This window comes from Scleropages formosus, chromosome 8 (assembly GCF_900964775.1).
Source record: "Scleropages formosus chromosome 8, fSclFor1.1, whole genome shotgun sequence".
NCBI classification, from domain to species: Eukaryota; Metazoa; Chordata; class Actinopteri; order Osteoglossiformes; family Osteoglossidae; genus Scleropages; species Scleropages formosus.
Genome location: NC_041813.1, coordinates 14,537,358 through 14,672,419, shown reverse-complemented (window position 1 = coordinate 14,672,419; position 135,062 = coordinate 14,537,358). Strand labels below are relative to the sequence as shown.

Genomic DNA, 135,062 nt, shown 5'->3' with positions numbered 1-135,062 from the left:
CTACAGTGTGTTCTTGTATAGAAGTGTTTTGCACCACTGAAATTAAAACCTATTTACATTTACATTTTTACACTTACATTTATTCATTTAGCAGATGCTTTTCTCCAAAGCAATGTACATCTCACAGAAAATACAATGTGTGCATTAAATTAGCAGGAAAAGAAACTTAGATGCAGATGCATGATACTTAAGTGCAGTTAGTTTCTTTCCATCATGTGAACATGAACCAAGGTTTATCACACGAGTAGCTGCATAATGTTATTTGCCTCTTGTGCATGAAAAATATATTTAATTGAAACACATTAACAGTTTAAGATTTAAACAGTGTAATTAGAACAAGTGATTTCCTTATATATTGTAATGAGCGTTGAGAAATCACACACACACACATTTTCAGAACCGCTTGTCCCATACGGGGTCACGGGGAACCGGAGCCTACCCGGCAACACAGGGCGTAAGGCCGGAGGGGGAGGGGACACACCCAGGACGGGACGCCAATCCGTCGCAAGGCACCCCAAGCAGGACTCGAACCCTAGACCCACCAGAGAGCAGGACCCGGTCCAACCCACTGCGCCACCGCACCCCCCACATTTTGAGAAATCATCTTGTCATAATCCACCCAAAAATAGCTGTTAGACAAACAGAAACAGTTTGCAGATCAGTTTCAATAACTGCTAACATAATGTTAACAACTTAACTCATACTTATAGAAATCTGTACTGTGAAACAGGCAAAGACAAGTGGTCACAAAAATACAGAAAATAACTAAATGGGTCAAGGAATCAACAGCTATCCTCTGAAAGGCATGAACACCATTGGTTTCCATTGTGGTGACTGCTTTTCTGTCAATGTTAATATTATATTAACATTATAATGTTGTTCAAGTTTGTCCAAACAATTATTCTAACTTACTCTGTCCGTGACAGGATCTCTGTACCTGTGCTTAAACAGCACAAACTTTAACAGCCTGCCAAAAAGAGATGGCCACACGCTACTCCACCTTTTGGAAGTGTAAACCACAGTACACCAGGAGAGGGGTCTTTCTGAAGCATGGATGTGAACAACACTATGTTCTCCACCCCTCTGATTGTTGCAAAATTCATTACTGTCTTGCACAGTCCTTAGGCAATCTTCTGACCTCTGTGTCTGCACCTCACCAAGATACGCTTTAGCTTGCAAGACTTTAGCTTGTATTCGGCAGGCAGGATGCCAAAAATCATCCCTTATGTTTCTACTACCCAAAAGCAGGATATCCCACATGTAAAGAATTCCTTATGTCTATGAGTTCCTCACTGAAGCCCAGTTGGATTCCCTTGCCAAGAGGTACCATGCCTTCAAAGCCTCCCAGAAGCATGTGGAGTAAGTACAGGATAGAGCTCAGGAGAGATACAGTGTAACCCAAAAAAAAGTGAGGAGTCCTTCTAAAGTGTGCTGGGCCCCTGGCTGAGTGAAGACCTTAAGGCACACTGCAAGTAATGCTCCCAAAACCCTTTGGTGTAACCCTCCTTCACTGTCTCATTATCCTTATCCTGGTACATGTGAATTCATACTGAGCCATTCTGTTTTCAGATCAGAGAACAAAGAAACAATATTTACTTGCACAAATTACTGAAGGCCAAAATAAGATGCACTGATTCTGTTTCACAGAAGATCAAAAAACAAAGAAACTATTTATAGTTGCACAAATCACTGAAGGCCAAAATTATACCGAACAGCTCTGGAGAATGCACCAAAGATTTACACCATCTGTACACTTGGTATGGTGAAGTGACAATAAAATTATTTGATTTTATTTGATTTGAATAAGATGCATTGACTTTTACATGACAGATAAATGCAGAGACGATTAATATCTCAACATTCAAAAAACAATTAGAACTGAAAGTCTGTTCATAAGTTGATATTTGCTTACTCTGAAGTCCAATTTACCACTGTAACGTCACGCGGGATGCCAGAAAGGGGGGGTTTTCTTCAAGGGAGGGATCGGTCAGCAGACAGAAGGGTCGGGGGAAAAGGAGGCACAGGGAACTGGTGTCTGGAGGGGGTTCTCGGGAGGAGGGGCCGTGATCGGGGTTGGGGATATGTGCGGGCTCATCATGCTCTCTCTTTCTGACGTCTCGGCATTGTCTCCGGCATCAGTTTGTCACTCGCTCTCACTCTCTCACTGGTCGGACCAAGGGAAGAAATAGAGGCCTTGATTAGTTTCAGCTGTTGTTGTGTTGTTGTTCCGTCCTGGGCTCCACCCTCTCGGTATGTAAAAAGGTGTGTAAGGTAAGGTATGCAAAAACTTCAGATAAAGCTATATTAAATAAAACAACAAACTGTAACACTTTCATCCATCCATCACCAGCACAGCAGGAACTGGGACCCATCCCGGAAGCACAGGGTGTGAGGAATAACAGTCCACTGACAATAGTCCATTGCAGTTTAACCCTTGTATTCTGTTATTTTTAAAACTACATTAAAATTTAATCTCCAAATTACTAAAAGCAAAAATATCTATTTCCACCTCCTATTCAGTCCTAATTGCTAACCTGTTTATCAGATATGCATGTCCAAAATTTGTCAGCTTCTGGCCAATTTTAGCTTTCTTTATCACACAATAACATACAAAAATCAAACAATCAATAAATGCTTAATAATAAAGATATCCCTCATTTTTATGAAACAGATTTTGTAAAAATGTGACTTTATAGCATTTTCATTAATTTAAGATACTTTAAAATTAAAACAAATTAAAATTAATCTAAAATGAGTGAGAGGGGTGCAGTGGTGCAGCAGATTTGTTTGGGGTGCCTTGCGGCAAACTGGCATCCTGTCCTAGGTGTGTCCCCTCCCCCTCCGACCTTGCAACCTGTGTTGCTGGGTTAGGCTCTGGCTTGCCACAACCCTGCTTGGGACAAGCAGTTTCAGAGTGTGTGTGTGTGTGTGTGTGTGTGTGTGTAAAATGACTGAAAATAGAAATACCTTGTCTCCAGACTCTTGTTACTAGTCACCAGAATTCAGGAACATCATACATAGCCTGTAAATACTGTGGAAGAAGTAAACTAGACACACTTCTGGTCTATTTGAACACGTTTTACTGCAAACTAAAAAATGGCTGTCAGTATTGCTATGCAACTGACAGAAATGTTTATAAAATATAATGGTGAAGAAAATACTATTTAAAATAAACTCTAAAATGTTCATATCTTCGAAAGTTAAGGTAACTTTCGTTACCTTCTTGTGGTCCTAACACAAGAAGTCAGTGTACTTCCCAAGTTCCGGGGGAATTTCCAATTTATTCTAGTATTGCTTGGCATGGTGATTTAACTAGTTGCTTCCTTCAGTTTTCTTTTTATTTGGGATACAAAAATGAAAAGTTTATAAAACATCCCATGGCTTTCCTTTCAGTTGCATTTTGGCAATAATAATGGCATGCGTAACATATTTGTAAACTTGTTAACTTAGTCATGTAATTCTGTTTTCTGTTTACACCCTGCAACACTATACCCCCAAAAGAGTGGGTGACACTTACAAATCACACTGTGCCATAGCAAATAATGATAATACTGTAAAACCATTCATGGAAAGAACAAGGAACAAAATGACAGCACAAAATGAAAAAGGACATTTTAAAAAATCTGTGTGTATCAAAGTAAAATATGACAGGATCCTTGCAGTACTGTGTCTTAGGCATGTTAACTACAGATAGTCTTCAACTTATGATACATGTTGTACCTTTTATTGTTTGGGTTGGTGCTGTTTGATGATGTGTGGAAAGGTTTTGTTTGTATTTGGTTGCCAACTTGTAATTGCTGACCAGTGACTGGCACTGAGTTTAAATTGTACAGCTTGGAATGCGATTTATTGAACTGCCACTACATGGCCATACGTTAATTACATTCTTTGTTTTAGTAAAAATGCGATACAGTATAGAAGAAGGGTTTGCCTCGGAGTGTACGAGGGGAGCGATGGATGTTTTGTTGGCATTTTGATTAAATTTAACATTGTTATTAGAAAACCCAGAAGTTGGTCTCGTCATTTGTAAACACAAGAAGCTGCAACGGGGTTAGTGACAACAACACATGCCACTTAAGACAACCCTGGACTTACGACAGCCACCCCATCAACCTTATACTTTTTTGAAATTCCAGTATTTTGTCAAAATGTCCAATGATGACCACTCAGCTTGCTGTATGACAACACTGGCTGGCTGCATTACAACATGGTGCCATATTTCCTATTGAATAAGGCGTGTGGGCTAGTAAGACTACATAGTATCCATTCTAAGTCGCTTTGGAGAAAAGCATCTGCTAAGTGAATAAATATAAATGTAAATGTAAAATGATTCAGACAGTATGTTTGACAGACATTTTGTTTTATTTACAAAAACATTTAGAGAACATTTTGTTTGTGATTACTTTAAAAAGATACTTTTTTTTACAATGACAGGTTGCAAATCTAGAAATTACGATTGCAGACATACCAGCATGTGTCCACTGCTGATATATGACCATGTTACCATTTAGCAAATTTAAATGGAATGAGCCAGAGACAAAAATTTGAGACATTTTATATATTTAATAAATTTGCATAGCAGGTATGGCTACAGAGAAAAATAGGAAAGAGGCAATTTGAAGTAAATTTTTTCCATATAATTTAGCTTGACTAGACTTGAATGTCAGCAAGAAGGCCTTGTTATTCAAACAGAAAAGCATTACGTTTCATTATAAAATGTATATGATTTTCAAGCATTGTAATACATTATTCTTGCTGAATGGCATCACTATTCTTGGATCTCTTAAAGATAGTGTGCAAAATGTAGGTTATATCAGTAGTGGTACAATATGCAACTTGTTGGCATTCTGACAAATTTGTAGCTATGCAGTCTCATTTTTCTGTATGACATTTTTTTCCACCCAAAACAGTCTTGATGACCCTTCCTGGATCGGGGCCTTGTTGTAGCGGAAGAGCTTGCACAATCTAGGGATCTGCAGAGCTATATCGTTGGGAGCAGTATGCTCCTGGTAGGGTCTCCTATGGCGAACAGGTCTGGAGTGAAGATCCAGACTAACACAATCCAAAAAAACCCATATGGCAAATGGGAGCAAGAGAATGTTTACCCTGCCCGGAACAGGGTCACCAGGACCTACCCCCGGGGTCAGGCCTGAGGCTAGTGTTCCTTAGCGAGGGCCTGGTGGCTGGGCAGCCCATGTAACCTGGCCGGGCTCAGTCCGAAAAGGCAACGTGGGGGGGCCATGTGGGCCCACCACCTGCAAGGTCCAACATGGGGGTCGGGTGCAATGCCTTCCAGGGAGCAGGAGGGGGCAGAGCGGCACATGGCGTCGCGGCCCCTCGCAGCTGAAACTGGCTCTTGGCGCATGGAATGTAATCTCGCTGAGGAGAAGAAGCCGGAACTGGTGCAGCAGGTTGAGAGATACCAACTAGATATAGTTGGGCTCACCTCCACTCACAGTGCTGCCTCTCAATCAAACTCCTCGATAGAGGTTGGTCTCTCTCCTACTCAGGAGTTACACAGGGTGAGAGGTGCCAGGCGGGTGTGGGGAATACTCACAAGCTCCCAGCTGGCTGCCATACAGATAGAGTTTGTCCTGGTGGCAAAGAGGAAAACTTTGACTGTTGTGTGTACTTATGCACCAAACAGCAGTTCAGAATATTTGACCTTCTTGGAGAGAGTGGGTGGGGTTCTGGACAGGGCCCCACCTACAGACTCCATAGTACTGCTGGGGGACTTCAACGCTCACGTTGGCAATGACTGGGAAATCTGAAGTGGGGTGATTGGGAAGAACGCCTTGGCCGATCTAAATCCAAATGGTGAAATGTTATTGGACTTCTGTGCTAGTCATGGTTTGTCCATAACAAACACAATGTTCGAACACAAGGATGCTAAGTGAATTTTGTACCAAAGCTCCTTGGGCCAAAGGTCAATGATCGACTTTGTAGTCCTTTAATCTGACTTGAGGCCACATGTTCTGGACACTCAGGTGAAGAGAGGTGCTGAGCTGTCAACCAATCACCATTTGGTGGTGAGCTAACCAGATGGCGGGGAAAACTGACAGACAGGCCTGATAGACCCAAGCGTATAGTGAGGGTGTGCTGGGAACGACTGTCAAAGGATCCTGTCCGGAATGATTTTAACTCCCACCTCCGTAAGAACTTCTTTCATGTCCTGAAGGAGGTAGGGGACATGGAGTCTGAATGGACCCTGTTCAGAACCTCCATTGTGGAAGCAGCCAGGCGCAGCTGTGGCCAAAAGCTTGTTGGTGCCAGTCACAGTGGTAACCCTAGAACCCGCTGGTGGACACCGGTGGTGAGGGGAGCCATCAAGCTGAAAAAGGAGGCCATTTCTTAGGGCCTGGTTGGCTCTGGGGACTCCTGACTCAGCAGATAGGTACAGGCAGGCAAAAAGGCGGTAGCAGCTGCTGTTGCAGAAGTAAAATGCAGAGCATAGGAAGAGTTTGGAGAGGCCATGGAAAATGACTTTTGGTCAGCCTCAAAGAGGTTCTGGAGAACCATCCGGTGGCTCAGGAGGGGTTGAAGGAGCTTCACTCGAGCTGTGCTCAGCAAAGGTTTAGAAACTCTGACCTCAAATGAGGACACTGTCAGGAGGTTGAAGGAGTCCTTTGAGGAACTCCTAACCCAAGAGATATGCCTCTCTTACACGAGTCAGGACCAGAGGCTTCCGGGGTATCAGAGTTCATTTCCCTGGTGGAAGTCACTGAGGTAGCTGGAAAGCTCCGCAGTGGCAAAGCACTGTGGATGAGATTCACCCGAAACTGCTTAAAGCCCTAGATGTTGTACGGCAGTCATGGCTGACACGCCTCTGCAATGTTGCAAGGACCTCAGGGACAGTGCCTTTGAATTGGCAAACTGGGGTGGTGGTCCTTATCTTTAAGAAAGGGGACCAGAGAATGTGTGCTAACTATCGGGGTATCACACTTCTCAGCCTCCCTGGGAAAGTCTATGCTAGGGTGCTGGACAGGAGGCTACAGCCATTAACTGAACCTCAGATTGAAGAGGCACACTGCGGATCCCGTCCTGGCTGTGGAACAGCAGACCAGCTTTTTACCCTCTCACAGACAATTGAGGGGGCATGCGAGTTCACTAATCCAGTCTACATGTGTTTTGTGGACTAGGATAAGACCTATGATCGTGTTCCCTGAGAAATTCTGTGGAAGGTGCTTCGGGAGCATGGGGTGCCAGGGCCACTACTGCAGGCCGTTCGGTCTCTGTACACATGGAGTGAGAGCTGTGTCCGCATACTCGGCATTAAGTCAAGCCCGTTCAATGTGGGTGTTGGACTTCACCAAGGTTGTGCCCTGTCCTAACTCCTGTTTGTATTTTCATGGACAGGATATCAAAGCGCAGCCGAGGTCAGGAGGGCATTCTGTGTGGGGGCCGGAAGATGATGTCTGTTTTTTGCAGATCATGTTGTCCTTTTGGCACCGTCACATGAATGCCTCCAGCATGCACAGGAACGGTTTGCAGCCGAGTGTGAAGCGGTTGGGACAAGGATCAGCACCTCCAAGTCTGAGTTCATGGTTCTCTCATAGAAAAGGATGGTATGCCCCCTTCAGGCAAGGGGAGAGAATTTTCCCCAGGTGGAGGAGTTTAAGAATCTTGGGGTCTTGTTCACGAGTGAGGGGAGAAGGGAGCGTGATATCGGCTGTAGACTGGGAACAGGGGCAGCAGTAATGACGGTCGCTGTACCGGACTATAGTGGTGAACGGGGAGCTGAGCAATAAGAGTCTTATTTACTGGTCAGTCTACGTCCCTACCCTCACCTATGGTCATGAACTCTGGGTAATGACCGAAAGAATAAGATTGCGGATATAAGCGGACTCACCCTCCATGACAGGGTGAGGAGTTTGGACATCCAGGAGGAACTCAAGAGTAGAGCCGTTACTCTTCCACATTGAGAGGAGCCAGTTAAGGTGGTTTGGGCATCTGGTAAAGATGCCCCCCGGGCACCTCCCTATGGAGGTATACCAAGCACAGCGAACTGGGACGAGGCCCCAAGGTCAGCCTAGAACCCACTGGAGGACGTATATCTCCCAGTTGCCCTGGGAGCAGCTAGGGATCCCCCGGTTTGAGCTGGAGGAAGTTGCATGGGACAGGGATGTCTGGGCTTCTCTGCTCTCCCTATTGCCACCACGACCCTAGAAGGACAAGCAGGCAAGAAAATGGATGGATGGACGGACAGACAGTCTTGATGACACATAGCTGATCCATCGCAAGTTTTGAATAATTCAGAAAAACAACCGAAGGAAACCAGCATATTACCTGTTCCAACAGTTATTAAACTATAAAAGATTAACATTAAAATTTTATATTAGGATTTATATTAAGACATTTACGCTGAGCAGTCACCTGAATTCTTGTAAATAATTTTATATACAAACTTTGCTAGAAGAAATATTACAGATGATTAACCAGAATAAAACAAATTCTATATTACTCAGCAGCCCACACTGAGCATCAGGCTTAATAGCTAAGAAAGACAAACACTGTGAAATAAAAGACAACTCTAAAGTCCTCAGTTCTTGGGTGCTTTATAAGCGAAGAATGGTGAAGTGAGGTACATGAGACTAGATGTTTCACTGGCAGCAAAAATGTTATTAAAAGTTAATGTTTGTTTACTTGATAGAAAAGCATCAGCTAAATAAATATAAATGCATTAATATAAACTACCAGAAGGACTGTCATGAGTTTTTAAAGCTTTATTTAAAACAGTACAAAGAAATTACAAAAACATGTTTGCACTGAAATAATATTAAAACTTTCTGATAAGACTGCTGTTGCTACTTTGACATGAGAAGTTTGGAATAGATGCTGCACATAAATTCTTCTGAAAACTTTCAGGAGTCCCAGTTACATCCCACATCGACATAAAAAGGACACATTTTGAAGAGTATGTGATTTGGCCAGTTTCTAATAGGATGTCACTACTGGATTAACTTGACAACACATGGTAACACAAAATTCAAAAAGAAAGGAAAAATGACAGCAATAGTATGGTCTTATAAGTTTGATGCTGTGATGGGTTAAGACCCAGAAACATTCAATTTCAGGTGACCACCATTATCTCTAAAGGCTCAACTCTATCTGCCAGGACTCTCTTGCACCTCTAACCGGTATTCGAGTATTGAGAAATTTGAGAGTCTGCCAATCAGACTGGGGACTACAAACTGTCTAATTTTCTTGAAAGACATGTGTTCGTACAGCTTTTGGGCATCGGTCTGGACCACAGACGTGTAGAGGATGACAGTTTGGTAGCCCCTCTCATGGGCGAAGTCTGCCACCACCTTGCAGAGTGCCTTGGCAATGCCCATGCTGCGGTGGCTCCTCTGCACAGACATGCGCTTTAGCTCCAGGGACCCCTGCTGGCCCTTAACAGGCATGCAGGCTACCATGGCAACCACCCGTCCCTCACTCTCTGCCACCCAAAAGCAGGAGTCCCTTTTCTCCAAATAGTTCTCCTGTATGGAGCTGAGGTCATCCTTCAGGGACGTGTCAATGTAGCTGGTGAAGAGGTAGCTGACCACCTGTCGAGTCCCAGCCAAAAGCAGAGTCACTGCCAGCACAGGCAAGAGGAAAGACCTGGAGCTGGCCAGCAGGGCACCAAAGACACACATGAGCACCATCTGGGTTAGTGGCTGCTTCAGTACGTGCACAAAGGAGGCGGGAATATGCTCGCTCATGCCCAGTGTAAAGATCTCCTTCACCATCTCCCTGTCTTCATCCTGGTACTGCCGCACCCTAAAGCTGCTCATGGTGCTGGCACCCTTTAACATAAAAAGAAAGAGCAGTGGATATGAAACCTCCACCAAGCTTAGTCTGTGGTGTTTTTTTGCCTTATGCCCTTGTTCAGTGCTCTGTGTCACTTTATGACAAGAGAGCTCTATAAAAATAAATTGAATTGTTAAACAGAAGGAGTTCCATCTACTCTGCCACATTTTTCTAAGGCTATCTATACTTCTTTCATGAGAAAAATGTGTTTTGACCAATGTTTTGTAGTTAAATATAATTTCTGGACATGTCACTAGACTTAGTGTCACTCTCTGTTAGCAACCCAGGCTCAGGTGGCCCATCTCCTTTCTTCACTGTGCATGTCTGGGCAACACCACAGATATTGTATAATAGTTATTTTATAATTCATAATGCAAATCCATTTTGAGATACATTCATAAACATAAAATACAACTTAAGTGGTAACTGTTTTCTGAAATGAATGAACATTCATCACATACTACAATCACATGCAATATACAGTGTCTGAGTGCAATATACTGTTCTGAAATGTACTTTCTTCTCACCCATGATCTCCATGACTGCTGATGCATTAGCATACAATTCAGTCCCTATTACTTGAGTTAAAACCTGTAAAACAATCTGATATATCTCAATCAACTAAAGCATATCAGTCTTACCCTGTATATGTATGAATTTGTTTCTTCTTAGTTATAAATTTAAAACAGAACCATCAATGAGATAATTTGTTAAATGAATACTTGCAAAATATAAAAACAATAATTGTAAGTTTTGTTCATGTAATTGTGTACAAGTTATTTACCATTCACAAATCTTCAGAAAAACAATATTTACATGTATTTAGTACACTTAAATCCAGTACAGTAAGTAGATTTTATTTAGCATTACTGTAGAAAATGCATTAAAATATACAGTATCAGCATGAAAGATCTCATTACTGTCTACATTATACATAACCTGGGTCAGCAGGTGTAGTAGGGATTCCAGCTGCTGACTTTGGAGTTGAAGGACCCAAATTTAAAATCCCAGTAGGTACTTCACTTAGAACACCCCTGGCCCTACTCACCCTGAATTGAAACAGTAAAACTACTTCCCTGGCCTGTACAAATTGGTAAATCATTTTTAAGCCGTTTCAAACTAGCGTCTTTGGACAAAAAAGTCAGCAAAATGAATATTTATTTGTACTTGTATTTAATTTAGGCCCTATTCTATACACATAACACCTCGGGGGAAAATAAAAAAAAAAAAAAAAAAAAAAACATGTCAAAGGCAACACACAATCTGGTCTGGTTTAAAGTCCACCGCGCTGCTAACCACACGTACGTAGTCCAAGCCAAGGTCGAAAGACGGCTCACGCCGTACAAACACAGGGAACCCTTTGTAACCAGTCATGTTTGTATTTGGCCAGTAAGCTGACGAAAATTTGTAAATAAGTTAATAAGCGTATTCATTTCTGCAAGATGGGGGGGAAAAAACTGCTGAGAGCACGCACGTGACACAGTTCGTGCACCTACCTGGAAACAAAGGATACGCGTCCTCACGAGATCAAAAAAAACTGCCGTTAAAAGATGTCACAAAAAGGTAATATTTATTTGTATCAAATGGAATTTAATTCAATATACTTTTTAACGGTATAATTTTTATCCTGATGTCACTATAGTATTCTACATCCTACCCCTTCGCTTACTGGAGAACTCAATACGGAAGTCGAAGCTCACGTGCTCCCCACATGCACTTCCGCCGTGCTACGCTCTGATTGGCGGATGGCAGCACGAGGGCGTAGAGCGTACCACATGCGGGCTGGGGGGGAGAAGGAGGTGGACGGACAGCCGAGGCCTGTACCATCTGCACACTTAACTGTATAATATTTGTACATTTGAGGTGACTGCAGAAAGCAGTGGTGCAGCAAGTTTGATTGGGTCGTGCTCTCTAGCAGGTCTGGGGTTCAGGTCCTGCTTGGGGTGCCTTACAGCGGACTGGCGTGTTTCCGGGTTGGGCTCTGGCTTGAGACAAGCAGTTTCAGACTTTGTGTGTGTGAGATTACTCAAGTCCTTCCATACCTTGTCTGAAAATTGCACGGTTTACCATGCTTCAATACACCTTGTGTTTTATTTACAACGATCTCCTTCTTGAGAACTTTTGATACTCTAGGACTATAGTAAATATAAATGGATATCAGAAGTATTCAACATAATGTAACTGTAACAGTGTCTTCTGTTCTTACTTCCCCGTGGTGCTAGAATTTTAAAGTGAAACAGATTTAAAGTGAAAGTGAGATTTCTTTAAACACTTGTACTTTCTCACAGCAGGTAAACATGAACTGAAATGAATGAAAGAATTATAACAGTATTTACATCATGCTGTGCTTTGAAAAAGGGATCTTTACTACAACTGCATCAGTTACAAGATGGGTGTTTCACAGGCCTATTCAGTTTCTCTGAACACTGCGCTTAGAAATTTAAAAAACAGAAATCAACAACACAACAATACAACCATGTCTCCGCCTTTAAAATTAAAGTAGGAGCCTTAAAAATTTTAAATGTACTGTATATAATTGCGGGGGCATGGTGGCGCAGTGGGTTGGACTGGGTCCTGCTCTTGAGTGAGTTTGGGGTTCGAGTCCCGCTTGAGGTGCCTTGCGATGGACTGGCGTCCTGTCCTGGGTGTGTCCTCTCCCCCCTCCGGCCTTACGCCCTGTGTTGCCGGGTAGGCTCCGGTTCCCTGCGACCCCGCATGGGACAAACGGTTCAGAAAGTGTGTGTGTGTGTATATAATTGCGCAATTTTTCTTTCAGTTGAGAGACTTGCATCACAGTTACATAGCACCGTACATGGTGAAAGGTTTTAAAGCAGGAATAATCTGAACCTTCGGGGCTGGAATTGAAGAAGTGAGAGGGTAAAAAGTCACAGTAACTGCAGGATATTTGGCTCTCATAGCAGCAAGAGGACTGCATGCTTAACAACTGTCAATGACTTTGCACTGTTTGCAGGCACACACAGTTCAGAGAAAACCAGTGGACTGCTCACCTCTGAATAAGAGGCTGAAACAGTGAACATGGTTCTGACAAGCAGTGTCCTAAGACTCACAGAAATCCAACACCATACAGTACTAGAGGGTGATGGAATGTTTCGGAACAAACCCCTTATTTCCATATTCACAACTAATTCCTTGCTGAGAAGGCACATGATTTCTATGAAGAAAATGCATTATGCACCATTTGAAACAGTGCACATATCAAAGATGTGCTACTTGTATGCACAGGTAAGCTATGAGTCTCCATGCAGCACAGCATTTGACCTTGGATTACACAAGCCGGAGTAGTGTTACAGTAAAGTACACACACACACACACACATTTTCTGAACCACTCATCCTATACGGGGTCGCGGAGCCTACCCAGCAACACAGGGAGCAAGGCCGGAGGGGGAGGAGACACACCCCGGACGGAACACCAGTCTGTCGCAAGGCACCCCAAGCGGGACTCAAACCCCAGACCCACTGGAGAGCAGGACCCGGTCCAACCCACTGCGCCACCACACCCCCCTTTACAGTAAAGTACTTAAATGAATTCACAATCCTCATGACTGAAACATTAACTATCCATGATACACCCAAACTTAGAGCATTATGACTTAAAACGTTTACATTTATTCATTTGGCAGATGCTTTTTTCCAAAGCGATATACATCTCAGAGAAAAATACATGACTGCAATTCCTCAAGATTTGGATGCAGGTGTAACTAGAGCACAGTCAATTTGTCAAAATCCACTATATGAACCAGTATACGTGGGGGGTGCGGTGGCGCAGTGGGTTGGACCGGGTCCTGCTCTCCAGTGGGTCTGGGGTTCGAGTCCCGCTTGGGGTGCATTGCGACGGACTGGCGTCCCGTCCTGGGTGTGTTCCCTCCCCCTCCGGCCTTATGCCCTGTGTTACCGGGTAGGCTCCGGTTCCCCGTGACCCCGTATGGGACAAGCGGTTCTGAAAGTGTGTGTGTGTGAACCAGTATACATCAAACAACTAACTGCATGAAGGTTTACCCATTATTCAACAATTTTTAATTAAAAAAAAAAAATTCCTCGGGACAGAAGGTTCCACCTTACACATGGACCCAGCAGCGACAAACACCTGAGAGATGCTCTGGACGCTCTCCAGCGTACTTTGCACCCGGAAGCAAAACTGACGCCTGAAAAGACGCGAGCCTCCCTGCTATATCCCGGATTGCCACAAGAGGTTGCCCACACTCCACTGATGGATTCTCCAGCTGCTTCACACGCCGAAGACCAGTGGTTGGATCAATACATACGGCAGGCGATCGCCCTAGACCACCAGTTCCATGCGTGTTCGCTATGGCCACAGCTGGCTACGCAGGAGGTCCCAACACCCTTACGGGTTGGTCGAGGCCACCTGACCTTCACAGAAAGGCAGAGACGCCTCCAAGAGAGCCTTTACCTCTACTGTGAGAGTGCTAGTCACTATGTCGCAACCTGCCCAGAAAGGCCTGTCCCAGGAAGACCCCATGTCTGACAGTCCAAGGTAAGTGACCCCCCCCACCCCAAGCAGTCCCTCAGCTCACGGTTCCAATAGTCTTAACATGGGAGAGAGGGGCCCGTAGGGTGGTTACATGTGCGTTCATAGACTCTAGAGCTGCCAGCAGCTTCATGGATGCCGCTGTTGCCCGGTCACATGGTATTCCCACACGTGTGAGGTCACCTAAAAGGTGAAGGCAATCAATAGGCAATCACTGGGTACAGGGGTAGTGGAGTTCCAAACAGTAGAGCTGTGTCTTCAGACAGGGGCATGTCATAGGGAAAACATCTCCTTTTTTTCAGTCCGATCCCCAGACACCCCGGTAATTCTAAGGTACACCTGCCTGGCCTTGCATGATGCGGTGTTCTTGTGGAGTTCTGGGGAACTGGTATCATGGGGAGAGCGATGCGCCTCCTCTTGCCTTTCCTTACCCTGTAGAGCAACGTCGGTTGAAAGTTCTGACTCCACACAACCTCTGACTGTGCCAGAGGAGTATATGGACCTTACTGAGGTCTTTAGTAAATCGCGTGTATCTGCCCTACTACCCCCGCACCATCCATGAGACTGTGCCATCGATCTCCTGCCAGGAACCTTCCCCTACGAGGGGCCGAGTCTACTCACTGTCTCTACCTGAACAGAAGGCCATGGAGGAATACATGACAGCGGCCCTATCCCTAGGTATTATTAGACCCTCCACCTTACTGGCCTCTGCAGGGTTTTTTTTTGTGGGGAAGAAAGACGGTGGTCTGCGTCCCTGTATTGACTACAAAGGTCTCAATAAGATCACTGTAAAGTACGCTCATCTCCTGCTGTTAATCACTGCCGCACTTGAACAGATCCACGGTGCACCAGTCTTTACCAAATTGGACCTTCGCAGTGCGTACAATCTCGTCTGGATAAGAGAGAGGGACGAGTGAAAAACTGCTTTCAGCACCGCCCTAGGTCACTTTGAATACCCGGTTTTGCTGTTTGGGTTAGCTAATGCCCCCTCTGTATTCCAGGCTTTTGTTAATCATGTGCTGGGCGATTTGCTAAATAAGTGTGTCCTAGTATACCTGGATGACATCCTGGTGTTCTCGTCTTCTATGGGCGAGCATGTGACCCATGTTAGACCGGTATTTGGCCGCTTATTTGAAAACAGCCTCTTTATTAAGGGGGAAAAATGTTTGTTTCACTAGGAGCATGTCTTTTTTGGGTTTTATCCTTGGTCCAGATGGGTTGGCAATGAATCCGGCCAAGGTCCAGGCAGTGTTGGACTGGCCCCGTCTGACCTTCGTGAAGACTCACACACACACACACATTTTCAGAACCGCTTGTCCCTTACGGGGTCACGGGGAACCGGAGCCTACCCGGCAACACAGGGCGTAAGGCCGGAGGGGGAAGGGGACACACCCAGGACGGGACGCCAGTCCGCCGCAAGGCACCCCAAGCGGGACTTGAACCCCAGACCCACTTCGTGAAGACTTTACAACAATTTTTGGGGTTTGCAAAGTTTTACCGCCAGTTCATTTGCGGATTCAGTAGCCTTGTGGCTCCCCTTATCGCTCTCCTCAAGGGTAAAAGGTCCCAGCTCTCCTGGCAGCCAGAAGTTCTTGAGGCATTCCAAGTCCTCAAGCAACATCTTACCACTGCACCGATCCTTAAGCACCATGATCCCTCGCTACATTTTGTCGTTGAGGTAGATGCCTTGACTGTGGGTGTCCGGGAGGTGTTATCACAAAGACAGGGAACCCCAGCCAAGCTCTACCCGTGTGCGTATTTTTCACGTAAGTTGTAACAGAGTGCAATTATGATGCAGGTAACAGGAAATTGTTAGCAATCAAGCTGGTCCTGGAGGATTGGAGGCACTGGTTGGAGGGGGCTACTCACCCGTTCGTGTTCCTTACGGACCACTGAAACCTGGAATACCTGAAGACAGCCCGTCAGCTAAACCCTGAACAATCCCGCTGGGCCCTCTTAACCAGGTTCCAGTTTACTGTCTCCTACCATCCTGGTTCCAGGAACACCAAAGCTGACTCCCTGTCCCGGCTGTACGACAAGGACCCAACCCCAGAAGCACCCAAGACTATCCTGCCCAGTACCTGCTTCTTGGCCCCTGTATGTTGGCAATTCATGCAGGACCTCCAGAGGGCCCAAGCGGAGGAACCCAGTCCAGTCGATGCCCCTGAAGGCAAGGAGAATGCCGCTGCCAGGATGCACCCACAGCTCCTCCACTGGGTGCATGACGCCCCAGCTGCTGGCCACCCAGGGTGTCGATGGACGCTGGCCCTGCTCGAAAAGAAATACTGGTGGCCCTCTCTTCAGGAGGGTGTACAGGAATTTGTGGAGGCATGCGAGGTATATGCCCAGTCTAGGCCCCTGAACCAGAAACCTGAAGGGCTCTTGGAGCCCCTTCCAGTTCCAGCCAGGCCGTGGTCTCATGTAGCAGTGGACTTTCTGACAGACTTACTGCCCTCAGAAGGTAATACAGTGATCCTGGTGGTATTGGACAGGTTTTCTAAGTCCTGTCGTCTGCTTCCTTTGCCCCGACTCCCCACTGCCCTGGCTACGGCTGAGCATCTCTTTCAGAATGTATTCTGGATCATCGGGTTACCTGAGGATATTGTCTCCGACCGGGGTCCTCAGTTTGTATCCAGGGTATGGAAGGCATTCTGGCAGAAACTTGGAGTGTCTGTTAGCCTCACGTCCGGATATCATCCTCAGGCTAATGGGCAAGTGGAGCGACTGAACCAAGACCTTGGTTGCTTTCTGAGGAGCTACTGCCGAAAAGACCAAGGCCAGTGGTTGTGTTTCCTGCCCTAGGCCGAATATGCCCATAACTCCTTGTCCCATTCCTCCACAGGCCTGTCCTCTGTCCAGTGCGTCCTTTGGTTACCAGCCTCCCTTGATCCCCTGGCATCCCGGTTCCTCGGAGGTCCCTGCTGTGGATTCCTGGTTCCTGAAGAATGTGGAGACTTGGCGAGCGGTGAGAGACATCTCCAACAAAGCATCCACCGGTAGAAAGAACAAGCGGACCAACACCACTGTACCTTGTTCTTTAGGCCTGGGCAACGGGTATGGCTATCCACAAGGGACATCCACCTGAAATTGCCCTCCAAGAAACTCAGCCCCTGGTTTATAGGTCCATATAAAATCCTTCGTCGGATGACCCCAGTTACCTACTGGTTACAGTTGCCTCCTCACTTGTGCATCAACCCCACGTTTCATGTCTCCCTTCTCAAGCCTTACAGCACCTCCTTGCTCCAAGCCACCCACCCCTCCGGTGGACGTGGATGGGGAAGTGGCCTACCCCGTTCGCACCCTCCTGGATTCAAAGCGCTGGCGTGGGGGGCTGTACTACCTTGTGGGCTGGGAGGGCTATGGTCCTGAGGAACGCAGCTGGGTACTGGCTCGCGACATTCTCGATCCGTCCCTCATCGCTGATTTCCATCGGGACCATCCATTTAAGCCGGCGCCCTCTCCCAGAGGCCGCCCCCCTTCCAGGCATCACAGGGCGGCTGGAGCTGCTCGTAGGGAGGGGGTGCTGTCATGTCCATGCCCGCACCACAGTCGACAGCACCTGGCACCAATCAAGCACCTGACTGAGTGCTCGCCTTTGAAAGACCCTCCTAAACTCCCGTACACTCGCGGAATCTCACTGAAACAACCGTCCTCCTTCACTATGTCCTGCTCTTCCTCATCCCTTGCTTCCTGTATCTGTTCTCCAGCTTTCGACCCTTCCCATCGTCCCCTGACTTTGTCTCTGAAAAATGAGGAAAAATGTCAGCGGTGAAAGAGAAGGGAGGAGGAGGTTGGCAGAGTAGTGATGAAATGAAGGAGAAGAATCTGTACGGATTAATTGCAGACCGCAGTTTGTTGTTGAAGAAGGTGATGTTAGCTGAAGAAACAACAGAGTGGAAGGTTGCTAGGGGCTCCTTGTAAAAGTCAAGGTCCATGAGAGTCTTTGATTTATTCCATTATCATTCTGCAGCCTAGAGTTTGGTCCTGTTGGCACATTGTACATCTGATAGACATGGGGTGGAACTGGGGTGTGCCAGTCTGGATGTTAGAGGACAGAGGGAGTCTAGAGAGGAAGATAGGGCTGAGAAGAAGACATTAGTAGCATTGTCTGTGGACAGGTCAGAGAATTGTGAAGCAAGAGAGGATAGTGCAATAGAGGAGAGAGAGCAGGGTGCAAGAGATTCTAGGTTGTGGCAGAAGGTGACAGTAGGTGCAGAAGCAGAAGAGGGGTTAGTAACTGTGATGAAGGCCTGGAAGGAAATGAAAAAATGATCAGACACATGCAGCGGAGTAACAGAGAAGACAAGACAGGCACAGTTTTGAGATGACAAGGTTTAGGTGGCTTTGTGAGTAGCAGAGGACTAGAGGGAGGTCAAATGACTGCAGGAGAAGAAAGTAAGAGAAGGATGCTTGCAAGAATATAATCAACATGCAGGCTGAAGTCACATAAAAGACATAAATGAATGAATGTGTCATGGCGCCAGTGTGAGGCAACGTGTTGATTGCTTCTCCTCGCAGACTTGTTAGTTTAGCGTATATTATTTTGTTTGTGTCACTATCCCTCCAGCCAGTTTACTCTCTTATTACTTATGACCACCAAACTCTTCTGCAAATACGTGAAACAGGGCGATTAGACGCAATTCTTAGTGTTAGAAAGCTGAATTCGCTACCTTCGCTCTGCCGTGAACAGCATCATGACCGCGACCCACCTGGGACCACTCAGAAGACGCAAGCTCGGAAACGGGGCTGCAGGGCCGGCGTACAGGTGAGAGCGAAACGCTGCGGGCTACAACCTCCGATGCTCAGTATTTTCCTGTCCAATGTTCAGTCTCTGGACAACAAATTGGACGATCTCAGAGGTGACTTAAATTCCGAAGAGACCTACGGAACTGCTGTGTTTTCTGCTTTACGTAGACGTGGCTCACAGCCAGCACGCCGGACCATGCGGACCAGCCTGAGAGCTTCTCAATCTACCACTCAGATCAGACTCGGGGAAAAAGAGAGGAGGGGGCGTATGCTTTCTTATTAACAACGCTTGGTGTACAGATGTGGAAGTGATTGCACAGAACTGCACTCCGGACCTTGAATACCTTCCGATCAAATGCCGACCGTGCTACCTGCCTGGGAGTTCTTGGCTGTGCTCATGGCCGCAGTTTACATCCCACTACAAGGGACCACACACAGCGCTCTGAATGAACTGTACCACGTCGTCACTAAGTACGAGAACAAGCACCCAAATGGAGTGTTCATTATCTCTGGGGACTTTAACCAAGCTGACTTCAGGAATGTGTACCCAAAGTACCATCAGCACATCTCCTGCCCCACCAGAGGCTCAAACACCCTCGACCACTGCTACACTTCACACAAAGGTGTGTACCACTCCCTGCTGCGCCCACACCTTGGGCAGTCAGATCACGCCTCGATTCTGCTGTTCCTGGTCTACAAGCAGAAACTGAAGTGAGAGGAGCCTGTGACACGCACTGTGCAGCGCTGGACACGAGAAGTGGAGGAAAGGCTCCAGGACCGCTTTGACTCCATGGACTGGGACATGTTCAGAAACTCATCCTCCAATCTGGATGAGTATGCCACAGTGGTTACAGACTTCATCAGGTACTGCGTCAATGTCTGCATACCACATAAAACAGTCCGCTCATTCTCCAACCAAAAACCGTGGATAACCGCCGAAATCTGAAATAAGATCCGCATGGGAACTTGCGTGTTTCAGTCCAGAGACACGGGCGCATAGAAGAAGAAGTACGAGCTTCGCAAAGCCATTGCCAGCGCGAAACGGGAATACAGCAGGAAGGTGGAATCAGAGTTTAACTGCACTCAAGATGCACATAGGATCCCCACTGCGCTGCATGATAACGCCAGTCTCACCGTCTCTGTAGCACAAGTGAGAAAGACCTTTAGCCATGTCAACATCCGCAAAGCTGCTGGTCCGGACAGAATTTCAGGGCGAGTTTTAAAACATGCAGTGAACACCTGGCTGCTGTGTTCACAGACATATTTAACACCTCCTTAAAAAGCTCAACTGTACCCACCTGTTTCAAAAACACCACCATTATCCCTGTTCCTAAGAAAAACAAAGTGAGCTGCCTTAATGACTATCGCCCAGTAGCACTGACTCCCATTGCAATGAAATGCTTTGAGAGGCTGGTGCTGGGACACATTAAGAACACCATCCCAGACACTTTGGACCCACTGCAGTTTGCCTACCGCCACAACAGATCCACTGAAGACGCAGTATCACACACACTTCACACCATTCTGTCTCACCTGGACAATAAAAACTGCTATGTAAGGCTATTATTTGTGGACTATAGCTCAGCATTTAACACTGTCATCCCAACCAAGCTGATCCACAAACTACTAGGTCTGGGACTGAGTGCCACATTGTGCAATTGGATCCTGGATTTCCTCACCAAGAGACCCCAGCGTGTGCAGATTGGCAGTAATTCCTTCTCTCCACTGACCCTCAACACTGGCACTCCACAGGGAAGCGTCCTGAGCCCGGTCCTATATTCCTTGTTCACACATGACTGTGTGGCTAGGCACAGCTCCAACACCATCTTAAAGTTTGCTGACGATACCACCATTGTGGGTCTGATCACCAACAACAGTAAGACGGCCTACAGAAAGGAGATGAGGCTCCTGGGAGAGTGGTGCCAGGACAACAACCTGTCTCTCAGTGTCAGTAAAATTAATGAGCTGGTGATTGACTTCAGGAAGCAGGATACGGCTCATACATCCATCTACATAGGAGGGGACGTTGTAGAGAGGGTCAACAGCTTCAGATTCCTAGGGGTCACCCTCACTGCCAAACTCATATGGACTGAGCATACAGCATCAACCATCAAAAAGGCCCGTCAACGTCTCCACTTACTCAGGCGTCTGAAGAAAGCCCAGATGTCCACTATAGTCCTCACCACTTTCTACAGGTGTGCTGTGGAGTCCGTCCTCGCAGTGTGTATTACATCCTGGGGTGGCAGCTGCTCCAAAAAGGACAAGAAAGCCCTATAGAGGGTGGTCAAAACAGCTCAGGGAATCATTGGCACACAGCTTACCAGCAGTCCAGGACACCTACACCACACGCTGCCTCAGAAAGATGATGCTCATCATGAAAGATCATAGTCACCCTGCACGGGCACTTTTCTCTTCTCTGCCATCTGCAAAGCGGCTCAGGTCTATTCGAACCCGCACTGCTAGGTACAGGAACAGCTTTTACCCCACTGCTGTAAGAGTATACAACACTAACCAACGTGCTATCTTTAGTAGCTATAGTTGGACTGCTCCTCCCAAGCACATTGATAAATTACACAGCCACTTTAAGCATTCTCATTCTCGCATTCTGAGTTCTCTGGCTGTAAACTGCTATTATTGTTATTATACTGTTACCATTATTTATTACTATTGCTGTTGCACTACTCACTGTCATTGTCATTGTTTTGTGCAGTATTTCTACTGTCTCTGTTTTTGTCTGTGGAGAAGCATTCAGGAAGAATTTCATGATATTTGTACGTGGTACTTGTACCTATGACAATAAACTAAACTTGAACTTGAACTTAAATGCATTTTTAACCAATAACCAGGCATTAATGCAATCTGTTCAGTGTTTTTGAGTTAGTTCTGCACCGTAAACTGCTGAGCTAGTTCTTTGTTGTTGCACTTTTGTTTGCTGAATTTGGTGATTATGATATGAAAGAATCAAATCCTGAGGTGGATTGGGCATGCCAAGGGATATTTCCTGCTCTATCTGACCAGGGAAAACATTCCCTGTGATCCAGATGAAGTCCTTTGGCTTGAACCAGCCCAGACACCAGATGCCGAGGTTACCCTCTTTTTTTCTTTCTATTTAATGACTGTTTTTGGGAGAGCATATCAACTTTTTTTCAACCAGTACATTTGTATGCAGAAACAAGCCCCTACATCTGGGGCAGGCTCTGGACCACCATGACCTCAGCTTGGACAAGTTAATTTAGTTAACTAGGAGTGAGTGTGAAATTTGATTTGTTCTTACTGTACTATTCCCTGCAGAGTTATAAATTTCTACAGTTTACAACAGTATGCAAAATGTAACATATTTATAGTTAACAGTTGTGAAAAACTGTAAGTGTACTTCACACAAAAAGAAAATACATGGTTTGGAAAGGGAACACCAGAGCAGATGCAGCTGCACTACTCCCACTTGGCCCATCTGTAATGATAATTATGTTATCTGTAATGACTGAGGTTTGTGTCTATAATTTCTGCATTATACATTACATACATTATACATTGCATACAACACCATGTACACACACTAGATTATTTTTAAATGAAACAGTTTTCATATTTATGAACTGGTACTAGAAATACTAGTTTGTATGAATAAGCATAACTCTTCATATGAAAGCATTTGGTGCACAATATACCATTTGATTTTGGTACACAAGGAATGAAAAGTAGTGTTAACACCAGCATATGTAGTTTACATTTATCTGACACTTTTCTCTAAAGCAACTTACAATGTTAAGGTGACAATTATTTACCCCTTTATGTAGTAATTTTACTGGATCAGTTCAGGGTAAGTACCTTGTTCAAGGGTACTATAGCCAGAGGGGAAACTCAAACTTGCAACCTTTGAGTCCAAAGGTAGTAGCGCTAACCGCTACACTACCAGCTGCCGGTTTACTAATTGTGACTACTGCTTAACTCAGGTCTGACAGGACACAAAACAGTGCTACTCTAACTTGGTGGTAATGCATGCTGGGATCATTGAGGGTTGATGGGAGAGATGGTACAAATTTTTAATATGATGAATTCTAGAGAAATAGGGGGTGCGGTGGCGCAGTGGGTTGAACCACAGTCCTGCTCTCCGGTAGGTCTGGGGTTCGAGTCCCGCTTGGGGTGCCTTGCAACGGACTGGCGTCTCGTCCTGGGTGTGTCCCCTCCCCCTCCGGCCTTACGCCCTGTGTTACCGGGTAGGCTCCGGTTCCCCGTGACCCCGTAAGGGACAAGCGGTTCTGAAAATGTGTGTGTGTGTGTGTGAATTCTAGAGAAAATTAATTTAAATTCACAAGTGAATGAAAATTTAATTAATTTCAATTTTACATTTGATTTGCATGCAACAATGATATAAGATTTATTATTCTTTGCAATAATATAAAACAAAAGTCTATTATTGAAGGTAATAGTATAATGAAGTTCTGGAGTGTTCAGCCTGTGCCCGTGGTGTGGTGGGTGCTGCTTGGGGTGCCTTGCGACAGACTGGCATCCTGTCCAGAGTGTGCCTCCTTTCACTTCGGGCTTGCGACCTGTGTTGCTGGGTAGGCTCCGGCTCACCGTTACCCCACTTGGGACAAGCTGTTGTAGGCACTGGTTGTCTGAAATGTTCAGCTGTGAGCAGCGGGTTTGGCCTGTGCCTGCTCTCTGGTGGGTCTGGGGTTTGAGTCCCACTTGGGGTGCCCTGTGATTTACTGGCATCCTGTCCTGGGTATGTTCCCTCCCCCTCCAGCCTTGCACCCTGTGTTCTGGATTAGGCTCCAGCTCGCCGTGACCCTGCTTGGGATAAGCGGTTTACATCTGTGTGTGTGTGTGTGTGTGTGTGTGTGTGTGTGTGTGTGTGTGTGTGTGTGTAGTTTACAAGATACAATGTTTAAGTAATTTTGTAAAATAGTACCACAACATCAATAAGAACAGTGTTAATATTTTTAAAAGCCCTTTAGTGTTTAGCGGCATAGTAATGATCCCCAAACACAGTGCTGACATAGCAGAAGCGTTTTTTTCTCCTTTAAAAGATTTACAGATTATTCACTGAGAAATACATTCCAATCTAAGCAAATACTGAGTACTTTGACACGGAAACAAAAATTCTTGCTTTGCTAGGAGTTATGAAGCATGTTTGACAAAAACAAAGGGCTTATACTTGGGACAGTTGTCGTCTTCCCACCATTTTCCAGCTGCAAAAAAAGAGAAACAATACAATGAGGAGGAGGAGGCTTCATTGAGAATTGCAATAAAGAACATTCAGTTGTGTGCAAAAGTTTTGGCACATCTGATATGTTTCAACTAAATATATCTGACAACCACTGCATGTTAAGTTAATCACATTCACAGTTCTACATTTACATTTACATTTATTCATTTAGCAGACGCTTTCGTCCAAAACGATGTACATCTCAGCAAAAGTACAATTTATGCATTACATTAAAAGAAACAGACATAACTGCAGACATGTAAGTCTCAAGTAAACCTAGTTTGTTACCTACCACTGCTGCACTGAGGTTCATCGTGCAAGTAGGTACATAAAACACACGATAGACAAATCCTGATACCCTCCTACCAATTTTTTTTTAATAATATAAGATACACAAACAAGCAAATACAATGCCGGAGTAGTGGCTGATTAAAGGCAACAAATACTATAGTAGCAGTTCTACAAATACTGTAACTTGTAAACTCTGGTAATTGCTATTGTGTCTTCTTTCAACAGCCATGAACTCCTCTAAGCATCTGTGAGACAACAAAAAATACACCTTGAGATTACATTGGAGGCTATAGGTAAAACCATCAAAGAAGGATAAAAAGATATTTTCAGGGAACTTCAGCTCAGTTATTATTTGAAATGTGTAGGAAATTTACTCAGGCTTGTTGATTTGGAACTGATGAAACAATTACATTATTACTTTAGCATTCTATTAAAGTATTTAATTTAACCATTACAATGTCATGATTATGTCATAATGGGCAGCACAGTGGTACAGCAGGTAATGCTGCAGTCTCACAGTACCTGGCCTGTTGGGGTGTAGGTTTCAATCCACTTCTGCCATTGCACAGTTTGTATGTTCTCTCCATGTCTGTGTGAGTTGGTGCTCTGGTTTCCTCCCACAGTAAAAACACATTTCACATGAAATGGTGACTCAAAATGGTGGCATGGTGGCACAGTGGGTTGGACCAGGTCCTGCTCTCCAGTGGGTCTAGGGTTCAAGTCCTGCTTGGGGTACCTTGTGGTGGACTGGCGTCCCGTCCTGGGTGTGTCCCCTCTGCCCTTACGCCCTGTGTTGCCGGGTTAGGCTCCAGTTCCCCGCAACCCCGTATGGGATAAGTGGTTCAGAAAATGTGTGTGTGTGTGTGTGTGTGTGTGGTGACTCAAAATTTTCTAATGTGGATGTATTTTCCTGTAGTAGACTAGCCTTCTGTCCATAGTGTACAATGCCTCATGTCTTCTGTTTCTGGGATAGATTCCACATCATCACAATGCTGCATTAAATGGTTAAAAACAATTAATACATGTAGAACTAAGTCATACTATCTAAATGCAAGTGATTTATTTAAGCACAATTAAGTGCAAGGTAAAGGAGTGCACAGCCATCATTTCTTTTCAAAATTAGCTTCACAGAAATGTAATATATCCTTTTGTGATTTCTGATGCCTATCTGTACAGGCTTCCTTCATTTAATGAACCTAACTAGTGGCTGAAGATCTATTTGGAGAGTGAATTATTGTAAAATAACTTGGAAAAAAGAGGTAATCTTTTCCTGAGCCACAAAAGACTAACATGTAGCCATTGTAGAACTGCTCGTATAGCTATGATGTGTGACATAATGAAAGGAAATATAGGTAAAGTAGTTTTTGACACAGGAAGGATAGAGAGCTTTTCACTTCCAACTTGTTGCACACTTCAGGAGCTCTTTACATAGACTTCATTAACATTTATTTATTTAACATTTTTTCTCCAAAGCAACTTAGTGTTAAGCTACCTACAAATATTGACCCATTTATGCAGCTAGGCAAGTTTTACTGGAGCAAATTAAGATAAGTACCTTGCTCAAAGATATTACAACAGTGAGACTTGAGCCTGCAATCTCTGGATCAAAAGTCATCTGTAATCATTATGCTACCTGCTGCCACTCAATTACATGATGAAAGCTGTCTCTTTTTCAATAAGTACTTCCTTTCTTTTTCTACAGAGATCAAATATAGCGCACACGGTACCTTCACTGAGAAAAGCCCATCTTACCTAGCTGAACATTGCCTAAAATGATGTTTATAAAAATTCTGTTCATATGGCACAAATACAGATCTCCTGAAAGTTTTTTTCTTAATCCAGGAGAATTAAGATTAGATGAGTACATCTAATTGCAGCATCTCTATTTTATTTACCTTGTCTATGCAGGTTGTTGGAAGTAAACTCACACACACACACTTTCTGAACTGCTTGTCCCATTCAGGGTCACGGGGAGCCAGAGCCGAACCTGGCAACACAGGGCATAAGGCTGGAGGGGGAGGGGACACACCCAGGACAGGACGCCAGTCTGTCGCAAGGCACCCCAAGCAGGACTCGAACCCCAGACCCACCAGAGAGCAGGACCTGGTCCAACCCACTGCACCACCGTGCCCCCTTCTGGAAGTAAACTCATTTTTAGAAAACTGGCTCAACTCAGAAGTTCAACAAGTGGGACTTGAACCAAGCACACCAACATAGAATGCCACTTCCTGTAGATTATATTGCTCTAAACAAAATAGACATTTAATGAATGTAGCCATAATCCAACACTAAACATACAAACAGGGCTGATATAAATAAAAATACTTGCTACCAATTAAAGCTTAAGGAAGGAATAGTAATAAGAAACATGGAACCAGGTTTTGCTGTTTTTGCTTCAGTGCTGATTGTCTCTTCAGCGCTTTCACTTTGTTAAGACCAGCATGATACTTGTGATGACACAGCATATTGTTTTCTTTTTAAAATCAGGAAAGAGAAGCGTTAAAGTGTAAGGTGCATTTAGATCTTGGGAAGGAAACAAGTCAAAGAAATTTTCCATTCTGAAAAAAACAGCTTTTACATTTATTCATTTAGGAGATGTTCTTGCTTTTATCCAAAGAGACATGCATCTCTGGAAAAACTCACTCGTATGAATGTGATCATGACAGCACTGTGAAAAAACATTTTTGTGAAGCTTTCTGACAATGAATTTGGCCAGATTTTTTTGGCATTCCTAGGTGTGTATGACATATTCTTGACTCTAAGTGTCTCAGTAGCTTGAAAAGCATGTAAGGAGGAGGAGCAGCACTGTCTCTCCTCTGAGCCTTAGACTAGTGTATCACATGGCTGATATTGGCTGGCTATTATTACCAGCTGAAGGAGACTGAAGGAATTCACTGGAAGGTAACAGATCTTTCTGGTGTGGATTTGGCAGGTTGTTTGGTTGTTTAATGTGGCCATGTAGGTGTTCAATTCTCACAACTGACATTCTCACAAGAGTGAAGTCCATCACCCTCAGATTGCCGATCCATGTGGGCCACATCTACATATGGCCATGAACAAGTAACTAAAGCTGCCTTTGTCTCCATTTTTGTTTGAGACTTCCAAAGTAGCCTTCAAACACACCTCTGAAACTGTTCAATTTGACTTTTCATCTTAAACTTGAGTCTGATATCAGCTCTTCCTTTCTCCCAGTAATGTGCTGCTTCAGGTCTCCCATGAGCTTCTACTGCAGCCATTCCAGCCAGCGGTCTCCTGGAGCACTTTGACTTGAAAGCGCGTCAGTACAGTGATCTGGTCTCGAAACTCGATTTGTTCTAGGATGACATTCTGCATTGGCAGCGCAAAAAACATCCCCAAACCGTACTGTGGACTCCCTCAGCTCCATGGAATACATTTACATTTATTCATTTAGCAGATGCTTTTCTCCAAAGTGATGCACATCTCATAGAAAATACAATTTGTGCATTACATTAGGAGAAAGAGAGACATAGTTGCAGACACGATTCTTAAGTAGTTAGTTTGATTCTTTCCATCATATGCACCAATGTTCATCACACGAGTAGCTGAATAAAACTCAAGAATATCAGCCATTCCTGAACACCTTCCTAGTAATTTTTGCTTTGGATACGCAAACATTTATGTACATTATTGGAGTAGCTGCATAAAGATTTATTTGGGCATGATCATAAAGTTATGGTGCATGATTTACACCTCACATGAACTTAAGAGATCATAGGCAAAGTGAGTCTGGAAGAGGAGAGTTTTCAGACCCTTTTTAAATGTGGACAAAGATTCAGCAGTTCTGAGTGAGAGGGGGAGGTCGTTCCACCATGATGGAGCCAGAACCGAGAATCTCTGTGCTTTACCTCTCATGTGCGGGACCACCGAGCGGGCAGATGTGGAAGAGCGTAGCAGTCTGGTTGGGGTTAGCAAATGATCAAGTCTTGTAGATAGCTGGGAGCAGTTTTATTGATGCATTTGTAGGCCATAACCAGGGTCTTAAATTTGATCCGGATAGCTATAGGAAGCCAGTGAAGAGAAATGAGTAGAGGAGATACTTGGGAATGCTTCGGCAAGTCAAATACAACTTGGGCAGCAGCATTCTGTAGCAGCTGAAAAGGTTTGATGGCAGTAGCAGGAAGGCCACACGAGAGAGTTGCAGTAGTCCACATGGGATGTCACCATGGCCTGGACAAGTAGCTGGGCAGAGTCAGTTGTGAAGTAAGGGACTAACGTTCCTGAACATTGCCTGAAGCACACCGGTTAGTCACAATCCCTTTCTCACTCATAATTTCCCTTAATTTAAAAAAAGTGTTCTGGTTTTCTTCAGTGTCTTGCCAATGTATGTGGAGTTTGTTTTTCCAATTTTTGTTAAAGGTGCTCTGGTTTTCTTGCACAGTACAAAGACAGTGGTTCAAGTGAAACTGAGAACTTAAACTGTATGCAGTGTATGCTGTGTGTGTGTGTCTGTAAGTGAATGTGTCAAATGGCTCGGCTACATACACGGATGAATGTAAGACGTTTACAATGCAACACATTTTATTATATTGTTTGGAGGAAAGCATCTGCTAAATGAACAAGTGTAAATCAAGCCACACAAAGCCATTTATGATGACATTGCCCTGTAAGGAAGTTCTGGAACTTATCTATTCGAGACTCAAAATCGCTGAGCTTTCTTTGCAAATGACTCACATTTTTCTCCAAAGCAACATACACAACAGCTGTCATTCAAACACATATGACGGAAGCCCCAGAAGAAACAGAAATACATTATATTTCTGCCTTTGCATTAGATTCTCAGCTGGTGAAACAATTTAACACTTTGCTGAAAAAATGTGGATTTATTATTCTGCAATAATGTGTGAGTGACACAGCAAGTGTGTTCCACTGATGTATGGATGAGTGACCTAGCAGTGTAAGTCACCTTGGTGAATAAGGTCTGTGGACTGGTAACACTACATAGTATCCATTGTAAGTTGCTTTGGAGAAAAGCATCTGCTAAGTGAATAAATGTAAATGTAAATAGACATATGTACTAGCAATTTAGGTTTTAATTATGATCTATGAGAATCTATGAGATGTATGTTGCTTTGGAGAAAAGTGTCTGCTACATGAATAAATGTGAATGTCAATGTAAATTAATTTTAAACATTTGCTTCTACACTAGATGGTATCATTGGATACATTTAAAGGCAGCTTCTTGGTGTCCAGAGAAGACATTTGAACCAGATATAAATGTTAAAACTACAAGAAAAAGGATACCCTCTTATTTCATACGGTCATTTTGATTTCATGTGGTTTCTGTTCAAATATTAATCGTCCCTCAAGATCCACATGCATCTGGAATCAGGTTTCTGACTGCTGTTATTTTACCCTTTTTAAAAGAACTAATCTTCCACTGACATTTAAATAAACCCTTTCCATTCCTTTTAAAGCTCCACACAGCCACATCTGTCCGTTCTTGCCATGTGACCCGTCCCTTTTCTAAATCATGTTTCTACAACTAGTGATTCCTGTATTTTCCTCATTTCTAGTTCGTGGAGTCCATGATGATTTCATGGACTTTCGCACTTAGTAATAAGTCTGACAGGGGTCTACGAGACCATTAAACAAGTAAACCATTGAACAGACAATGTTTTGAGACAGCTGGAACTCCTGCTTTTGTTTTGGTAGGGTGCAGGTTCCAATCCCACCTCCAGCTATATATAGCACTTGGCTTGACTACTACTAGCGGGTGTTGACCACAACTGCTTACCCTAATTGTTCCAGTAAAATTACCCATCTGTAAAAATGAGTAAATGATTGTAGGCAGATTAACATTGTACGTTGCTTTAGAGAAAAGCGTCTGCTAAATCTGCTAAATGAAGCGTAAATGTCTTCCCGCTTCATATACTTCGCCGTCCTTAGTGCGTAACCTCGGTTGCCGTGGTTACAGCGTCAGACACGCTCGGAATGGGGCGTGCGTGCAAGCGTACGTGCATGCATGCGTGCGTGCGTGGATTGGAGCACACGCACACGGCTCGTCGGCGAACCGAGTGAGGAAGTGGCGGTGGAGAGCGCTGGACTCGGTCCGGACGAGATTGGAGTGCGAAGACATGGCGGTGAAGACGCGGAGGCCGGCAGTGCAGCCCGTGGACACGGAGAAAAGCCCAGCGACGCACAGAGGCCGGCGGCCGCCCAGGGAGAGCCGGGCCACCAGCGGCTTGCCGGCTGGAGGCAGAGCTGCAAGAGCGGGCCTGTCGTACGCGGTTCTCATCGTGGGGCTGGGTAAAAGCCGTTAGCGTGGAAGCTTCTTCTCTGTCACTATACGTATCCATTTCGGAGTCCTTTTTGCTCCGCCCTGCTGTGCGCGCGCGGAGCTCGTAGTCGTGCCGGGCTAGAATGCTGAAAACTGGATGCACCGACATTATTACTAATAATATAAAATAAATGACAGCTGTTCAGCCATTCAAATCACCGTTTTCGTTCAAACCTAATAGTCCAGTCCTTTCATATACATAATTGGATTAATATTTGTAAACTGGTTAATGAACTTTAGAGCTGACCTATAATCTGTTCTTAATTTAGCAGACACCTACTAGGCTACACAGTCGGTGCTTCCTTCTAACAGTGTGAGATACTGCTGCACTGCACTGCCCTTCCCAGGCATCAGTCCTTTGTGCATCATAGCAACACAGCCGTAGGGACATGGCAGTTAAGAAAACTTCATATAAATATAGTTACTGTTCCATACAAGTAGAGGTCATGGAATGGATTACACATTTCTTAACATCATAGACGTATCCTATAGAGGAGGGCACTGAATCGCACTTCTCTCAGACGTTAACCATCAAGTTAAACAGGACAGTGCCAATATGTGATCTTTGCTCCACCGCTTGCACCACTCCAGTCATAGGGGTTTAATAAGTAGCTTGATAACAGACACTACATGGGATTTAGAGTCATATTTTCACCTGGAACATTTGTTTTTAGACTGTGGGAGGAAACCCACACAATATGGGGAGAACTTACAAATTGCACACGGACAGATGCTACCAACTAATATCATTTTTTAATTTTAGACTTTTTAATTGATCTAGGTCAAATAAGCAGCTCCTTTCAAAGTGATCAAGTAGGCTGTCATGCGAAATCCACCCCAGGTCCTCCTCAGTAAAGTTCAGTTTTAATCAGACTGGTAGTGGAAAAGTAGAGTACTCAGAGGAAATGGAAACCAGGAATAAAAATGTATTTGAACCCCCAAATTCTATCAGTTTAAAACTATTTCAGTGAGTATGGCTCTGTGTTTTTCAGTGTGTGGATCCATGTAGTCTTCTCAACCTAGAAAATGGAATGAAAGTATAGCTAGAGATGGCTTTATTTGTTAAAATTTGAACTGTGGGGGAGCATTACACTTTGTTTTTCAGATAAACAAGGTACACTGACTCAATATAAATATGCTTATAATGTATGGTGTGTATGTTTGAAATCTGGTGAAAAAACAGTGAAGCAATGAGACAGCTTGTGGGAATTCAAAGCCGTGATTAATTTTATTGTCCCTTTTCCATAGCTGCTTTGGCTGGGCTTGCACATTGGTGAGTTCAGTGGATTAATGTTCTACTTTGAGTTCCCAGTCCAGAAATTCTGTTTATAAAAAATCAGAACTGTATAATCAAATTGCAGTAGTACATTTAAAAAGCACTTACCTTAAAGGTCTTGTACATCGTCCATCCACTTAATTAGCCAATGCATAACCTAATAGTCTCTACTTGAATGTTTTCTTAATGTTTCAAAGGAAAATTTTAAGTTTTTTAAAATGTCCAGAACTGGCTATAGGAAGTTAGTATGTAATACTCAATGAAAGATTTTAAAAGTAGGTTAACTGAAGAACATTTGTGTTTTCAACTGTAGACTCGAGGGTTCTTACATTTTTGTTTTCCATTAGGTATCATCTTTCGTACCTGTTTGAAAATGATAGGCATTTCTCTCACCTTTCAACTTTGGAAAAGGAAATGGCTTTTCGGACAGAAATGGTAAGAAGCAAAAAACTGGCTAATTGGAATCTTGTGGCTATTTCATTTATTTTTTTTGATATGATTCCCTTCAATGGGGAAAAAGTTTTTTTGATACTGGTATATTACACTAAATACTGTTTGCATTGTTCAGTCTCAATTATTTTCCCATATTGTTACTCAGTCAGAACATTTTATGCAAATCTAGGACCAGCAAACAAATCAGTATATTAGTAAGCACAGAGTTCATACACACCCTTCATTTAATAGGTTTAATTTGTTCCATGAACTCCCCTTTTGGCAGCTTTCCATTGAGGGGATTAAGTTACCATGACTTGTTATGGGGAGGGCGTGGGTCTGGATATAATATGTAACATAAAATTTAAAACACCAAAATAAAGAGTATTTATGCAAGACTGTAACACAAGCATGTTTCATAATTTTAACAAATTCCATTATATTAAGAGGTTACCATTAATAAGTTAACCACTTCATGGTTTACAGGATCTAAAGATAAAGGCTTCATTTACACTAGTGTAAAAATATCTGGCATGCAAGGGTTTGCTAAATTTGGGGAACGACCAAGAAGCGAGCAGTGGTGGTTGGAGTTATGCTGTCTTATTTGTCCTTCTTATGATTCTTAAATAATGGCAAGCAAAACATAAATGGCTTTTAGTTAGAACCAAAATCTACTAGGATGTTTTGACTGGACTGAAAAGCAAAGGCCAAACTGAACTTAAACATAAGTTATGCTATTTATGCTTCCCTGGCAGTTTGCCCAGTTTGTTGTTACTTACTCAACCAGGAAGCAGAGAAACGGAAAAGCTTCTTCAGTTGTATCCATTAACATAAAGCACTCAAAAATAATTTTCCCTGCTTGCTCACCATTTTTTCAAAGTGGAAGAATTCTGTGGATTCTTTTAAAAGTGGAAACTGCATTTCTTTTGCTTTCCATTACATGTTTTTTTTTTTTTTATATGGTACATTTATTGATGATTTATTTTACTCATTAGTTTGAGACAGGACATTAGGATATAAAATTATTATAAATATCAAAGCATTATGTGCATTCTCACTGGAACATTATCAGAACAGCCCTTAAGATGGTTTGTGTGATTTATGGGTGAACGGTATGGATACTTCTGCATGCAGTGGAATGAATCTGATCGCTACCAAACGTGATAAACTTCTGAACAGCCACTCGTATTAAATGCTTTGTAGATGATTTCTGCTTATTTTGTGTGATAATTATATTTTTATTGCCATTCGTTATTTTTCTGTACACTAGTAAAATGTGCATTACTTGTTTTTCTTAATAGGGTCTCTATTACTCTTACTATAAGACCATAATTGAAGCGCCATCTTTTGCCAGTGGGCTGCATTCGATAATGAATGACCGTCTTACTGAGTACCCCTTGGTTATTAACACCCTGAAGAGATTCAACCTATACCCAGAGGTGTGTGACATTTTGTTATATTCTTCAGTAGACGAAATGGCACTCATTATATGTAACATATGATAAAACTGACAGAAAAAAAGCAGTTTTTTTGTGCAGGAAGTAAACGTAAATTTTGAATTATACAGATGGGGCAGCTCATAGCTGTGTGGTTAGAGCTGCTGCAAGTTTGAATCTTGCTTACTGTTGTGGTACCCTTGAGCAACATACTTACCCCAACTTGTTCTAGTATGAATTACCTAGCTTTATAAATGGGTCAATAATTTTAGGGAAGAAAAGTGTAAGCTTCATGAGCTAATGTAAAAGTTGTTTAGTTTTAGACTTAACTGTTCCAACAGACCCATCATGAAGACATGTCAATCATTATACTGAGCTACAGCAGTTCACAAAGACCTTTAAATTCTAGCGAATGCAATGACTGACTGTTTTAGCAGCACTGGGGGACAGTGCTTTGTTAAATATTTGTTCATCTCTGTTACTGGGCAGGTGGTCTTGGCAAGCTGGTACCGGATGTACACCAGTACAATGGATTTCTTTGGAATTTCCACCAAGATGTGCTGGTCTGTCAACAGGGGGGAGGGTCTAAGTCCGGTGGAGAGCTGTGAAGGTAAAATGAGTGTCCTGCTCTTCTTAAAGCACAGCAGTGTCACTGTGGGCAGGTTTACTGGGTTCCGGGTTCTCTTTCACAGCCTTTCAGTTGGAGTCTGTTTGCGTTGGTAGGCAAAGCCTTGTGGTATTCACAGCTTGTAAATGTACATTACAACAGCTTTTTTCCCTTAATAAGTGAAATCATCATGTAAAAACTGCATTTTGTATTTACTCGGGTTATCTTTGTGTAATATTAAAATTTGTTTGATCTCAATCATTTAACTGTAACAAATATGCAAAAAAAAAAACCCCACCAGGAAGGGGGCAAATACTTTTTCACAGCACTGTATATGCTAAGACATCACCATCTGCATATTTTTTATTTGGAAACTGTTTAGAGAATTAAAGCATCATTCTGCAGCAGTCATGCAGTTGTTTCTAAGACCAAAATTTGGTAAAGGAATATTCCCCCTCCCCCCTTGAGGTTAGCCAAGTTTTCAGAAATAGCAGTGTACGATTGAGAGGTGTCACGCTGCCAAACGGCCATCTGTTTTTTTTGACAGTGACAGCGTCGTTATGACACTGATGTTTCTTTCCGCATAAGGCTTGGGTGATCCTGCACACTTCTACGTCTCCTTTGTGTTTCTGCTGAATGGAGTCATGATGAGCTTGTTTTTTCTTTATGGAACATATTTAAGGTGAGTATGTCTGGCTTATGTAGTGCAGTTGGGCACAACCCAGGTCCCCTGGGGCCATAGAATGTATTGTTCTTGATCTCCTTTTTTTTTTTTTTTTACCCTTTTCAGGAATTCTAATAATTATAATAAACAAATATTCATAATTTTACGCCATTTTAACTGTAAATCAATGGCTAGTAAAAGTAAATTAAAACGTATCGTACATCTTGTGGGACTCTGCTCACCACTGTCAAAAGGTACACAGTATGGAGACTGATCAAAGTGGGAGTGTACACTAATTATTCATAGCTACATAGTGCAGACTTGTAGCTATAATCACTACCATCCATCCATCCATCCATCTTCCTCCGCTTATCCGGGACTGGGTCACGGGGGCAGTAGTCCAAGCAGAGCCCCCCAGACTTCCCTCTCCCCGCACACCTCCTCCAGCTCCTCTGGGGGAACCCCAAGGCGTTCCCAGGCCAGCTGGGAAACGTAGTCTCTCCAACGTGTCCTGGGTCTGCCCCGAAGCCTCCTCCCAGTGCGACATGCCTGGAACACCTCACCAGGGAGGCGTCCAGGAGGCATCCGGAACAGGTGCCCGAGCCACCGCAACTGGCTCCTCTCAATGTGGAGGAGCAGCGGCTCTACTCCGAGCTCCTCCTGGGTGACTGAGCTCCTCACCCTATCCCTAAAGGTGTGCCCAGCCACTCCGCGGGGGAAACTCATTTCTGCCGCTTGTATCCGCGATCTCATTCTTTCGGTCATGATCCAAAGTTCATGACCATAGGTGAGGGTAGGAACGTAGATCGACCGGTAAATTGAGAGCTTCGCCTTATGACTCAGCTCCTTCTTCACCACAACAGACCGGTACAATGACCGCATTACTGCGGACGCCGCACCGATCCGTCTGTCAACCTGCCGCTCCATTTTTCCCTCACTCGTGAACAAGACCCCGAGATACTTAAACTCCTCCACTTGAGGGAGCAACTTCCCCCTAACCCGGAGGGGGCAATCCACCTTTTTTCGACTGAGAACCATGGCCTCGGATTTGGAAGTGCTGATTCTCATCCCCTCCGCTTCGCACTCAGCTGCAAACCTCTCCAGTGTACGCTGTAAGTCTTGATTCGATGAAGCCAACAGGACTTCACAACGTCCACAAAAAGCAGAGACGAGATCCTGCGGCCACCAAAACGGACACCCTCCGTTCCCTGGCTGCGCCTAGAAATTCTGTCCATGAAGATAATGAACAGAATCGGTGACAAAGGGCAGCCCTGGCGGAGTCCAACATGCACCGGGAACAGGTCTGACTTACTGCCGGCAATGTGAACCAAGCTTCTGCTCCGGTCATACAGGGAACAAACAGCCTGTAGCAGCGAGCCCCGAACCCCATAATCCCGAAGTACCTCCCACAGGATGCCACGAGGGACACGGTCGAATGCCTTCTCCAGGTCCACAAAACACATCTGGACTAGTTGGGCAAACTCCCATGAACCCTCCAACACCCTAGTGAGGGTATAGAGCTGGTCCAGTGTTCCACGGCCAGGGCGAAAACCGCATTGCTCCTCCTGAATCCGAGGTTTGACTATTGTTCGGATTCTCCTTTCCAGTACCCCGGCATAGACTTTCCCAGGGAGGCTAAGGAGTGTGATCCCCCTATAGTTGGAACACAATCTCCGGTCCCCCTTCTTATAAAGAGGGACCACCACCACCCCGGTCTGCCAGTCCAGAGGCACCGTTCCCGAGCTCCACGCAATGCTGCAGAGGCGTGTCAGCCAAGACAGCCCCACAACATCCAGGGACCTGAGAAACTTGGGGCGGATCTCATCCACCCCCGGATCCTTGCCACCGAGGAGTTTTTTGACTACCTCAGCAACTTCAGCCAGGGTAATGGACGAGTTCCCCTCCGAGTCCCCAGCCTCAGCTTCCTCTACGGAAGGCGTGTCGGAGGGATTGAGGCGATCCTCAAAGTACTCCTTCCACTGCCCGAGGATATCCTCAGTCGAGGTCAGCAGCACACCACTTCCACTGTAAACAGTGTTGGCGGAACACTGCTTTCCGCTTCCGAGTCGCCGGGCGGTTTGCCAGAATCTCTTTGAGGCCGACCGAAAGTCTTCCTCCATGGCCTCACTGAACTCCTCCCAGGCCCGAGTTTTTGCCGCGGCGACTGCCAGAGCCGTGCTCCGTTTGGCCCGCAGGTACCCGTCAGCTGCTTCAGGAGTCCCATGAGCCAGCCAGGCCCGATAGAACTCCTTCTTCAGCTTGACGGCATCCCTTACCTCCGGTGTCCACTGCCGCCGCGATAGGCGCCGGAGACTTTATGGCCGCATCTCCGAACCGCCACCCCGACAATGGCGGTGTGGAACATAGTCCATTCGGACTCAATGTCCCCAGTCTCCCTCGGGACCTGGTTGAAGCTCTGTCGGAGGTGGGAGTTGAAGACCTCTCTGACAGGGGCCTCCGCCAAACGTTCCCAACAGACCCTCACTTTGCGTTTGGGCCTGCCAGGTCTGTCCAGCTTTTTCCCCCGCCATCGAATCCAACTCACCACCAGGTGGTGATCAGTTGACAGCTCAGCCCCTCTCTTCACCAGAGTGTCCAAGACATATGGCCGAAGATCAGAAGAAACGACTACAAAGTCGATCATCGACCGCCGACCTAGGGTGTCCTGGTGCCAAGTGCGCTGATGGACACCCTTATGCATGAACATGGTGTTCGTTATGGACAAACCGTGACTAGCACAGAAATCCAATAACAACTCACCGCTCGGGTTCAGATCAGGGAGGCCGTTCCTCCCAATCACGCCCCTCCAGGTGTCACTGTCGCAGCCCACGTGGGCGTTAAAGTCCCCCAGTAGAACGACAGAGTCCCCAGTGGGAGCGCTTTCCAGCACGCCCCCCAGGGACTCTAAAAAGGCCGGGTACTCTGCACTGCCGCTAGGTGCATAAGCACAAACGACAGTGAGAGACCGTTCCCTGACCCGAAGGTGCAGGGAAACGACCCTCTCATTCACCGGGGTAGACTCCAACACTTGGCGGCTGAACTAGGGGGCTTTTAATAAGCACACACCCGCCCGCCGCCTCTCACCCTGGGCAACGCCAGAATAGTGGAGAGTCCACCCTTGGTCGAGAAGAGTGGTTCCAGAACCCAAGCTGTGAGTGGAAGTGAGCCTGACTATATCTAGACGGTATCTCTCAACTTCCCGCACCAGCTCAGGCTCCTTCCCCGCCAGTGAGGTGACATTCCAAGTCCCAAAAGCCAGGGTTGGCGCCCGAGGTTTGGGTCGGCTGGGCACTCGGCCCCGACCACCGCCCAAATCACAACACACCGGCCCCTTACGGCCTCTCTGGCAGGTGGTGAGCCCACCGAAGAGCGGCTCCACGTCTTGGCCTCGGGCTGAGCCCGGCCAGGCCCTGTGGGCATAGACCTGGCCACCAGGCACTCGCTTGCGAGCCCCCCCCAGGCCTGGCTACAGGGTGGGGCCCCGGTGACCCCATACCGGGCGGGGTAAACGAGAACCTCGATTTAATGGTCATCATAAGGGGGTTTTGAACCGCGCTTTGTCTCGTCTGTCACCCAGGACCTGTTTGCCATGGGAGACCCTACCAGGGGCATATAGCCCCAGGCAACATAGCTCCTGAGATCATTCAGGCACTCAAACCCCTCCACCACGTTAAGGTGGCGGTTCAAGGAGGGTAAATCACTACCATGTCATAAATAATCAGACTTTCTGAAAAATGGTCATCAGGTTGTTTCCTTTTAATAGCTTCCAACATTCACAATAAAGTCTTCTTAAAGGCAAGCTACACTCAGCCCTTCATGTTCATGTATTTTATGGTTTTACTTTTCTGTGGCTTGTTTCTGGAAGATCATTAAAAAAATAAATGCAGAAATAAAAATTTTTTTTTTTTTGAGGTTTACTGGATATGAAAATGAAGGGTCTATTGTACTTTAAAATGGCATTTTTAAGCGACTGGTGAACACTTTATTAATCAGTTGTGCCTGGTGGATGATTTTGGCTGTATGTCTAATTGTGTCAGTGTTTTGCCTCAAAGATGAATTCAGCTTGGCCTGTTCATTTATTTATTAATAACTGTATCTATTTCACCCTCCAGTGGTAGTTGGCTTGGCGGTACCACCACAGTTCTGTGTTTCTTCTTCAATCATGGGGAGGTAAGAGGAGGCACCGTTTGCCATGGCATGCTCTGGAGCTCACTGTTCTACCTTGAATTTCCTCTCTTCTGGCAGATCCCTCTTACCACCCCATTTCCATAAAAAATGGGGCAGTATGGAAAATGGTAATAAAAACAGTATAAACACAAGGTATTTCATGTTTTACCTAATCAGCTGCATTGTTTTTTGAATATATACGTTTATTCTGAAATTGATAAGATACTTTGTCATTGTATGAAACACAATGAAATTGTGTGGCAGCCCTCAGGACAACAGCAGCAGAAAAAGAACACTTAAAGTAAATAAGAAAATAAAATAACTATTTCAGTATATGTGAAGAATATTCGTGCCTGCAACACGTTCCAAAAAAATTGTTCTATATGAAACGTTGACTCATCCGATCACAAAACACGATTCCACTGTGCCACTGTCCATCTCAGATGAGACCAAGCCAAGAGAAGTTGGCGGTGCTTCTGGACAGTGTTGCTGTATAGCTTCTGCTTTGCATAGTAAAGCCTTAACTTGCATCTGTGGATACAACGGTGAATGATGTTGAGTGATATCCATTACAGATGCATGATGGTTTTTAAGACGGTGACGCTTGAGGGATCGGAGAACACATGCATTCAGAAGTGGTTTTCTTGCTGTTTATCCACTGAGATTTGACTGTATTCCTTGAATCTTTTCATTATATTGTGCATTGTAGAGGGTGAAATGCCCACAATTCTACTGATTTGTCTTTGGGAAATGTTGTTCTCAATATGCTGGATTATTCGCTGATGCATCAAATTGGCCAGTCTTGACCTATCTTGTTCTTGAAGGACTAGGCCTTTTTTGGAGGCTCCCTATATGCTGTGACATAATTGCCTCATTTGTTTACATTTACATTATTTACATTTATTCATTTAACACACTTTTCTCCAAAGCAACGTACATCTCAGCGAAAATACAATTTATGCATTACATTAGGAGAAAGACATAGTTGCAGACATGTGATTAAGTAAACCTAGTTTTTCTTTCCACTTGAAGCACCAATGTTCATCGCTTGAGTAGGTGCATAAAATGCAGGATAGATGAATCCTGATAACCTTCCTACACAATTTTTTTTTTTTTTTCCCAAAAAGGTTCACAAATATTTACATACAATACAGGAGTAGTGCCTATGTAAAGGCTTATCTGGAGATGATCATAAAGTTATGGTGCATGAACATTTACACTGTACATGAGCTGGAGAGATCTTGGGCAAAGTGAGTCTGAAAAACGTGAGTTTTCAGACCCTTCTCGAATGTAGACAGTTTCAGCCATTCTGAGCGACAGGGCGAGGTCATTTCACCACAATGGAGCCAGAACCGAGAACCTCTGTGCTTTTCGTGCACAGAACCACCAAGCGAGCAGAAGTAGACGAGCAAAGGAGTCTGATTGGGGTGTAACAGTTGATGAAGTCTTGTAAATATCTGGGAGCAGTTGTATTGATGCATTTGTAGGCAATGACCAGGGTCTTGAGTTTAATCCAGGTAGCTATAGGAAGCCAGTGCAGAGAAATGAGTAGAGGAGATACATGGGACGCTTTGGCAAGTCAAACACTGCTTGTGCAGCAGCATTCTGTATCATGTTTGAAGTTTGATGGCAGTAGCGGGAAGGCCACACAAGAGAGAATTGCAGTAGTCCAGATGGGATGTCACTATGGCCTGGACAAGTAGTTGAGCAGAGACAGTTGTGAGGTAAGGACAAATCCTGCAGGTATTATGCAGAATGTATCTGCAGGTCCAGGTTGTGGCTTCAATGTGCTAAGAGAAAGATAGACTTGAGTCAATCATCACTCCCAGACTCTTAGCTGAGGAGGTAGGCAAAATGAGTGATTTTAACATCACATTATTATTTCAACTTGTCACGTCGGTATTAGTCCTACCCCTGGCCCAACTCTTTTGGAACATGTTGCAGGCATCAATTTCAGAATAAACGTATATCTTTAAGAAACATTGCGATTGATTAAATGAAACATGAAATATGTTGTCTTTATGCTGTTCTTGTTTAAATACATGTCACAGTAAATTTAAAAATCATTCCTTTTTGTTTTTATTAGCATTTTCTATACTGTCCCAGCTTTTTTGGAATTGAGGTTGTAGATGAAGTTAGCAGTGCATACTCTGTAGTGTGATCTTTTACTGATATGTGTAGTTGTATAACACATACAAAGGTATGTTACTGGGTTTAAAGGCATCCCTGCATGTGTTTGAAGGGTTGTTCGATTTGTTCCTTGTCTGGTAATTCTTTTCATTTGATTTATCCGTCATCCATTTCTTGTTATGCTCTTCATGATTATTTTAACCTTCCTTTTCTTGAATTATTCATGTATTTGAGTAATGTACCTTACAATACCGTAGTATTTAGATATGAACATTCAACTCTGAAAATTAAAAGGAATAAATTGTAAGACTGAAGCAGTCTAGCACAGCGATTGTGTCTGTATATGCATGGGACACTTCCTTTCTTACACAACATTAGAGCACACGGGTCATGTGGACTCCACCCCTGCGTGAGAGCTTCTCCTATCCATTCCTGGTCCTGCAGATGCTGCTCCTTACCTACATCCTCAGGTATGATAAGGCTTCAGGGGCATTCTTTTGTGGCATACTATAACCTTATAGGTTTAGGGTACAGCCGGCCTTACTCTCTCCTTAGGCCTTATAGACTATGACAGGTTAATGTGCAGTGTTGTGCAGTCTGGGGTTCTTGAAGTGCACAGCTCAAAGGTCTTGTCCTTCTGATTTTGCTCAGGAGCCAGATTCCAAGGAGGAGAGCCTTAGTTGCCCTTGGTGTATCCAATGTGCTATTTATGCTTCCATGGCAGTTTGCCCAGTTTGTCCTTCTTACTCAGGTAAGCAGAAAGCAGAACAACGGAAAAACCTCTTCAGTTATAACATGAGTCACGCACTCAGCATCAAGCTGTGCCTTATAGAATAAGTGAGCAAATTTTTGTTATTTTTATCTGTTTATTTAGCGGACACGTTTCTCTCAATCGACTTACAACGTTACAACGTACAAAGTAATTTAAAATTGTTACTTGAGTTTTTGCTTAAAATGCAGATATTTTGTGAGGGGTTAAAACTAGAAAACTCAGTGTGGGAGTAAAAAAACCTTTACTTAACGTGCAGGCTGAAAAATAAATTCTGAAAAACAAGTCTGATCACAGCTGATACTGCTTATGGTGTGCTAACAATGGTCACATAGTCTGGTTGCCAGAGGCTGAGTATAGGGATTTTATGACAGTATTTTTGGCAGCAAGTATGTTGTTTCGATAATACTACATTGGTATTTGGGAGACGCTCTCAAGTACTCTAGGCAAACTATTTTTTTATTTATTGAGTAGTTAACAAACAACATACTCAAACAATTAACTTGGGCAGCACGGTGGCACAGCAAGTAGTGCTGCCATCTCATAGCACCTGGGTGGTGTGACTGGACATGGGTTCAGCCCCCACTCAGTTGATATGGAGTTTGCATGTTCTCCCCGTGTCTGTGTGGGTTTCCTCTGGCTGCTCCGGTTTCCTCCCACACTACATAGGGTTTATTGGAAGTTGCTTCGGAGAAAAGTGTCTGCTGAATAAATAAATAAATGTCATATATGGAATACTGCCCCTGAATAACACTGCTACTGAATAATTACTGCTCCTGTAGCTGGCTAGCTGTCTAGTGTCTCTAGTCTCCAGTGTCCAATGTTTAATTGTGCTATTTTAAATTACATGTCCCATATAGCCTTTCTATATTTCTGTTATATTTATAGTTTTATGTAAATCTTTTTATAGCATTGTGTACATTTTCTGTGTATACTATATATTGTGTACGTTGTTGCCAGACTCTGGCCTGTGTACTGCACTGTCTTGTCTTGTTTCTGCACTCTTTTGTTGTATTTTTTTTTTTTTTAATTGCAAAGTTCACTGTATGTTTTTGTGTGGCATGGAGGTCCAAAGAGAAACGGAATTTCGTTCTCCTGTATGTGTAACTCACATATAGGCAGAATGACAATAAAGTTGACTTTGACTAGTTTTTTCATTACAGATATCCTGCTTGTTTGCCTCCTACATCATGGGCTATCTTACCCCCACAAAGATGCAGTTGGTCTTAATCACGCACATTGTGAGTATTTTTTGATTTTGACTTGACTTTTGTGTTCTACAAAGTGATCCTACAAATAAGAACTTTGGGCATACTTCCACTATCTGGGTGAAAGAGGACGTCTGTGGAAGTGTAAAGTCAATCACATACGTACATAGTAACAAGCTACATTTACTAGTTTCTGGGGAAATTTGTACTTTTCAGTTTAATTTTTAGCAGCAGTACCTTTTACTCAAGCATATTTGTAAAGGAAAAAAACTTCTTGCGTTTAATGACTTGCTGTCCTTAATACTAATTTGCCCCGTTTTACTGCAGACCATTATATTGTCAGACTGTCGTCTGACTTTTGTGGAATTTTTTTGGCCATTGAACTGGGCCACGGAATCGTTGAGGTTTGGAATTCTGGTAAATGCAAATGGATAAATTGCACATAACTCGGGAGATGACCAGTATGTGATTGTATACTTTATTCACTCCTGTCCTGGACAGGGAAACAGATCGGTGTGAACGACTAGTGCAGAGAAAGGGGCTCTAGTTTGGAGTGCAGGGCTGTGCGGGGTTGTCTGGGGTCGTTGTGCAAGATGTAGTCGGTATTAGGATCAGCACCTCCAAGTCTGAGTCCATGGTTCTCTCACGGATAAGGTTGGCATGCCCCCTTTGGGTAAGGGGAGAGAATTTGCCCCAGGTGGAGGAGTTCTAAGTATCTTGGGGTCTTATTCACGAGTGAGGGGAGAAGGGAGTGTGAGATGGGTTGCAGACTGGGAGCAGCGGCAGCAGTAATACGGTTGCTGTACCAGACTGCAGTGGTAAAGGGGAAGCTGAGCAATAAGGTAAAACTCTTATTTACCAGTCAGTCTAAGTCTCTACCCTCACCTATGGTCATGAAATCTGGGTAATGACCAAAAGAATAAGATCATGGATAAAAGTGGCTGAAATGAGTTTTCTCTGCAGGGTGGTGGGACTTACTCTCCGTGACAGGGTGAGGAATTCAGCCGTATGGGAGGAACTCAGAGTAGAGCCGCTGCTCCTCCACATTTAGCGGAGCCAGTTGAGGTGGTTTGGGGATCTGGTAAAGGTGTCCCCTGGGCTCCTCCTTTTGGAGGTATTCCAGGCACAGCCAACTGGGACGAGACCCCGAGGTTGGCCCAGGACCCACTGGAGAGATTATATCTCCCAGTTGGCCTGGGAGTGGCTGGCGATCCCCTGGTTTGAGCTGGAAGAAGTTGCTAAGGACAGGGACGTTTGGGCTTCTCTGCTCTCCCTATTGCCACCATGACCTCTTCCTGTACCTGTCTCACCTTTTAATTGGTGCCGGTCAGAGAGGCTGGACCCCAGGATCACTGAGTGAGTGCCCGTGTTGAACTCAGGAACCTCCAGCCAAAACTCATCCCGTACACGGTCCCATGTGGCGAGAGAAGCACCTGGCATTGCCTGTCAGCATTTGAGGAGGTTGAGATGGTAAACCTAAGGAGTGCCACCCCTGTTCGACCAGACAACTTCATACTTGACATCTCCCACTTGCTGTGTGGCCACAAATGGCCCTTGCCACTTAACGCGTAATTTAGACTGCTAAGTTGGGAGTAATATGAGCACCTTTTCCCCAGGGGTGAAGTGACACAGTTTGGTCCCCTTTTTGTAAGCACGGGTTTGCCTCTCCTGGGCCTGCTGCAGATGTCCTTGAAACAGAAAACCCGAGAGCGTGCAGCCAAGCCTGCAGGTCCAGGAGGTGTTGTGCTTTGTTTTTGCTGGGGCTGTCCCCCGCCTCCCACGTTTGCTGAATAATATTCAAGACCCCCCCCCCCCTCAGCCGTTGCCTGTACAACAGTTCAAAATGGGATAACCCTGTGGAGGCTTGTGGCTCTTCCAGCATGGCAAACAACAAAGTGTCCAATAACATGTTCGAGTGATGGGGATCTTTAGTCACAAACTGTGAAAAATGTGATTTCTATGCTTTATTGAAGAGTTCCACCAGGATGGGGGTGCGGTGGCGCAGCGGGTTTGGCTGGGTCCTGCTCTCTGGTGGGTCTGGGGTTTGAGTTCCACTTGGGGTGCCCTGTGACGGACTGGCGTCCCGTCCTGGGTATGTCCCCCCACCCCCCTCCAACCTTGCGCCCTGTGTTGCCAGGTTAGCCTCCGGCTCGCCGCGACCCCACTTCGGACGAGTGGTTTCAGCCACCGTGTGTGTGTGTGTGTGTGTGTGTGTGTGTGTATGTGTGTTCCACCAGGCCATCCATTTAGGGATGAAAGACACATGGGTGGCATAATCCACGATTAGCAACACAAACTAAAAACCCCATGCGCCATGCTCTAAGGGCCCATTGAGGCCCATCCCCTCCTGGTTGAATGGGACTTCCATTAAGGTGATTGGGTGCAGCAGCATCTGTGGGACTGCAGATGGATTCACACTGGACAAGCTGCACACCACCGGTGGATGTCCTTGTGAATATTCAAGAAAGCCGTGCCTGTAAACGTCACAGTGTTTTTCCTGACCGATGTGCCCCCCCAAGAGGTTAGAATGGGTCACACGAAACAGCAATTCCTGGTGACCCAGCGGAACAAATAATTGGAATGTCTCTTCCTCTGTATCAGGGTCCTAGTTTACCCTGTAATAGTCATCATTTATGACACAAAAGTACAGGTAGATGATCTGCCTGCGGTACATGAGCATCCTGTCTATGTTAATGACCTCTTTTTGAGCATGCCAAAGGGTATTGTTCCCAGACTGAGCCAAAAATGACCACTTACCTTTTTGAATCTGGCCAAACAGGGAGAGAGCGGATACACCCCCTGACACCCTACCCCCCCTTTCTGCTTTCGCCTGAGCAAGACATTTGTTTAAGCCCTATCAGTCTGTGCCTAAATTTCGTGGAGAAAAGGGAGGGGAAGATACAGGGGTGCAGACAATCTGCTGTTCTCATGCTATGTCTCTGGCCCTCCCTGTCTCCGGTGAAACCAGACTTTGTTGGGCAATGGTCTGTTGACACCCATAGTCCAATAAAGCCCAGCATATACCCCCTTGGAACCTTACCAGTTGCTGGTATTTTGCTGCTCGACCGAGGGCGATGCATCAAGGGGGAAGGGGTTGGGCATGAGGGGGAATGGACACGGTGGGCCGAGGACTGGGGACTGGAAGGAGTCCTGGACCGGGGAGGGACTGCCACAGCAGAAGGGGAAGGGTTTGTGGTGTCATGAGTAGTGGCCAGATGATTTTTGGCAATGTGGATTGCCTCGGCTCCGTACGTTGGCATTGCAACCAGTCAGCTGTGGTAGCGGGCATGGCTGCTATGAACTGCTCCAATGCCACCAGCTCCACAATCTTCTCAGATTCTTGTCAGTCCGGCTGCAGCTATCTCTGGGCAGAGTTCAGGACCCTCCGGGCACAATGGAACAGTTGTGCCATATCCAGCACAGGCTGCTGAAACGTTGCTGGTGCCCCTCGAGGTAAACCTCTCCCACTCCACTATTGCTTCCCAAGGGGCCCCGTACTTTGCCACCGTAGCTGCTGGGTGATCGAAAACCTGTAGAAAAGTTTCCAGGTCATCCTCCCGGGCCATCTTCACGAGATGAATGGGTGCAGTCGGGGGCTGAGCATAGCAGTCTGCAGTTACTGCCAGGACCTCTACTGGTGCCTGTCGCTCCGCTAATTGGGTTGTCATCATGGTGTCCATGGATTCATACTGTTGGAGGTGTATCCTCTGCTGGAGGTGCTCTAGCTGCTCATCATCCATTACCGCCCTGTCCTGGGTTTCGGCACTGCTGTGACGCACAACGGGGAAGGCGACTGGTATGTGATTGTGTACTTTATTCACTTGTGTCCTGGACAGGAAAACAGGTCAAAAAGGGGGAGGGCGGGGGACTGGTGCAGAGAAAGGGGCTCTTGGTTGGCGCACAGGACTGTGCGGGGTCATCCGGCGTTGTTATGCGAGGTGCAAGGTTGTGCATTGTCTCTCTCTCGGCTCCACTGCGGTTGTGCTTTTTGGGCTCTGTTTTCCCCATCACTCTCAGGCAAATGGGTTGACATATGGTTGGTTACTAACCCCAGGTGTGATGAGTCCCCCACCCCCTTTTCTGGCCGCCCAAGTTTTTCAACTTCCATTCAGTAAAGGGGTAGTTTGTAACTACGGGTTGTACACAAAACGGACGTTCGTAACTTGGGGACTGCCTGTACAATGTTTCTTTAATGTATTGTGCGCACACACACCATCTCTCTTTCGCACTCTACAACCTCCCCCTCTCTGCTCTTCCAAGTCCTGTCTCATCGTTTCCCGTTCCACGTCTCTTTGATAACGACTACCCGCCTTGTCCCTCGACCACGATTTCAGATCCTTGCTTCTGTTCAGTTCGCCGATCCACTGAACGACCACTCACCCAACCACGAGAACATGTCTAGTCTTTTGGCTCTTAATACACAATCCTGCACTTAAGTCCAGCATCCTCCGTGTCCTCTGTTCATCATGACAATAGTAACATTTGTTATCTGTTTCTATTGCTCTCTCTATTAAAAAATATTTATTTTATTATGACACAAAATACAAAATATGACACAGAATACATTTATTATTATTCTCATATCATATTATTACTGTATTGTTATGCTAATGATGTTTTAGTGTATCCAAAGTGTTTGTTTTTGATGCATAGAAAGGTGTACAATATACTAAGACAAATATTTGACAAACTGACGTCAGATACCCACCATACTTAACTGTTCCGACTTATGTCAAAATCTGACTTAGACTGAGGACATGGAATTGTTTGTACCGTACTTTCCGCGCTATAGAGCGCACCTGACTATAAGCCTCACCACCCAAATTTCATAAAATTTAAGAAAAATTACACACATAAGCCGCACCTGACTATAAGCCGCGCCTGCCTATCAGCCGCAGGTTCACACTGAACCACGATATCTTTATGGTACACAGAAAGATGGTACATAGAAAGATTTTTTTAATTGTTTAATTACTAAACACAGCAGTAAAATGAGATAACCATACCGGCTTTTTTCCGAACAGTGCCTTAACACGGCAGTAACGCAGCAGTGAAATTACATTATAGTAACATGCCGGTTAAAAAAATAACAAGCCTACCAGCTGTTGATCGTTAGTCTTTTAAAAAAGTAATTGATCGCTCTCTTCATCTTCCTCACTAAAACCACTGAATTCGTCGTCTTCAGTGTCGAAATTGAACAGCCTCAGAATGACTTCGTCACACACTTTCTCAGTCTCTCTTTCGTTGTCGCTCTCAACGTCACTTTCGTTCCGTGGCGAATTTGTGCTTGTGCTGTCCTCTTCATCATGCAGTAGTCCAGCCTTTCGAAACCCGTTGGTGATTGTGGATTTTTTCACACTGCTCCACGCTGTCAGGATCCACTGGCAGACTTGAGCAAAAGTTGCTTTTCGCATGCGGCCAGTTTTGGTGAATGATTTCTCGCCGCTGGTCATCCAAGCCTCCCACTCAACCCTGAGTGCCACTTTAAATGCACGATTCACACTGATGTCGAGTGGCTGCAAATGCTTCGTTGTGCCCCCAGGAATCACAGCTGGAATTGAGTTTGTCCTCTTGACAAACTAGAGCGCCCGCTATAGGCCGTTAGCCCGTAAAAATATATAGATTAACCGCATCGTTGTTTAAGCCGCAGGGTTCAAAGCGTGTGATAAAAGTAGCGGCTTATAGTCCGGCAATCACGGTAATTCAAGGACTGCCTGTACTTAGTTTATGGCACCAAATGTGTGAAAGGTTCTTTGTCATTAGGCTTTCAGTAACCCTATTTTGCCACTTGACAGTACTCATTCAAGGAAATATGTTTTCTGGACAAAAAAAATAAGAACACATCTTTAGGAGTTTAGAGATATGATTACCCCTCCTCAGTTATCAGTTACTAGACTTGAACAAGTATACTAGTCAGTACATAGTATACGTCTCATGTGCAAAAAGTCCCTTGCCTTGAAATTTGAAGTTGAGTTTGTTCATGAGGCCAGTCATATGAACAGCAAATGTCAGATCAGTCAACCAGTTATCGGTGCTTAGTTCATGGACTTCCTTTCCTTTCCTTTCATTTCATTTCACAAAACTCCTGAATCTGAGTTTAAATCCCACACACTTTTCAGCACTTTGCCCAAGCTGAGCCGATGATCTGATAGCTGTGTGGTAGGGCAGATCTGTGCTGGTTTTTTTTTTTTTTTTTGGAGGACCGTGACACTGAACACAAATTGCCTGTGGTTTAATGCCCTTGCCCTAATGAAGTTCACTAGTGTGGTCACAACAGCTACATGGTTAAGTTTTGGCACTGACTCACGAAACACCTCCTGATGAATAATGCAATGCAAAAATATTAATTTTTGCTGTGGATTAATTTCATACACTTTATCCTGCATCCTTTTCAACAGACCCATATTTTTCCTGTCAAATTCAGACTTCGATTAGTTGTAACACTAGCTAAGTTTTCCCATTTTAGTCCTAAACGTTGTATGAATGAGTTTACCTTTGTGAATATGTCTCTCCCAGCCATCGTGCCTTTCAGTGGTTGCACGGAGGCGTGTTCCTCAGTTATTTCAATTTTTGCATTATTTCTCTTATAAAGATGAGAAGCTGGGCTGTGTCACGCACATTCCAACATTCATCCAGAGCCAAGGAGTAGTAAGTGAAACTGTCCAAAATGCTTTCAGCTGCTGCTCCAGATTTGCTGCCATTTCCTCAACCTGCCTTGTTACAGTCCGTCTCAAAAGCGATTTTTCGAAACAGCTGCTTCTTGTCTGGGCAGACTATTGCTGTTAAATATCCTGCACTCCGCATCAACCTTTTTCTCCTTGCCACTCATTTTTTTAAGGTACAGGACTCAGGAGGCTAGCACCCTAGCTATCATGCTTTCCTCGAGATGTGAATCTCGTTGAAGCCCGGCGGTGTAATTAAACAGTGCTTTTAGTCTTACAATTGCATGTGTCTACCTTGTGTACGTGTACATTTCAAAACAAAAGTCACAGTTTTAGGGGCCCCCACAAATATATGGATATTTCATAATTTTTTAAGATTTCAATAATATAACCAGTGAAAGAAATGTCTTTTGACCTTGGGGCCCTACAGGACTTTGCCGGGCCGAATACGGCCCGTGGGCTGTGTCATGCCCAGGTCTGCAGTTGTACAAAATTACTACAATAGGTTATTTCTGCTAAAGGGGGCAATACCAGCTTCTGAGACCTGGGGTGTACTTACTCCCCCCCCCCCCCCCCCCCCCCCCCCAAATAGGAATATTACATCAGTTAATTTTTTTGTTGAATAAATGTTTGAAAAATGAATTTTTAATTGTGTTTTTGTTCAAGTATATCACCTTTATCTACAGAAACTGTTTAAATGAAGATCAAATATGTTGAAAAAGGCAAAATTTTCCATGGGGTGTACTTAGTTTTTTACATAACTGTAACTGTTTACCTTTTGAACACTGAGAAAAGACAACACCAGAATATGAGAACTGCTCTGGGCAGCATTAAATACAGACTTAATACCTACATGTCCAAAGTGGCTTACACATAACATCTGTTTGCTGACTTTTTCTGCCCCCCCCCCCCCCTTTTTTTTTTCCCCCCTTCCCATCATTTATTTTTTCTTTAAACTGGGCTATATATTTGTGGGGGTTCCATGCATAACCCCTGCAACAAATGAAGTTTCCACAAGTAACCTAAGCTTACACACACACACGCACACACAGACAGTCTGAAGCCGCTTGTCCTAAGTGGGGTTGCAGTGAACCGGAGCCAAACCCGGCAGCACGAGGATGGGGGCCACGCCAGGGCGCAGGCCATTGCAGGGCACCCCCAACAGGACTTGAAACCCAGGCCTGCCAGATAGTGGGACCCATCCAAGCCCGCTGGGCCCCTGCGCCTCTCTTATCGACCCAGTAAACTTTAAAATGCAGCTAAAAAACAGTCTTTAATTTCTACATTTATTTTTAAGCTAGACAAGTAAAAGTTAAATATAATAGAAAACCTAGAAAGGGTATTTTTTTAAGTGTACATTCCAAATGTGGACTTAAAAGAAAGTTTGTCGTAAAATGTTGAGGATACCTTTTCAAAAATATTTCTATTGGCAACACTCTGCTCTTTTTGCTGCTGAAGTATTTTGTTGATGGGGCTGGAAGACATATTTTAACTCCCTACTCATCTTTGTGCTTCTCTCTAGTGACAGGTCATGTTTTATTTTTTCCTGAAGTCTTTTCAGTATAGCTACAATAAGCTCTAGTGTCAGATAGAGGGGGGGGAAAGCCTGATATTTACATTTGTCTGACATTTTTATCCAAAGCGACTTAACCTACAGTTATTTAACCATTTATACAGCTGGCTTTTTTTACTGGAACAATTAATGGTAAGTACCTTGCACAAAGGCACAAGAGCAGTAGGTGGGGTTAAAACATGCAATTTATAGAACGGAAAGCTAAAGCTCTTAATTCAGTATCGTTCCAGCTGTCCCTCCTTATATATTTATAGGCCTGTTTTCATTCACTTTGTGTAGATATATAGACATATTTTTTGTCTTAGTGCATAATTCAAAAAAAAACTTTGCAGGTGCAGCTAAAGGGGGGGGGGGGATTGAAAAAATTCTTTCCAAGAAAAAACAACCAGAAACTCAGTTTTAAAAAAAAAAAAAAAAAAAAAAACTTGAAGGTTTGAGTGTGTTTCTCTTTCTTTGTTGTATTTTGTTTTGTATTTTGGGTAGCCAGTTTGAACATGGCCTTGAATCTGGTTCAGTCTGTATGGAGTCTGTGTTTTCTCCCTGAATCTGTTTCCTCTTGGTGCTCAATTTTCCACAGTCCAAACACATGCAGTTCAGGTGTGTTGGAAAATCTAAATTTCCCTAGTGGACGTGTGTGAACATGATTGTTTTTGTGACTGACTTGCCATGGACTGCTGTCCGTCCCAGGGTGTACTCCTATGCTTCCACGGTATGCTCTGGACCACCACAACCCTGCATTGGAAAAATGGTTATTAACATTGATGGATTCTGTTGTTCTTTTGGTGTTTTACAGGTCAGGTCCATAAGTATTTGGACAATCACACAATTTTAATCTTTTTTGCTTTGTACACTTCCACAATGGATTTGAAATGAAACAGTCAAGATGTGCTTTAAGTGTAGACTTTCAGCTTTAATTTGAAAGTATTTACATCCAAATTGGGAGAATGATGTATGAATTACAGCACTTGTTATATGTGGTCCCCCTTTATAAGAAACAAAAAGTAATTGGACAACTGGCTGCTGTGCTGTTCCATGGCTAGGTGTATGTTATTCTCTCATTTCATGTACAAGTAAGCAGATAATAAGCCTACAGTTGAGTTTAAGTGTGTCATTTGCATTGGAATCCATTCCTATTAAGTCTGAATATGAAGTCCACAGAGCTGTCACTGCCAGTGAAGCAAGCCATCATTAGGCTGAGAAATCGAAAGAAACCCATCAGAGAGAGAGAAAAAAAGCATTGTGTGGCCAGACAACACAGCTCTGCTTTCTAGTTATTGTCTTTATCAATTATTAATATTAATCAGAATTTAAATTCAGTAAGGTATCTGCCACTAGAATTGAAGTGGTCACTGTATAATACATCCTGATCAAATAGGATTTATCAAAGGTAGACGGGCTTTGAGTAAGAGGCACATAGACTGTGTAATTTGGTTAATTTCTCTGAAAGTAATAACCTGAAAACAATGATTGTCATTAAACAAAGAAAAGGCCTTTGATAGAGTGAACTGGAAGTATCTTTTTACTGTATTACAGACAGTTGGTTATAAAGAGTCATTTATTTATTGGACAGAGATACAATATGCTTTGATCAAGGCCAAAGTTGCAATGAATGGAAAAGCATCTAAAAGTTTTACGTTACATAGGGGAACTAAGCAAGTGTGCCCTTTTCACCTTCTTTATTTTTTAACCTCTTGCTGCTGCAATACAGCAAAATGTAAAAATTAAGGGAATCCAGACTCAAACAGCATAAAGGCTGAAGCTTTTATGTAGATGATTTATATTTACAAGTTCCATCAAATTTTCAGAGGCAATCAAGCTCAGTAACAAATTTTAAGCTCTTTGATTACTCTTTAAATTGGACAAAATCTACTAGTTTGTCGTCATGTAGGGATGACAAGAATACTGCGGCTCAAACATAGTCTGTTCCCATCCCACTGTAACCCACTGCTTAAAAAAAGATTTACTCCGCTAGATAAGGTTACACCTCTCTGTGGTGGGGAGAATAGCAACCATTATAATGATAATTAATGATTCCAGTTCAACTCGCTATTGCTGGTTTCATTCGACTCAATTTTTCCAGTAAACTTATTAAAAAAACTATTAAACTGGCAACTGTACGGAAACATAGAAGTGTCAAATTTTTATTCTTTCTTGGCAGACCAGCTAGAATATATTATCACTAAATGGTTTCATTCTAATTGACAGGGTAGTCTTTGGACAAAAATGAACAGAGTTTAAGGATATTTCACTTTGTGGTTTGTCTTAAATACCTAAATACTGGTGATTTTAGAGTCACCAGTCACCTGAACAGCGTGTATTTGGACTGTGGAAGTTAACCGGAGCACCTGGAGAACACCTACGCAGCCATGGAGAGAACATGCAAACTCAATGCTGATTGAGCAGGGATCGAACCCATGTCCTCTCGCACAACTGAGGTGCTGAGACAGAAGAAATTTGTAAACCAGTGTCTTTAAAAAAGCTCTCTAGATTGTATAACTCATCAAATGGGGATTTAGCAATGTATCTTCGTGACAAAATGTGAGACTTATCCCCGAGTCTGAGCCCTGATTTTTGTATACGAATTTGTTAAAAATACTTTCTCGATGTCTAACAATGCTAATTTACATCTTAATATAAGGTGAATCAGAGTCAATCTTACCCCGCATAAGATATGTAAATTACTCTTGATAAATTGTTCACAGTGTACATTGAACATCCAGACAGTTACTTTCACTCTTTATTGATCTGTCCAACAACACAATGTTTCTGGCAGTTACTACTAATAGAATGTCCTTTTTTGAGTCGTGATATTCCATTGTCTGCCTTCCTGTATTTTCTTGCAGATCTCAGTATTTAATCCCCAACAAAAGAAAACCAACCTAAAGAACCCAACAAAAAACCCACAAATTATATTAATTTGCCTGCAGTATTGCTAAAACAAGTTTTAATTGAATTTGGAAACGAGACACACATTGTCACAGTGGTTAAATCTTTTCATTTTAATGGAGAAAATTTCAGGCTCTGCTAAAAATGAAAGTTTTGAAGAAATATGGGACACATTTTTAGCTAGAGTACATATCTGAACATATAAATAAGGCGTTACAGTATATTGTGCATGTCTTACGTACAATAGATTATATTCTTCATCTCTTTCAAAATACAATATGTGTATGCTTTTATTGAATTATTTTGTTTGTGTGTACTTTTGTACAATGCTGTGGAAAAAGTATTTGCCCCATCCTGATTTCTTCTTTTTTTATGTATATCTCATACTAAATTGTTTCAGAGATTAAAACAAAATCTAACCTAAAACAAAGGCAACCTGAGTAAGCACAATATACAGTTTTTAAATGATAGTTATTTATTGAAGCAAAAAAGTTATCCAATACCAACTGGGCCTGTGTGAGAATGTATTTGGCCCTGTAGTAGATTTCTCCAAATCTATGAAACTGCATTCATAATGGGGTTCAGATGGACTAAATGCAACCAGACCTAATTACTGCCAGCCCTGTTCAATCAAATCAGCATTGAAATAGAACTTTTTCAGCAGCATGAAGTTGATTAAGAGGTCTTATCCAGTAACACACTATGCCAAAGTTGAAAGAAATTTCAGAAATGATAAGGAAGCAGGTGATTGCAATACATCAGTCTGGGAAGGGTTACGAAGCTATTTCAAAGGCTCTCGAACTCCAAAGAACCACACTGAGAGCCATTATCTCCAAATGGAAAAAACTCGGCACAGTAGTGAACCTTCTCAGAAGTGGCCGATCTTCAAAAATTCCCGTAAGAGCACAGCGATGACTCATCCAGGAAGTCACAAAACAGCCAAAGACAACACTGAAGGAGCCACAGGCCTCTCTTGCATCAATAAAGGTCATTGTTCATAACTCCACTATCAGAAAGACACTAGGCAAAAATGGCATCTGTGGAAGGGTGGCAAGGCGAAAACCACTGCTAACCCAGAAGAACATTAAGGCTCATCTAAATTTTGCCAAAACACACCTTGATGATCCTGAAGCCTTTTGGGAGAATGTTCTGTGGACTGTTGAATCAAAAGTGGAACTGTGTGGAAGTCAAGGGTCCCGTTACATCTGACATAAACCAAACACTGAATTCCACAAAAGAGATCATACTTCCGGTCAAGCATGGTGGTGGCGGTGTGATGGTGTAGGGATGCTTTGCTGCTTCAAGGCCTGGGGAACTTGCAATAATTGAACGAAATATGAATTCTGCTCTCTACCAGAAAATTCTAAAGGGGAATGTCCAGTTTTCAGTCGGTGAATTGAAACTCAAGTGCAACTGGATTATGCAGCAAGACAATGATCCAAAGCATAGGAGTAAGTCCTCCTCTGAATGACTCAAAAAAGCAAAAATAAAGTTTTGGAGTGGCCTATTCTGTGTTTACTCAGTTTGCTTTTCTTTTATGTTTATTTTGTTTGAAGATCTAAAACTTTTTAGTATGAGATATACACAAAAACAGAAGAAATCAAGATGGGGGTAAATATTTTTTCACAGCACTGTGATTTGTTGTCCGTAGTACAAAATAAAAAAATGCACCATATAAAATAAGGATTATTAGAACACTACCAAGCTAGGTCATTCTCATAATGTAATTATTACACTCACGTGTAACATTTGTAGTCTCTCTCTACTGAGTGTTTTTATCCAAAGTGCTTTGCAACTGTTTCCCAATTTATACTTGAGATTTTCAGGATAAATCCTTCTCTCGAAGGTAATTCCAACAATTACAGGTTTGGGATTTGAACAGACAATCTGTAGGTAAAAAGAATTTATTCTGCTACAGACACAAACTTTCCTAACTATCCTAATAATGAATGGAAAAAGACTGATAGAAATGCAACAGAGTACTACTACTTTATAACTGTACCACAGTGAAAGTGTAAGGTGTTGATGCTAAAATACACTGTGAAAGAGCATTTTTTTTTTTCCAGAAGTTTACTTAAATACAAGTAATGGAGTAAATGTAATACATTACTACCCACCTCTGCTGATAGGTAAGACTCAAGCTATTTCATTTTGTTTGTTCTGTCCAGGCAGGATACTTCTAGTGTCAGGAAGTTATTTTATATAATGGTCACACATCCTACATGTTGCCACCCCTGAGTATAGAGTTGTATTTATCTAACCTGGAGAGTGCTATATTGTATGCTTTGTAGAATTTCAGAATTTCTTTAAAAATTCTTTTGCACCTTTGTCCAAGACAATTTGCAAAATTCAGAAGGGTACAAGGTAAAAGCATCAATAAAACTTAATTCTATGACAAGATACCTTACTATATCATGAGATCAGCCTAGAACTAGACAATTTTGAGGATCATTTTTATTAAATCAGACTTGAAAATATACTATGAATAGGGTTAGACCTTAAATAAGAGATGAGTTGAGCTAGATGAGAGGAATGAGCAATCCTGTCCAATGTCTATAGGTAGAGGAAGCGCAGTCAAGTAGGCTGCCACAGGTAGAGTTAAGGTTATCTGGTGAAAAGTAGGAAGGACCAGAGCCATCTTAGGATTTGTAGACTAGTGCCTTTAAATTTGAACCTAGTAGTAATGAGGAACCAGCTGAGAGACCAGAGCAGAGGATCAATGTGTATGTAGTGTGGAAGGTTGAACATGAGAGGGGCTTTTTTTATGAGCTAGAAGAGCTGGATAGCAGATGCAGAAAGACCTCAAGTATAGAGTTGTATTTATCTAACCTGGAGAGAACAAAAGCCTTGCTAAGTTGAGTGGCAGTGTCAGATTTACAAATTTTTTTTTAGCATAGCCTGTTTTGAAAAAACAATTTACTACTGTTTGCTTTGCTTTCAGGATGTAGAAAACACATTTTTCCCTAAACTCTTTGAACAGAAGGTGATCAGTTAACAAGTCCTGGGAATTAATGCCTATAACTATAATCTGCAGAAAAAAATCATAGCTCATTGCAAAGGCTCAAGGTTTTTTAAAGCTGTTTTGGCTTTTTATGACAGGTTATATTTCTTTGCACTGCAATCCAGCATCCCTTAAGGTTAATATCCTCTGTTATGTAACAATCCAGGTTCTCTCATGTGTTTGTTTTTGTGACACTGAAGTTGCTGTTTGTGGGTTTGAACCTACTGTCTAAAGCTATGTTTCTCTTTATAGATCTCACTAGGGGTGTGTTTTGTATTGATGTTTGGAAACGCAATGCTTCTGACATCCTTTTACGCTTCCTCGCTGGTGTCTGTCTGGGTGAGTATACCTTGGCGCTCTAAACCTTCCCCTGGTAAATATATAGTTAACCATGTTTGGTTAACACATTTGTTCTCTTACACAGGTCTGTGGACAGCATGGGGAAGCATGCAAACTCCACATAGACTAAATTGCCTTTGAATCCATGTCTGATCCCAAAGCCCAGGAGCTATGAGGTAGTGTTTATGGAGGAGTTTAGAAGGTGGCATGGTGGTGCAGCAGGTAGTGCTGGTTACTTGTAGTGCCTTGACTCTGCAATTGGACATAGGATCAAATACAGCACAGTCTGTGTTGAGTTTGCATGTTGTATTCTTGTGGGTTTCTTCTGGGTCTCTGGTTTCCTCCCACAGTCCAAGGGGATTGGTGAATAGCCTGTAATGTTTTGCAGTACTCTGTTGTGGTTGGCTTGATAGTTGTAAGTAGCTTATGGTGGTGTGATTAGTGTTCTAAATTGCTAAAGGTATCACCTAAAAAAAATAATAGTGACAGTACTCAAGTTTGGGATACCAGGGTTTCATTGCTGCTGTCTGCAGATGATGTGCCCCTATTAGCCTCACCAAAATGTCACTTTCAGTCTTCACTGGAGCAGCCTGCAGAATGTCAGGTGAGCACTTCCAGGTGTGAGGTGATGGTTTTTTTCTCAGGGTGAGATAGGCTGTTCTCTCCAGCTGCTTCTCCAGTTTGAGGATGAGAAGCTTGAAGGCGGCACAATGAACATTGCGCTATACATGTTAAGGGAGTTCCCTCTATTTACAAAATAATCTGTTCCTGAAGTGGTGCAGATAAAGTCTGAATACCAAAAGCCCATTTCTCATTATTTTAAATGGGGAAAATAATGCTTTCCCAACCATTCGAAACCCTCAAACCATTTTCCCCAAATTTTCTCATAAGAACACTAAAACCTTATATAAACACTAACCCATGATTTCAGCATGATATAAAACACATTTGTATTTATGTTTATTTAGCATATGCTGTTCTCCAAAGCAACATACATCTTACAAAACAACACAAAAGTGCATTACACCCATTACCTTTGTTTGCCTGCTTCCAGACTGCTTAGAAAACTCAGGGCAGTATTCTGGAGTACTGGTCCGGAGTAATGTCCATTTCTTAACGGATCAGTTCTCTGCAGATGAGCAATAATCCAAGCAGGGATCCACTGATCACCTTGATTGTGAACAACTTTGTAGAACTGCACCCTTGTACATGCACATATGTACTTCAGAATTCATCAGGTAAACGCTTCCTTCTAATTGCTGTACTGTCTCCGCAATCATTCAGTTAAATTACACTCCCAATGTGGCTGACAGCCACTCCTGTGGAATTTCATATGCTTCCCACAATGCCCTGCTCTCTTAAAATATACCAGATTTGGGGAGATCAGGGTTGCAGACATCACATCACATCACATCAGCTGAACCGCTTGTCCCATACGGGGTCGCGGGGAGCCAGAGCCTAACCCAGCAACACAGGGCATAAGGCTGGAGGGGGAGGAGACACACCCAGGACAGGACACCAGTCCATCAGAAGGCACCCCCAGCAGGACTCAAACCCCAGACCCACCGGAGAGCAGGACTCGGTCCAACCTACTGCGCCACCACGCCCCCCGACGGTTTCAGACATGCCAGCTACAATACATTATTGCACTTCCTCTTTGCTCTCGTGATGTGTGGTTTTCCATTTTTTTGGACAAGTTTTGAATAAATTTTGTTATGCAGTTTTTTTGTTCCGTAAATTGAAAATTGGGTATCAAAAGCCAAGAACCCTTAAATTGAAATTTCAGATAGACAGTTCATAAACTGAGGGGTGCCTGTACTCTTAATAATAAATAATAACCATTTTTACTTATTTTCCCTGAGACAGTGGGGGATCTTTTAATGTTGAACCATGGATTTTAGGGCTGTGATAAGACTCTCTTCACTGGTCTCCTAGTTGGCAGATCTGTTCTTACTGTGGGGATAAAAGTCTAAATACTCTGAAGTGATAACTGCCGATAGTTATTGATTATAACTGTGTCAGAAGTGTCTGCCCCATCCCCACTGTGCTACCATGGGCTGTGTGTGCCACAGTTAAAATATAATAATGTCTAAAATGCAGTGCCACTGCAACAGAGAGGAAGGACAATATTGACAGTACTTGCTTAACAATAGAGAGGAAGCACAGTATTGCTATCAACATGCTTAACACTTCAGTAATGGTTTTTCTTTGTTCATTTTGTTGTCTCAGGGAGTAATTGCATACAGGAACAGAATTGCCAAAGCCTGCAAACCTGGAATTATTACATGGGTAAGAATGTGCAGTAATTATTTGTCAGTCTTCTTTATTTTCAGTGATTAGTGTTAAAAGCACATTTATATTGTCAGGTGGTTCAGAGTTTTGCGTGGCTGATATCAACAATCATCCTGAAGTTCACAATGTCAATGGTCTTTGGAGCGTCAGATGATGTAAGTACGGGAAATGGTTACCAACCATTAATCGGTGTGAAACTGTAAATTCACAAAACCTCAGAAATAAATTATTGCACATTATTGCTTATGCACTACACCAGCATCCTTCACCCTGCTCCTGGGCAGTTGTGCAGTATATTCAGTTAGCAGCAAATTACATATAATTATTTAAAGCTTAAACTGCAACAAGCAGCAGTATAAACATGGGGTCACCAGAACCACTTTTGACAGTCTGTACATTAAACAGTAGGATGTCCTAATCAGAGCATGTACTGCATACTGGCCATGCCGATTAGTGCAGGCTGGGCCATTAAAGCCAACATGGTACATCTGTGGTCCTCAGTCAAACTAGAACGCGTTAGGGGCTCAACACCAGTCGGTCGACTTATATACTGGGCATATATACTGAGTGCTTAAAGCGAACCAACAACACAAAGTGTTTTTTCCGTATTTAACTCTCTTAAATGACCCCTCTTTTCTCAGGCCCACATTAGCAGCTTAATCAAATCTAAGTTCACAAGCTACAAGGACTTTGACACCCTGATGTACACCTGTGCTGCGGAGTTTGACTTCATGGAAAGAGAGGTTGGCATTATAAATATATTGAATATGATTTCTTCAAATTGTAGAGTATATTGTTTGTAAACTATCATTCCAGTGCAGCTGTCAACAAAGGACCAGATGCACAGAATTATTCAGGGAGTGCTGCAGAGCCATTCCTCTTATGTTTAGAGCAATGATCCTCATGGGATACAGAGGTGTTTGTTTATGCATTCGGCAGTATCACTGAATCCTCTTGCTCACAATGGTTTGAATGTGATTATTTTCAGACGCTGTTCAGATTCCTAAGGACGCTGCTGCTGCCGATAAATCTGCTTGTTGTTACTGTCATTGTTGGGAAGGTGAGGTCTGCTTTACAGCGATCTCTGCTACTAAAGTAGTCACTCTGTGCAGTTTCATAATACACAGATCTGAAAGTATTGTTCAAAATCCAAGATTAATTTTCGTCGCTGGCAGTTTGTTTGATGAGTTATTTCATTTTTATCTTGCACTATTTCCTTATCAGACAACAAGAGACATCTGGAAGTTCTTAATTGATCCACCCATGCCGGATGAAGACAGTACTGAACTGTAAGAATTTCTTGTGTAAGACAGAAGTCATCTGTTTGTAACTGTTTGGCTGTGTATCTGATGTAGCCATAACTCATATGTATTAATACTTGAATTAAGTTTCACCTCAGGGCAGCAGGTAGAGTAGCGGTTAACCTTGTGCTCCAGGTTCAAATCTGATCTCCTGCTGTACTATCCAAAGCACTTAGTGCCAGTAAAAGAATATCCAGGGTTATAAGTGGGTAAATCAGTGTGATTAAGTAGCTTAATATTGTAAAATGCTTTAGAGAAAAACACCAGATCAATAAATAAATGTAAGAGTGGATTTTTTTAGGATTTTTACATTCTGTGCTTTGAAATTATATCACAAATGAGTGCCAATCAGACTAACATATGCAGTATGACAATACAGCATGCTGAGGTCTCTCTCTCTATTTCCTTTCTTTAAAACAGAGTCACAAGTGCAAATGGAGAGGTAACGTGTGCGTCCTCGTTTCCTTTAACATTTTTTAGATTTTTCTACTATACGTGCCTTTTGCAAATAAGTGCTTCCAGGGTGTTCCTGACAGTTTAACAGTTATTCAGCAACAAGCTTAATATTACATACTGCTCATTTTCATAGTGATTAAAATTCATACTTTCTCATATCTGGTGATTTAGAATAACTTCTGGCTGCTCCTAGACGTTTTGAGTGTGTATTTGTGTGTCTCTAGTTCTCCTTCAGTGTTTTTTTTGGTTTTATTCTGAATTACTTGTACTTTTGGCTTTTGTTCTCAATGTGTTTCTCCTCTTCTCAGCTGGTGTTCCACACACTGCAGCTCATGGCCTTTGCAGTGCTGGCAGTCCTCATCATGAGACTGAAACTCTTCCTTACGCCTCAAATGTGCTTAATGGGCTCACTGATCTGCTCGAGGCAGGTGAATGTTGGGAGTGCAAGAGAACCATCCATGGTAGTGATGAGTGCACTATGTGGTGTCAAATACCTGCAGTAGATGGCACTGCAGTGTCCTGTTAATCTCCCCTTAGCCATTATATGGCCAAATATGAAGTTACCCATAGCTGACGCCTGTCATCACGACACTTTGTTGACCTGTGTCTGAGTGCCACTGAGATACCTGTGCATTCCTGACCCTGCTGGGATAACCTTGAGCTCAGCCATAATGAACAAAATCACACCAGTCCTCCATGTTGACACACATCCGTGGGGTAAGAAATCCATTACAAGCACAGGGTAGCGCTGGTACCTCACAGCGCCCGGCTCTGGTTTTGGACCTGGTTTTGAGTTCGACTCTGTACTAACTTTGCATTACATTTACATTTACATTTATTCGTTTGGCAGACACTTTTCTCGAAAGCTATGTACATCTCAGAGAAATACAATTGGTGCATTACATTAGGAGAAAGGGAGACATAGTTGCAGATGTGTGATTCTTAAGTACAGTTAGTTTCTTTCCACTATATGCACTGATGTTCATCGCACAAGTAGGTGCATAAAACTCAGAATAGACTATTCCTGATCACCTTCCTACATTTTTTTTAAAAAAAGGGTATACAAACATTTACATTTACAGGAGTAGTGGCTGTGTAAAGGCTTATTTGGGCATGATCATAAAGTTATGGTGCATGAACATTTCCACCTTACATGAGCTTAAGCGATCATGGGTGAAGTGAGTTTGGAAGAAGTAAGTTCAGACCCTTCTTAAATGTGGATAGAGTTTCAGCAGTTCTGAGTGAGAGAGGGAGGTCATTCCACCACAATGGAGCCAGAACTGAGAACCTCCATGTTTTTCCCCTTGTACGCGGGACCAATAAGCGGGCAGAAGTAGGTCAGCGATGTGGTCTGGTTTGGGTGTAGCGGTTGATCAAGTCTTGTAAATAGCTAGGAACAGTTCTATTGATGCATTCGTAGGCAATAACCAGAGTCTTAAATTTGCTCTGGGCAGCTACAGGAAGCCAGTGCAGATAAATGAGTAGAGGAGATACATGGGACGCTTTGGCAAGTCAAACACTGCTTGTGCAGCAGCATTCTGTATCATGTTTGAAGTTTGATGGCAGTAGCAGGAAGGCCACACAAGAGAGAGTTGCAGTAGTCCAGATGGGATGTCACTATGGCCTGGACAAGTAGTTGAGCAGAGACAGTTGTGAGGTAAGGACAAATCCTGCAGGTATTATGCAGAATGTATCTGCAGGTCCAGGTTGTGGCTTCAATGTGCTAAGAGAAAGATAGACTTGAGTCAATCATCACTCCCAGACTCTTAGCTGAGGAGGTAGGCAAAATGAATGAGTTGTCCAGTTTGATCGATAGATGTGACAGGAGGACAGACCAGATGGGAGGTGAAGAATCTCTGTTTCAGAGAGGTTCAGTTGGAGGTGGTGATCAGACATCCAAGCAGAGATGTCCGACAGGTAGGCATCAATGCGTGCAGAAATGTCTGATGCTCCACGTGGGAAGGAGAGAAAGAGCAGGGTATCATCAGCATAGCAGTGGTATTTGAATCCATGGGAGGCAGTGACCGGGCCAAGGGAAGAAGTGTAGATCGAGAAGAGCAGAGGACCCAGTACTGAGCCCTGCGGGACACCGGTTGAGAGAGGCAGAGGAGAAGAATGGGAGCTCTTTCAGACCATTTGATAGGATCTGTCAGATGGGTAGGACTCAAACCATCTTAGTGCCGTTCCTTTGATCCCAAGCTGAGTAAGAGAGAAGAGTAGAATCCGGTGTTTGACAGTGTCGAATGCTGCAGACTGATTGAGGAGGATGAGGACCGAGGAGAGGAAAGTAGCTCTAACCAACTGAAGAGCATCAGACACTGCCAGAAGTGCTGTTTCCGTGGAGTGACCAACTTTGAAACCAGACATATCCATCGACAAGATGGTTCCGGGTGAGGAATTCAGATAGTTCACCAAAGGCTGCCCGCTCTAGAGTTTTAGGTAGGAAAGAGAGGAGGAGACTGGTCTGTAGTTTTGGACTGAGCTGGGATCCAGGCAGGGTTTCTTTAACAGAGGTGAAAGTAGAGCAGTTTTGAAGGCAGATGGGAAGCAGCCAGGGGAGAGCAACGAGTTGATGGTCTTAGAGATGATGAAGGTGGAGAGTTGCGGGGAGATGTTCAGTAGGAGTGACTGTGGGATTGTATCTAGCGAGCAGGTGGTGGCTCTGATATCAGGAGGTTGGAGATTTTAGATTCGGAGAGTGGCTTGCATTGACTTTGTGCCTGAATAACAAAGCAAAATCATCAGCAGTGAGAGAAGGAGGAGGAGGGGGTGGTGGGAGACACAGAAGGGATGAAAAGAGTCTGGTTTTTTTAGTTGCAGACTGTATTTTGTTGTGGAAGAAGGTAGTTTTAGCTGAGGAGACAGCAGAGTGAAAAGTAGCTAAGAGTAGTTTGTAAGCATCCAGGTCTGAGCGAGTCTTGGATTTTTGCCATCTTTGCTCTGCAGCTTGGAGTTTGGTTCTGTTAGCACATAATGTATCAGTCAGCCATGGGGTGGCACTGGGGTGTGCTGGTCTAAAAGATAGTGGACAGAGAGGAAAATGTTAGTGGCATTGTCTGATAGATGTGAGAATTGTGCAGCAGAAGGGAGAGTGGACAGTGTAGCAGAGGCAAGGCAGGAATGTAAGAGAGATTTTAAGTTGCTGCGGAAGGTGACAGAAAAAGGCGAGGGATTAGTGGTGAGGCAGGGTTGGAAGGAAATGAAGACGTGATCAGATCCATGCAGCGGAGTAACAGAGAGGACAGGACAGCCACAGTTATGGGAAAATACAAGGTCAAAGCAATTGCCTGCTTTGTAAGTAGCAGGGGACTGGGACAGGGAAAGGTCAAAGGACTGTAGGAGCGACAGAAGGCCGCTTGCATGAATGTCGTCAACATGCGTTGTACCCTGGGAGAGAGATCAACAAGATGTCAGGGTCATCCAAGAAGCAGCCCAGAGGCCCAGGAGAGCGATAAAAAACAACTACAAGAGTGATTGGGGCAGTGATAGAGACAACATGCCATTCAAAGGAGGACAGATCATGCAGATGGAGAGGGAGAGCAGAATATTCGCAACGGGGTGAAATGAGCAGGCCTGTGCCTCCACCTCTGCCAGAGGGATGAGGGATGTGAGAGAAGTAGTAGTTAGTGGAGAGAGGTCAGATAATGAGACAGATTTTTCCATAGTGGGAATATGCTTTGCTAAGGAAAGAGGGTACGACAGACTGAGTCTGGATCACTTCCAATGCTCTAAAATCAATGCAGTGTATGCCCATGTTTGCCTCACTGATGCACCATTTTTTTGGACTCCACAGCTCTTTGGATGGCTCACTGAGCGCTATAAGCACCAGGTGATGGTGTTTGCCATGTTCTCAATGATGGCCGTCCAAGGTGTGTCCAACCTACAAGCCCAGTGGAATATTATGGGAGAGTTCAGTAACCTGCCACAGGAAGAGCTTTTGCAGTGGATCCAGGACAACACCAGTCCCGGTGAGTAATGGTGGGGTATGAAAAAAGTGCTCTGACCTGATACATGAAAGAACTGGGTTATTGTAACACATGCAGGGTCAGGCTGCCAGCACAGTGTTGGTAGTGAAGCAAGTGAGACTTTATGTCAATGCTGCATGTGTGCGTGCCTTGCAGACAGTGTCTTTGCTGGAGCCATGCCTACCATGGCCAGCGTCAAGCTCTCGGCCCTACGACCCATTGTTAACCACCCCCACTACGAAGACGCAGGCTTGAGGCAAGTACAGCACCCCTCCCTTGAGGGCAACTGTGGGAGTGCCTCACATGGGGCCCTCTGCACTCTACATAGCTTACTTTTGTGATGCTTGTCCTCGCTGCACAGAGAGAGAACGAAGCTGGTGTACGCCATGTACAGCCGCATGCCTGCTGATGTGGTGAGGAAAAACCTGGAAAAGCTGCAAGTGGACTACTACATCTTGGAGGACTCCTGGTGTACAAAGCGATCCAGGTGATCTTCAGACTCCAGACTTTTCAAGGGGCTCTAATATGACTCCATAACAGTGTTTTAAAATCTGGTGTTCTTCAGTTTATCTTATTACTGTTGGGGGGGGGTTGTAACTGGCTTTGATATCTGCTCCATTTATGACAAAGTTAACCTTATTTTTATAGCCTTATAGTTCAGTGGTATGATGATGTAACTCAGGTGTCCACTCCATTGTCTCTCACACACCACCTCTGGCAATTTATTTTCATACCATGGGGGAAAACTGTATATCGAGTACTAAATGCACACCCTAAAGTTGATGTGTTTCACAGGCCTGGCTGCAGCATGCCCGAGATATGGGATGTGGAGGACCCCAAGAACAAAGGGAAAGTCCCCCTCTGCACTATAATGTCACGGGACGCTCGACCGCACTTCATCACTGTGTTCCAGAACAGTGTTTACAAAGTGCTTCGGGTTCTGAGAACAGGTTCCAAAGCAGTCAGATGACGCTGAAACACAAACTTCAAAATGGAAAGCATTTTGATTCGTTAACTTGGCTGGCGGATTTTTATCAAACGAAACCTTCTTCAAAAGAGATGAAATCAGCAGCTTCTCCACTGTGTTCTCTGTGTTACTAGTTTCAACAAACAAGTTTAGGTTAATTAGATTTACCAAAGGTGCTGTGAGATACCTGGTATTTGTGTATTGCAGCTGATCTGATGCCATTTCCCACATTTGTTTGAATTTGGACTTTTACTGCAACCCTTTGTGATGCTACTGTTTGTTTTTCTTTTATATTTACCATTCTAATAGAATCCATTTTATGCAGTATTTGTTCACACTCTTGGGATAAGCTAAACAAAGGCTATGAAGATAGTTTACAATTATGTCCATGTGCAAATGAAACCACTGAAGTATTGTAAGATATATTTTAATTTAGAAAAAAAATACAATGAGGTAAACCATTTCAGCCTCTTTAAAATTTCCAAATCTAAATTTTAAGGAGACCTTTTTTTTAACTTATACTTAAAATTCACAAGTATTCCAAGGTAGGTGGTTGTTCACAACTGTCTGTTCTTGTGTTGACTCAAGTCTTTTTTTTGCTACTTTGATGGTTATACCTTTGTCTTTTGTATTAAGTGTTTTAATAGCCTTATCTTTTTTATGTACCGTGCATTTGGTGTTCCTGTTGATAAAGTAGGAGATTTTTGTAGCCTCCGATTTCAGGGAAAATGTCAGCACTAAAATAGTCTTAGAAAAAAGTTATATGGAAGGCGCTGTGTTTCACTGGTCCTTTTCGCAAGTATTGTTAGATATGAAGTTGCATGTTAACCAGGAGGAAGGGTACAGAAGCCAGTTGTTGCTGTGTGCAGTTTCAGCCTCCATATTTTGCTGAACGGTTGGAGTTCCTCTGCATACAGCACCTGTGAAACTATTTGTCCTTCGGCTGTGTGTCAGAGGTGCATGACCAAATGCCAGGGGTTCAGTACAACACTGAACTTGGCAGCAGACACATCCAATGAGAAGACATACAATCTGTAACATGTCAAGTAAAACTGTACAGCACATGTGCATAAGTCCACACAGAAGAGGACCAACTGATGGTTGGCACTCATTCCACCTGAGAGGACCTGGGCCAGTGCAGTTCACTGTTGTCTGTTGAGAGATCTTAGAAATGTGCACACAGTCACAAATTTAAGCTATTTTACTAGAACAATATTTATCGTAATGTCCCTTTTTTTTTTACTGCTGTCATTTTTAAATAAAGGCTATTTCTTAAAAGCTTGATTTGTTTTTCATATCATGACTAAGACCATTTTTGTCTCTCCTAATTGAATTATAGTGACATTGCACAGAGCGGCTTCCCAGAAAAACTGATTGTGAGGTATTAATATAGAGACAGAACTACCATATTAATACATAACTGCTGTAATTACACAGTACTTTTAAAGAAATGCCACACTATGGTGCTGGCTGTGGCATGACCTGACAGTATGTCACTTGTCACAGACTGATAAATGTCAACAATGAAAGGAGGCTCACCAGTAATGCAACAACTATGTAAAAACATTTATTGCATTCCACAGTCAAATTACAGTACAAAATGTACTTTTGCATTTCTTTGTTTTAAAATGTAAAAAATATATTGATCAGATCAAATAGCTCTGAGGAAAAAATTGGCACTAAACTGACATAGAAAAACCCATTAGTATAAAATACTCCACATACAGACAATGGAAACTGTGTATGGGAAGGTATGTACATACACAATATTCTGATTTATTGCTGTACCTTGTGGGCGATGCACCAATTAAAAAAAACTGAAGAGGTCAGGATCAAGCTCACATCATAGTACCTGCTGCAGTTCGGTATGGACAAAGACAATGGCCAACTAGACCTGCTGCTCACTGTCCCCCTGGGTAAGGTGGTGCCACTGGCCCATGAGCTGCTATGTCACACAACCCTGAAACCACATGGTCACAGATCTGTTGGTGTCCCTATTGCACCTCCTCCCTTGAACATAAGAGGGGTTTTGGTTCTCTGCTGGAATGTCCAGTTATCCAGGAGCATTTACCAAGGGACAGTAAGTATTTCTCCAATTAAATTAACTGCTACTTACAAGCATTTCTCTTTCTTAACATAATTCTCTTGTAATGTTGGTTTAAAAAACACTAATGCTGAGATTATGAATAAATCTGTAACAACTGTTTTAACAGCTAGAATTCTTACAGTTGTGCCAGTGAACAAGTGACAACATGGCAGAGATACGGTCACTAACCACATTAAGGCTAAAGGTCCAGGAGAGCAGAAAGAGCAGTCTAGAACTGTCCAGACTCTAGCAGGTTCCTGAGGTGGTTCTACACAGTAACATCAAAAAGGTACATAAATGTTTACTCCACACACATGAAAAACACACAAAGTGCACAGGTGTGTGTGACACAGGACACATATTTAGCCATCACATTTACAGAGAAAAAAAAAAGTCTTAAAAATGGGTTCTATCTACTGTAATAAATTAACGTAACTGAAAAAAATAGCATTAATGATAAAAAACACACTAACTCACCATAAAGTGATAAAATGATCTACAGTGTAAAATATAGTTACATTAAGTATTACCTCTTATGTAAACTTTGAATACTGAGACAAGACAAATACAGGATATTGAGCACTAGAGCACGCAGGAAAACAAAGTACTGTAGACGTCATTTACTGATTGTGAGCAGGACAAGAACATGGAGCTCACGTCTGAAGAACAGGACAGACGGAGACTGGAAATGTACTGTAACATTTGTGAGCCACTTTTTCCTCTGTTTCAGTTGCTCAGTCACCCACTATGGTTAACCAATTGTCCAGGTCAGCATCGCGGTGGTCCAGAGCCCATCCTGGAGGTAGGGTTTTTAATTTCATTAATTGAATGGATTTTTTTCAATTCCATTAACCATGTACTGATGATACTGCTCTCTGAAATTCACTTTTTGCTGAATTTCACGCAGTGGATCCATCATCTGGACTCTCTGTCGAGGTTCGATGCCAAGGATCGACTCTCCCCCAGTTTCACAGCTCTAGGTCGTTAGAGGTTTCAAAGGGCTTTGCTGATCTTCTGCCTTTTCGGACATCCTAAGCAACTTGTTTAAATCTTGTGCTGGAATCTCACAGCTGCTGATTTCAATCTGGGTTCAAATCCAGCTTTGTGTGTGGAATGAGCATGTTCTCCTTGAGTTTGTGTGGATTTCCCCTCACAGTACAAAGATGTGTTTCAGATGAACTGCTGAGTCTCAATTGCCCTCTGTGTGTCTTGACTGCCACAAATGTCAGCATGTGTGTGGTGCCCTATACCTGGGGGCACTGGCTCTAGTCCACCCAATACTGGATGAGTGCACAGATGTGAAACATAAGCAAATTAATTGTAGAATTTTTTATGGAATCAGAATTTGCGAGTAAAAAGTGAAGTCGACCTGTGACACCTCCCCACACTGCAGATGTCTCCTTTGGTATCAGCTGAAGGTGCATCAGGAAGGCGTGAGTTTGCTCCCCTCACCCCCTGTAGCGATGCTCCTCTGGTCCTCAGAAGGAGCTCTCTGTGTCCGTCAATTTCACAACCTCTTCATCCTCAACGCAGATCTTCACAGGCGACACCCTCTCCTGACTGCAGGCAAAAAAGCACACCAGAGTCAATGCTCAAAACACAGACACACATATACAGATAGACCATATGGGGAGGAAACAAGGTACTTTGAAAATAGTTGATATTAAGAGTTTATATCCCCTGATCACTTCTCCAGTGCAATGAGCTGAGGAACAAAAGTAAAATATCATTTTACTATACTTGCTCAGACAGTGATGACTGTGAGACAGAAATTTAAAAAAAAAAAAAAAAACACTGAGCTGCTCACATCTGCAGATGTCCCTCAGTCTGCAGCCCCATCATGACTCACTGGGACACGTCAACTGCGCCTTGCAAAGTTTCTGCTGATTTATCAATTTTCTCAAAGTACAAATTTTTCCACAGTGTCACTTATGACATATACCACATATGTGACATATACATACATTACATACTCTGGACAGTTCATTCACAGGGACCAACAGCATCAGGTTGATTTATTCTGCAGGAATTCTTGGTGCTGATTTAAAGTAAATTTTTTCTACCCTGAACAGCCCTCTGACCTCAGAAATACATTTCATCTAGACAGATTCCATGAGGATCTTCATGTGTAGGAAGACTGCAACACGTGCAGACGGAGATTGGTGGCCACCTCCAGGAGTGGCCCTGTAACCACCTGTCCTGCCATATCCAGGATAAGCTGCTCACCTGACTTTACAGCTCTTGTTGGGAACATTCAGATCCTGACCCTCATACAGAATGCACATCGTCGCTTCGTGGTCTGCCTCCAGCATGTACTCAGCTTCCTGTCTCCAGGGAAACGGGTACAATTTATCAGATTGAGGTAACTTTGTGGCAAATGTATTTTCAGAGCAAGACAGAGCGTCCAGATCGAGGCAGAGCGTGGAGTCACACACCGGTTGCTGAGACGGCGTCTTTGGAAAGAATGGAGTCCCTGTTCGATGTAAGTTCTATCCTGAATGTATCATCTGATGGCATACCTGTGTGTTGTGTATCATGTAACATGTTTTGTTTGGTTGCACCTGCTGACATTGTAGAACACTTCATTTGCTCGAAATGAGTAACAAATAATGACTTGGTGCGGAAGGGCCGCGATTTAGAAGAGCGCATTAAGATTTTGATTTCTATCCGAGAAACGGAGAGTTGGTTGGACTCGGTGTGTCCCGATGCCTCTGTAGTGTCGAACTCGGCGTCGACACTTACAAGCCCCAGTACAGCTAATGAGAAGCCGGGTACCCCGGAGCGCTCTCACGGCGACTGGGTCACTGTTCGGAGTAAGTCGTCGAATAAAGTGAAGCCTAAGCCACGGGTTCCTGGTTCGGGTTCTCCCGTCCAAACACAAAATAGATTTTCGGCTCTAAGCAGTTCACCTAATAATAATAATAATAATATTAATAACAACAATAATAATGTGCTCATTTTGGGGGATTCGACTGTCTGAAATGTTAAGGTTCGGGGGCCTGGGAATCGAAATGTAAACGTAAAGTGTTTCCCACGCGCACGTGTGTCCGACATGGCGGCTCGTGTCAGTTCTCTGGCCAATAATGCCGTGTCGACTATGATGGTGCATGTTGGTGGTAATGATATTTGTTATCAGCAGTCTGAGGTGTTAAAGAGCCGATTTATTTCTATGTGTAACAAGGCCAGAAGGAAATGTCGTAATCTAATAGTGTCTGGTCCTTTACCTAGACTCTTCACAGGGGACATAGTGTACAGTAGACTGGTGCCTTTTAACAGGTGGTTAGAGACGTGGTGCCGCTCCAATCATATATCATTTGTTAATAACTGGGATGATTTCTGGGAAAGGTCCAGGATTTTCATGCGTGATGGTGTACACCTCAACTGTAGGGGTTCGTTTGTTTTATCCCAGAACTTGGCCTGCAAGTTGCAGGACTGACTCATTGTCCATAGATCATCTCCTTTAGCAGTTTCGTGTATTGATGGGTCTGTTACTCGTTCTGATAGATCTGATTGGTCTGACTCGTTCAGCAGTCATTTCTCATGTGATGGGATTTCTTGTGCCTTGTCCAGTGTCGACCTCAAAACTTTAAATAAAAGCGTTAAGTGCAGCCAAAACATACAAACTATTGTAAGGCCACGGCATTTAACTAGACTTAGTGATAGGAGCGTTTGCACCAGAAACCTAAAATACATTAAAACAAACATTCTCAATTTACCACCGAGGCCAAACTGTAATATAAAATGCTGTCTGTTAAATATTTGTTCACTAACAAGTAAAGCTGCCCTAGTAAACGACTTAATATTAAGTTACATAAATCTCGTTCTGTATGTCGTGGAGGTGGAGTCGGCGTTCTTTTCAATAATAGATTACAAATAACACAGAGAAATCGTGATAATATCACCTCGTTTGAAGTTCTACAATTAGATTTCAACTCAAACCCCAATATAATTATATTCCTTATCTACCATCCACTTGGGCTGTACTCCTCTTTTCTCAAGGAATTTAGCAACTTCATAACTGATTTAGTGATTAATCATGACAAAATTATCCTGATGGGTGATTTCAATATTCATGTAGACATGTCGTCTGATACTCTCGCTAATAGTTTTCTGTCTCTCTTAAATTCTGTTGGTTTTACCCAAGTTGTTACCGGTCCTACTCATTCCCGTAACCATACGCTCGCTCTCGTCATAACCTACGGCGTAGATGTTCATCACGTTAATATTATTCCTTTAAACGAGGCTATTTCTGATCATCATTAGTAACCTTTGATCTATACCTGCCCGTGCCGTCTGACAATAGTAAGACCAAAATTGTGCGGCATATTTATGACAATACTACTGCTAAAATTATTGATCATATTATAAACTCGGATTTTGGAACGAGCATAGATATTGATCAAATGGCTTTAGATTAGAATTCGGTGGTAAAATTCACCCTAGACTCTGCAGCGCCACCAAAAACTAAACTTATTCGAATTGTAAGAAACTCGCTGTGGTTCGACGAATCAACTCGTGCAATAAAGTTAGAATGTCGTAAATTAGAGCATAAATGGCGTTCAACTAAACTAAATGTTTATTATGTAGCCTGGTCCGATTGTCTAAAAAATATACAAAAAAAGCACTTTTTCATGACAGATCCGAATACTACGCAAAGTTAATTGATGAAAATCACAAGAACCCTCGCTTCCTGTTTAATACCATCACTTACTTAACTGGAAAACACAAAGATAAACAATGTATTTCTGCTACCATTACTAATGATGAATTTATGTCATTTTTCAATAATAAATTAGTGAATATCTGCAAATCCATAGTGCCTTCTAGTTCAGTTTTAGCAAATATAAGCGCTTCTGACGATGATAATATTAGTTGTCCGCACCATCTCAGTAGCTTCAACATAATAACTGTAGAGGAAATTACCATGCTAATTCACTCTATGAAAAGTACTACCTGTCCTTTAGACCCAATCCCTACTAAATTACTGAAAGCCGCAGTTTCCGTGCTTGCAGAACCTATTGTTAATATTGTTAATACGTCGTTACTAAATGGCTGTGTTCCAAAAGCTCTTAAAATCGCCGTTATTAGACCCCTACTAAAGAAATCGGATCTGGACTGTAATAACCCATGTAATTATAGACCGATCTCCAATCTACCGTTTTTATCCAAAATTCTAGAAAAAAATCGTAGCTTCCAAAATTGTAAAATACCTTAATCATCATAATATATTTGAAAAATTTCAGTCTGGTTTCCGCACTAGTCACAGCACTGAAACGGCACTTACGCGTGTTGTTAATGATATTCTCATTTCTTCTGATGCTGGTCAGATCTCTATTCTTATGTTACTAGACTTGAGTGCTATGTTTGATACTGTAGATCATAATATCCTACTGAGTAGACTTGGAAACCTGGTTGGACTAAGAGGTACCGTTCTGAAGTGGTTTGAATCGTATTTAGCTAACCGTGAACAATTTGTATTGAAATCTGACGACTGCACCCCCTCCATCTCTACTACGGTTCAGTATGGTGTGCCACAGGGCTCTGTGTTGGGTCCATTACTGTTTTCACTTTATATGTTACCATTGAGTGACATTATTTGCAAACACAATGTGACTTTCCATTCATAAGCCGATGACACACAGCTTTATGTATCGTTTAAGCCTGATGATCCATCACATGTGGTGTCGTTAGCTAATTGTTTTACCAGTATAAAATTATGGATGAGTAATAATTTTTTTTTTATCTCTAAATGCCAGTACAACAGAGGTACTTGTGGTGGGTGGTGATGCTAAAACTCTAGACATAATCAAGCCAATCTTTACAACAAATGGTATTACCTTCAAGTGTCCGGATTGTGTCAAGAATTTGGGTGTCTTGCTGGATGGAAAGCTGACATTTGTATCGCATGTAAATGCTTTGACTAAGTTGTGCTTCCTTCAGTTAAGAAGCATAGCTAAAATGCAGCAATTCCTTTGTACATGGGATTCTAAGAAACTGGTTCATGCTTTTGTTTCCAGCAGGATGGATTACTGTAATGCTTTATTGTCGGGTTGTCCATACCAGACTGTATCCAGGCTACAGTTGGTACAAAATGCTACTGTGAGAATTGTCACTAGAACTAGGAAGTGTGACCATATAACACCGGTACTTAAATTGTTGCATTGGCTTCCGGTCACTTATAGAGTTGATTATAAAATCCTACTTTTGACCTATAAGGCAATACATGGCATTGCTCCGGCTTACCTTTGTGGGATCATTAATTTTTATATCCCAGGACGATATCTCCGTTCATTAGATGCAGGTTACCTTGAAGTACCTGTGATTAATAAGATCTCAGTAGGAGGTCGCGCCTTTAGTTATAGAGCACCTAAACTGTGGAATAGTCTACCAGTTACTGTCAGAAATGCCCCGTCTGTTTCTGTTTTCAAATCCCGACTAAAGACTTACATGTTCACTCAGGCATTCCACCTCGTAATGTCAAATGCATATTAAATTTACTTAAGTAACAAATTACTAACTCTGTTCTATCTTCTCATTGAACACTACCTCGCTACATAAGACTTGAGGAGGCCAGCAAGCGGTGACAGACGAATCCCGTGCTGACAGAGGATGATGTCCATTTGCCATGACAATCGAGACGTTCCATGCCGAGCTGGGGATCCAAGATACCATTTACCAACATTATCATTATTACTTTTTACACACTGGCTTACAAATTGTTACTTTCTAGAATGCCCAGGAGGGGTGGGCAACCACTGGCCTGTGGACCCCCAGAGGTTTTTTTCTCCCTAAACCTTCAGTTGGGAGCTTTTGTTCCTTTCCCCAGTGGCCAGTAGGTATACTTATAGCTCTATAATAAGTTCTTCATTATGGTAGCCATTAGTTGACTGTCTTCTTTGTTGGTATCAATTTTTCTTGCTTTATACCTGTGTTAAAGCGCTCTGTCACTGAGTGAGAAGAGCACTCTATTTAAAAAAACAAAAAAAAAAAAACAATATAAACTGGCTATCCCCTCAATCTCTGCAGATAAGATGGTGTGTGTGAAAGAGAGAAAGTGAGAGAGAGAGAGAGAGAGAGAGAGAGAAAGACACAAGAGTGAGATGCAGAAGTAAAGACCTGAAGGCTGGAATAGCTGTACCTCATTTTCCTTCTTTTTATCATCTTCCTTCTTCTTGCTCTCTGGCATAAGGTCATCCAGCCAGCTGAGCTCACGTTTGGTAAAGCAGGTGAAGTCCAGCATCTTACGGACAAACACCAAGGCTAGCACCTATTGGGATCAGGGAAGGAGGTGGACTTTGTATGGAATGTGTACCCAAAGCCTTTCATGTGTTTAAGAATATCAGAGTGTGTTTTTAGCTGCTCCACTGGCTGAAGCTACAAGCAGTGACAGCTCCTTTGACTTATGGTTCATTCCAATAGGCACAACTGCTTTAGAGACAAGACTTAAAAGTTGCTGGTTCAAGACTCAAGCTCTGCTCCTGTGCCTTTCAGAGAAGTACATTTATTCATTTTACTGAACATTTCCTCCAAAGCCACTTACAATGTCAAGCTACCTACAAATACTTCCCCATTTATACATCTGGGTAATTTTACTGGAGCAATTTAGGGTAAGTACTTTGGTCAAGGTTACAGTAGCTAGAGGTGGGATTTGAACCTGCCACCACTGGGTCTAAACGGAGCAGCTATAACCACTACTCTATCAGCTGCTCAGCTACCTAATAAGACTATATATAATCTGTAGTGTATATACTATAGTAGAGTAGGTGAAATGCAGTTACCAGAGGAGAGGTACACACCATCATGGGGAAGACCACGGCAGCAGCTGACACCTTGATGACCCACAAAAGCACAAGGCAGGTGAGTTGAATCATAGTGAACACGTGTACTTTCCACAGGGGCACGTACCGCAGGTAGATCAAGTCTGGCTGGTGCTTCGCTGGCATACCAAAAAGCTTGATCCGGTCGAAGAACTGAGTCATGAGAGGAACAATGGGGTTCAGTTGAGGCAATTTACATTAATATAGTGATCCATGACAACTACTGATAAGGTAAGTCTTAATGCCCCTTTCTCTTAAACCACTCTCACATTCCTAACACACCAACAAAGATCTGCATGCAAATGTGAGAATTACAGTACATTACTGCAGTTCCACTTCACTCAAGCAATGCACAACTTTTTTTCTGAACACAGTTGAGATAAATTTCATTAAACTGATTTCTTCATTCTGTAAATCGCAATTTGGGCAATTTACATTTACATTTATTTACGTTTACCTTTAGTTAGCAGACACTTTTCTCCAAAGCGGCTTACAATGGCAATGTAATTGGCAATAACAGTCAAGAGCAATTACATAAAACTTTTGGACAAAGAAATTGAACAAAGCGAGTAATCACACATTAACTAATAAAAATTTTCTGTTGTAGTACTTGTGCAGAACAGCACAGAACAGAGGAAGTGGAGGCAGCAGTGAGTGGCCCATAAAAACTTTTAAATGCTGTAACTGTGACAGAGGTTATTGCTAAAGTTAGGACACAGTGCAATGCTTCCCTCCCACACACACACACACATTTTCTGAACCGCTTGTCCCATATGGGGTCGCAGGGAACCGGAGCCAACCTGGCAACACAGGGCGTAAGGCCGGAGGGGGAGGGGACACACCCAGGACGGGACGCCAGTCCGTCGCAAGGCACCCCAAGCGGGACTCGAACCCCAGACCCAGTAGAGAGCAGGACCCGGTCCAACCCACTGCACCCCCACGCTTCCCTCCCAAACAGTCTTTATTAGCTCTTTAAAATACTGTTTGCTGACATTCAGTGAGATACAGTAAATGAAAAAAAAATGCAGAAGTTGAGCTTTAAAATTTATTTAAAATTTATTTTCTTACACATTATTTTCTTACAAAACTTGTATTCTCCCCAATTATTTATCGAATATCAGCCACTTTGAGCATGAGCCTTACTTGCAAGATGTAAAACAATAGGAACACTACTATACAGATAGAGTACATCTAAAAGAACAATTATATAAATATAGAACAGTTCTTACCTGAATGCCTTTCAGGGAAGAAACACCCATGTAGAGAAAGACACCATAAAGAACTGGCATAGGAATAAACTAGGGAAAGACGTGGACAGTACAAATTAAACGTGTGAATCTCTACCACTCTTTCTTCTGCCTACTAATGTTTAAAAAAAGTTTCCGTTAAATGCAAATAAAACGTCTCCATAAAGAGCATCAATGTTTCAGCCGTTTTACATTTACATTTATTCATTTAGCAGATGCTTTTCTCCAAAGCGACGTACAACTCAGTAAAAATAGAATTTGTGCATTACATTAAGAGAAAGAGGCATGGCTGCAGAAATGTGACTCTTAAGTAAACCTAGTTTGTTACCTTCCACCTGATGCACCAATGTTCATTGCTTGAGTAGGTGCATAAAATGCAGGATAGATGAATCCTGACAGCCTCCTACCAATTTTTTTTTTAATAATAAGATACACAAAAAATCACATACAATTTCGGAGTAGCGGCAGTGAGCTTATCTGGGGATGCTCATGAAGTTACCCTGCATGAACATTTACACCTTACATGAGCTGGAGAGATCTTGAGCAAAATGGGTCTAGGTGAGTTTTCAGACCCTTCTTGAATGTAGACAAGCAGTTCTGAGTGAGAGGGCTAGATCATTCCAAAAAAAAATAAAAAGCCTTTGCTACACACACACAATGTCTACAACCACTTGTCCCGGAAAACCGGAGCCTAACCTGGCAACACAGGGTGCAAGGGACACACCCTAGATGGTATGTCAGTCTGCCACAAGGCACCCTAAGCAGGACTTGAACCCTAGACCCACTGCACAGCAGGCCCCTGCCAAACTCTCTGCACCACTGCACCCTGTTTTGGTCCTAGCTGAACACTGTTCCTCTTTAAATTTAAATTCTACCTGCCACATGAACAACCTACTCTTAGACTAAGGAGGAGGGGGTAAAAATATAAGGATTAAAAATGACTGACATAAAGACACTGCAAGTATTACAGCCCCTTGCATAATAAGGAAATTTATTCCATGAGATCACCCCATTAGGTATACTCTGACTGCAAGTGGGCTGAATTAGTCACTGGTTCCTGGACAAAAAAAGTATCACCTAAAATTAATTAAATAGTATTTTTAGTCATGATGATAACTATTATATCAGTAACAAAAATAATTATTTGTAGCTTCTTTAATGTTGTTTGAATTCACTCATTATCAAAAACTGCTTGCCTGGTGTTGGGTCACAGAGGTCCTCAGTTCATCAAGAAAGAACAGTGCATGAGACACAAGACACGGTATGTTGGGCCAGTGTGCTGTGATTATTTGGTTCATGGATGTTTATAATAGAAAGACATCAAGTTCACAAGATCACAACCTATGTCTTTCATTCTACAAAATATACAAACACTGTGCTGCAGAAGATGCGGCAATCATTAAAGCTATTGATAAGATTTAAAAGCAGCATGTGGGACAGGAGTAACGGAGCTCCTCAGCCAGTCATTTGGGTATAGCACACCCTGAATTCATGTAGTAAAAAATGACAAGGCTGCATAAATGGGTATATTAGTGTTACATGTTGCTTTAGAGTACCTCACCTTGAGCACATTGGTCATGAAGACAGATAAGCCCATGAGCACAAAGATCATGAGGCCGGTGACCCTCTGTTCACGGATGCCGAGGAATTTTGGCTGCTCGCCAGGGGCTGAGCACTCCGACTCTACCTTGAGGCTGTTGACATGTGAGATGGAGAGCACGGTGGCAGCAACAAACCAGGGCAGCCCCATGACTGAGCACACTCCAAGCATCAGAGACACCACCAGCAGATCCAGGTGGTATCCACAGCCTTTCTGTACAGGTGGTTACAAACAAGGACAGGGGAATGACAACGTAATTTAGAGAAAGAATTTAAAAACATAGCTGGATTGAAAACAAGGTGCACAAATGGGAAACATCTGTTGAAAGGCATTCATGCCTTTGCCAAGCAACAACACAGAAATATGGCTGCTTGCAATTCTGGTGAAGATTGTCATTGTTCGCTCTGCAGCGGCTCAATTTGTGACGTGTCTTGTACTGTGGAATTAATTTCTTATAACATTAGTAAAAGATGATGAAAACTTTCCAAATACAATCAATATCTTTAAATAAATGTGAAATGTATGAGTCAAAATATTTCTTATGTTGTGTGAGAATCAGTTTGCTTTTTGTGTGCAGCCTGTTGAAGTTCATGCTCCTGGTCTCATGCTTTGTTTTTCTGAATAGTCTCTAGTCTGTAATCAACTGTCTTCTTTGTTGCATTGCCTTTGTTCAAACGCTCTGTGTCACTGCGTGAGAAGAGCATTCTATAAAGATAAACTGATTGAAGGAATTGAACAGAAAAAAGTGTGGCTATAGACAACACTGTTCAATATTTCCTATTTATTCACCCAAAGTATCTGACACTGCTGACCAAACAAACTATGGCACTCCCATGCACAAATATGACAAGCTGAATGCTCATCAATATAGCTAATAAGATTTAGGTAAAGTATATCTTTTTTTTTTTCCCCAACTACAGGGGTCTGAACTGGTAACTGTGGGTTCTTCTCTTACTTTGAGTCGGTGCTCCTTTCGGTTGATGATGACGGCTGTGATCTGCTGGTCCATAAATATGAGGATGGTGCAGAGCAGAGCAGGGATAGCTGCTGCCACCAGCGTCCACCAGGGATTGTCCCCCAAGGGAGAAATAAGCCAGCCACGGTGTTTTGAAGTGGGCTACCAGAGGAAGAGAGCTGCATGAGTACATCCAGGCCAGCAGGGCTTGGTATTTTTGACACTTGAGCCTCACTTCTGCCCTCTATTTAAAAAATAATCTTAATACAACACCTCAGATATTCGTACAGTACACTAATTAACCTGTTCAGCGAAACAACCCCACTATAAGTGTCTCACTTCACTATTATTTCTCTTTGAAAAACCCATAATCAGTTCCCAAATGAAAAATGTCACCTTAAAAGAACCAGATAAATAGCATTTTTCAAGGATGACAATAACAGCAAGACATAATATTTGAAACAAAAATTAATTTATTCTCTCACTTAAAATGATTAAAACTGGTACCAAGAATTGCGCAGGAGAGTAAATTTAGATATTAGTGTCACATTTGGATTTCAGCTGGTAAACCAAAAGACAAACACTATTTATGATAATGCTAGAATATTCATTTTATACAAGATGTTAATGTTTCAAATAATTTAGAAAATTCACATTTATATAATTTGTAAAAGTTTGTATTGAATCTACTATTTCAGTGGAGTTAGATTTACCATAACCAATGCAGAGGTTGTAAGGGAGACAGTAATTACGAGGTGTGTATAGTAGTAAGTTTATTACAGAATAAGCAGTGTCCATGTGTTTTGTAGAGTGAAACACCTGGTAGGAATAAAATACCTGATGAATAAAGTACCTCATGTGGGAAAAAAATTCTGCTGTACTGGATAATAAGCCTGTTGAAATGATTGACACTACCTATAAGACAGCACAGACTGTGAAGCGTCAGCTGTCGACCCAGTTGGACAGTCCATGTAAGTAAGCTGGACACTCTCAGCTCCTAATATCTTGCAGAGTGGCTCACACAAATGTGGTGGAGAGCTGTTTTCACCTCAAAGCGGTCAGGCACATGAAGCTTGGGAGAAGGGATCCCCACCACGTAGTCCACGAGCACCATGACCATGATGGTAAGGAAGATAGCGAAGTCGCTGATGGTCGAGCGCACCTACGAAGGAAAAGTGTTCATTTTCATGATGACCCATTTAGCCTGTCATTAGAAACATGGATTGTTTTAGAGTTAGTGTTAGAGTTACAGTAGACTTGTGTCTATCACTGGCCCCAAGTCACCTTGGTGGGAAAATAGTGCTTGGTCTTGAATTGCTTGAGGAATGATGAGAGGAAGAAGGTGCTGAAGAAGAGAATGATGGACCAGAAAAGGACATCTGGGATATAGGGACCATGGTGGCTGCAAGCTGGGCCTACGAAGTCCCCTTGAAGTTCCATACACATCTATGAGGAGATTGAAGAAGGGAAAGAAATGAAGAGAAGCAAGTGAGACTGCATGTCTACCAGTGCTTTTAGAGTACTCAGTACTTATGCATGCAGCTGGGATCTCTTTTCACACTGCGGTCAAGTAACAAGCAAATTCTCATGGCTGAGAAGGGTGTGGAAAGAACAATCTATGTCTTCCGAGCTAAACTGCTGCAAGCCATACTGATGGCAAGAGAAATATCAGCACTTCAGCTGGCAATTGAAAAACAAATTGATATGGACCTCAGTCAGCAAATGTGTTTTATTTACAAAACTTTTCATTCATAATTCCTTTAAAGTTACTTTTTATTTAAAATAGCTAGCACCTGAAAGAGTGAGTGTTCTGGTGATGCAGAAGAGAAAAAAAATTCAAATAAAACATCTAGAAATTTAAGTGAAAATAACACAGCATGAAAATACCGCACTGCTTTCATAACTTTATATTAATATTATTTTAACAAGAATAATTTGTGAAAAAATATAACAAAGCACCATTACACAGAGCATTCACATGTTCATTGTTTATATATCTTTACTGTTTATATACGACAGTATAATGGGGTTTTCAACTAAAGTTAGCCAAAAGTTTAGTAATGATGACATCGTTGCGATAGAAGCCAGCAGTAAGCTGATGACACCTGTACTGTAAAAACTGCTTGTAAACAAGGTGGTTACAATGTTTAAACATAACTTACAGTTACGTTAAGGCTGCTCCAGGGGATGGCATCCACCGCAAAGCCGGACTGGTTCCAGTGCTGCACCATTTCGGCTGTGGTGCTGTTAGGTGCTGAACACCGACACCTGTTGACATTAGTATACATGGAGTACATTTTACTAGAGCTCATTGTTTTACCGCTCTCTCTCTCTCACACACACGCACGCACGCACGCACGCACGCACGCACACGCACTCTCTGACCAAAACCGCTTGTCCCGAGCGGGGTTGCGGTGAGCCGGAGCTGAACCCAGCAACACAGGGTGCAAGGCTGGAGGGGGAGGGGACACAGCCAGGATGGGACGCCAGTCCATCGCAAGGCACCCCAAGCAGGATTTGAACCCCAGACCCACCAGAGAGCAGGCACAGGCCAAATCCGCTGCGCCACCACACCCCCCTTCTCAGTGTTTTATTTGCCGAGTTATTTATTTTTTTACGTTTATCCCCACAAGGGAACCTGTTGACGCACATGTAGAGGGTGAGAGTGTCCAAATTGTTGTGCATGTTCACAGGAAACACCTCGCCCAGGTGGAACAGTTTTTCGAGTGCCTCATAAATGAAGATAATGCAGATGAGTGCAGCGAAAGCCTCCTCTGTGAAGCGGGTGATGTAGCAGACCAGCGAGCTGGCATCCGTGGCCACGAGCACCAGACAGAGGAATGCAGTCCACAGGCCGATGCTAGTCCGTAGTGGCAGGTAGGATAGCCCATAGTCCCTGTTTGGAATGGAGAGGGAAAAGGTGCCATCCTGATATAATGCTTCCACAGCCAATACCGTTCACTCAGCTACATACAGCAAGGTTTTGGAAATAATGAGGGTTCTTTTTACACACAAAGCACTTTCAGTAATATTTCTCATGCTGGTATCACAAACTTAACTAAAGCAACAGGAGGGTGTCCTCTCCTACTGCAAGACAGGTCAGGCCACTTAATTTTTCTCACTTGCAGAACTTGAAGAGGATTTTCTCAAAGACTAGGACTGGCCCAGTGCTGCCCAGGATTGTTAGCGGCTGCCCAGCGAAGAGGGAGAAGGCCACCCCTGTCAGAGAGGCTCCAAACAGGGACTCAATGGCGCTCTGTCCATCGGGCAAAAGGGGAAAATAAAGGAGGGTGGTTAACTGATTGTCCAGCTACACTCTGTCCCATTATCTTGGAGACTCTCATTAACCCATCCTTACCCAACCTTCAACCTGCTGGTCACCCTGACAAGACTCTTGCTTCCACACTTTGGCATCTTTGAAGGGTGCGATTCATCTTACAAAGTCTGGCAAGCTTTTTTAAAAGCTATTTTAATAAGTACAGATCATAAACTGAATGATGTCAGATTCAGATGGTCACAAAACCTCATACAGCTTGTATATCTAGTATTTTAGGAGACAATCTTACAAACCCTTCAGAGTAGAGATGTGTTTGACAAATAGAAGCCTGAGACTGGATACTATGTACCAGTCACATACAACACACACGCATGCACAAGCGCGCAGACAGATGCACAGATGCTCATGCACACACACAGAACCCCACTTTCTGCTGTAGAACCTCTAATCAAAGGGCCTTGCTCCAATTTGATACAGTAAAAATGTATATGTATAAATGGGTGAATCACAGCAAGTACCTTAGCACTAAGTCACTTTGAAAAGTGTCAGATAAATAAATAAATAAATATGTACCATCTCAAAGTACAGTACAGTTATAGTGAAACAGTATAATTTGTATAACGGCAAAAATCTAAACTTCTCAGACTTAAGTTTACACAGAGCACCTCACATCCTTTCACTCAGCTGCTTCCTCAGCAAAAGCTGGTTTCTTCCATGGCAACAATTCACAAAAACCCTACACCACTTTTTCCTCCCTTCTCTGCCCTCCTCCTCCCCCCTCTCTCACTGCCCCTTTCTTCAGAGACAAAGTCAATTCCATCACCAATAAGTTCTTGGAATCTGTTTCATCCATGGTGGGATTCCCAAGCAAAGAATCATTCTCTGCATTTCAATCCCCATCAAAAGGTGAAACTGGCAACATCCTCCTCTCACATAAACCACCACCTATACCCTTGATCCCATCTCTTCATTTCTCCAGCAGGCCAATTTCCCACATCCCATTCCTTTTATTTCCTGAAAATAACTTCTCACTCTTCTCTGATTGCTTTTCATCTGCCTTCAAAACTGCCCACATCTCAATACAGTTTACATCTACATACATACATACATACATACATGGGTACAACAGTACATACCGTATGTATGTACTGTCGAAGAAACCCTCCCTAGACCCAAACTTTCTGTCTAGCTGTAAGCCCCTTTCAAATTCTTGGTTTTGACAATGAATCCCTTTAAAATTTTTTAGAATGGTTTCTTCAGACCAACTTCTCTCATCCCCTAAGCACTCCATAAACTTAGATGACCGTCTGTCATAATCACCTTTGCGCTTCATATCAGTTCTACACACAGTTACTCATGCAATACGTGCCAAAACAGTGGTTTTGGACAAGTGGACTGTGCTTCAACAATCATGCCCTTCTATCTGAAGCTATTCATCTGTTGTGAAATGCACCTGTTTACTCAGAGTTGAAGTCGCTTTGGAGAAAAAAATTTGTGAACTTGTGTTTCCTTGTTTCATTTGTCACAGTGGTGTTATTTTTTGAAACCAACTGCTTATATTCCACAGCTATGCTTACTGCTCATGTCTTGTAATGCAGACATCTTTTGTCCAATCACGTGTCTTTATGTATCATGATATTCAGGGATGTTCTTTAATGTATGGGGTTATCTAAGTCTTTTGATGTTGTTTGTCCTCTGTATACAGGCAGTCCCCGAGTTATGAACGTGCGCCCTACGTACAACCCATAGTTACAAACCACACCCTTACTGAACGGAAGTGAATTTTTTTTGTCACCCTTAAGTAACGATCAAATGAAAACTTCATAATTAAGCCTATTACATAAAAAATTTGAGTTACATACAAATGGGCGTTACTTTCAGACTGTCACGTCCACGCCCACAGCACAAGCACCTGACTCCGCACTAACTCACGAGTAATCACTCACCATATAAAGACCCTCTTCAGCTCCCGTACCCCTGCGGAATCTCGTCAGGGACAACCGCCCTTTCCCGTGACACTTCGTTCACAAGCATCGCTAGCTCTTCGTTCACGTCCTCTGGTCTTTGACTCTTCACTTCGTTTCCCGACCACGTCCATGGATCCTCGTTCCTGTCCTGTTCGCCATTCGACCGACCCTTCGCTACATCTCCTGACCTCGTCCATGGATCTTCGCTCTGACCCTGACTGCCGATCAACCGACCCTTCGCCTGTCCCCGACACCGGAAACTTGCCTCATCCCTCATCTCCGGACAAACAACGCTGCACTTGGGTTCAGCCATCCTGGCTCCCTGTGTTCCGCGTGACAGAGACATGCATCAATTCAATTCAATTTATTTTATAGAGCACTCTTCTCACGCAGTGACAGTCAATGAAAACATTGCGCGTCTACAGTGGTTCGTCGGTGGGGCGCTTGAGCCTAAGGAAGGACATACTTTGTTCTTTTCAGTCAGACCATGTTGCTGTTAAGTGTCTTGTGTGTTGCTGTATTTGGCTTTAATTTTTTTGTTTTTACCCTCCTAACCATGGCACCAAAGCATAAATGTGATGCAAGTGATGGTGATGCATCCAAGAAAATGAAAACGATCACAACTGAAACTAAAGCGGAAATAATAGTGATCAGAAAAAGGTGAAACGCCAACGAACACTGGAAAAGTGAAAAAGTTTCTTTAATGTCTTGCCCACACACACTCTGAGTCCTCTGCTCATCATGACAGTAGTAACATTTATTATCTCTTTCCACACTCTATTATAAATACTGTAGTTACGTTTTTTATTATTATTATTACATTATATAATTATTACTGTATTGTTATATTAAAGATGTTTTAGTGTATCTGGAAGTGTTTCTTCAGTGTTTTTTATGCATAGAAAGGAACACGATATGCGATATCGTAAGAAACAGGTGACGAACTGACGTTCGATACCCACCACACCTTACTGTTCCGACTTAAGTCAAAATCCGACAAAGACAGACTGAGAAACGGAACTCGTTTAATCAGGAGACTGCCTGTATATACAGTATATTTACCTCAAAGTTGTACATATCTTGAAGAATGCTTTGGGCTGGAATTTATTTCAATATTGCATTTATCTGCAGCTGTGAGTACAGTACTACTCATACATTAATATTCTTAATATTATGAACAACCACCTCAGAGTCAAATGATGACTCAGCACAGTCATACCACAGTGAAAGAACATGAAACAATCTGCAAGCAGATGGTGCAATTTTGTTTCTTCACAGTATTCCAAAACAATACTGCTTTGCTCATCGAACAAAGAATTCAAGCCTCCACTTCTTCAACCATAATCTAATAGCAACAGACAGAAAACTCAGCAGAGCTAAGGGATGGAAAATACTTACAATGTTACCCTTGGTAGCCTCCCCCAGAAGCCCTCCAAAGGTGATGACAGGGGACATGCAAGCGCAGTAGAGGAAGAGGATGGAGGCCAGGCACTGCAGGCTGAGGGCATGCTTCAAGTCACTCAGGTAGAATGGGGCCTTACGTTTCACGTCCAACACCAGACCCCCAAAGATTCTGGGCACATGAAGCGAAGATCTTACAGCAGTGTCCACAGATGACATGTATGTACAGCTGCAGATGCTGTACCTTCACATAGCTAAGGTCTGTAGTCATCTTTATACCCTTGCACAGGCGTCTCTCGCATAACAAGCAGAATTCATTTCTGAAAATCTGCTTGAGGCTAATTTTCCTGAAACAAACTCTTACCATTAATTTAAAATTGTGTTTGAGAGCCACTAAAATTTCATTAACTTTTCCCAAACAAGCAAAATCTTGCCTTGTTCAATAAACAGGGAATATCTCATTCAAAACCAAGATGCATTCTTCTAATAAGGAAAATGACTCATAATCCTTCTAAGCTCGGCAATCAATAATATTGTAAACTATTATTTACAATGTATGAATAACAAATCAAATTAAAGCTGCAATGAGACTGTCTTTTAAGGAAATTCTAGGAATTTTACCACTTTAAGTTTTATTCTGACAGGTAAGCTTTCCTTTGTCTTTTCAACACACAGTATACAAGAACTTTCTTCAAAACTTTTTTTGGTTTTAGGACTCATTATTATGGTAGATGATGGTCCTTACATCATGATAAACAGATATGTTTGCAATCAGGTATGCGGTGTGATGCATAAAATGTGTGGTCACAATTATGATAAAGCATATTTAATTTTGTCAATGCATTCTTTCATTTTTATCTTGATCTATATATTTGGGTAAACACGCAGTGTTGAATTCTGTCTTCCAAAGCTCATAATCCATATATATGGAGATTTAATATCACCAGTGGGATGGCTGTGACGGTGGTTGGCACCCTGGGAAGCTATGAGCGACAGAAGAAAGTACTTCCAATCAGTCCGAATGGGAAACCATTGTCCCGTGTCTCATTTTAAACCTATTCAACATTACCTTTTAGTGTGTTCTCCCACCAGACACCTGTATGAATTGCTACAAGTCAACTGAGATGAATAGGAGAAGCCATACCGCACACTGGATGCTGCCTGCCATAACCAAGTTCAAGGTTTATTGTCTTAAGTACAAGTACCGTGTACAAGTACCATGAAATTCTTGAGTGCATCGCCACAAACTATGAACAAAAAAACAATATATAATACAGCACAAAACAAAACAATAACAATAAATAATGCCAATAACAAGAATAAATAACAGTAACAATAAATAACAGACAGCCAGAGTACTTAAAACTGAGAATACTTACAAGTGACAGTGTAAGTAATGTGCTGATGTGCTTGGAGGGAACAGTCCAACTCTAGTTACAAAACGTGGGACATTGGTGGGTGTTGTACGTTCTTACAGCAGTGGGGTAAAATCTGTTCCTGCACCTAGCAGTGCAGGTTCGAATAGACCTAAGCCACTTTCCAGATTGCAGAAAAGTGAAAAGTGCCTGTGTGATGACTGATCTTTCATGATGCGCATTGTCTTTCTGAGACAGCGTGTGGCGTGGATGTCCTGTACTGCTGGTAGCTGTGTGCCGATAATTTACTGAGCTGTTTTGACCACCCTCTGTAGGGCTTTTTTGTCCTATATGGAGCAGCTGCCACACCAGGACTCCACAGCACACCTGTAGAAAGTGGTGAGCACTGTAGTCGACATCCTGTCTTTCTTCAGACACCTGAGGAAGTGGAGACGTTGTTGGGCCTTTTTGATGATCGATTCTCTGTGCTCAGTCCATGCGAGTTTCGCAGTGAGAGTGACCTCTAGAAACCTGAAGCTGTTGACCCTCTCTACAATGTCCCCTCCTATGTGGATGGGTGCATGAACCGTATCCTGTTTCCTGAAGTCAATCACCAGCTCCTTAGTTCTACTGATATTGAGAAACAGGTTGTTGTCCTGGCACCACTCTGCCAGAAACCTCATATCCTCTGTGTAGGCCGTGTCATCATTGTTGGCGATCAGACCCACAATGGTGGTATCGTCAGCAAACTTTATGATGGTGTTTAAGCTGAATCCAGTTGTACAATGTGGCACTCGGTCCCAGACCTAGTAGTTTGTGGATCGCTTGGTCAGAATGACAGCGTTGAATGCTGAGCTATAGTCCACAAATAACAGCCTTGCATAGCAGTTTTTATTGTCCAGGTGAGCCAGAGTGGTGTGAAATGTGTGTGATATGGCATCTTCAGTGGATCTGTTGTGGTGGTAGACAAACTGCAGTGGGTCCAAAGTGTCTGGGATCATGCTCTTAATGTGTCCCAGCACCAGCTTCTCAAAGCATTTCACTACAATGGGGAGTCAGTGCCACTAGGCGATAGTCATTAAGGCAGCTCACTTTATTTTTCATAGGAATGGGGATAATGGTGGTGTTTTTGAAACAGGTAGGTAAAGTCGAGTTTTTTAAGGAGCTGTTAAATATGTCCGTGAAGACAGTAGCCAGCTGCTCACTGCACATTTTTAAAACTCGTCCTGAAATTCCATTCTGACAAGCAGCTTTGTGGATGTTGACTCGGCTAAAAGTTTTCCTCACTTCTGCCACAGAGCTGGTGAAACTGAAGTCATGCAGTGCTGTGGGACCTCGTACTGGAGGGTCTTTGTTAGCAAGCTCGAAATGGCTGTAAAACACATTCAGATCGTCAGGGAGAGATGCACCGGCACCTGTCAATGTCTGCGTCTATGGTTTATAATTTGTTAGAGTTTGGATGCCCTGCCACAACCAAAGTGCGTCTTGAGTGCAGTTAAACTCTTGATTCTACCTTCCTGCTGTATTCCTGTTTCGTGTTGGCGATGGCTTTCCGGAGCTCGTACTTACATTTTTTTGTATGCGCCCATGCCTCTGGACTGAAACATGCAGGTACACGCACGGATCTTATTTCGGATTTCAAGGGTAATCCACAGTTTCTGGTTAGGGAATGGGCAAACTGTTTTATGGGGTATGCAGACACTTACACAGTACCGGATGAAGTCCGTGATCACTGTGGCATACTTGTCCAGATTGGAGGATGAGTTTCTGAACATGTCCCAGTCCATGGAGTCAAGGCAGTCCTTGAGCCTTTCCTCCGCTTCTGGTGTCCAGTGCTGCACTGTATGCGTCACAGACTCCTCTCGCTTGAGTTTCTGCTTGTATACCAGGAGCAGCAGAATCGAGGCGTGATCTGACTGCCCGAGGTGCGTATGCAGTAGGAAACAGTATGCTCCTTTATGCAAAGTGTAGCAGTGGTCGAGGGTGTTTGAGCCTCTGGTGGGGCAGGAGATGTGCTGGTGGTATTTTGGGTACACATTCCTTAAGTCGGCTTGGTTAAAGTCACCAGAGATAATGAACAGGCCATTGAGGTACTTGTTCTCGTATTTAGTGACGACGTGGTACATGACTCGTGAGTATCATTTCTCATAATATCAGCAGTCATTATGCAGGGGAAGAATGTATTTGGTTTATAACAACTTTGATAGTAGCATTTATACCAGTGCAAACTGGTAGTTTCTGGCTGGTATGTGGTTGTGATGCAGAACTTGAAGGGCTCTGGAGAGCATGAGCTCCTTCCTATGAATGTCTGTAACCCTTACATAAAAGGCTGCTGAACCATGCCAGCCACTGACACCACAATGTTTCTCTAATACTCTCTCACGTTTGAGTCTTTGAAGACTTGCAGAACGTATCATTGTTGTCTTGAACCAAAGTTCACTCCCAGCTCACCAGTGCCGGATCATTAAGGTCACTTTTTGTTTTTTCACGGTCAATTTTAGCTTTTATTAAGAAGAGGTTAGAAAGACAGGCTACCAATGTGGGCCAACACAGGAGCCCTTCTCATAGTTTGTGAGCAATGCCCTCCATGTGATACAGAGATGGGATGGCCAGTAGACCCTAAAATGCTAATCTCACCCCCTCTCTCCCTCCTCCTCAGTCCTGGAAAATGTAAACTTAGCTATGTAAAAGTTGGAGTACTGACCGTCCTGTTCGCTGGAGCTCTGGTCCAGTGTGGTGTTCCACCTCCTTCACAGTATCTAAGGCACTGGCTGAGCCATGAGACTGCAAGGGCATCTTCCTTTTCTCCTGGGGGTTACAGGGCCATGTCAGTTAGGGCCAAGTTCATCCACAGTACTGTCCCTCATGGGGAGTTTAGGTACACACACACACATTTTCAGAACTGCTTGTCCCATACGGGGTCACGGGGAACCGGAGCCCACCCGGCAACACAGGGCGTAAGGCCAGAGGGGGAGGGGACACACCCAGGACGGGACGCCAGTCTGTCACAAGGCACCCCAAGCGGGACTCGAACCCCAGACCCACTGGAGAGCAGGACTGCGGTCCAACCCACTGCGCCACCGCACCCCTCTGAGTTTAGGTACAGTCTCAGCTTATCCCATCAGACCAGTTTTATTGCCACTCCAAAGACCAGATGTTACCATGTTTTCATGGGGGCCCCACCTGACATTTCTCATAAGAATGCAAAGTCCCAGAACATTTACTTAGTTGTTTAACAAACTTTCTCCAAAGCAGTTTACAATGTTAAGTTACATAAAGCTGTTCATCCATTTATGCAGCTGGGTAATTTTACTGGAGTAATTCCAGAGTATGTTAATTGTTCACAGGTATTACAGGTGGAGGTGAGATTTGAACTAGCAACATTGAAAGCTGAAAGCAGTGGCTGTAACCACTAAACTACGAGCTTGCCCTGGAAAAAAAAAATGTGTGCTGCAATGCTTCAAACACTCAAATGTGGCAGAGTACTAGGGAAACAGCATGGTATCAATGGCTGGCCTGGCTCAGCAACCTTTTATGTGAGGTTTTAGCAGACATCCATAGGAATAACAGCTCTGGAGAACACAAGCTCCAAGTTCTGTATCAAGGAACATAGAGGGACATGATCTGAACATAGAGGACTTGAGCAAGTCTGTGTTCTGGCTTCCAGGCCCTCAGAACTGTGTCTACAGTAAAGTGGTGATGGACTTTTTAGCTTTCCTTGTATCTTTTTATTATTCTGCTTAAAACACACCTTGCTGGTCTGTGTGATATTTTCACCACACTGTAGAAACAACCTAAAAAGTGCCAATCAATGCACCTTTGTTACTTCTAATTTTAGATAACTGAATGTATGAGAGTGAAAATGAGTGACCCATTGTAAGTAGTGTATCTAGCAGTGTAAGTCACCTTGGTGAATAAGGTGTGTAGGCTGACAACGCTACATAGTATCCACTGGAAGCTGCTTTGGAGAAAAGTGTCTCCTAAAAAAGTAAATGTAATGTAAAAGACGACTAAGGCTGATTACCATGTTTTGGTAATGTGACTGAGAAGAAATAGGACACTGTACCAGGGTCTGCTTGGAGCAGATTTCTATGCTGAAGAGAACAGCAGTTGTCTGATAATAACATCTGCAGATAAACTTCGTGCAAATAAAATATCTTGAGTTTTACTGTGCCTCATCGAGTCTCCAAACCAGGAATCATCTGAACCCGAGTGCTGTCCATCTCGTCTGTGAATGGAACCGTGGCCCATGAGCCCTACGCAAACACTAAGAGCCCCAGAGTAAAATGTGCCTAACCAAAGAAGGAGTAATGACACTGTTGTTGAGACTAACCTGAGATGGGACACTCTTTGGGGGTTCGATACGTATCTTAGGATCCCATTCCCCTGGAGGCAACACAGTCACCTGGTCCAGGAACTCATCTATCCCAGACAAGAGGTCATTTCGGTCTTTGGCTTTGTATGCAACATCGTGAAAAATCTGTGAAGAAATGTGATACAGGGCATCTTGAGTAAGATCCCATTCAAGATGTTGCATTTTCAGCAACTGAACTGCATTAAATTGGAGAGACCTAAAAAAAAGTTAAATTTAAACATATACACAGTGGAGACCTGGTGGAAGTGGAGACCTATAGCTCACCTCATCTGTCATCAGTGTTGCTATGGACCTGCCAATCTCATGGTACTGAGGCCCTTTGCCAAAGGGGCCAAGCAGCAGGAACAAAAACCTGTCCGGAATGAAGAACCCAAAATACAGAAAGCTGCCCTTAGCTGAAGAAACCATTATATCTTTGAAAAAAAACACAAAAATTCAGTTTCAGTAACAACATTAAATTACCAATTCCCATGTGTTCACGTTTACTATTCGTATCATATTTATCAAACCAGTCCAACCTTGGAAAAATGGACTATGCAGCAGCGTCCAGTACTCCAAAAAATCTGTTGTTCCTGACACTTCGTATTTTCATGTACTATATATATATATATATATATATATATATATATATATATATATACACACACACACACACACACACACACACACACACACACATATACACACACACATACAAACATGTATATACAATGTTTTACTATATGAACACGTAAATAAATATGCACATCGAATGTATGTTCCAGGAAAAAAAACGCAAGTCAAACAAAAGAAAGCACAATGGATTATACTAACTGCAAAACACATGTAAACAACAGCCTGCTTTCAAATTCTGGGAGAGAGAGGCACTGATAATTCTCATATGTACATTTATATGTATGTGTGTATGTATTGATACATTTCAATTTATTCATATAGCAGATGCTTTTCTCCAAAGTGAGAAAAGCATCTGGTAAGAAGTGATTCACAATGCTAGGTACACAACCTAGAGTCACTCATCTATACACCAGAGCAAGACATACACACAATGGGCAATTTTTGAGTCATCAATTAACTCGTAACACAAGTCTTTGGACTGTGGGAGGAAGAAAGACCACTGGGAAGAAACCTATGTGAAAATGGGAAGAACCTGTGAATCTACATTCTCTCACATCACCCAGGTGCTATGAGACAACAGCACTGCTCGCTGTGCCATCGAGCTGCTCTACAATTTTTTCTGAAAAAACTTTAATGAAAAAACAAAAAAGGTGCTAAAAAATGACTGATTGGGCACCCACCAAGATAAATTCCCTGTATGTGTAAATTTACTCGGCCAATAGTGTCACTGCCATTTTACACAGTATGTTTCTGAAGACAAAATGATTATTTGCAGCCAGGGATACTGCTGAGCTGGTGATGGCCAACAGGTACTATCGCAGGGCAAAGCAGTGCCTGAGCCATGGAGAATAAAACACTGAGCGCAGAGCAAGCGAGTGCTACCTGGTGGGCACTGGCACCTCTGTAAGGCCTGTAAGGAGGACTGCAGGCGAAAGGCGGACAAAGGCAACAATAGGCTTCTCCAGAAAGTCCACCTCGCCCACCAGCACATTTGAGGCCTCAGCACCTGCTGGGATCTTCTTCATGAAATTCATGTCCACCTGCAGCCAAAAGACAGGAGAGCAGAGTTGACAGAGTAAACTCCCACAAGATAAAGGGTTTGATTTAAAAGCCAAACAGAACTGAAAGGTTAGAGACATGGGGAGGGGTGAACACAGGAGCAGCAACACTGCTGCCAAGTAATTGCATAAAAACGGATACATTTTTGGCTGAACATGGGGAGCCCTACACATGGGCAGTAACAGCACTGGAGACTAAGCAACACGTACATACATAATTAAATTTTACATAAATTATCAGAAAGACAAAAAATACAACAAATACATCTGAAGGGACAATTACAGGCAGTTCCCAGGTTACAAACAGCTGAATTACATAAAACCCATGGTTATGAACCACCCCCCGCTACCCCTTAAAGCCTACTATTTTAAAAATTTGAGTTAGATACGATTCGTAATAATGAACAGATATCAACGACACGCATCAAAACATTGTGTGTCCACAGCAGTTCATCAGCTTGTGGGCGCGTGAACCTGAGTTAGGACTAAGACTTCCTTCTTTTCAGTCAGACTGTCACGCCCATGACCTTGCCCCGAACGTGTGTACCTGCCTGAAATCAGAGCAGCAGGGTATAAAGAAGCTGCACCTGCACACCCTAGTTGAGGAATCTCATTTGAAAAACCCATCTATCCAGTGCTTGAATGAACCTAATACAACCTACCCATTGTTTCAAGTCCCTTAGTTCTTCTCAATCCCTCATTCCTGTTTCTGACATCCACAGCTCCGGACACTTGCATTGCCTCCTCGACTACGACATCAGATTCTCCCCAAAACCTACATTTGTGCATGAACCAACCCACGCCTGTCCCTGACTACGAATATTGCCTGCTCCCTTGTGTACTGACAATAAAGACTGTCAAACATGAGCAAACTCATGGAGTTGGAGAGAGGGTTTGGTGGGAAGGGTCAGAAATGGTTGGACTTGGCCTAAGTCATTCCTACTTCTGTGATGGATGGCTGTGGTCCCCAGAGGTTTACTCTACCCTGTATTCCTGGCTGGGCGCTTCATCATTATACAATGTCATTAATGACTTTACTGTATGCTATATTTGACATATTTGATTATATTATTTTTTACTTTTGATCTTACCATTTTAGATTAAGCTAATAGTTTAATGTATACACAGAATCCTCAACTTTCAAACACAGTTGAGCCATGAAGTCATTTCTAAACACAGTTTGAAGTAAATCAAACCACTAAGCCTCAATCAACAATTGCTTAACACATGTTCAGTTGACATACAAATGGTTTATTCACAGATGAAATTCTGTAAATACCTCAGATAAAGCAATGATTAATTTGCTGTAGAACTTACTCCAATTTCATCAACCACTTCAGTTATGAAGGGCCACTGTTTTACAATTAATTTAAAATGACAGACAATAAAAATACTGTCAGTATATTTACTGATGGTATAATAGAACAATAATAATACTAGTAACATTATAATTTGTCTCTATTATAAATAATGTAGTTACATTTCTTATCATCATTAGATTGTGTTATTATTACTGCATTATTATGTTTAAGATGTTTTAGTGTATCTGGAAGTGTTTCTTTAATTTTTTTTATGCATACAAAGGTACACTATATACTAAGACAAACATTTGACTAACGTTAGATACCCACCATAACTAATTGTTCCAATTCGCGTTAAAATCAGACTTAAAGACAGACTGAGGACACGGAACTCATTTGTAATTTGGAGACTACCTGTACAGTGGTAATTGCTGAATGTTTTATCCCATAAACCTGTACAAAATTCCACATCTTGTCACTGATCATGACCACAAGCTCTAAACTGTACTGAACTGAGTAGAATTAATTTGATCTCACATCCCACTTATTTTACTGCCGAATAATGTCTGGATGTAGAAATGCCGGTGACAGTTGCTGGGCAATAAATTTCTGAAACTAAAGAAAAAAAAAATCTCTATTTTCAAAAATTTATAAAACCAAGATCCAGCATGGCATCTTATGTAAATATGTGTTGTAAATGATGCTTTTGTCATTTGCTTCACTGTCTTCCCAATACAGCAACATGCAAGGAAAATTACTGTATTTTACAGCATAGTGGCACAGTGAGTAGCACTGCTGTCTCACAGCGCCTGGGTGATGTGAGAAATCATGGGTTTAATCCCCACTCAGTCTGTGTGGAGTTTACAGGTTCTCCCCATATCTGCGTGCATTTCCTCTGGGTGCCCCGGTTTCCTCCTACAGTCCAAAGACATGTTGTTCAGGTTCACCAATAATGTGTGAGTGACAGAGAGAGTGTGTCCCACTGATTTATACATGTGTCCCACTGATTTATACATGAGTAACTCACTGTAGGTAGTTTATTTAGCACTGTAAGTGACTTTGGGTGAATAAGGTGTGGGCTGATAACACTAGTGTTCATTGGAAGTCACTTTGGAGAAAAGCGTCTGCTGAAGGAAGTAACATAACGTACCGTAATTGTATACAGACGCTCCTCGACTAACGATGGGGTTACATTCTGATAATCCCATTGTAAGTGGAAAAATCGGAAGTTGAAAAAGAATACAATACTGCACCTACCAAACATCATAGCCTAGCCTAGCTTAAATATACTCAGAACACTTACTGTAGCCTACAACTGGGCAAATTTAAGCAGGAGACACACATGGGAATTTAGTAGACATGACGGGATGCGAAAACATAAAATAAAAAAAACTTTCAACACAGTATTTGTTGTTTACACTCGTTCGCATGTTTGCTACAGAGACTGCTAGCATAGTTGAGTGGATGTTGCAGCTCGCTGCCATCGCCCAGCATTGAGAGAGTATAGTACTGCATATCGCAAGCGTGGCAACAGATCGAAATTCAAACCTCGAAGTACAGATTACACCGAATGCGTATCGCTATCGTACCATCATAACTTTGAAAAATCGTAAGTCAAACTATTGTAACTAGAGGAGCACCTGCATTCTGTAATAATCAATTAATAAATAGAAAGATAAGAATAAATACATAAGGATAACAGAGCCAAATAATCCCCTAAAGTGCCAGCAGTTAGTGGAATGGGAGGGATGAAAAATGTCCACAGTAACACTAATGACAGTTTTGGATTTACCTTGCTGAAATCCACAGTGCTGTTCTCTCGGCTGTTACCCCCTATATTACCACGAGTTTCACTGGGTTTGCCATTTTCCAGGTTCCCTGGGGCAGAGTTCTGGGATGCCAAGTGACCTGAGGGCACAACAGTGGTGGTGGGGAGGGAAGCGTTTCCTGTGAAATCTCAATTTCTGCAAACCCACAAACCTAAGTGTCAAAAGTCCATTTCAAATATAATTCAGAACACCCTGAAATCAGAAATTGTATCAAATATTTCACCATGCTTTCCACCTGTAGACTTGCCAGGGAAACTGCCCTGCTTATGTGGTTCCAGAGAGTATTGCACAGTGTAGAAATTCATGATCACACTGAGCAGCACACAAAAAGCTCAAACATACTGCAACATGTATGTAGGCAGTAGTCAGGGCCAAGGCTCTGAAACACACACACACACACACACACACACAAAAACAAAGGCAGCACAAGCACTCAAGAGAACACACAACACAGCATGCAAAACCTGTCAGACTACACACAACACACCCCAGACACCCAGGAGAGATGTGGCAGAGCTGGGTGGGCAGGCGATTGGAGCACTGTGACTTGCACCTTCATGGTACACTTGAGGCAGAACACCAATGGCACAGGAGGGTGAGGTGGGAGTGAGAGAGAACCTCCCCTGATAGGAACAACAGCAGCAAAATAACAGGAGGGAGGAGACGCTGGTGATGGGCAGACAGGACATAAAGGCAGACAAGTACTGTCAAGAAACCAAATTATACATATGAAGGAGCACAAAACAGCTGGGAATGACAACAGAGGTAGAAGATTAACAACTGCAACCAATTTTAGGAAGTCTCTGTGGCATGATGGGGAAACATCAAGCAGTCTCTCACACACACGTCACAAACGTACAAAAGCATACAAAAAACAAGGGGTCTCACCATTGCGATCAAGCAGGTGTGGGTCTGAGTACTTCTTGCCCATATCGGCGAAGGAGCGCACCAGTGGGATGCGGTTGCTCAACTTCTTCTCATTCTGGTGGTGATGGCGCTTGAGCATGGCCTCCCGTACCTTCTCCCGCAGCAAATTATCGAGCTGCGCAGATGCCACCATGTTGTCGATCACCATGTCTGCAACATTATGCAAGTATGATTACTGCTGCTCATTTAGCCAATGCCTTTGACCGAAGCAACTTGCAATGCTGGGTTTGCAGAATTAGATTATTTATGCAGATACACAGCTGGATATTCCTGTTGGAGCCATTCAAGATACTGCAGGAGGAGTGGGATTCAAACTGGGGACTTTCAGACTGCAAGGCAGTTACACTGAACTTGACCAACTCTCAGCGCTTCAGAAACATCAACCTCAGAAATTTAATAAAATCTCATGTGCAGCCATTAAAGCCCTGGTTTGTTAATTCAATAAAAACATAAAAGTCAGTACAGATATAACCAAATCAAACATTCTCACCCACAAACACAAAGAGATCATCAAAAAATTTTCCTGATGTCATGCTTCTCCTTTGGTCCGGTTCGTTGTTTCCCCGCCCCCCTCTCTTGTTTCTTATCTTTGCTCCATTGCTACTGCATTCCTGACAATGTGCCATATCAAATTCTATTATCTGCTATCTTCCCTTTTTTCTGTTACTAAAGATTCCTGAGTATAACATCTTTTTTGTATCTCCATACTTATATGTTACACACTGTATTGTAACACACACTGTTTGGGATGGATTGAGTTATTCAATGTGTGTCAGTTTGCTTTATACTCACTACATGCTTGTGTGTGTTTGGCATGTGCATAGTTAAAAATTTAATTTAAAAAAAAAAGGACATGCCCTGCCTAACGTGGAGACAAATACCGGCCCACAGCACATAGAAAGAAACACAGAAGTGTGCACACTTGGGTACCTGCAATCTCTTCAATGGAGTCGGCTCGCATGTCAAGCATGACTGTTCCGCTGAGGATGCAGCTGCGCAGCTCAAACAGGCTGTGCAGGGAGAGTGTGGCCACGTAGGGTTTGCTCCAGCGCTCGCCACCATCCTCTACATCCTCCTCGAACTTCAACCACCTGCAGGTCACGTACAGGGCACATCAGGGTTTCACAGATACACCCATAAACCAGGAGCTGTAATGCATACTATAGACATGCAGGCATATACATCCAATCATACAGCTTGCCTATATAACAGACATGCTAGATATAAGCCCTTCAAACACAGCAACAAACATGGAAGTAAAAAGAGGGGGAAAAAAAATACAGTAGTAGAAAATACTACTGTGATGATAAATGGGCCATTCCCCATGCACAGCTGTCCATTCGTGGCACCGGGCATTTGTTGATGTCATCAGTCCTGCTCCGGTGTGACCCTCACCTGGCTGTCTCTTTCCACTCATAGGCATGACCATCACGGAAACACAGCTCATCCAGCTCGGTAAAGAGGTCATGCGGGATGTGTTCTTCATCATCATCCTCTGTGCCGAGGATGAACTGCACCCGCTGGGATGGGGTGTCTATGCGCACGAGACACAATAGATAGCAAGTCAACAAGGGAAAGGAAGTACAAAGGGGACACCTGACCCATGAGTCTCTCCAGTTTTTGTATCAAGCTCTACACATTTACACTGAGCTGACATTTTTCTCCAAAGTGACTTACAAAGTCAAGCTACCTACAACTATTTACCTATTCATACAACTGGGTAATTTTACTGGAGCAAATTTACCCTGCTCAAGGGTACTACAGCAGTAGGTGAGATTTGAACCGGTGACCTTCAGATCCAAAGGCAGCAACCACAGTAACCACATGTCAACTAACTTCACAGAGAACCTAAGTAATAATTGTCAGGGTTCCCTTACACAATCAGTGTAATTTGTTCTTGAATGTATGTTCCTAAAACGAGAAGAACTGACATAAAAAGAGCTTTGTTCATTTAAATGGGAAATAGACAGGGCCTCCTGGTATGTAATGGAGTAGGGTGGAAGTGAGGAGCTCTGCTGATACATTACATTAATATGGTCACCTGAACCTTCAAAAGTTAATTAAGTAGGGACTAAGTGTAATATAACTACCTTAAGGCTTAACATTAACATTCTGATATGAAGAAAAATCTATGGAAGGGGAACATGAAACAAATTCAAAAAACTCTAACTCCTTTCGCAGTCGACAGTTCAAAGATGGCGGATAACGTGGCGGAGACCTCTCAGGATACCACACCGAAGAATACACTCTCTCTTCGGACTTTAAGAGAGGAATTACAGGTATCTATGGAAGCGATGCTGACGCAATTAAGCCAAAATGGCGACATCGTTTGTTGATATTAAAGAAAACATCCCTGCTCCACGCGAGGAAATGAAAGCATAAATTCGTGCTATACGTGATGAACTAGCCGGTGAGCTAGCACATCTTCGCTCGGCACACGCAGAGATCGTTAATGTCGAAGAAATGGGAAACACAGTCAGTGAAACGATGGATAGAGTAACGGCGCTGGAACAAGCACAACAATCAATCGCTAAAGAATGTAAGAAGTTACAGGATAAATGCCTGGATTTAGAAAACAGAAGCCGGAGATAAAACCTACGTCTCGTGGGTATCAAAGAGGGAGTTGAAGGTGGAAACATGATCAGATTCCTGACAGATTTCTTCCCTGAGGTGCTTGGTGCTGAGAACTTTGACTCTCCGGTGATAATAGACAGAGCGCATCGCACTCTAGCGCTGAGGCCGACCGGGGAGGGGAGACCCCGTACTATACTTGTTCGCCTGCATTACTACGCGGACAAACTCAAGATACTGGTTCTCGGAAAGGCGAGAGGCAAACTCACATACAGAGGGGCCCAGGTACATATTTTCCGACATGAGCCCAGAAGTTAGCAAGATGACCGCAGCTTTTAATCCGGTGAAAAGAAAACTCCGCGATGCCAATGTCACTTACAGCCTATTCTACCCAGTCAGACTTGTCATCACTGTGGACGGCGTTAGGCACTCCTTTGATTCTCCGCAAGCGGCCGAAGAATTCTTCAACCAGAAGTTTACTAAAACGAGCTGAATTCCATGCAAGTAACATGAATGTCACTCATGTTATACATATATATAATAATATTTATATATAGTCTGATAGATTTGGGTATATTTTGATAAGTATTTGTTGATGCAAGGTATTATTTATGTATCGAGAACTGAACGAATACAAGTGAACATTACTAAACTGCAGGAGCTCAGGTTTATGATTATGTTAAACTGACACGGATGAAAAATATTATTTTTAGTTAAGTTTCCTTTGTGGTTATTTGCTCTTGCTTTATGGCTAAATTTAATAGCTGATTGAGGTTCAGATGTCTAAAATTGATAAATATCAGAGAGGAGCGAAGAGAATTTTATTTGGTTGTTGTTTAGTTTACTCTCTCTCTCCTTAAGCTGTAGAGAATAGCAATGAGTTTTTTGGTAAACACGTTATTCCCCTGCTACTTGTTTGGGAGGTGGCAGGGGGTAGAGTGGGTAAATGTTAATGTTAAAAGAGTTTAGAGTTCTTATAGGGTTGAATTTTATTGTATGTGTATGTATTTATCAGGGTTTTTTTTTTTCTAACTTCTCTTTGGGGGACACAAGGATATTCATTCATTTATTCTACCCTCTACCATTATAGAATGTTGTTAGAAACATAAGGGGATCAGGAACTTTGAAGACACTCGATAAGACGAATGTGCAGTTTGTCACCTGGAATTGTAAAGGCCTGAATGGGGTTGTGAAGAGAGGCAATATACTGGCTCATCTCGAGAAGCTGGGGGCAGATGTTGCCTTTTTGCAAGAGACACACCTTAAAAATCAAGCACATAAGCAACTATATAGAAATTGGGTTGGCCAAGTGTTTCATTCAAACTTTAATTCCAAGTCACGTGGAGTAGTTATCATAATAAAAAAAATATCCCTTTTATCACTTCAGATATAATTTCGGACCCGAATGGCAGATACATTATCGCAACTGGAAAACTTTATAATACTCCTATAACTTTGGCAAATATCTATGCCCCCAACTACGATGATGAGAACTTTATAAGGTCAATATTAGCAATTCTTCCTAACCTTCATAGCCATAACCTAATTCTAGCAGGAGATTTTAATTTGGTGATGGACCCAGTATTGGACAGATCACACACACACACACACACACACACACATTTTCAGAACCGCTTGTCCCATACGGGGTCACGGGGAACCGGAGCCTACCCGATAACACAGGGCGTAAGGCCAGAGGGGGAGGGGACACACCCAGGACGGGACGCCAGTCCGTCGCAAGGCACCCCAAGCGGGACTCGAACCCCAGACCCACCGGACAGCAGGACCGAGGTCCAACCCACTGCGCCACCACACCCCCTTTTGGACAGATCATCGAGTAGGCAACAACATGTGTCTAAGTCAGCCAAATTGATCCAGAACTTTTTGAAATCGGCAAATATAATAGACATTTGGAGACATTCGCACCCAGTTCAGAAAAAAAATTCCTTCTTCTCACAGTCACACAATTCTTATTCTAGGATAGATTTCTTTTTTTTGGATTCTAAATTGCTTTCGTCAGTGAATTATATTGATTATGATGCTTTTGTTTTATTGGATCACGCCCCATTAAAATTACACCTAACCTTCTCTTATAGATATACTTTCAGAACCTGGCGAATGGATAATAGTATATTATCAAATGAAGCACATGTTGAGTTTATAAGGTCCCAAATAGAGTTATACTTACAAATTAATAGAACTCCAGGAGTTTCTAAAAGCACGTTGTGGGAAGCTCTGAAAGCCTACTTACGTGGTCAAATTATTTCTCTTCTTGCTTATCGGACTAAGATACAGAAAGAGGAAAGACAAAAATTAATAGACCGAATTTCAGAAATCGACCACCAGTGTGCAATGTTCCCTACTACTGAACTTCTGACAAAAAGGATAACATTGCAAACGGAATTTAATCTTTTATCGTCGGCCGAGACTGTTAAACTAATAAATCGCTCCAGACATAAATATTATGAATATGGGGACAAAATAGGAAAATATTTGGCCCATCAGATAAGAATTTCTGAGACATCAAAATTAATAAGGGAAATCCGCACTGATTCTGGTTGTATAACAAAAGACCAATTAGAAATTAATCAAGTATTTAAGCAATTTTATGTTAAACTGTATTCAACTGAGTCAACAAAAGATGTCAAACTCTTGGATGACTTCTTTAATAATTTAGATATCCCTTCCATTTGTGAAGGAGATAGGAAGTTATTGGAGGAACCTATTACTCTGGACGAGGTTAAATTTGCTATAGGTAGTTTACAATCCTCAAAGGCACCTGGTCCAGATGGGTATACACCTGAATTTTACAAGATGTTTCTTGCAGATATTGCCTCTCTCCTTCTAGATGTGTTTAATGAATCTTTAGAGAAGGGTCTTCTTCCAGCTACATTTTACCAAGCGTCAATTTCTTTATTACATAAACAAGGAAAGGACCCACTTGATCCAGCCTCATACAGACCGGTAAGTCTGCTAAACGTAGACAACAAAATATTAGCTAAAATAATGGCTATTAGGTTAGAAAAAGTGCTCCCAACAATAATTCATGAAGATCAGACAGGCTTCATTAAAAATCGACAAATAGCTCATAATATCCGTAGATTATTTGATATAACGGGGGTGCGGTGGCGCAGTGGGTTGGACCACGGTCCTGCTTTCCGGTGGGTCTGGGGTTCGAGTCCCGCTTGGGGTGCCTTGCGACGGACTGGCATCCCGTCCTGGGTGTGTCCCCTCCCCCTCCGGCCTTACGCCCTGTGTTACCGGGTAGGCTCCGGTTCCCCATGACCCCGTATGGGACAAGCGGTTCTGAAAGTGTGTGTGTGTGTGTGTGTGTGTGTGTGTGTGTGTGTATTTGATATAATATACTCCTCTCATTCAAGATGTTATTCCGAGGTACTTATTTCTTTGGATGCAGAAAAGGCCTCTGACAGGGTCGAGTGGGATTATCTCTTCTCGGCCCTGTCAAGGTTTGGCTTTGGCCCAACGTTTATTTCATGGATAAAGCTTCTGTATGTATCACCTATGTTGTCAGTACAGACAAATAATGTCAGGTCAGACTACTTTGTGTTAACTTGCTCTATTAGACAAGGTTGCCCATTATCTCCAATGCTTTTTGCGTTAGCAATTGAGCCTTTGGCAATCTGTCTGCGAGGCTCCACTGTTTATAGTGGGGTTACTCGAGGTGGGGGGGAGCACAAGGTATCTTTATACGCGGACGACTTATTATTATATATTTCTGACCCGTCTAAGTCTATTCCTGGGATAGTCTCTGCTTTAAAAACATTTGGACAAATATCAGGGTACAAACTTAATATGGGAAAAAAAGTGTACTATTTCCAATTAACAACTTGGCTGACGAAAATTCTTTTGAAACCTTGCCCTTTAAAACTTCAACTCAGTTTAAATACTTAGGGATCAATGTCACTAAAGTCTTTGCAGATTTATACAAAGAAAATTTTTCGAAATTACTGGATCAAACAATACGGGATTTGCAAAGATAGTCTCATATTCCCATCTTGTTAGTAGGAAGAATTAATATAATAAAAATGACTATCCTCCCTAAGTTTTTATTTTTATTTCAATGTATACCAATATATTTAAAGAAATATTTTCTTAATGATGTAGATAAAATCATTTCAGAATTTATTTGGAATAGAAAGATTCCTAGAATAAGGAAGGTTTTTTGCAGAGGCCCAAATCAAAAGGAGGAATGGGATTGCCAAATTTTCAGTTTTATTACTGGGCGAGTAATAGAAGAATGATGGCCTACTGGCTACAAAAACAACCCCAATTATGGGTAAACTTAGAAGGAGCATGCTGTTATCCTCTTCACTTTCAGCTCTACTGTTTTCGCCTTTACCTACTACACGTTTTGATCCATTGGATAATCCAGTGGTTTTGCACACACTCAGGATTTGGTCTCAGATTCTAGGGTTTTTCGGTTGGCAAGCTGGTTCTCTCCAAAGCCCTATTACTAAAAATCATTTATTTGCTCCCTCATTTAAAAATACTATATTTGATGATTGGGTTGGAAAAGGAATTTATAGCTTTTCAGACATGTTTACTGACAAAGTATTTCCATCATTTGAACAGCTACAAAGCAAATACAACATACCTCGGTCAAACTTTTTTAAATATTTACAGGTACAAAGTTTTATTATACAAAATAATCCATTATACCCCAACTTGCCAAATCAATCTGTAATGGAATTGATACTGACACGTGATCCTCACAAGAAAGGGGGTATTTCATATATATATGAAACGCTATTCCAGCTGAGGCGCAGTGGGTTGGACCACAGTCCTGCTCTCCAGTGGGTCTGGGGTTTGAGTCCCGCTTGGGGTGCCTTGCGATGGACTGGCGTCCCGTCCTGGGTGTGTCCCCTCCCCTTCCGGCCCTGCGCCCTGTGTTACCGGGTGGGCTCCGGTTCCCCGCGACCCCGTATGGGACAAGCGGTTCCGAAAATGTGTGTGTGTGTGTGTGTGTGTGTGTGTGTGTGTGTGTGTGTGTATTTCAGCTGACAAGTATACCAACTTTAGAACACTTAAAGTCTTCCTGGGAGGAAGATTTGGGTGTAGAAATTGCAGAAGAGCAGTGGGAGGCAGCCCTTAAACAGATTCATAGCTCATCGGTGTGTGCTAGACACGGTCTCTTACAATTCAAAATAATACATCGTTTACGCTGGTCTAAACAAAAACTGAACAGGATATTTCCAGATATAGATCCTTCATGTGACCGTTGTGGGCTTGCGCCAGCTTCATTGACCCATATGTTCTGGAGCTGCCCTAAATTGTCAGCATACTGGAAAGGTGTTTTTCTGACACTGTCAAGAATATTGCAAAGGCCTATTGATCTAGACCCTTTGGCGGCGATTCTAGGTATAGTAGAATCCGGGATAGTAAAAAACAGTGCTGAACACAGTATGGTCTCACTTGTCAATTTACTAGCATGGAGATTAATATTATTAAATTGGAAACATAAATCTGCCCCTACACATATAAATTTAATGAGAGAGGTTATGAAGTATTTGGAGCCAGAGAAAATTAGGTTCTCCTTGAAAAAGAAAGAAGAAAAATTTTTATAGAATTTGGCAACCCTTCATAGATTATTTTAAGGAGATTAATTCTACAGGTGACAGCTCAACAACACAACCCCTTAATATACAGTGATCAAAGTAAGAAGTGGATTTAATGAATATATGAGGTATTTAATAGCCTAATGCCCCCTGCCATTCATTACTATTTTTATTATTATGATTATTTTTTATTTATTTCCCTTTTTTTTTTCCTTCCTCCTTGGACATTTTTTTAACCTGTAAAGGTGACTAATATCGGGAAAGTTTATGGATTTTGCAATATAAATTGCTTTCTCATAGATTGTCAATTATGCAGGCTACTCTGATAAATTTAGCTGTTTTTGTTGAATAAAGAACAGGTTCAGGAAGGAGGGATGCTGACACTACTATGTACAAGGAGAGGGTTTTTTTTTTTTTTTTTTTAAGATTATTTTGTGCATGGTTATGGATGTGTTGGTTTATGTGTTGTGATGTTTTGATATATTTGATAAAAAATTAATAAATAAAGTTTTTAAAAAAAATAAATGGGAAATAGACATACTATGTTCCAGAGACACAAAACGGTCCCCTGCCACATCACACACAAAAAATTCGTACCTTAGTTAAACACTGCAATTAATCCTATTTAAAACCAAGTCTAGCATATAAAAACTGTTCAGGACACCTTTAAATGCAGGCTTAACAATCGCTTGTACACAAGTAAACACATATGGACGAAGAGTTCTTAATATAAGCACTCTATGTTTAGTTTGTATTTTCGTACTGTGGCAGAGACAGTAGTGTGGCGGTTAGGGACAAAAAGTTGTAACTTAGGTTGTCTGCTGAATTCCCAATCCTGTCACTGCTGTACTGCTTTTGAGGAAAAGTTTCATCCCAACCTCTAGTATAAATACACAACTGTTTAAACAGGTTAAAAATTGCAATGAAACACAAGTAAATTAATAAATTAATTTGTTGATTTTCCTTTCATTATGGGCCTCAGTACCTTCTTCAAAATCAGATTCTTCTGAATCAGTGCTTGATTGCTGATGATCACTGACATCTGTCATCTTCTGTGCCAAACTTAGGTTAAGTGAAACTTGAGTGGCTCTAGCAATGGATGCAACTGAAATGCTAAACACAGCAATAAGCATGCAATAATATCATAAGGTCCTGTGAACTGCAAGTCAAATCCTGATTTTCAAATTGTTAAAATCTGAAAAATGTGTGTTTCAGAATCAAAATGAATTTGTCTTTCAGAGTCTATTCAGCGGGCAGGACCACACAATGGATTCTCTTCAGGACACATGATTCCTTGTGCCCAGCAGGATACTTCTTTGCACACCACACACCCTTTCAGCTGTAGAGATTGCCAGCGGAGGGCAGCTGAAATTAATCAGGTGAACAAACCACTGCACAGTGGATGTGACTAAGGTATGCACACATACACATACAAAGTTAGTATGAGTACATTCCTTCACCCCAGGGTATGTGATATTACCATAGACTGGGGACTCCCTTCCCTCCTCTTGTTCAGAGCCATGATACCTCCTCCTGCGATGATGTCGGTGTCCGCGGTGACGGTGCCTGCGTTTGCTCTGTCTGCCCAGCGGAACGTGTACTCCAACATACACTGCTCGGTGGCCTGGGGAAGACAGAGAGCCCGGTGACCTTTAGCATAGAACCAGTTGGCCTGTAACAAGAACGAACTGCGTAGGCAGAGCGAGCCTCTCAGCTATATAAAAACATAACATCAAAGCTGTGTGTCCTTTGCAACATGCACTACTTAGTGACTTGCAAAGGACACAGCAGAATATCCTGCAGTAAATGGGAAGCTCTGGCCTACAGGATGGACGACATCTGCTACCATCTCACTGGACACCAGCATGCGGAGAGACAGAGCGCAGAAGTATAAAGGGTGCTTTTTGGGGACAGTGACGGGCAAATGTGTAGATGTTGTGCTGCATATGTTTACACCAAAGTGGATTTTTGTGTTTTATATATAAACATTCTTGTATATTATATACAAATATATTATATTGCATATTTTGACACCAAAATGAGACAAATCCATTTTGATCGTTCTGAGAAAAACACGGTTTTGTTATTCTAATATGGTACTTTGACCTAGTATGAAGCGATAAGCATAATAAAAAGCTTGTGCTGATCCTGTTTAATTGCCATATATTGAAAAAATGTTGCTGGAATAGAAATTTGGAAATGATAACTGGTTGTTTGCTTTTTGCAAAATGAGATAAATCAAGGAGCAAAATGCTGTTAAGTCCAAACATCTTTCAAACTTTCCTTTCAAACTCATGAATAATAAAACCATTCAAAATGTAACAAGTTTACTTACAGAAACAATACCTCATGAAAGGAAAATCAAAGCAACATAATGTCATTATTCAGTCATTCTCATCTTCAACCAGTCACAGCAACATTCCTTCATAAAGGAGTCTTCAGCCCCTCCTTGTCAGACCCAGGCTGAATCATCAAGACTGTGGCCTCAGAAATTTTAAAGCTTTTTGCCTTTTTAATTACTGATGACACTGCTGATCTAAAATCCTGTGCTTAATGTTTATGGAATGGATACCATATTTGTTTGCTTGCTGTGTTTGCTTTAGAACAATTTAGACTTAATATTGGTTTCTTTGCAGAAGTGATGCCATGTCTTCTAATTATTGTCTCCATAGATATTATCACAAAATAAGCTTACGGTCTGTACCTTACCAAGGTAGATCAATTGAAAGTGAAAAATAAATTGAAAAGTGATCAGGCAGACAAAATAAGTAGTCAGAATTGTATTAATTATTAGGTTAATGGATGAGGATAAAACATAGAAAATAAGTAATTAGGATTGGGAATTATGGATATATTATGTATTGATACAGTAAATAATAATTATACAGACTATTTTTTGTTCTCTCTCCCTCCCTTTCAACACTCCCACACACAAGCACATGATTATCAAAGCTATAACAGTAAAAGATCTCAAATCTATTATTCTTTTTTGGGATTTAAAATTCTAAGTACGCACGTATGCGCACACGCGCACACAGTGTAGGGGGGTGCAGTGGCGCAGTGGGTTGGACTGGGTCCCGCTCTCTGGTGGGTCTGGGGTTCGAGTCCTGCTTGGGGTGCCTTGCGATGGACTGGCGTCCCATCCTGGGTGTGTCCCCTCCCCCTCTGGCCTTATGCCCTGTGTTGCCAGGTTAGGCTCCAGCTCCCCGTAACCCCCGTATAGGACGACCGCTTGTCCCAGGTGAGGCTGTGGCAAACTGGAGCCTAACCCGGCAACAAAGGGCATAAGGCTAGAGGGGGAGGGGACTCGCCCAGAACGGGACGCCAGTCCATCGCAAGGCACTCCAAGCAGGACTCGAACCCCAGACTCAGAGAGCAGGCCCTGGCCAAACCTGCTGCACTACTGCACCCCCTAAAATTCTAAGTAGATTAAGAATAATATTTTTAAGAATATAAACCTACAGCTGATTGAAAAATTTACTTATCAAGGCTGAATTAATCAGCGATTAGCTAAAATCATAACGTCATCTTCCTGGATTTATCATGGTTCGCCAAAATGGCTGGCATTTATCACAGTTTGCAAAAAAGCTCAGTTTATAAGGATCGTTTGTTGTTGGAAATATCACTACTTGTGAAATATTTTTACAGTTGAGGGAAAGAAGGCAACTTGATGTATATAACTGCTCGGCTGTCTCCAAAGTTACAGAAATGGAACTTATGTTGTTTTGTGGTCTAACCCCTTATTTATTCCTGTACCTCATGTCACAAACATCCGACTTACAAATTTTCAAAGAAACAACATTTGCAAGTTGATTTATTTAATTGAATTTTCTACTGAAACCTGTTGCAAGTGGAGTATTATCTGTATCCCACCCCCAAAACTCACTTCATCAAATGGAACAATTCTGGGGGTGAGACCTCACAAACAAGCAAAAAATTTCATTTCATTGGAATCATAATACACATTCATATTATACATAGGAGAGGAAGTCCTTGGGACTCACTTTCTAGCTCCTCTTTCTCGAAGTTTGTGTGGATGGCACAGCTCGTCTTGCCGAGATCAACAACAGCCTCCTCGTCGGGACCCTGGACATAAGGGAGAGGACCACATGTGAGCTTCAGAACACAGGCATGAGTGTCTCAAAGCAATCTGTAAATACAACAATGTTTTTATAAATAAACACAATCAATGATAGATGCCCTGACTGAGTAAATAAGAAATATGGTACCTTGTGGCAGTGCTGCCAGCTGATGTTATCATACAGCAGATGAAGCGGTCAGTGTTACAACCAAACACTGGGACTCGATGAAAATAATCATAAGGTTGATTGGACAGCAGTCATATGTCACCTATGGTCAAAGACCATATGAATAAGCAAATTCTTATGGCATGCTACTGTGATGGAGAAGGACTCATTAACCAGAGTCAAAACATACATCAGTTGTCTGAACAGAAGTACAACCACCTGCCTCGTGGTAACCGTATGCACTGTTTCACAGCCATGACGACACAGATGTTATTTACAGTGAACAAGGAAACACGGAGTCACCGGACTTCAATGGGCATATTTAAAACTCAGCCAAGCACCTCCTGCCTCACTGCATTTACTGGTGTATACCTTGAGCTCTGAAACGGTGGTACACACTTATCCTACAGCAGGATTTTCCCAATTAAATTAATTAAACCACCCAATTAATTAATCATCTGTCGTGTGTCAAAATTTGCTAAAAAACATCTTTATCATTTAATTGAAGTTCACACTGGCAGTTTTCACAGAGAACTGGTCCGATGATATAAGCGCCGCAATTAATTCTTACACAATTGCTGCAGATCAACATAATCAATGCAACATATCTTCTACTAAACAGTCCTATAACAAACATTTTTTATTCTTGTCCCATCAGCCAGAATAACTCTAAAACATCCAGACTCAGAGGACTGTGTAGAACATCAGAGCAATTAGAGAAAAAGGTTCAATAGTAAAAACTCTGTAGCGCTGAACAGTAAAATACAATACAGGGCTGAACCGAGAGAAGTGTGACTTCCAGTGAATGAGTGCAATGCCCCAGAAGAATTTATTTATTTATCGTATGATCAAAAAACAGATCTTCAGCAACATAAGGCAAGCTTTAAGCTGTAAAATTGGCTTCATGTAGCCAAAGTTTAATGTCTTTGTCATTGATGTTTGTCAAATCCACTGGTGTGGGTGTGTACGTGGGGCAGTAATCCAGCAGATGTTCTGCAGTTTGTTGCTGCTCTCCGCAAGGGCATCCAGGGCTATCTGCTACCCCAGAAGAATGGGGTCCTGTAACAAAAGTGAAAGTAAAATCCCTCCCTGCTGTTACAGCCACACACACAGACAGAAACTTACAATGTTAGTCTACCTACAATTATTTACTAATTTATACAGCTGGGTAAAGTTACAGAAACAATTTAGGGCAAGTACCTTGCTCAGGGGTACTACAGCTAGAGGTGGAGATTGAACCTGCAACCTTCATGTCCAAAGCCGGTAGCTATAACCACTACCCCACCAGCTATCCACACACACACACGGAATGTACACAGTTCACAGAATCACAGTGCACTCCTGTATCTGTGCAAATATGACTATACAAATACGTTCAGACAATCAGACGTTAATATATTTTTTGGCAACTTGTTTTCCAGCTACATTCTCATTTAGCAAATGATTCTCCCATCAAACCAAAGAGCAGAACATGTCAAATGACAGGTATGTCCTTTGCGACCCTACTCTCCAAGAGGCACACACATATGATAATTCTATCATTCAAATTTGCTATTCAGTTAATATTTCCCAGTGCATACATGGGGTACTACACTTACAAACACAGTTGGGATTGGCAATGTCTCCCTTGACTAGTTTGTAACTCCAAAATCACTTTTACCACTATATTCTATAAATGTTTCCACTTAAGCTCCAGGAAAGGTTCTGTGAAAACATTAGACAATGCAGTAATAAATTCATAAATAAAAATTTCACTTCCAAACACTACCAACTCACAGTAGTCTGATGTACCCCAGAAGCCTACAGTGTGAGGCAAGGTACATGACAGCTAAATCAGTGTAATTTTTTTTTTAAATTGTCATATTAAAACATTTAAATTTTTTAAATAATCTGCACAAACCCTATTCTATGCCGTTGCCCATTTTATTCCTTTAAATGTCCATTGTTTGACAGCTTCAGGCCACTCTCAACTTTATCATCCATACAACTAAAACAAAAAAGCATCAAAAAAAAAAAAAAAAATTGAAGTTGCACGGCCAGCTGGGTGAGATGTGCATGTGGACAAATCCAGGAACCACAGCAAATCTCATGCTGTGTGACTTTACTGCTGAGTTAGCAATCCAGCCACCTAGCACTGACGCATTTTGACAGAGACCTCCTACATATACCCACTTTCTAGTCTTCACTTTTGTTTAGTTCTCTCCCTGGCTTACACCCCTCTGTGTGGCTTTGGAAACCAGCTAGCACACACATACAATGTAGTCAGCCTTTGATGGCTCACTTCACAAGGACAAAGTGCAGTATTTCATGCCGCCAGAGCCTGTTGTAAAGCCAATCTGAACCCGCCTCCATTGGTGGTACATACTGCATCATCCACTACGGCTGCAGATAAGGCAACTCATCTGTGACATGTCACTGCAACATACGTCCAAGCTGTTCAATTAGAATATTATTTCCTTGCAACCTTTTCATATTTAAAAATAAGGAAAAATGGAACCATTGAGGAAAACACAAAATGGTTTTATTTCAAATCTAAATGTAAAAAAAAGCTCCATAACACATCACAGCTGACCGTTGTATATAAAATATAATCAGTTCCTTAATATCTGCTCAGAGAGAATTTCAGGATTGATTTCTTTTAATTTAAATCTTTATTTTATATATTATATACATACACACTTTCAGAACCGCTTGTCCCATACAGGGTCGTGGGGAACCAGAGCCTACCCGGTAACACAGGGCGTAAGGCTGGAGGGGGAGGGGACACACCCAGGACGGGACGCCAGTCCGTCGCAAGGCACCCCAAGCGGGACTCAAACCCCAGACCCACTGGAGAGCAGGACTGTGGTCCAACCCACTGTGCCACCGCACCCCCTATATTATATATATATATATATATTTAAATCTTGAGAATTCTCTGTAATGCTAAATGTTTAATTTAAATACGAGTGTTACCAAAATATTTGTTTTCTTCCTTAAAATGTTACAAATCGTAAAATGTTAGTTAAAAGTGATATCATTAATCCGGAATCCATGGCTGTAGTGAACCAGTCTCTTTCTGCCTGTACATCCTCTGCAGGCGTAGAGTGTGGAATGTGTCTTTAGCACATATGGATTTGTCCAGTCCAAACTTAAGAACAGGCTTTGCACAGAAAACGTTGAATTGGCTCTCGGTCACATTTAGAGTTGATTATAAAAGCCTACTTTTGACCTATAAGGCAGTACATGGCGTTGCTTCAGTTTACCTTTGGGAAATTAATGATTCTTATATCCCAGGATGAAAGCTTCATTCATTGGATGCAGGTTACCTTAAAGTACCTGTGACCAATAAGACCTTTGTAGGAGGTCAGGCCTTTAATTATAGAGCACCTAAACTGTGGAACAGCGTGCCAGTCACTGCCAGAAATGCCCCATCTGTCTCAGTCTTCAAATCCAGACTAAAGACTTACATGTTAACTCAGGCATTCCACCTCAAAATGTAATTCCAACTTGGCTGTGTTTTTTTTTCTCACCTCTGTACCAATGTTAATTAAATTTACTTGTTTAAGTTACAAATTACTAACTATTTCTTCGTGTTGAGCATTGTCTCCCTACATATGACCTGAGGAGGCCAGGTGGCAGTCACAGACACACCCCCATGCTGACTGAAGATGATACCTGACTGGCATGATGGACGAGACATACCATGCTGAGCTGGGAGTCCAAGCTACCGTATAGCAACACTATCATTATTACTTGTAAACTGGTCTAGAATTGTTAGTTAATCTAGAATACTCAGGATGGATGGGCAGCCACAGGTTTTTATTTCTCCCTCGATTTTCAGTTGGGAGTTTTTTTCCCCCGTTTCCTCTGTGGCCAGTAGGCATACTTATAGCTCTATAAAAGCATTATATTATGATAGTCAGTAGTCAACTGATGGGGGGGTGTAGTGGTGCAGCGGGTTTGGCTGGGTCCTGCTCTCTGGTGGGTCTGAGTTTCGAGTCCCACTTGGGGTGCCTTGTGATGGACTGGCATCCTGTCCTGGGTGGGCTCTCCCCCCTCCAGTCTTGCGCCCTGTGTTGCCGGATTAGGCTCCGGTTTGCCACAACCCCACTTGGGACAAGCGGTTTCAGACAACGTGTGTGTGTGTGTGTGTGTGTGTGTGTGTGTGTGTGTGTGTGTGTGTGTGTGTGTGTGTGTGTGTGTGTGTGTGAGAGAGAGTGAGAGTAGTTGACTGTCTTCTTTGTTTCTTTATCTGATGTATTTGTTTTTCTTGCCTTATGCCTGCGTTAAAGCGCTCTTTGTCACTGCGTGAGAAGAGTGCTCTATAAAAATAAACTAAATTGAAAACTTGAGTTTTTCTTCAAGGCCCTAAACAAGAACAATGAGCTGGGTGAGTCATAAGTAACCTATACTTCTAGTGAAACGGTTGGTGCCAGTATGAAGGACTATGATATTATTATCCAAAACTTGTGGTGTAATTTCATTTATCACATTTTTGCATATGTTTAAAGCTGACTTGTGTGTTAAACACTGGTTTCATTATCCTTGTCCTTAATTTATTAATTTTATTCATTTAAGTACTTTATGCAGATAGAAAGCATTAAATTACAGGAAACTGAGTGCTTCTAGATGGGATCCAACATGGATTGAAAAATGTTTGAAATTTTTCCCTAGGCTGTTTTTAAAGAAAGTATTACCTCATGACAGAAAATGTTACTTGTAATTTTAAAGCATTCTGTTCATACAAAACGTTACACTTTAATTTTAGCTTATTCAGATTTTTTTGTGCACTGCCAGTCATTTTATCTACATATACAATCGTACCCATTTAAAATGTTTGTTAACAAGTAAGACTGAGAAACACACAATTCAACAATTACAAAAATGTGCTTTACTAAAGATAATGCAGTGATGTAAGTGTTTTTTTCAGTCATCTAAGAAAAAAATACCATTAACTACACTGGTTAGAACAATCTGACATACCGCAACTTTCCCTTTAAGAAGAAGCTCATTTCAACCATTGCAAAGTTATTCAACCTACTGTGATTTAAAATGAATAATTCTGTATATTATACACATAAATGTACATTAAAAGAGCTACAATGACTATAAATGACACAAAGCCAGCAAAAAAAGTCTGGTTTTAATTTCCTGAGCTGTTGGAGCAGATGAATTACATCAGCTCACATAATAATATCTCATAAAAGATACTGTAGCATGGCAAAAATAATTGTTTTTCTGTTAAGAACAAAAACAGCACTAAGGAAACAAAAGGGATTTTGGGTGTGTTGTTTGCAGGGTCCAAGTTCAAGGAGCTCATAGTGCACTTCCTGCAGAGCTGTCACTACAGAATTTGTTCAGTATAGGCCATAGGGAGACAGGTATTTCACCACTGTCAGCCAAAAGTGGCTCTGATCGCCTGTATATTACCATTAATTTAAAAAAAAAAAAAAAACACACACACAAAATACATATCAGAAGCAAAAACAAGCAGCAACTTATTTTCATGGGACATTTTCAATAGTATTGTTGTAAGCAGCAGGCTGTTACAACCACAAGCACGGCAATGCCATCACAGTCAAACAAACATGGTCAGTGGAAAACAAAAGGCTAAAGCTTACATCAATAACAAGCATTTTTGAAGTTCAGGGCAAAGAACCTGAATGGATAAATAAAACACGTTTATCACCCAGCGCCAGTCATTTGTCGAAAAGCATCCATAACCTAAACCTTCTAATGGTTAACTAACTAAAGCAGCTTACAAATCTGATTAGACATTCTGGTTTCTACAACAGAGAAGTCCAGGCTAAATATCATGCTCAGGTTACAGTTCAACATGTTACTCTCACACTAGTAATTTGAGTGCCATAATTGGTAAGTTTGAAGGATCACAGTAAGTAGTTAACAAGGATTTCTTCTATTATGATGTGTGTAACAAACAATACAGAATATTTTACTATGTTTTGCTATCTCAGGTCAACCCAAAGTGTACTAAACACATTTTATTCTGGTTGGAAAATAGTTGTTGTGCTCTGATTGAGGATGGAGTGCAGTCCAATGGTACACATTAGTTGAGCGTGGTGCTCGCTGTGCAGTGAACTGATGTTCTCACAGGGTGTGGATTTGGAAGATGTGCGTTTCAGTGAAACAAAAAACAGGACGGCAAGCATAATCACCCGTTTTATTACATGTTCACATGTCACAAAACATTAATTGTGAATTAAAACTTCAACCTATCAAAGCAAAGTGCTATAGATTTCTTTTTAGGTTAGACTTGAATTTTTTCAGCTTTCAGTTAGAAAACAAGCTTTTTGGAAGAATAGAGACATATCAGGAAGTTGTTCTTTACACAACTAATACATTCTTTAGCTTGCAAAAACAATGTATAAAAGTGTGTTCTGGCCTGCTGTCAGAATTAACTGCCTGGACTTTTCATGGATATCTCTACACCGCATCGGCATATTAACCTGATTAGTTTGTTGAGTTAAACCATATTTTAAAAAGTAATAGCATAGTGATGTTATAAATTATCTAGAAAAAGTGGAAAATCCCTTAAGTGATGGACACAGAGAGGCCCAGAGTGACATTTACTTGTGCGCTAAAGGGTCACTTCATCACATACTGGTACACAGGCAGCCCCAGGTTACAAACTTCCGACTTACGTACAGCCCGTAGTTACGAAAAACCCCCCGTAAAGCCTACCATATTAAAAATTCAAGTTACATACCACAACTCGTAACAACAAACAGGCGCTACTTTGCAACGTGCATCAGAACATTGCGTGTCTACAGCGGTTCATCGGCTCATGGGTGTGTGAGCCCGAGGTAGGACAAAGACTTCCTTCTTTTCAGTCGGACTGTCAAGCCCACAACTTCACCCCAAACATCTGCACAAAATCAGAGCAGCGGGGTATAAAGTTGCACCTGCACACCCTGGCTGCAAAATCTAATTTCAGAAACATGTCTCTCCAGCACTTTCGAGTGAATCCATGACAACCCAACCCGTCATTCCAAGTCCCTCGTTCTCCGCAATCCCTCATTCCCACCCCTGATGTGCATGACTCTCAACACCTGCACTACCTCCTTGACTACAACATCGGATTCTCCCCAAGACCTACGTTTGGGTATCGACCAACCCATGCCTGTCCCCAACCATGAATTTTCTACATTCAAGAGAGGTCTGAAAACTCACCTTTATCTAGAATCTAGAATGATTTTGCTAGCCCTTTTACTGACTCTGGACGAGTGCAGTTCTCTGAGAGCTGGGGGGATGTGCCGATGATTCTTCCAGCAGTCCGAACTATCTGCTGTAATCTTCTGATGTCTGATTTCGTAGCTGAGCCAAACCAGACAGTTATAGAGGTGCAGAGGACAGAGTGGATGACTGCGGAGTAGAATTGCATCAGTACCTCCTGTGGCAGGTTGAACTTCCTCAGCTGGCAAAGGAAGTACAACCTCTGCTGGGCCTTCTTCACAATGGAGTCTATGTGGGGCTCCCACTTCATGTCCTGTGAGATGGTGGTGCCCAGGAACCTGAATGACTCCACTGTTGCCACAGTGCTGTTCATGATGGTGAGTGGGGATAATGCTAAGGTGTTTCTCCTAAAGTCTACGATCATCTCCACCGTTTTGAGTGTGTTCAGCTTCAGGTTGTTATGACTGCACCAGACAGCCAGCTCTTGGACCTCCTGTCTGTAAGCAGACTCGTCACCATCCCGGAAGAGGCCAATGAGTGTGGTGTTGTCTGCGAACTTCAGGAGTTTGACAGAGGGGTCTTTAGCGGTGCAGTCGTTGGTGTACAGGGAGAAGAGCAGTGGGGAGAGCACACATCCCTGGGGGGTGCCAGTACTGATTGTGCAAGTATTGGATGAGAATTTTCCCAGCCTCACTATCTGCTGCCCGTCTGTCAGGAAGTTGGTGATCCACCGACAGATGGAGGTGGGCACCAGAGAGTTGGGTTAATTTGGACAGGAGGAGGTGTGGGATGATGGTGTTGAAGGCTGAGCTGAAGTCCACGAATAGGATTCTCGCGTAAGTCCCTGGTTTGTCCAGATGTTGCAGGATGTAGTGCAGTCCCATGTTGACTGCATCATCCACAGACCTGTTTGCTCGGTAAGCAAACTGCAGGGGGTCCAGCAAGGGTCCAGTGATGTCCTTCAGGTAGGCCAACACCAGTCTTTCAAGTGACTTCATGACCACAGACGTTAAGGCGACAGGTCTGTAGTCATTAAGCCCTGTGATTTTGTGTTTCTTCGGAATGGGGATGATGGTGGAGCGTTTGAAGCAGGAAGGAACTTCACACATCTCCAGTGATCTGTTGAAGATCTTTGTGAAGATAGGGGTCAGCTGGTCAGCACAGGTTTTTAGGCAGGCCGGTGAGACACCGTCTGGGCCTGGTGCTTTCCTTGTCTTCACACATCAAAACTTCATGATTATCACCAGATAAAGCCTTTATTCAGCCACTACTCTGGCATTGTTTTTGCTTGCTTGTGTATCTTATATTTTAAAAAAATAAATAAATAAAAAAAATTTTTAAAAAAAAAGAAATTGGTAGGGTATGAAGATTTGTCTATCCTGTGTTTTATGCACCTACTTGAACAATGAACCCCAGTGCAGCAAGTGGTAGGCAATTTACTTGAGTCACATGTCTGCAGCTATGTCTCTTTAATGCAATGCATAAATTGTACTTTTGCTTAGATGTACGTTGCTTTGGACAAAAGCGTCTGCTAAGTGAATAAATATAAATGTAAGTGGAAATAATAAAGCAATCGAAAAAAGGTTAAATGTCAACAAACATTGGAAAAGATAGTTTAATTTTTTTATACCTACACAGACACTCTCCTTCTCTCTTTCAAAAATACTGTAGTAACATTGATTATGTATTATCTCTCTCTCCCTCTAGTACTGTAGTTACATTACTCATTACATTCATTTGTTGTATTATTAATATTTGTATCATTATTATTAAAGATGTTTAGTGTATCCAGAAGCATTTCTTTAATGTTTTTTATACATAGAAAGGTACACGAGTGATGATATACAATATACTAAGACAAAAATTTGACTAACAAAGGTTAGACACAAACCGTACCTAACTGTTCCCAGTTACGTACAAGTGCGACTTAAAGACAGATTTAGGAACGGAACTTATTCGGATTGGCAGTACGGGCCTCTGGAACGGAGCACAATCGATCAGCAACACCTCCGGAAACATGCCACAGTGGATGTGCAAAGTAACTGGTTAACTAACCCCAGTGTGCCGTAAAATCCAGACCAGTGTGTCCTTACAATTAACCATGTGGCATGTCAATCATGTGCTGTACAAGTGCAGTCAAGTAACTAACCCTCATCTAACCCTAGGATGCGGTTAAGTAACTAACCTGACCAAAGACTGACTAACGCTGTAGTAATAATAAAGCACTCCGACGGCGCTGGAAGCGACTCTCTCTTCTCCCCACCGCCGGTTTTTCATCACGAACTCCAGGGCCCCGCGGAGTTCGAGCCGCTCTCTTCCGTTAACCGTCTCGGTGCTGCTCCGCTCGAAACCGCGGCAAAAACGAGCCGTCGATTCCGCTCTTCTTATATTCACCTGCTTTACAACGGTTTAGGTGCGTAAAATGAGACAGTGTGCTTTCGCTCAGACCGGGAGAGCTTCTCCCGCTGACTTGCTGTCAGTTTTTCCCTAATAAAACAGATCTTGCCACGCAATCCACCCTTCTTCCGTTTATTAATGTAAAGCGGCAGCGCGCGCTGTGCCGTCGTTTGGTCAGTTTCACAAGTTGACGCTGGGATCCGGGGACACTAGACGAGGTAACCCACAGGAACCATCGTACGCTATTGTCTTATTCCATCTACCCACTTCAACCACAGTCACATGAACTTCTTTCTGTATAAAATAATCAAGCGAAGCAGATAAAAGCCCAATTCATCCTTACTTCATCGACCGCACGCGCGTTCAGGCACGGAGCTATCGAATCATCATCATGTGCATTATGATATGATTATTAGACTATTGTACCCAAAATCTAATTTAAAACATTCCATGACATCGGGGGGGGGGGGGGATTAGCTTACTGTTCTCAAGAGGGGCCTCATCTGATCACTTCTGTCTTCTTCCATCTGTACAGTTCGGTCCAGTTGTCTGGTTTACTCTGAGTGCGGCTCTTGCCAATTGTCTTTCTCCTATGCCTGCGCCATCGAGATTGAAGTTTCTGTCTGGATCCGCCTCCTCCGGATTGACGCCTTTCTCATCCATTAGCGCTACAGCGCCTGACATTCTGACCAATGGCCTCACAGAAAAACGCAACAGGGCGTGTCCCTAATCGGGTGTGGATTCTTACAAAGAAATACAGAAGTCGTTCTTGAGCGTGCGGTTGTAGTGTGTTAGTTGAGATACTGTGTATTATTTCAGCAAAATCCGACGCTGGTGGTAGACTCGACGTCTTAAACTTTCCCTCGTTGTAAAATGGGGTATACGGTGGCATAGCGAGTAGCGCTGCTGTGTCAGAGCGGCTGGGTGGTGTGGGAGGACGTGGATTCAATCCCGCTCAGTTTGTGTGGAGTTTGCATGTTCTCCGGGTGCTCTGGTTTCCTCCCACAATCCAAAGACATGCTGTTCAGGTTCACCCATAGTGTGTGCATGACAGAGTTTGTTCCACTAATTCGATTGGTGGTCCTGGGCACGAAAGGTAAAGCACAGAGGTTCTCGGTTCTGGCTCCGCTGTGGTAGAGGTTCTCGGTTCTGGCTCCGCTGTGGTGGAATGACCTTCCCCTCTCACTCAGAACTGCAGAAACTCTACAAGGGTCTGAAAACTCACCTTTTCTGGACCTAGATTTCGCCCAAGATTTCTCCAGCTCATGTGTGGTGTAAAAGTTCATGCACCATAACTTCATGATCTTCCCTCGGTAGGCCTTTACACATGATCCGCTACTCCGGCATTGTATGTGATTGTTTGTTTGTGTACCTTATTATTAAAAAAATAAAAAATTGTAGAAGGTCATCAGGATTCATCTATCCTGCATTATGCACCTAATCGATGAACATCGGTGCGTCAGGTAGATGATAGGTAGCAAACTAGGTTTACTTAAGAATCACAGGTCAGCAGCCATGTCTCTTTCTCTTAATGTAATGCACAAATTGTATTTTTACTGAGGTGTACGTCACTTTGGAGAAAAGCGTCTGCTAAATGAATAAATGTAAATGTAAACAGTGAGACAATATGAATCGCACAGGCTGTGGTTTAAAAATAAGAATCATTTAGCTTACACTTTTATCGAGGGAAAATTATGATTATTTACCTATAGATACAGCTTGATAATTTTACTAAAGCAAGCCAGGGTAGATGACTCAAGTTAAAGGTGACACACAAACCTGCAACCTTCAGGTCCAAAGGCAGCAGCTCCAACCATTATGCTACCAGCAGCTAAACTGCTTTCTTTAAACTCTTAAATATGTAGCACATGCAATCAAAATTCTCTTTAACGGGTCACTTGGCAACAGTGTGACTTAAAAGCAACTTGTATTTGAAAATATGTAAAAATATGCTGATGTATACATACACAACCATTTTACAGCTTGACATATTAACTATTCCATTATGAAGGCCACAAACATCATAAGAAACATTTTGTTAACAAGGCCATAAGCAACATAAGCTACACCTCACATTTCTGCATGAACATTAAACTGCATGTCTCTATAAACAAACAGAAGATAACAGCACTAATAATTTTACTTAATAAAATAACTTTGTCCTCTCAGACTCTTCTATAAAACTTCAAACCCCAAAAGTGCAGCACAACTTTGTGGGGAATTTCAGGTTGAGAGCGTAAATGAGATCAAACAACACTGCAGTTGCAAAAGCCACATTCTTCTTGAGGTTCTGAAGCACAATCACACCCTCAAAGAAAAGAGAGAAAGAACAGCAATTAGTCATGAATAAGATGAACAACAATAAATAAATTTAAATATGACTAATAATTTGCAGGGGGGTGTGGTGGCACGGTGGGTTGGACCAGGTCCTGCTCTCTGGTGGGTCTGGGGTTCAAATCCCACGTGGGGTGCCTTGTGACGGACTGCTGTCCTATCCTGGGTGCATCCACTCCAGCCTTACACCCTGTGTTGCTGGATTAGGCTCCGGTTCCCTGCAACCCCATATGGAACAAGTGGTTCAGACAGTGTGTGTGTGTGTGTGTGTGTAATAATTTGCATTGCAGTTACATTAACTTGTGTCAGTATTGACAGTGAAGCAATCTAGCTATGGACAGGGTGGGTGTAACTGTACCCATGTTGGCTTCAGTATGTTCCAAGTCTGAACTGTTTGCGAATGTGTGTTTCCACTAAGGTTTATCACAGCTTTGTTTCTATGGGAAAAAAATTAGATGGACTTCTGTTGAAACGCTGCCCATGTATTTAGTTTGTCTTCAAGAAATATCAAGTTTATTCCTCACATATTTTTGCCTCTGCCTTCTGCGAGTTTTTTTTTTTTTTTTTTTTTTTCCGTGGGAGCAACTTCAGTGAGCGAGCTGTGCACGTGCGCTTTGCAAAGCACAACCGTTGGTCTGGAGAGCGACACCTGAGGGAACCGACTGGTAATTCAGTAGAAGGTAAGAGTTGCAATAAAAATCTGATAGTATTCTGAAAATAGCTATCCACCTAGCGTTAAACACAAGAAATTGTGTTTTAAGAAAACCCTACAGTTTTTTTAAATCATGTCGACTGTTAACAGATTAGGCCTATATAGTTTCGCCAGTGTCGTTGCCTGACTTATCTATGCTAGCTAGTATTGTTACCTAAATATTCATAATAAAACGTATAAACCACTTGCTGGTTTGGTAGGGGATAGGCTGATAAAAAAAGGTTTTATGAAGACCAGTGGTCTTTATTCAATATTATATCAAGAGTTTGTGACATTTCACCAGAACACGGTCTTAAAACCGCTCTCATAAATTTTTAGATTGAATCTAAAAAATTATGAGAGCGGTTTTAAGATCGTGTTCTGGTGAAGATTCGCTTTGAATATTTGAATAAACCACGACTCGTACGATGTAATGTTTATCTCAGCAATATTCCCGTGTTTGCAACGAGGTATCACAGAGCTAGGGTGAACAGCTCATTTATAATTGTGCTGCACGTTTCCACATAATCTCTGTCAATAATGAGCACAAGACCTTAGATTAAGAGCTTCCACTGCCACTCAACCTGCTCGCCCGTCTAAGACGTCTTCAGCGGCACCTTGGCTTGCAGCTCTTCTCCGCCGTCCTCGCCACAGCGTGCACTTCCCCGGGGTCGCCCTGATTACCTGTGCTCCGCCACAGCTCCTCCGCCTCAACCTCCAACGTCGCAGGCGCTTCTTCCGCCGGACACTGCTCTTCCGTCCCGCTGGCTTTCATTGTCGTGCCGATTTCCCCTTCTGTGTTCAGCTGCTCTCTGGTCCAGCCTCTCATCGTCCTGCCTCATCCTACTTCTGACACCACTGTGGCGCGCAGTGCCATGGGCTTGGATGAGGTGAAGAAGGACGCAGAGGCAGCGTTCATCTGGAACGATTTATGTGAACACAGGCACCAATAATGCTCTCGGTCCGAGGACCCCGTTTCCTCCAGGACCTGCACCTACAGCCAGCCTTCCCAGCCTGTTTAGCGCTCCCAGGCTCTCTTCTCGTTTTCCCTCAGCAGACACAAACACCCCCTTATATTCCTCATATGTCACCGAATGATAATCAATTACAATAAACACATTTCCCACTCAGAAGAGTAACGCGGGTCATTAAAATATTTATTAATTACATGTCATTCATATATATTTCATAAAGTGATAGAATTTTAAACTATATAATAAATTACAGCTATATAGAATAGAATAGAATAGAATAGAATATACTTTATTGTACCTTTCCAGGGAAATTTGTCTTGGACACCATGACATGGCCAGTGCACAACACTGGACTCACATAAAACAATACACATCCTAACATACAGTTTAAAAAATTAAAACAAATTAAAAAATAAATAACAGTCAAAGTTTAAAATCTCTATGTACCAGTCTAAAAGCTCAGTTTTGGAATTCCCTGTTTAATAATTCAACTGCAGTTGGCACAAAAGAATTCTTCTAACGATTTGATAGTACAATATACTATATCAATACTGTGTATATATATAATTTCCCACTCGCCCCCTTTTTTTGCAGGCGGTCTTACTCCTTCAAGCTCGGGTCCTCTACCAGAGGCCTGGGAGCTTGAGGGTTCTGCGCAGTATCATAGCTGTTCCTAGGACCGCGCTCTTCTGGACGGAGATCTCGGACGTTGTTCCTGGGATCTGCTGGAGCCACTCTCCCAGCTTAGGAGTCACAGCCCCAAGTGTTCCGATTACCACGGGGACCACTGTTGCCTTCACCTTCCACATCTTTTCTAGCTCCTCTCTCAGTCCTTGGTATTTCTCAAGCTTCTTATGCTCTTTCTTTCTGATGTTGCCATCACTTGGGATGGCGACATCTATCACTACGGCTTTCTTCCTCTGTTTGTCCACCACTACTATGTCCGGTTGGTTAGCCATTACCAGTTTGTCAGTCTGGATCTGGAAGTCCCACAGGATCTTAGCTTGGTCATTCTGGACCACCCTTGGGGGTGTATCCCACTTTGATCTTGGGACTTACGGCCCATACTCGGCACAGATGTTCCTGTACACTACGCCAGCCACTTGGTTATGGCGTTCCATGTATGCCTTGCCTGCTAGCATCTTACACCCTGCAGGTATGTGCTGGATTGTCTCAGGGGCATCTTTGCACAGCCTGCACCTGGGGTCCTGCCTGGTGTGGTAGACCCCGGCCTCTATTGATCTTGTACTTAGAGCTTGTTCCTGTGCTGCTATGTTTAGTGCCTCTGTGCTGTCTTTCAGTCCAGCTTTGTCCAGCCACTGGTATGATTTTTCGATATCAGCCAGTTCTTCAATCTGCCGGTGGTACATACCGTGTAGGGGTTTGTCCTTCCATGACGCTTCCTGTTCTTCCTCGTCCTCCTTCTCGGGTTTCTGCTGCCTGAGGTATTCACTAAGTATCTCATCAGTCGGGGCCGTCTTCCTGATGTAGTCAAGGATCTTTGTTGTTTTATCCTGGATAGTGGCTCTGACGCTCACTAGTCCTCGGCCTCCTTCTTTCCACTTAGCGTACAGCCTCAGGGTGCTGGATTTGGGGTGAAACCCTCCATGCATTGTCAGGAGCTTCCTTGTCTTGATGTCAGTGGCTTCTATCTCATCTTTTGGCCACCTTATTATGCCAGCGGGGTATCTGATGACCGGCAGGGCGTAGGTGTTGATAGCCCGGACCTTGTTCTTCCCATTCAGCTGACTTCTCAGGACTTGCCTTACTCTCTGCAGGTATTTGGCGGTTGCCGCTTTCCTTGCGGCCTCTTCATGATTCCTATGCGCCTGCGGGATTCCAAGGTACTTGTAGCTGTCCTCAACATCTGCTATGTTGCCTTCTGGTAGTACAATCCCCTCAGTTCTGACTACCTTCCCTCTCTTTGTTACCATCCGACTACACTTATCCAATCCCAATGACATTCCAATGTCATTGCTGTAGATCAGGGAATCGATGTCTCGTTCACTCTTGGCATACAGCCTGATGTCATCCATGTAGAGGAGGTGACTGATGTTTACTCCATTCCGTAGTCGGTATCCGTAGCCAGTCTTGGTGATGATCTGGCTGAGGGGGTTCAGGCCTATACAGAACAGCAGTGGGGACAATGCATCTCCTTGGTAGATGCCGCACTTGATGGTGACTTGCGCAATTTGCTTGGAGTTGGCCTCTAGGGTTGTTTTCCACTGCCCCATTGAGTTCCTGATGAAGGCTCTTAGTGTCCTGTTGATCTTGTATAGTTCTAAGCATTCCAGGATCCATGAGTGAGGCATCAAGTCATAGGCTTTCTTATAGTCAATCCAGGCAGTGCACAGGTTGGTCTGTCTGGTCTTGCAGTCTCAACTGACTGTTCTGTCTACCAGAAGCTGGTGTTTTGCTCCTCTGGTGTTTCTACCAATTGTTCTTGGGGCTTGGTACCCAATCTCAGAGTATGGAGATGATGATATCTCCCCCCTGATCTGTCCTGGCTCCCCCTCACATTTGTGTTGTACCTCATCAATCTCTAGTTGTGATAGCAGTTGTTTCTTGCAGATGTTGTAACACTGAGCCCAGCATAAGGAGGTCTTGCTTAAGGACCCCCTACTGGAGGTAGGCCATGACTGGGATTCAAACCCCAGCTTTCCCAGGTGAAAGGCAGCAATCTTACCACTACACTATCCAGCCACTCATATCCTAGGTAGGCAGGGTTTTTTTTTTTTTTTGTTGGTAGGCCATGACTGGGATTTGAACCCCAGTTTCCCAGGTGAAAGGCAGCCACTCCAACATATACATATACATATATATATATAGACATATGTATAAACATATAGATATATGTATATTAAAAGAGCCTCCCTTTTACAGTTCAGGCAGATGTTCATAGTGTGGCTACAGTGTCCATTGGCTTTTACTGGAATGTGAAAATATGGAAAGTGTGAGATAATTTACACACACTGCCAAATTTCCTTTCTTTGATGCTGGAATGAAAACTGACCTTTCTCAGTGCGTTGCCCACCATGTTGTTTTCCAGATTTGTTGCCATAAAATGGTAATCACATTGAGTGATTCTCAAGGTAACTCTGTTGATAGCAAAACTTCTGCAGCAATCCCAAGTCCCTTGGACTTTTTTGGCAATAACGTCATTGCTGATCATGTTTTTATATTCTGTTATAAAGAGTTCTTGTTTGTAAAAATGTCCTGTAATGTGTCTTGAATGTTGACATCTCTGTTGTACCAATCTGTCCATTGTCATGTTTCCCAAGGACGCCACAGGAGACCGGACTCAAGTGAAGGTGCTCGTTTATTGAAAGGGGAGACAAAGACAGGTCAAGATTCAAGAGAGGGTCAGGCGAGGCGAAAATGTGATCCAGGAGGTCTGTAGCAGAAATCAGAAGTCAGGGGGTCGAGTGGAGGTCAGGGAGCCGGGGACACGTACTAGGGATCGGGAACAGGGAATACGGAAAACAGGCAAGCAAACAGAGCACGAGGTTTGGGAAAGCGGTGCACAAAAGAGGTTCCATGGCCCATCCTCCGTCGAGCTGCTCCTTTAATTACCTGTTAATGGTCATCAGCCCGGGCAGGGGTGGGTCGCGCTGTCTGAGGCGTGACAGTATCCCCCCCTTCACGAGCTGCTCTCACCACCCTGTGGCAGGAGAATCAGAAATGAGAGAGGGATCAAGGATGTCCTGGGCTGGAACCCAACATTGCTGCTTGGGCCCATACCCCTCCCAGTCCACCAGATACTGAAGCGACCCTCGTCACCAGCAGGAGTCGAAAAGGACCTTCACTCTGTAAACAGGTCCCCCTTCCACATGTAGTGGAGGAGGATGGCTGTCTGACGAGGAAGACCCCAGGAGCAATGTACTACAGGGCTTGAGGAGGGACACATGGAAGGTCGGGTTGATCCTCCAGAGGAAGGGATGTAGCAGGCGGTACGACACCGGGGTAACCGTATGGAGGACCTTGAACGGACTGTTGAAATGGGGAAACAGTTTCCTTGAGGGAAGAGGCAACTTGAGGTTCCGTGTTAAGAGCCACACCCTTGGGCCTGGATGAAGGACAAGGTGACGATGGCGCCGGTCTGCCTGTTTTTTGTATTGGGTGGCACTGTGCTGGAGGTGTTGCCGGACCGCATGCCAGGCACCGCCGCTGTGCTTGTACCAGTCCTCCACCGCCAGGGTCTGGCTAGGAGGAGAGTGCCAGGGGAACAGCGCTGGCTGGTACCCGAGCGCACATTGGAAGGGGGAGATGCCTGTGGACCCCTGGGACAGGGAGTTGTGTACGTACTCTGCCCAGCGCAGGAAACGGGCCCACAGGTGTTGGTGCTGGGAACAGTAGCTTTGCAGATCCCGTCCGATGTCCTGCTGTACTCGCTTCACCTGTCCATTCGCCTACGGGTGATACCGAGAGGTCAGGCTCACCATCACCCCCAGCAGGTTTCAGAATGCCCGCCAGATGTGGGAGGTGAATTGTGGGCCTCTATCTGACAGGATGTCCTCGGGGAGGCGAAGAACCGGAAAACTTGGTGGAAGAGGGCTTCAGCCATCTGGAGAGCGGTTAGGAGTTTATGGAGGGGGATAAGGTGGCAGGCTTTGGAAAACCAGTCCACCAGGGTCAGGATCATGGTCTTACTTTCTGAGGGGGGCAAGTCTACCAGGAAGTCAACAGCTACATGTGACCATCTACGGGAAGGTAATGGCAGAGGTATGAGGAGGCCAGCCGGTCTTTGGGTCGGGGCTTTAGCTTGGGTGCAGATGGCGCAGGCCTACACATACTCTCATACATTGTCTGGCATGGAGGGCCACCAGAACTTGTTCTGCAGGAGAGAGAGGGTTCGACGCATCCCAGGGTGTCCTACCACTGTGCCCTCTGTAAGATGGTTGGACGCATGCTGACTGGGATGTATTACTTGCCGGTAGGTTTGTTAGGGGGTCTGGCTCTTGGGTCTCAGTGGCCTGGAGCTCCTTGAAGAACTGTCAGCGGACCGGCACCACGACACAGTTTTGGGGAAGAATGAACTCTGCTGGTGTAGGAAGCGGGTCAGGGTTGTGGATATGAGGCAGGGCGTCTGCCTTGCTGTTTCTGGAGCCGGGTCTGTAGGAGACAGTGAACCTGAAATGCGTAAAGAAAAGAGCCCAGCGAGTCTGATGGGAATTCAGCTGTCACGCAGACTGGAGATACTCCAGGTTGCAGTGGTCGGTTAGAACCAAGAAAGGATGCACAGCACCCTCCAGGCAATGGCACCACTCCTCAAGGGCCAGCTTAATGGCCAGGAGTTCGCAGTTCCCTGTATTGTAGTTCTGTTCAGTCCGGGTGAGTTTTCGGAAGAAAAAGGCGCAGGGATGGAGTCGAGGCAGGTTACCTTGCAGACAGCACTGTGCTTACCCCGACGGTGGACATGTCAACCTCCACAACGAAAGGGAGAGATGGGTCTGGGTGGCAGAGGACAGGGGCTGAGGTGAGTTGCTGTCGCAGGTTTTCAAATGCCTGCTGTGCCTGTTCTGTCCACTTCAGGCGTGTCCCTGTACCTGCTGTGAGAGCTGTGAGGGGTGCGGCAACAGTTCTGTAACCCCGAATGAATTGACTGTAGAAATTTGCGAAGCCTAGGGACCGCTGCAGTACCTTGACCATGATTGGTCTTGGCCAGTTCAGCACCGCCCGGACTTTCTCGGGATCCATAGCGACACCTTACGGGGTTAAAACATACCCTAGGAAGGTCAACTGAGACTGGTGAAACAAGCACTTTTCTTGCTTGACATACAACCCATACTGGAGCAATGACTTTAACACTGCCCAAACACCCTTCACATGTTGCTCCCAGCTCCAAGAGTAAATCAGAATGTCGTCAAGGTAGACATTGACACATTCTGATAATAAGGCTCCCAACGCGTGGTTAACAAAGGCCTGGAATACAGAGGGCACGTTTGCTAGGCCAAATGTCATAACGAGGTACTCTTAATGACCCATTGTGGTGCTGAACGCTGTCTTCTACTCATTGCCCTCCCGGATCTGGGTGAAGTTATAAGTGCTGCATAGATCTAACTTGGTAAAGATGGTGGCTCCATGTGCTCTCTCAAGAACAGCCGTGATTAGGGGCAACAGATGAGGGTTCTGCACCGTTATGGCATTTAAGCCCCGGTAATCTATGCAGGGTTACAACCCCCCATCCTTCTTCCCGACAAAGAAAAACCCTGCTGCAGCGGGCGAGGTGGAGGGACAAATAATCCCTGCGCTCAGAGGCTCTGTGATATAGGCCTCCATGGCCCTCTGTTCTGCTAAAGATAGGGGATAGACCCATCCACGAGGAGGAACGGCTCCCCGTAACAAGTCTATTGCGCAATCCCAGGGTTGACGAGGGGGAAGTGCCTCGGCGCAGGCTTTGCTAAAGGCCTCAGCGAGGTCCTGATATTCTGAGAGGATAGGTAACTCCGGTTCCCCCTTGGGGCTTTCTACGGACGTTCCCCAACAGGGCAGCAAGAGACAGGATCTTCGGCACTGCGGCCCCCAAGCCACCAATTCCCCCATGCTTCAACGGAAGATGGGGTCATGTCGCACCAACCACAGAAACCCCAGGATAACTGGTGAATCTGGAGCGCGGATCACATAAAATGAGAGCTCCTCTGTGTGACACGCGCCGACAGCTGATCGCAGTGTGTTGGTGCTGGACTCCACGCGTCCAGTCCCCAGAGGCTGCCCATCTAAAGCACTCACCCATAACAGCACGCCACATGGCCTCACTGGAACCTGGTGGCTTTCTACAAAGCCAGCACCCATAAAGCACCTGGCCGCTCCCGGATCCACCAGCACCCACGTCTGTACTTGACCCCCCTCCCAGTTCTGACAAGTAGGTACGCTTAACTGCGAACAAGAACGAGGGGTGCCACTGACCTGGGCTCCTTGCACGGTTCCAAAGGCAGTCGGGCAGGGCAGTCTGGCACTCCACAATAGAGACACAAGTGCCCCTATATCCTGCGTCTGCACTCCTCGGGGTTCAGTTGACCCCGTCTGATTTGCATTGGCTCTGGGGAGTTGGATTCCCAGACTGGAGGTAGTCTGCAGGGCTGAAGTTCTCTCTCCAGATTGTCAGTAGTGGCTGCCTCCATGAAGCGGTCGAGAGACCAGCCCTCCCCGTGGCAGACCAGCTCTGCCTGAATCTAGGGGTAGAACTGGTTCGAAAGCTGGTCAGGGGCATGGCTTCGTTCCATTGGCCTTGCTTAGCCAGCATCTGGAACTCCAAGGAGTACTCAGTCACCGTCCTCCTCCCCTGCTGGATCCTGATGAGGCAGTTGCTAGCTCTCTGGGGAGAGGATGAATGGTCAAAAACCGCCTCAAACTTTTTCCGGAAGTCCTCGTACAAAGTTCAAGTGTGGTCTTTCCAACCAGCCATGGTCCAGAGGCAGGCAGAGCCCGTGAGCAAGGAAAGGAGGTACGTGATCTTCACCTTATCATCCTGGAAGAGCTGTGGTGAAATGGAAAAAACTAGTTCGCACTGCATTAGAAAACCCTGACAGGCTTCAGGGGAACCTCCATACCTCTCCGGGGTCGCTAGGTGGAGCCCATGCTGTAGCGGAGGGTGCACCAGGGCGATGGCTGGAGCAACGGCCGAGGCAGGGGGGGAACATGATCTGTGGAAGCTCAGGATCTGAGGCAGTGGTTTGCACAATGCCGCTTGCCTCCAGAACCGTGACGAGCCCCCGCAAGGTCTGCTCAATCCGGTGCAAGGATTGCTCGTGGGAGCTGAGCAGGGCACCCTGGGCGGAGACGGCATGATGCAGATGGTCGAGCACCACTAAGTCCGGGTTGGAGGCGAAAACTTCTGTCATATTTCCCAGGGATTCCAAAGGAGACCAGACTCAAGTGCAGGCACTCGTTTGTTGATAGGCGAAGCAAAGACAGGTTGAGATTCAAGTGAGGGTCAGGTGAGGCACAAATGTGATCCAGCAAGTCTGTAGCAGAAATCGGAAGTCAAGGAACGAGCTGAGATCAGGGAGTCGGCGACGTGTACTAGGGATTGGGAACAGGGAATAGGGAAAACAAGCAAGCAAACAGAGCGTGAGGTTTGGGAAAGCCATCTCTACATATTTTATTTTCTATCCATTTACACCTCTGGGTATTCAGAATAACAGTTGAAAATTCTTTTGCAGATTTTGATACATGTAAATGAACAGTCCAAATATGTACATCTTAGTTCTTAGTAAGGGTCATTGGTGTCAGTTGCAGGAATGGCACTATGGCAGCGGAGGGGTTTTAAAAACGTATTCTGCCTCAGAAAAAAACACTGCCACTCCTGTGTATCAAAATTCATTACAATATAGTATTATTATGGGGGCGCGGTGGCCCAGTGGGTTGGACCGGGTCCTGCTCTCCGGTGGGTCTGGGGTTCGAGTCCTGCTTGGGGTGCCTTGCGACGGACTGGCGTCCCGTCCTGGGTGTGTCCCCTCCCCTTCCGGCCTTACGCCTTGTGTTACCGGGTAGGCTCCGGTTCCCCGTGACCCTGTATGGGACAAGCGGTTCTGAAAATGTGTGTGTGTGTGTGTGTGTGTGTGTGTGTGTGTGTGTGTGTATAGTATTATTATTCTTTTGTGTCCCAAAATGCCCAGTTATAAAATTATGAAAAAAAATGGGCAAGGGATTAATTTTTAAATTGTGACTCATTTTACTGTAATGGTGGATCTAAGAATTAAATTCTGTCCTCTGTGTCCACATGTTTAGTTAAATCCCATTCACAGTATGTTTAAATACATTTAAGCTTTTGACAATTTAAACATTTTTTGCAAAGTATCACAGTCACTTTATAACTAATTGACTGTTTTTTAATAGATAATATTAGACTGGAAATCTACTAAATGACATTGACTTTATCAATACAGTGACCATGTAACCTGTCATTTTTTAAGACTCAAATTTTACAGTTAAATATACATACATTTACAAATTTTTACAGTATATAGTATTTTTATGCAGCATACTCTGCTGATTTAAAAAGCATCAAATGCCAGTACTTTTAGACTCACTAATGGGCAAAATGTTGATCTTGTTAATTTTATTCACAACTATTTCAAGCTTCCCTGAGCTCATACTTTGCATACTACGTGTTTCAATGTGATCTTATATGTGCAGCTTCAAATCTGTGCAATATAGGCAACAAATTCCATTTATAAGCACTACACTGGCATTTGCTTTGATTTGTCTATTTGTATGGGGTTTTTTTGATGAAATGCAGAAGTGGTTTACCTTGATTAATGGCACTTGGTCTATTGGATCCACAGGTATATTTTCCTGTCTACTATTGGCCAGTAGTATTTGGGGTCAGATGATGCTTTTGCCATTGTCACTGAAATGCCTGTGATTGCCTTTTTCCAGCATTGGTGAAAACCTGTCAGCCAACACTCATATTAAAACCTAAATAAAGACACAAAACCATTGTGTCAAACTTAAAACTCAACTAGCCAAATACTAATCCAGACAACAGCTCTTTCAAGAAAACCAAATTAAATCACAGACAGTTTTTTCACATTAAACCTTAAAAGCTTTCAGATCCTTAATACCAAACACCATCATGGATAGGGTGATAGATGGAAACATTAACACTTGCCATTTAAACAACTTTATCATAAAACCTTTGTCTTAATGACATTAAGGTTTGGACAAGTGAAAATTATGTATCCCTCAGTGAAGATAGATTTTACTTCCGGTACACAAAATACTTAGTTCATTGCCTTGATTGAAACTAGTGGACCTTAACTGCACTTCAGTGACATTATGCACCCTTTGTATTGTTCTCTGAGATATACCATGCTTTGGAGAAAGGTGTCTGCTAAATGAATAAAATGTAAATCTGCTTGAAATTTTGGCATTATTTTTGACTCATTTACTTTCGCTCTTCATATTACTCACTCTCAAAGCCTTGTTTTAATTTCTATTTAATTTCTAAATCAATTAATTTTTTCTTTATAACTTTGTACAGTTGATAACCACTTGTCATTTGTAGGGTCAAAGTGGTCGGATCCCATCAAGAAGACGTGATGCACTAGGCTAGAAAGTGTACACCAGTTCTTCTCAGGGTAGGGTAGCGCACGCATGCATGCATGCACACACATGCACACACACGCATATACGCACACAAACATAGACAGTTTAAAGTCACCAGTCCTCCTGAAAAACATTCCATCCATCCATCCATCAGTCATAACCGCTTGTCCTGAGCAGGGTCGCAGCAAGCCAGAGCTTTACATTAAACACAATTATTGTTTCCTTAATTATGACTAAGATTTTGCTGCTGTACATAT

At 43.1% G+C, this 135,062-nt stretch overlaps 3 protein-coding genes across 5 annotated transcripts; 1 reads left to right on the top strand and 2 right to left on the bottom strand.

Moving 5' to 3' along the window:
• Nucleotides 1-8,769: 8,769 nt before the first annotated feature.
• Nucleotides 8,770-11,486, bottom strand: LOC108935794 (probable N-acetyltransferase CML1). The gene is made up of 2 exons (XM_018754663.2): nucleotides 11,289-11,486; nucleotides 8,770-9,788 (listed from the first exon to the last, which is right to left on the bottom strand). Exon 2 carries the CDS (start codon nucleotides 9,774-9,776, stop codon nucleotides 9,105-9,107), a length of 672 nt encoding a protein of 223 aa, XP_018610179.1. The 5' UTR covers nucleotides 9,777-9,788; nucleotides 11,289-11,486; the 3' UTR covers nucleotides 8,770-9,104.
• Nucleotides 11,487-30,540: 19,054 nt separating this feature from the next.
• dpy19l1l (dpy-19-like 1, like (H. sapiens)) lies at nucleotides 30,541-68,221 on the top strand. 2 transcript variants are annotated; one of them, XM_029254216.1, is made up of 22 exons: nucleotides 30,541-30,817; nucleotides 32,097-32,121; nucleotides 32,472-32,559; nucleotides 33,858-33,995; nucleotides 34,482-34,602; nucleotides 35,188-35,281; nucleotides 39,376-39,433; nucleotides 41,939-42,030; nucleotides 42,212-42,311; nucleotides 43,493-43,570; nucleotides 57,912-57,998; nucleotides 60,228-60,287; nucleotides 60,365-60,445; nucleotides 60,932-61,033; nucleotides 61,279-61,350; nucleotides 61,515-61,579; nucleotides 62,012-62,033; nucleotides 62,356-62,475; nucleotides 65,841-66,015; nucleotides 66,169-66,268; nucleotides 66,374-66,499; nucleotides 66,808-68,221. In XM_029254216.1, the coding sequence occupies exons 1-22, from the start codon at nucleotides 30,646-30,648 to the stop codon at nucleotides 66,980-66,982; spliced, it is 2,151 nt and encodes a 716-aa protein (XP_029110049.1). In that variant the 5' UTR covers nucleotides 30,541-30,645; the 3' UTR covers nucleotides 66,983-68,221. The 2 variants fall into 2 exon arrangements, with proteins under 2 accessions (XP_029110049.1, XP_029110050.1); XM_029254217.1 differs by lacking the exon at nucleotides 60,932-61,033.
• A 420-nt stretch (nucleotides 68,222-68,641) lies between these two features.
• On the bottom strand, nucleotides 68,642-121,363 carry slc4a7 (solute carrier family 4 member 7). 2 transcript variants are annotated; one of them, XM_018754748.2, is made up of 24 exons: nucleotides 121,239-121,363; nucleotides 110,941-111,022; nucleotides 108,417-108,560; nucleotides 100,185-100,323; nucleotides 99,720-99,880; nucleotides 98,751-98,939; nucleotides 97,826-97,941; nucleotides 94,557-94,714; nucleotides 93,324-93,411; nucleotides 93,018-93,164; nucleotides 91,389-91,492; nucleotides 87,327-87,501; nucleotides 83,807-83,940; nucleotides 83,335-83,580; nucleotides 82,847-82,952; nucleotides 81,969-82,130; nucleotides 81,706-81,846; nucleotides 80,685-80,846; nucleotides 79,691-79,942; nucleotides 78,112-78,180; nucleotides 76,862-77,035; nucleotides 76,204-76,332; nucleotides 71,292-71,389; nucleotides 68,642-70,625 (listed from the first exon to the last, which is right to left on the bottom strand). In XM_018754748.2, exons 1-24 carry the CDS (start codon nucleotides 121,281-121,283, stop codon nucleotides 70,544-70,546), a joined length of 3,303 nt encoding a protein of 1,100 aa, XP_018610264.2. In that variant the 5' UTR covers nucleotides 121,284-121,363; the 3' UTR covers nucleotides 68,642-70,543. The 2 variants fall into 2 exon arrangements, with proteins under 2 accessions (XP_018610264.2, XP_018610265.2); XM_018754749.2 differs by having other exon boundaries at nucleotides 81,733-81,846.
• Between the last annotated feature and the right edge of the window lie 13,699 nt (nucleotides 121,364-135,062).

Excerpts from the sequence above, each read along its gene's own strand:
- LOC108935794 (XM_018754663.2), bottom strand. The coding sequence starts at position 9,776 with ATGAGCAGCTTTAGGGTGCGGCAGTACCAGGATGAAGACAGGGAGATG.
- dpy19l1l (XM_029254216.1), top strand. The coding sequence starts at position 30,646 with ATGGCGGTGAAGACGCGGAGGCCGGCAGTGCAGCCCGTGGACACGGAG. Across the intron at positions 30,818-32,096 it reads GGTTCTCATCGTGGGGCTGG|CTGCTTTGGCTGGGCTTGCA; the intron begins GTAAAAGCCGTT and ends CCTTTTCCATAG. Across the intron at positions 57,999-60,227 it reads CCTCGCTGGTGTCTGTCTGG|GGAGTAATTGCATACAGGAA; the intron begins GTGAGTATACCT and ends TTGTTGTCTCAG.
- slc4a7 (XM_018754748.2), bottom strand. The coding sequence starts at position 121,283 with ATGGAAGAAGACAGAAGTGATCAGATGAGGCCCCTCTTGAGAACA. Across the intron at positions 91,493-93,017 it reads CAAAGAGTGTCCCATCTCAG|GAGAAAAGGAAGATGCCCTT; the intron begins GTTAGTCTCAAC and ends TGTAACCCCCAG. Across the intron at positions 70,626-71,291 it reads AACAAGAGCTGTAAAGTCAG|TCAGGAGAGGGTGTCGCCTG; the intron begins GTGAGCAGCTTA and ends TTTTGCCTGCAG.